Raw genomic sequence first — 144,179 nt, forward strand, 5'->3', positions numbered from 1 at the left:
CCTGATTCACTCTCCAATGTGAACCTGGACTCGTCTGTGAAGAGAATAGACGCCACCACGTTCTTGCTACTAAGTGATCTGCCATGAGCTGAAGAAAAGTAATTTTGCTCCTCCTTCGGGCCGAAAGATATAAATAACGGTCTTCCTCAGATGTTGTGATCCTTGGTCTGCTTGAACATGTCTTCTAGACACAAAATCCTTGGATTTAAACTGATTCCATTGTCAGTGGACCGTACTACGAGAGACATTGAGACTTCTAGATGTGTCACATGGCTATATTTCTGAAAAATATCAATTTTCCATATCTCATTAATGATAAATCAAATAACTTATAAATGAAACACTGGCCGTCTAGAGTGAATGATACACACCCTAATATAATGTAACAAGATACAAGAAAGGAAAGACTTAATAACTAGAAATAAAGTTATGAAGTTTAATTTGCGTGAAATCTTTCAGATTTCTCATCTAGTTTATGTTACCAAAGAGGGTGAGACTCTTCATATATGTATGCTCTTAAAGTTGCTTCTTTATCTCCTAGAATCTCTAGTACTAAGTTAAGAAGTTTAGAAAAATCGCTAAAAGAAGTCCTCTTTGATAGCCAACGAGCTTCTCTATATACAAAAGCAGGTGATTGAAATCATCATCATTTTTAATGCAGAGGTGTGCAAACAACCTGTTATTCCAAAAATTCTTTCTGGTTTTATTGACTGTTTTGATGACCATGTGAGATGAACTTTGTAAGCGTTCTCTCAAAGGTTTCGTTACTAGCTGTTACTAGTGTATAACAAACACAACGTATGATAATACTATATTTGGTACCTATGCTTTGAAATGTGGCCCAAAAGCATTGTAAAATCCAACTATTACTGGAGAACCATCAGCGGTAACAGACAATATTTTATACGAGGGGATTTCTTTTTGTTTAAGAAAGCTTTCGTCGCATTAAATAGTGATTCTCTTTTAACATTAGGTGGTAAACTTTGGGTAAATAACAGCTTTTGGCAGATGTGTTGGTCCTTTATGAAACGCAAATAATCGAGAATTCAGACTTCATTCCCTGCCAAAGGTAATTGATTTAGTTACATTAAGAACTCATATTGAAAACACATTCATACTCTCGAATATTCGGACTAATATCAGGGAAGAAAATCACGGATAACTGAAAGATAAGGGATAATCCAAGTTATCAATTTTCATTTTTATATTGTACGCATCGCCTTCTTAAAAAAATTAACAATAACTTTGTTTTTGAGAACGTTTAAATATCTGTCGGGTTTAACTGCGTATTTTTCGAAATAGTATTATTTTATTTGAATTCCCTTTAACCGACGAAGTCCAACAGTGTTTCAGCAGAAGTCATTGCTGTCTCGGAACTGATGTAATGAGGTTTCGAGATCTTTTTCGGTTGTATTTTCGGTATCACTCACTGCCTTTTCTGCTCTTGTGTAGAGATTAGGATAGTTTGGAAGCAGAAGCAATGAAACGTGAAAAATGAGCAACGCTGTCGCCGGGACTCGAACCACGGACCTCTTGAATACGCGCCGAGCGTGTTGACCACCACAAAGGCATGCTAAGAAGGCGGGATTACCTTATATGCTCCCCCTTTTAAACGGTGACTAAGGATTAGGGGACACAGTCGCCATATCCTGGTGGCTGAGAATCATCATTCATCACCCTTTTAGTTCGGGCGCCACTGTAGACACATTAGGTATTTTTGCCCTCGCCGGGACTCGAACGACGGACCTCTCGAATACGCGCCGAGCGTGTGCTGACCATTACACCACGAAGACATGCTAAGAAGGAGGGAGAAATACCTTATGCGTGTAGCATTTGAAACGATATCCCCATCAAACAAGGATTGAAAGTCCAGCTCTGTCGAACCACTATAGAACCATTCCTCAATTTTTCGTGATCGGCATTTTCGAAAATTTTACCTTTAAAATTTTTGGCATCAAGATCTTAAACATTTTTTTTAAATATGTTATAGTAATAACTTCATTTATTACCTCGGCCTTTTCTCAATTAGATAACTCTCCGATTTCTAGAATAAGAAAAAAATCTTTCTCCGCGCTCAGTTTACGCGTGTGTGTTTTTTACACATTGTTGCGCATTGCGTTGAGTGTGGATGCGTGACCACGCGTGGATAATTGGCAAACTTGATAATCGAGCTTCCACGTATACTTTCAAAAGGTTTTATCATTTATTCTTCTTTGGACTCGTTTGTTACTCTAAAGTATTTCTGGTGATCTCGTCTGACGGTTTATGTAGCGTAGTCAGTAATATGGACTAATAATTAGCCTTCTTCATGGCCAGTTCTTACGGAACAGTTATACAGTTTTGATGATGTTGCGATTATTAAAACAATATTATATGAAGCAGATAAGTCATCGTCATGTTGCTTGGATGTTGTTGAAAGAGATATACCAAAGACGGCTGTTTTAAAATCTTCTTTCTGAATCCTTTAAAAATAATTCAAATAGCTGCCCTGTATAACTAGACGGATTTTTGACACTCTTGGAACCTGAGAAGTTTCATTACTTCTTTTAAGAAAACTTTTGACACGTTGGTTACAATTCGAACAAAAGTGAAGGATAGAGAGTATTTATTTTAAGGGAAAAAAATTCGAAATTGCTTTTCAGTCTCAGAATGTCTAGAATAAAAAAAAAAAAAAAAAATCATTGTTTTAACTACTTTTATTTATTCGATTATTCATCATATTTTGTATAATGTAAAACACGAACCAAAAATTCTTGACTTTTTTAAAATTTCCCTTCAAAGAAGTCAAGAATTTTTGTCAGAAGTCAGCAGAAAAAGTCAGTTTAATTAAAAATTATACAATTTATTTATTTATTTTTTAATGCCAAACATTAGCAGCTTAAGCCGTTAGTTCACGGGCTCTCCAGTACTTTTTAACAATGTCCTCATACCGAGAAAGTGCAATACAATTATTTAAATGTTCAAAATTCATACGCTGATTACAGTCACACAAAATACAGTTTGGGAAATCTACCACTCCAGTTCTGTAGAGGTGGTCTCGCAAACAGTCATGTCTGGTCAGACGACTAAATAGAGCTACCGCTGACTTTCTAGGAAAACTGGCCAAAAATGAGCAACTGCTTTCGCGGGAATCGAACCGCGGACCACTGGAATACGTGCCCAGTGTGCAGACCACCACACCACGAAGAAGGCGGGAAAAATAACTTATACACTTTGAAGAGAAACTAGTTGGTATTATGTTTATACACTGGGGAACCGCTGTTAACCAGTTTAATAGGATCGAATCTGGGTGGAACCACTAGTGATTAGCGAAGTTATTGTTGAGACACCACACGTTTAACAATGATATACTGTATATTAATCCTTTTTTAATTTTACACATGGTATTTTTCGGGAAGATGTAATCTCTGCCAGACCTAACTGTCGAATGCGAGATCTAACTGACGAATCAAAGGCAAGAATTCGGAAAGATTTTCTGCTATTCTTGTCTTTGAAAAAAATACTGAAAAACAAGATGAATCGAGGAAAAATTTCTTTTAAATACCAATTATGCAGAATACTTTTTAATTCTTAACCTTGTATTCTGCGTAAATAAGAGTAACTAACATTACTGATTTGTTTTGAGCCTGAAAGTGGTTTTAGGTAAATTGGAAATAGAAGGAATGGCACATAACTGAATAAGGTTGACTAACTGTTTCCTCTTTTTAGTTTTTATTGCAACATGTGTATACAGTCAAACGCAAAACGTCACAAATAAAAGAGAGAAAAAGTGTCCTGAAACTTTCAGATCGATAATTCCATCAGCGGAGCTATTCAGCAGTGATTGAGATCCAAAGCTACATTGTCTAAGGCTACTACACCTTCTCCCAGAGAACGGTCAATCATTGCATAGAATTTAAACTGAAAAGAAAAAAAAAAAAAATCTTTGAATTATTATCTGTAGAATTAAATGAAGGATTTTCTTTTTTATATTTAAACAATTTAATAGAGACTTTTAATAATATATTTTAGGTAAATTTAGTTAAATAATTTTAGGACTATTTTTTCAATGAATGCAGTTTTACCTAAAAAATAAATAAACATTAAATATAAACTCTTTAAACTTATTTTATGGACAAAAATTCAGGAGAATGATAAAATTAAGAAGAAATATTCGCTTTGGAAATTTATAGCTACGAACTATTTACTCTTAAAACAATATTTTATTTAGTTTTAGCCATTGAAAAATCAATACTTTCGAGAACAGTGATTTCGTATCAGGTAATATTTACCACGATTGCTTTAAGACCGCAAAAACTGAGAAATTGAGAATGTACAAAGTACATGTAGTGACTTTCAAAATCAGCAAGATACATGGAAAAAAATTGACAGTAGAGTAAACAATGAATAACCCACAGCAATAACCCGAAGCCCCGAAGATTCAGTAAATTCACTGAGGCATATAGAGTCATTAGGTTATTTCGAAGCAGGAGATGTGAAAAACGTGCCTCGCCGAGACTGGAACCTACATCTTTCGAATACACGCCGAGTACACAGACATTCTCCAGAAAAAATATAAAACATCTACGTTTATTCTCTTAAATAAACCTCATATTAAACAGAGCAGTGCACATTACTCATTAAGAACCTCTCGAAATTCAAATTTTTGAGACGCTATTTTTAGATTATCCGTGATTTTTGGTTGTCCGCCAACAACCGTATTATCGAGGATATAGTATAACGTGCGTAGTGTTTGAAATATATGCATTTCACTGCACAGTGTGTTATCTTAAGATGACACACATCAAAGATAAAGACAGAGCTTAACTATCTAACTTCATCAAACTAGGCAAATAAGTTAAACTTAAAAATTGCACTTTTTATGTACTCGGTGTTTGATGTAACATTCCTCATTATTTGAATATTAAGGAAGAAAAGTCTTCGGTTAATAAACCTAACTTTTATATTTTAGACAAGAATATTTTTACTTACTCTGGTGGACTCGTCAATGTTGACACTGATTCTTGCTTTGTTCCAACCAGAGGTAATCTCGGTGTCATCAAATGACCATATGCCAGCAGCACCTATATTCATTTCTTGCGTTGAAGAAAAGTATCGAGTTCCATTGCCGAAAGTATAATAATCGAAAGAGAAACAGCCTGGTATTTCACCGCGAATTTCAGAATATGATTTTCCCACACTTGCTCTTTGGACGATTGCATCATTCGGTTCAATAGTCATGACATAGCCTGAAATAAGACAATTATTTTAATACAAGTCAGACTAAAAGCAAAGAATTTAAGACAACGATATTAAGGACATTGTTATTTCGTATTTCACAGAAACATTTGGCATGCCATTAAAATTTAAACACATGCAAGGAAACAAATATGAAAAGCCATTGAAACTTATATAAGATACTGTTAAAACTGAAGACATTGTTTTCAGAATATTTTAGAACAGTCTGCTGAAACGTTTATTCAATATAACAAATCTTTAACACTGTTTACGGCCACATTGCGATCTTTCTACTGAGAGTGCTAATTAATCAACATAAATTTTGCGATGAATTTGTTTTTAAAATGGATGATTCAAAAGATTTCGTAGGATTATCTTTTCATTGGTTATTGTGTGGTATGTTCATAATAACAGCACCTGAAGACGATTTACACTTATGCAAATTCCTTCAAGAAACAACAACTAGAGAAGATACTGTTGCATGCTTTTACAACAAATACGATGAATCTCTGTGTATTTATACTACTGTAAGTGAAATAACATCCGTCAGTTGCGAAACCCATCTGTACGTGAATGAAAGTACGCCTTCTGCGCATTATTTTCCGACCATGCTTTAGCAGTAACACCACGATTAAGAAACAAAAGTCAAGAATGATAATCATTAACTACAATTTTCTTGTAATTTTCCCGCCATTTTCTTCTTCGGAATCTCGAAATTAGAGTCCTCTTCTTCACTCTGTACCTGCGGTGGTACTTTCGAGCTACCCTCCGACAAACCCATTCCGACAACGTAGATTGTACCGCATAAATATTATCTTTGGATAATGCAAAAATCTATTTGAAGCACGATGCGTGGTATAAACACCACTTGCCATTTTACGTCATCATAAATAAACTGATTCAAACCTGTTAACAAAGCGGACATGACCAAACTTGTAAACAGATCTTCTATATGGTAATTCGAAGTTACCACAGCAAGTTTCGGTCGAATTACCATTGTTCCACCTTTTATCTCAGCACTAAAAGAATAACGATAAATCCAAATCCTTAAAGATCCAAGAAACTTTGCATAAAAATTATCAACATCACTTAAAAGTAAAACATCTTTGCCTTTGTAACTATCCCACCATTTATTACGTGGTTTGTTAAATAAACACTTACCCCACTTTTCTGATCGTCATAATCCTTACCACTTCTTGGAGGTACATGTAACCACATGCCACGGGATCCATCTAACTCAGAAACGAGTCCAAAGTATTTTTGTAGCGGATATAGAGCCCTGGATTCTTATCTGTAATGGCAAATGTACCACCGTCTTCAGTGAGCTTAAATACTTGCGCGCTTAAATACAGCGAGCTTAAATAAAGTGGAAGATTTAAATCTGCCACTTCCATTGCCAAAATTGGGTAAAGTTCCGTGTTCCAAGAAGTCACCATCCTTCGAACATTAGTTCTTAGTCTCCTCAGCAGTACCTCTAGCTCTCTCAATATGAGCACCTGTAAACCGCTTCTGTACATATCGAAGTACGTCCAGTTCTTAAAAGCCAAATAACAATGCAAATGTTTGCGATTCGAAGTCTTACAAGTCTTTCTACCAACAATAGGATACTCATCCTTCTCTGCGTTAAACTGCGGTTCATTTTTAAAATCTAAACTTGTAAAACACCAGTATTTTCTCTTTGCACGTTCAACACTGTTCTTTCTGGTAGACATAACTGTTCAAACAGCGTGCCTAGAATGCAAGACTGAGCTTGAGACACGGCGAAGTCACGGCGAATGTTGGCTCCACTTCGTCGTTGATTTATGACGTAACGCGCGTCTAAAAATTATCTGATCTACTCTCCGCAGCGAGCTATCTAAAAGAAAATCTCAAGGGGAATTGTAAAAGATTGCATGCACGCTGAATCAATAATAGCTTGTGATCGTATCACATTAACAATTACGTGAATCAAACGCCATAGGTTTCAGTGTTAAAGTAAACCAGATCGTCCCTACTCCTTGGGGACATGTGGGTGACGCGACGCCCGCCCACTGGGTTAGTCTATCTCTTATAAGGTCCATAAAATTCAGCCTTCATTGCTTAGTTCTGCATAATATTTCAATCAGAAGAATAAATTTCATTTCTTTCTCTGTGTGGGTATCCAATATACGGCATTAGGCTACAAATCAGTTCGTTATGTAACAGCTTTAAATAATATTAAAATCTTGTAGTTTAAATAATTTAAATAGATGAACATTAAGGTATTTGTGAATGGCAATATTTGAAACCAGACTCGAGTGCCTCGTGCGACTCTCGCACGAAGAATGTAATTTATTTTTAAATGTTAGAATATGTTTTCTCTTTTTGTTTGTATGTCGCCATTTTTTTGAGTGCTAAATAAAAGTTATTGCTGTGTTCCATCATTGGAGTTGCTTCATATTACCAAAGAAGCATCACAGTCTTAATTATTTTGGAGGCACCGGCGAGATCGAATAATCGTGCGTATTTTTATTTTATTAGTTCATCATTGAACGCAATATTAGTGATACCAGATTATTGCTTCCTGTTAATTTTGAATTGTCTTATTTTATTAGTTCATCACTGAACATAATATTAGTGATACCAGGTTATTACTTCCTGTTGATATTGAATTGCCTTATTTTATTAGTTCATCACTGAACGTAATATTAGTGATATCAGGTTATTACTTCCTGTTAACACTGAACTGCTTTATTTTATTAGTTTATCACTTGAACGTAAACTTAGTGATACCATTTTAATGCCATTTCTACTAGAGCTCAAAGGAAAAGAAAAATAGCTGAAGAGCAGATCTTGGAACCGATGAAGGAAGAAAATAAAGCATCGAGAGATGTATTTGAAGAAGAAGTTAAATCACCAGCATTAAAAGAGGAAGATGTTCACGAAAATTTAAAAAATGATAAAGAAATTAATATTGAGAATCATTTTGCAATGCAGCGTTATCATCATCTTTCGGCTTTTGATTTAATATAAAAGCCGCTACTAATAGACGAAACTTCCTGTTGATATTGAATTGTCTTATTTTATTAGTTCATCACTGAACATAATATTAGTGATACCAGGTTATTACTTCCTGTTGATATTGAATTGCCTTATTTTATTAGTTCATCACTGAACGTAATATTAGTGATATCAGGTTATTACTTCCTGTTAACACTGAACTGCTTTATTTTATTAGTTTATCACTTGAACGTAAACTTAGTGATACCATTTTAATGCCATTTCTACTAGAGCTCAAAGGAAAAGAAAAATAGCTGAAGAGCAGATCTTGGAACCGATGAAGGAAGAAAATAAAGCATCGAGAGATGTATTTGAAGAAGAAGTTAAATCACCAGAATTAAACGAGGAAGATGTTCACGAAAATTTAAAAAATGATAAAGAAATTAATATTGAGAATCATTTTGCAATGCAGCGTTATCATCATCTTTCGGCTTTTGATTTAATATAAAAGCCGCTACTAATAGACGAAACTTCCTGTTGATATTGAATTGTCTTATTTTATTAGTTCATCACTGAACATAATATTAGTGATACCAGGTTATTACTTCCTGTTGATATTGAATTGCCTTATTTTATTAGTTCATCACTGAACGTAATATTAGTGATATCAGGTTATTACTTCCTGTTAACACTGAACTGCTTTATTTTATTAGTTTATCACTTGAACGTAAACTTAGTGATACCATTTTAATGCCATTTCTACTAGAGCTCAAAGGAAAAGAAAAATAGCTGAAGAGCAGATCTTGGAACCGATGAAGGAAGAAAATAAAGCATCGAGAGATGTATTTGAAGAAGAAGTTAAATCACCAGCATTAAACGAGGAAGATGTTCACGAAAATTTAAAAAATGATAAAGAAATTAATATTGAGAATCATTTTGCAATGCAGCGTTATCATCATCTTTCGGTTTTTGATTTAATATAAAAGCCGCTACTAATAGACGAAACAATTGTCGAAAACAAATAAGAATTGAATATTATCCGAAAGGCACAGATGAACTGAGGAAAGGCTTTGCTAAGAATTATAGCCGAGGAACTGGTCCAACATGAAAGAGATCTAGGCGCCGTCAAGGAAAAAAAGGAAGACTCATTTGAACACTGACCATTTTCTATTTAAATGTGGTGTAAAAATATTTGTTTAAAATTAAAAATTTTCGGCCTGAAAATTTGGAAATTTGGAAAAAATAAGTTATCTTTTCTCTTTAAACAATTGAGCAAGCCGAGCTTATAAACTTTCGAAATTTACAGAACTTTTCGGTAAAAGTCTCTCCGTTGGGGGAGAGGTTGTAACAGCTTTAAATAATATTAAAATCTTGTAGTTTAAATAATTGGTCCTTTTCCGTTTGGCCGGCGCAGTTTCCCATTTCGCCGGCGCAAGCGATAAAGTCGTCGAAAATGGTAGAACTGATGCCAAAGCGAATATCTTCGCTGATAACCTTTCACGGCACTTTTTCAAAACAAGTCGCTGAGATTTATTATCAGATTTACCTTTTCTTTTTCAATATTGGCATACAGTTACACAGATTTTTTTTAATTATAATATTGAAATAATTCTTGCATTTAAACTCGTATTCCATACTGAGATTTAACTTGAAATTAATGTAGTAATTAATGAAATTAATGTAATTCCTGAGAGAATCAGATTTTTGTAGCGTATTTTACGTGAGATGAGATCGTTTGGGATCACGTGATATTAACCGGCGAATCAAGAGGTTATACCATGAAAGCATAGTAAATCTTTAATTTAACGTCTTTAAATTCTTAAATTAACGTCTTTTACAAATATGTCAAAAATGGATGAAAAACCAATGAAAATTTGGGATTTGCTCAGGACAGAGGAAGAATCCGTCAGATTTTTTCAAGCGAAAGGCGTTTTGCGTAACATTGCTATTTGTGAAAATAATCATGAAATGAAATTATATTTCGGAGACGAAATTCAATGGCGTTGCAACCTTTCAACCTGCCGCAGTAAAAGAAGTATACGGAAAGGCACATGATTTGAATCATCGAGATTGAGTTTCTTGAAGTGTTTAAGATTCATTTATGGTTGGAGTGAAGAATTAACTTCAGTTAATGGTGTGAAAAGCAGTTGGAAATCAGTCACGGAACAGTTGCGGATTGGAATAACTACATGCGAGAGGTTGGCGTGGATTCTTTACTTAAACGTCAAAAACGCAAAATAGGAGGACCTAGTATGATCGTTGAAGTGGATGAAAGTATGTTCACGAAGCGCAAAAACAACGCGGGACGGATTTTACCACAACAGTGGATCTTTGGTGGAGTTTGTCGTGAAACAAACGAATGTTTCCCTGTGATGGTGCCAAACCGATCCACGAGTATTATATTAGAGGCAATAAATGAAAACATCGAAAAAGGAACTACAATATATTCCGATTCATGGAAATCATATTGCACTGAAAAACTGGAAGAGGAAAGTTTCGAACATTTCAAAGTGAACCATAAATACAATTTTGTAGATCCGGAAACTAGAACGCACAAGCCCAAAAATTGAAAGATTATGGGGAAGCGCAAAATGGCAGAATAAGAAACACAGAGGAACTGCTCGGCATCATCTGGAAAGTTACCTCGCTGAATTTATGTGGCGAAAGGACATAAAAGACCCATTTGAAAAAATTCTAAACGATATTAAAATATTTATGCTTCCAAAATAAAAAAAATAAAAAAATTCTTAGAATTAACATTTGTTAACATTTTTTTATGTGTACAGTGTGTGTTGTCGCCAATAAAGTCTGCTTGGCGAGATTTGCGCCGGAGAAAGGGAAATGGCGAGGCTTGCGCCGGCGAAACGGAAAAGTACCAAATAATTTAAATAAACATTAAGGTATTTGTGAATGGCAATATTTGAAACCAGACTCGAGTGCCTCGTGCGACTCTCGCACGAAGAATGTAATTTATTTTTAAATGTTAGAATATGTTTTCTCTTTTTGTTTGTATGTCGCCATTTTTTTGAGTGCTAAATAAAAGTTATTGCTGTGTTCCATCATTGGAGTTGCTTCATATTACCAAAGAAGCATCACAGTTATCATCACAGGATTGGGAAAAAAAGACCTGGCTAAAAAATAATATTTGTAATTGTTCTTGTTGCTAATGCTCACTTGTCTGACCTAAAGTCAGCCCAAGACCACGAAATTCCTCGTTGCAAGGAGCGCTAGATTATGCCTGTCGTTGGCAACAGCCTTGTGCACCTTACAGGTGACAGTGGGATTTAGCTCATGTCCACCCCCAGTTCTGATGGAAAGCCCTCAAGAGGGACGGGTCCGAGGATCTCCCACCCCTCTTCCTCTGCCACCAAAAGCTCAAGAGCATTTTCGTCTCGCCGCATATTTAGAGTGCCTCCAAGCCGCACCGACACTATAAATTTACAAACATCCATGCCTTCTCAGGGATTCGAGCCCGGGACCTTCGGAACGGGATCTGTATGCAAGTTAGTATTGTGCAAAAGTAATACGAGGAGCATAATCGCCCGGTTGAAGTGCCTGGATACATTTCACGCGATGCGGATCCATTTTGCTTTTTCAGAGAATCCTCCAGATGCTAGAACGGGAAACCCCGACTGCTTGGACTACACTTCGCCTATGCAAACTTGGAGTCCATTGCACTTGATGTAGCACATTCTCTTCGATGTCCGGAGTTCGTGCTGATCGTGCCCTATTCATGGCAGCTCTTTGAGATGAATCTGTTTAAGCTAAACTCCAGTGCAGCCTTGCAAAGAAATTATGGCTGGGTGTACGACTCATAGGATATTGTTCCGCGTTCAAGCATTGTGCGGCTGGCCCACTACGTACTGCAGCCCCATATGCCAAATGCATGTTAGGTCCAGCCTAACCGTAATAAGGAAAAACTCAGTGTTCCTTTGACGTCTTCATTCGAAGTATGGTATCTGGGAGTTCCAAATACTATCTATTTCGATATTTGGTTTTGGTCAAAGTTTTGGTTGGAAATACCGCATTATTTATTGGCAAACTTTAAAGTTTAAACAAATTAATCAATTAAGCATGTGGAAACACCAACACTGGCTCTGAAAACTGTTTGCACCTACTCCTACTCTGTGATCCCAGGATTGGCAGATGGTGACCTTTATTTAAGCTTAAATATTTTTTTTATTTATTTATTATAAACGTATTTTATCAGACATATTATTTTAACATATAAACGTTTTACGATTTTAAAAAAGTTTCAAAATTCTCAAAATCGCACACACGTAAATTTCAATCGCTAAGAGACAGGAAAGTGGTTAATGACTACCACACCAAAGGTCCCGGGTTCGAATCCCAGAGAAGGCAAGAATTTAGTTGTCCGTTCCTTCATAGGAGGGTGCACTTTAGGGAAAACTTTACATCGTGCTCTGTGCATGATGTATCACAATAATCAGAAAGAATATGCGTTAGTTTGTTTTTCCATTTATTAGTATTGCTGACATGATTCCCTCTAAGAATTTATTTATTATTACACTTTTTATGCTTTTCTATGACTTAAAATTTAATTATATTTAATACATGTCTGTTTTAAATGGAAAACCGTCCCGCTACATGATTTCGTTTAGGTTGAAAAAAAGTTCAATCGGTAACTTTCTGACACATTATCTACTGATTCTAATCACAGTATTTCATCACAGTGTCTGATTCAGTATCTGCTGATTATTTTTTTCCCTTCCAATGGCAGAAGTCCTAGCCGTCCATAGACGGTGCCCACTACTGAGGGCAAAAGCGGTGGTCACTTTATTACGGAAGCACCTAATAGGTGGTCCACGTTTGCTTGCTATGAGGGAACGCACAAATTACGCCCACTCCTTCTGCGGGATTCGAACCCGGGCCGATTGGTTCGGAGGTCAGAGTGACTAATCGCTATCCGGTCAAGGCGGTGTGATTTGCTAATTATAGTAAATGGAGGGTTCTTAGTCATATGAAATGCAAATAACGGGGATTGCGCCAGTTTAATCGAGAACAGTACCTCACTTCTTTATATATGTAAGCGGCTTAAGTGTTTGTCGTTGATATTTTATTGTTGCCACTCGAAAAAATGAATTGGAAATTAACGTTTCCGCAGTTTTTAATTAATATCTCGGCCGATTAAAGTCGTACGAAGATGAGAACGGTATCGATGGATTCGGAGAATTATTTGGAATCCGAGGCTACGCGTCTCGAATTTCAACTCGGCGCCGTTCCATAGATATTCGAGAAAAAAGAATTTGGCACGTAGCCAAATCCCTTTAATAGGGAAAACCCAAGAAAGAAAAAATGTAGGGGAAAATTAGTTTTTAATTAATATCTCGGCTAATTAAAGTCCCACGAAGACGCGAATGGTCAAAATGCCGTGCCACGCACCTGCGGATTCCTTGTACTTCGCTAATCCCGGGAGCCAGCCGTTTCGGAGGAGATGATGTTACGTCACCCCATATATATGTGCGGCTTAAGTGTCTGTTTGTCACCGATAGTTTATTGGTTGCTTGCGTAACTGTATTAGCCAATGGGGTGAAGTTGCCACGGCACATGGTTGCCGTTTCAATTGAGACGTAGACAATTTCCTGTAAAACATGCCTTTTCTATGACCATCCATCAGTCTCAGAGCCAAACGCTTAAGCGTTTTGGCAGTTCTTTACCTGAGTTTGCATTTGCACACGGTCAACTTTATGTGCCTGTTCAAGAGTTCGTAAAAGAACGGACGTAAAATTAAAAATAATTGATGGTCCTCTGCAAGGCGAGCTTAAAAATGATGGGAAAATCTACACAAGAAATGTTGTGTATATAGAGATCTTTGACATGTGAATTAACATTTCATTATTTAAATCACCTTTATTGATTGAGCTAGCGGTGGCTCTTAAGAAATGTACCGCCAATGGCTTCTTTCACTGCACTCTAAGCAATTAAGCAAGTAGAAGGGGGAAACTCCGTGGGGCAGTAAGCAAAGGGGCTTCTTCGCCGCCTGCCCTAGGTAATTCAGTTTGAAGCAGCAGACACCTTTGTACAAATCATTTTAATTACAATTTATAATATCTAGAACAGCGGTCATTTCGTATGACCGCCGTGCTTCCTAGTATAACAATAAACGCGAACACATTAAACTGAAAATATTATTTTTGATGGAATTAAATGCTTTCCCAAGCTAATTACCTTCTCTGCCACCGAGTTCGGTTTCCTCTCTTACCCATGTTGCTGTGTTCCCTTCTTCGTTCGTGAATCCACAGGTGTCTCTTTCAAAATCGCAGATGAACAATTGCTCTGAATTAACAACTGGAAAGAAAACAAAATAGAATTCGAAACTGTTAGTTTTTCTTGAAGAAAGTAAAGCACTTACGTCATAAAATAACTAAAATATCTTAAAGAGGTCTTTGGATAAAAGTCACTCTTGTTATATAACTTAAAATTGTTATATAACACTAAAATATCTTAAAGCGGTATTTGGATAAAAGTCACTCTTGTTATTAAGAATTTATTTAAACTCCTAAAATATCTATCCACTAACTCTGATAGGGAAACACTGCTTATGTAATTCAAATTAGTGAGATTACAATTGAATTCCTGTATGACTTTCCTTTTTAGAAAAGTAATTTTGTTCCTAAAATAGGTAAATCGAGCACTTTCGATAATGCTGTAACTTGAAATTTTTTGTTGTTTCCCTCATCACATACAAAATAATGAGTTTTCTTAACAACTGTAATACAATAACATTATTTTATTGATTCAAATCTCATTCTCTTGTGGTGAAAATCCTGCACGTTAGAAAATTAGTCAAATTAAATTAGTTATATTAATGTCATGAAATACAAAATTTTTCGTTTAGCATTAATATTAATGATATAGAATTACGTTAACTACCACCATCTGCTAGATGAACAATAAAAAGTAATTACTATAATTAAAGCACAAGCTTTAAACAATTAAAGCATTCCTTAACAATGTTATCGCCAATCTTTCCCCAATCCCAAATTCCTTACCAATCTTATCATAACCTTCTTTAGATTTCAATATAATTCGGATTGTATTATGATAGAAAATATTTGATATTTAGTAATAAACAAAAAACAGTTTAATTAAATAAATCGCAAAAATAAATGTGACATAAAAACTTTATAAATTTGTAGGAGTTTATTTTAATTTCTTAATAGTTATTTTTATTTTGGAACAAGACTTTACTTTCTCCTATTCTACCTACGTCTCCTTACCAGAATGAGTTTTTAAGATTACGTTTTATGTAAATAAGTTAGACACGAGTATTTAAGTTGAAGTCTCAGTCACTTCATTAGAACAGGTTAGTAGAACTTTAGGAGAGTATGTTCTGCCTTCGGACCCCGTTGTTGCTGTGCGTCTAATATTACCACGATTCGGCCGCATTGTTTCGTGCTCGCTAGTACTCGCTGGTAATCTTCAATAAGAGCCATCTGTGTTAGTTATTTCTCTGCAGCTTCGGTTGGTTTTATTTTAGTTAGTATTACGTTAGTTTCTTATTCTCTATCTTGAGTTAAAGCCAAAGTAAGGCTTATGTAAGCCCGACCGGATATCAGCTGTCAGTTATTTGAGTTGTAATGAAAGGTAAGTTTAACCTTTCTTTGGACAGTTCCCTGAATAGAACTCAGCAATCGCTACGCAGTTCTTTGATATTCTAGCTCTCAAGGACTACCAATTTATCTAGGATATTAAAATTATTACGTGCCAATTACTATAAATAAATAGAGAATTTTATATTAAAAAAATGATTCAGTACTGAGAACGTAATATATATTTGGAATTAGAAACATCTTTTGTGAGGTAAAATAATGCTGCATCTGTTTTAAAATTATATCTATAATTATATATATATTATTAAAAAATAAAATATAAAGATTCAAAATATAGAAAAATCGCTCAATTTGTTAAGCAATGATAGGTTGATTAAATTCGAAAAATAAATGAAAAATCTTATGTTTTAGTTAAAGGCAGTATTCTGAGGACGGATTATGCGGAAGTCCCCGTTAAAAGTAAATCTAAGTCCTTATGTTTCGCAAAAGGGCACCGCATACCAGGGCGAAAGATGATGCATATATAACAGCATAGCAAAAGGTAACGTCCAAAAATTCTGGAAAGGTTTTTCATTAAAATTACATTCATAAATGTGTGAAACGTATATCCCGTTTATATTTTGTAATGGGTTCGATTTTATATACCGATTCCAATTATGCACGATTAATCATCTGCGTAAAACGAGCAGGGACCTGAGAAAATGTGACTGAAACAATTTATATAACGTAAGAAAACATTTTTGAAATACGGAATTTGATTAAACAAAGTATTTCCAGACAGCAAATCTTGATCACGAATTTTTGATCGATTTATATGTTTGCACTGGAACAAGCTTTACAAATGTTGAAAGTTTATACAGTGATTAGAATTCTTTGAAGCAGGAGAAGTGAAAAATATGCAATACCCTTCTCCCGGACATAGAATCGTGGGGCTCTCGAATGTTCGTCCAGTATGCTTCTAATTACAGTACGAAGGCAAGCAGAAAGGATACCTTAAAAGTTAAAAAAATTGAGCTTACCTGCCAAAGAGAGAGCAAGGCCAATAACGAAAGTTAAGGCTGTACTTGTAACCATTTTTCGAGAACAGTTTGTCTATTAGCCAAAATTTAAGTTTGTCCAATTTTTTCTTGACTAACTGCCTTTATACATATCGTAAGTAGCTAACTCATCCAGCGAGGCAGATAAGCAATATTATATCAGATAAACGCTTCAAATTCTCATGTTGATAGATGAAGATAATAATATTTCTGAAAGTAGTGTTTTCATGAACACGCGATTTCTTTCTTTCTTTCTTTCTTTCTTTTTTTTTTTTTTTTTTTTAGAACCACTTAAAGTTAGTTTTTGCATAGATACGCAGCTCAAATTACCAAAAATGACGCAATCAACAAATGACAACGAGATTTAAGGACCGTCTGTTATGAAGCAAAGAACACAAACACCGATTTAAAACACAGCTGCCAATTATTTCAGTCAGTACATCAGAACTATTTTGGATAATTTTAGCAGGAAAGATAAAAAAATTGGAATGATGTGTACAACCGTCAGCCTGATAATTGTAGACGATGAAGAACAAATGAATGCTTCTCGGATATTGAAAATTTACTAATACATCTGTCAGCATTAAAGAATTTAATCTGTATCTCGCTTAAGAAGCACAGTGGCGGGAAGATTTGGCATACTTAATTATTCAAGAAAGAGGTAAGTCTTTCTCCAAGCGATTTTTCAAAATTCTAATTAGACAGTTTAAATGTGAATTAGAAGTGATTTTGCACAGGTATTTTGGTAGATATTCTTCCTCATTGAAAAGCACCGCAGAATTTCGCTCTTTGCACCATTTTGCAAAAGTGAAGTAATTTTCCAAATGAAGTTTATTCTGTATTTCTAACATAATTTAGCAATATCTGATGTTTTTTCTAAAGTCGGTGGATTTCTCCCCCCCCCCCAAAAAAAGGAGCAAATTCACCGACAACAGTCGTTCTAGTTTGATTTATGTGATTAGGGCAAAGCCTCGAAGGATGCCTTCGTGGAGGACTTTCTAAGGGAAACTGATTCGTATACAATTTGCACATGGGGGAAAACACAAGAGCTCCCCCATGCAGTCAGCCCATTCGCGGGGTTCGGACCTCGGATCGAACTACCAGTGTTCAGTGACTTTACCACTCGGCTGCTGGTGGGCCACAATCTTTCTAGAGTACGGTTTCAGGATAAGCAATATCCGAACAATCTAATGTTTGTAATATCCTTCAGCGATTCACTGAGTAGAATACAGATGTGCAGAATAAAACACTGCATACGATTTATTAGGTATTTTTAATGGTAAATCAATTGCAATAAACTGAAATACAACAGATGTAGCTACTTGCTTTAAGAAAATGATGCTGTGGAAGAGAAATGTTGGTGCATTGTGATCATAATATTGAGTCAAGAAGAAATCATTTCGTTTTAGTAAATAATAAAGAATCTATACAGATCTATGTACGCATGCTTTTCCCTCTATTGTGGAAGAAATGGCGGCAATTAGCATTACAAAATTTTGAACACACATAGTCCTCCACACGGACATGTGCTCTTCGAGACCAGAATTCTGAATTTCTCAGTTTTTTTTTTTTTTTTTTTTTTTAAATTTTGTTTTCTGAAGAATTAGTAATGAATTTTGGAAAAGAAATTCAGTGATTTAAAGGAAATAAATTACTGTTCCGGAAATTCTAAGATATTTGTCTTTTACGTTTAATCACAAAATCAGTAATTTAAAAGAAATGTATTGTCATTGTCCCAAAATAAGATATTTTTATCTTTCACCCGCAATTGTGTTGCTATTCGGTAGAGTATATTTAATTTTTCTTCTAAATAAATTTGATATTTATTATTAATTAAAAATCCAAAGGGTTTAAAAAGCAAAAAACTTATTTTTAATAACATTTTTCGTTGTACTTATTGTAATCGCAAAAAGTCTCAGGTAGCATATTTCAACGAAAATATCCATTTTCACCGCTATCGAATGCAATTTAACGATGGTTTTGCTTGATATCTGTACGTAAGGACAAAATAAAAGACTCTTTTCCTCCAAAAAAATTATAAAATTGTTTTAAAATGAATTCTGAAGAGAATTTTTCGTGGTGTCTATACGTACGTATTACGTATCTCGCTTAATTCAAAAACGAGTAGTCTCATAACGTTAAAATTTTGTATATAGGTATAACACATAGATGTGCACCTCGTACTTTGGTTGTAATCGACCGCACCAAACGTTTATAAATATTATTTAACGTTTATAAATTTATTTATCCACTCTGTTACCCGGCTTAGTGATCTCAGTTTCTTTCTCTTATATGTTTGTAAATTGTGCAATTTTTGCTTTAAGAATGTTTGAATCATGTTGTTCTTATCTTCCGGTTAAGGTTTTTATGCCTTTAGGAAATCTGCAAGCAATATTTGTAGAATTATCAACAATTTAAAAGCTGTTTGGGTGCGGTTAAGCCTAATTTTTAAATAACATGGCGAACATGTTTGTTTACATTTGAAACAGCAGAATAGTAGATTTGTTGCCAATCTAGAGCGACTAAGCTTCGCAACAACAAAGATAACGCCTTCATTTATTATTGCGAAGTGAGAACTGAATTAATTGACTGAGAAATACTGAATCGTCTGTGAAAAACTGTATATTTTTTGTTTTGTTTGCTTAATTTATTTTATACATCGTTCTAGATTTATTATAGTATTTGAATAGAACATGTGGCAACGATTAGATAATTCTTCAAATGATATAAATTTTGTGCATTCTGAGTTATAATATGAACGAAATATAACGCTGTTAAGTGAACCAGAGTGTCACTATGGTAAACAAATAGAGTGAATTTTAAAGAGTGCATTTATTCTATTGTGGTTCATGCGCTATCGACGAAGTAGATTTAATTCAATCCAATAAGTTTAAATGAAATGCCAGAAAAAATGCGTATAATTTAGTATTCCGTACAAGGAAGTCATGTGGTGTACACATCAGATTTTTTTAATAAAGCATCAGATACTGATTGAAGTAAAAATGCATTTAATACGTGGCCTTTCTCAAAATTAGGAATTTTAATCTTACACATCAAACTTTTTTCCTGTATCTTATGATATTACCTTTAAGCTCCGTTTTTGATTTTTCTGATGCTGTTTGAAAAATGGTTCACAAGTTTTCAATGCAAAAATAATACTAAGCAAATGGTTACTACGCAAAAACTATTGTGTCCTCATTCATCAAGTTTATCAATAAAATAAATAAATATATCGCTATTTGAGTTAACATCATTACTACCAATATATATTGAAAAATTAGAATAACATACCAAAGATAATAAAAATATAATTAAGAAAATCTGAAAGAAACAAATAAGCTGATTAGTGTTTCATTCTCCGCATTTAATTGTTAAACAGTTAGGTGCTTTTATGCAATGAAAAATAAAATGCTTTTATATATTTGGCTTCATTCCAATCGCTTTTCGAAGCATACTTAAAAGCTGTTGTCATATTAAAGATGTGATAATGAGCTGCATATACGATTGACAACTCGTATAATTCCTGTCAAGTCTAAACTCATTAAACTGGAGTAATTGCTAATTACTGTAATTAAAAAAGTTCGATTTCTTATTAAAATCATTAAATATTTTTAAGAAATTGCCCTAGCGGAAATTATTAAAATCATTATACACATATATAGAGAAAGATAGATACAGATACATATTTTTTTATATAATGACTACTTTAGGAGGCTGGCTGCTCAAGCGCCTACTACTTCTAATAATAGTAGTAATAATATTAACAATTATAATTCAAGCTAGGTTCCTGGTCCATGCATGCCATGATAACAGGTTGTCCGGCAAAACCTCCGAAATAGTGCATTTACTCAGCATTCAAAATACCTCTGTGCTTCATACGGGAAGCAAGAACATACTCATGTCACAGCATACGTATTAGACCCACTTGCCAGAATGTTTGAAGGAAGATTCAGAAGCCATGCAATGGCAATCCATGGCACGAAAAGTCATATTAGATATTTTTCGAAGTAGCTACTCAGTTTCTGTGCTACTACCAAGCAGTCGATCCAAAGGTGTTTGAGTCCAAAAGCGTTCCCACAAAATTCTAAATAAGCCTAAAACAAAATCCTAATAATGAAAAGCTTACTAAACAAATTCCAGACATCTAATATCGTGCAGCACTGTACACTCTTCATGAAGAAAAGAAAAAAAGTCAATAGTGTTGTCAGCTAAACGTGCTGTCAACTAAATGTTTTAGCAACTAAATATCCTGTCTGCTAAATGTCCAGGTCTGTTAAATGTTCCTGTCGGCTAAGTGTCCAGGTCTGTTAAATGTTCCTGTCGGCTAAGTGTCCTGTCGGTTAAATGTTTCTGTCAGCTACGTGTCCTGTCGGCTAATTGTACATATTGGCTAACAGTCCTGTCGGCCGGCTAACTGTCCGTAGCGATTAAATGCGGGTGTGGGTCCAAATGTCTTGTCAGCTAACTGGTTATCAGCTAAATGTCAGCGATCGAAAATAAAGTACTTATTGTAACGGTGTACTAAAATAATAAAAAAAAATTCCAGTAAATTTAAAATCTGTAAGTGTGTAAGTATATCCAGTAAAATCTCCAGCATCATGAATACCATCGCGGCATTGGGCACAGACCTTTGCCTACCGTGCTAAAATGACGCCATGGTGTACTGACGATAAGCTCTAAGACTAGTGCAGTGAATTTTACAATATCTGGGCTTCACCACAACTGTGTGTTTAAGCTCCCCTGCCCACAATCTAAAGTGGCAATACTAACAATTCGCAAATATGCGGCATCTCCTTAGAGAGATGTGTTATGCCTCCATAATGATACGTGTGTAATCCCTTCAACAGCATGTGAACAACATCTTCTTACGCAGTGTTAGTGAACGCTTGTGTGCCTCACGGTGCACACATTGCTGGGGCACTGCCCAATAATTAGTGCTACAACATCCTCGTGCCTTTTATCAGTGTTTTTATCTATGTTCTTAGCGATGCTACAATAATCAACGCCTTAGCAATCTAACCGCACTCTTCCTCTGCACACATGAGTATTCATGAACTCATCATTCATCATTCAAGATGTACTTGTATTTATATCCAACAGAACTGCCTTACACTAACATTGTGCTCCAGCTTTCATGTGACTTCATGTACTCCATTTATCTTTTTGTGCCTTAAGTGACTATGTGTATGTACCTGTTTTTTGTGCTCTCTGTTTATGCATTTTACGCATTGTGCTTTGTGTATTGTTGCCTATGCATTTTTATGTTTTTTTTTTATTATTTATTTATTTATTTATTTTTAATGCGTACGTCTTATTATCCAAGTATTTTTAGTTTAACTACCTACTATCTGTAACACCACAGCTTTCCTCTTCAAACTGTAATACAATCCTACTAATGCCCTTGTAAGGCCATGTACTTCCCTTTGACAACCTCAATAATCTCCTGGTGCAGCCTCGTGTGGTTCCAGGAAGCTTTTGCCGTAGTTAGAGGAGGGTTTGGAACACATGCCTGTTTACCTCTGTTAGACACCAGGCGTTCCAGTCCTCCGTAACCTACCTACCTACCTACCTATATCCAGTAAATGTGTAAAAATCCAGTAATGTACGCTATGACGCAATGCTGTTTTGACACAAATGCTCAGAAAGCATGGAATTCTTTTTATACAAAACAAAGAAACAAAAAAAAATCTTTGCTGTTAAAATAGTTAAATTTTTACTTGAGTTACAGATGCAAAGAGGTTGGTTTATATTACTGGCGACTTTGCAGGAATTTATTTGCCATCATGTGGCAGTAATTGCAGCTAAACTCTCTGTAATGCTGCGCAGAAGGTCATGTTGAAAACTGAGCCACGTTACAGTACAAACTTGTGATGTAACTAAAACTGATCTCTATTAAAAAAAAGGAAAGAAAAGAAAGAAAATACGACTTCTAGGAAAACCATATCGTGTTACTCTGCATATGTTTCGAATTATTAGCCCTATTAATTTCGTTTTGGCATTTTGCGTCGAAAACTTTAAATGTCCGTTTCACTTTTTTTTTTTTTTTTTTTTTCTGTTGTTGTTGTTGCCACTAAATATAATCATCCTGTGTTATATTTAGAAATTAAATAATTAAAGAATTAAGAATTATAAGAATTATATGTTATATTTAGAAATTAAATAATTAAAGAATTAAATATTAAATAATTAAGAATTTAGAAATTAAATAATTAAAGAAATTAAATAATGTAGAATTTGAATAAATGTATGTATGTTTCTCGCATTGTGATAAAACAACGGTACCTAGAGCCATTAAAATTTGGTGAAGAACAGATTTCAATAAAAGACAAATATAAGATTTTGATCAATGAAATTTTGGGAAAAAAAGATGAGACCGATCCACGAATTATCTTAGAAGAAAATGATGATAATGAAAAACGATTTGCAATTCAAGAAACTTTTATGGTTGTGCAGGGACTGAGAAATCAGAGTGGCCCTGGATTGGATGGTATCGGGGTTCCTATTCTTAAAGAGATGTTTCGTATCTACCTTTCTTCTTTTTTTATACTTTATAATAAATGTTTGAATTTGAGAATTTTTCCAAGAAGTTGGAAAATAGCAAAATTGATTTTGATTACCAAAGAAATTGGTGCATTTAGACCTATTAGTTTATTGAAAGTGTTTGCTAAAATAGTGGATAAACTATTAACAAACAGATTGAATTATTATATGCATACAATTAATAATATATCTGAATTTCTATACGGATTCTTGAAGAGTAGATTAGCGGAATAAGCCTTATTTTATTTGATAAATAAAATTACAAAGAGGAAAAGGGAATTTCACTTGGCTCTGGTCTCATTCGATGTCCGCGGGGAAGGAGACATTTGACATTTGACTCTGTTCGTTGGCCTTCAATTATTGAAAAATTAAAGAAACTTGAAGTTACTGTTGGGATGCTAAAGATAATTAAGAACTATTTTAGTCAAAGAAAAATTGTCCTCCTTGATAACCAGAATGAAATTATTCTTGACAGGTATTTGAATAAAGGTTGTCCAAAGGGCTCGTGCAGTGCTCTCCTGTTTTGAAGCCTCATTGCCAACAAACTTATTAGAAATATAGATATGGATAAAGTGGATATAATATGTTATGTAGACGATATTTTATTCTTGATTTATGATGTGTCGTTGGAAAAATTTGAAAAGAAATTTATAGAAGTGGAACGAAACTTAATGGATTGGAGTAATGAAGAATACATTGAATTTAATATTGAAAAAAACATATGGCCTTCCCACAGGGGGGGGGAAATGTGTTAGACCCCCTAGAATAAAGTTTATTGAGAAATGAATTAAGTTTTTGGACTTGATCAAATATTTAAGAGTCATTATTGATTGTAAATTGAACTTTATAGAATATTTTAAAAGTATTTAAAGGAGGGCTGACGGTATGTTAAAATACAAAAATACATTTTCATCTGATGTTATTGCTCAAAAAAGTACCACCCTGGGGTTTTTATTTAGAAATGTCATTACTCCTATAATTATGCACGGTGTTTGTGTATGGGGTGTCCGAGCGGGAGAACTAACAAAGCTGAGACAAAAATTGGACAGTGTGGCAGAGAAGCTCTATGGTAGCAGTCAGAAGAGTAATCAGAACAGTTTCAACAGAGCTGGCATGTATTCTTGCCGGTTCCCTCTCTCAATACAAGTATTTTTATCATAAATTTTTATTCGATAATGGTTTTATTGATGAATTAAAGATTAAAGAGGTGATTATGAAGAAGGATTTTTTTAATAAATATTGTGATATGGATACCCATCCGGCCGAGAAGACTGTAATTACATTTGATAACAACTTTTTGGATGTAGGTTCGTCTGATATTTATACAGACGGATCGAAAATGAATAATGGAGTTGGCATTTCATGTATAATTTATTTCTTACAAGATATTTATTTCTTACAATTATTATTTATTTCTTACAGTTCTTCTATTATTGTATAATTTATTTTTTACAATTTATTCTAACAAGAGATCGAGTACGTTAAATTCATTGAATTTAGTTTTTCAAGCTGAGATCAGAGCAAATTTTTAATGGATTAAAAAAGGATTAAAGGAAACTTGACTTACAGACATAAAATAGATATTTATTCAGATGCTTTGTCTGCTTTATACGCAGTTTTTAATATGCACACTGATAATTTATTAATAAACCAAATCAAAAATGACTTCAAATTTCTGACTGAAATACATAATATAAATTTACATTGGATCAAGGCCCATGTTGGATACATTAATAATGAGAGGGCGGGCACGCTGTCAAAGGAAGCATAGGAAAGAAAGTGTGTGTGTGTGTGATTATGGCAAAGCCTCGAGGGCTATCTGCCTAAGAGGAGGGATGCCTTCATGGAGGACTTTCTAAGGGAAACTGGCTCGTATACACGTTACACATGGGGAAAACCACGAAAACGCCCATGCAGCCAGCCCCATAGGAAAGAAAGATATTGCAGTGTTGTATTCGAAATGAAAGTTGTTTAATATTATGAAAAAGAAGATATTTGTGGAATGGAAGGAAAATTGGGAATCGTCTGAAATAATAATGGTTATATGAGATTTTTGAAAACTGATAAAGGGAAAAAATGTTAATTTAGAATTCAAACAACAAAAATGAGCGTTGTATTAACAAATTTTCACAGGACAAGTTTCGATGGTTTTACCGAACCATCAGCATCAGCTGCCAAACTGCTAATGCGGTAAAACCATTTGCTGTTTGGCTGCTGAGGATGAACCATCGAAATGAGTCCTGTGAAAATTTGAAAATATAACGCTGATTTTTGTTGTTTGAATTCTAAATTAATATTTGTTCGGCATATTATTTTATTTTAATTATAGGAAAAAGATATTTAATAATATAGATATGAACCAAATTATTACTGGTTACGGACGATTCCCAGCTTATTTTAAGAGATTTGGTCTTCAAGAAAATGAAAACTGTCAATTTTGTATAGTAAAAGGCAATAATTTCCATTTCTTTGAATCTTGCAGTTTTACTTCAGACATAGTTCAGAGATACCAGTTTGATATAAATAGGGACTTTGAAAATTATGATAAATTTAAGCAAGTAACTGAAGAAATTAAGATGAGAATTAATCAGAATAGAGAAGCGATAGGGATTTTGATTTGATTGGCTAATTTGATGGAACATGACTGGCTCGATGTTCTCTGTTATTTTTTGACTGGTTGGCCCCTGTTATGGCCCTGATGACTGAACTTGTTTCGTTCCGGGAGGCGGGGGTTTCACCCAGCGCCGGATCTTTGATTTTTCTGATGCGGGGCAAAAGCTAAAACTGCCGCCCTCACCCCTAATCCTTTAACTTTCTCTAACAAGTTTTAATTTGTTTAATAAATACAGAAATAGGTATAAGAAATACAGAAATAGGTTATAAAGGAAAAATACGTACCAAAGTTGCATAATTAGAAAATCGTCCCCTGCTTGGAGAATCACCTTTCTGGTGAGCTTACTATCGGATTCAATCCTAGTCCTAACTCTAATACTGAGTATTTCTAACCCTCCAGTCCTCGGAACCATTCGTTTTTCCGCTCTAGGGGGAACGGGTGTCTATTAAACTTTTCACTATTCCGTGTCATTGCATACTGGTTAAATTAGGTTAGGTTAGATTATATGAGTAAAGATCCTTTCCTTATTTCAATATAATGAATATTGAATCTTGTAGGAAGAATAAAGCTAATTTTTCAGAATAAACAAAATACTTTTATTTAAATTTTAAAACAGAACCAAAAAAAAAAAATAAATACTGCAGCTCTAAACTATCAAAATTTTAAACTCTTAACTACTGCAGTTAAAACTCTTACAACTATAAAAAAAACTAAAAATCTTAAACTCTCTAAAAACAAAATATATCAAAATCTTTCGAATCCTCTTCTTGTTGCCACACAGTAAAATGCAAGTTCTTGTCCTATTTATATTTCACGTTGTCTTTAAGTCACGATCTTCACAAGTCATGATCTTTACAAGTCACGATCTTTACAAGTCCCCCCACAAGAAGCACATTCGTCACCGTAGAGACAATGTTGCTCAGAGTTCATTGAGAGAGAAAGAGTTAACAGCTAACCTTGACAAAGCATCAGCATTCCCATGTGAACTTCCTTTGCGGTATGTCACAGTCATGTTATACCGTTGTAACGCTAAGGCCCAACGAGACAGTTTAGCACCATGAGGGGCGCTTTGGGTCAAGTAGGTGAGGGGATTGTGATCAGACACAATCTGCACTTTGGCACCGAAAATCCATGTGTCAAATTTTTTCAAGGCTTCGATGACACAAAATGCTTCTCGTTCGATGGTTGACCATCGTTGTTGACAGGGCGTTAATTTCCTGCTGAAAAATGCTATGGGCATTTCTTTGCCATGTTCGTCGTTTTGAGCTAAACACGCTCCAATTGCGAAAGCAGATGCATCCGTATAGAGTTGAAAGGGCTTGCTGATGTCCGGCGTATGCAGAGATGGCATTTTAATCAACTCTTCTTTAAGTTTGTTGAAAGCTGCTTCTTTTTCAGAGTCCCATGGAATATTATTTGGAACACTCTTCTTTGTAAGGTTTGTTAGAGGTAAAACAATCTCAGAAAAATTTGGGATATAATCCCTATAGTAGCTTGCTAGCCCTAAAAGACTTCTGACTTTTTTTTTAGTGGTAGGCTTAGACAGATTTCTGATGACTTCTACCTTCTCAGGATCTGGAGAGTGAGTGCCAGAACCTATTACATGTCCTAGAAACTTCACGTGACTCTTTCCGAAATCACACTTTTCTAGATTTGCGGTTAGACCTGCGTTTCTCAGTGTCTGAAACACTTGGTCGATGTGATAGAGGTGGCCATCCCAAGTTTCAGAAAATATTGCCACATCATCAATATATGAACGGCAGTAGTTCTTATGGTTTACAAGCACCTTATCCATCGATTTTTGGAAGGTACTTCCAGCATTTTTCAAACCGAAAGGGAGAACTTTCCATTGGTAATGGCCGGAATGAGTAATAAATGCTGTGTAGGGTTTAGCTTCTTCTTTCATAGGAATTTGCCAATATCCCTTGGTTAAATCGAGAACTGTTATGAATTTGGCTTTCCCTATTTCGAATAGTAAATCTTTAGCAATATTCATCGGATAGGCGTCCGGAATTGTGAAGCTATTTAAAAGCCTGAAGTCTATGCACAGTCTAACGCCGCCATTCTTTTTTGCAACACATACTATAGGATGTGCCCAGTTACTGTCACTGGGTTCTATAAGATCCCATTCTAACAGTTCTTTAACTTGACGATCGACTTCCTCTTGAAGTGAAACAGGAACACGGTAGGGCCTCAATCTTTTCGGATTACATCCTTCTGTAACCTTGATGATGTCGTGACCATCAACATTGGCTTGACCAGGTTTGCTACTGAAAACATCTACATAAGATTTTAGTAATTTAAATAGTCCTTCCCGTTGGTAATATTTTAAGTCACCTTTCAAATTTTGTAAATGGGTCCAGATATCATCAGCAGATTTATTCATAAGATCTGCTGGTGCATAGTGGATATCTCCAAACTCTTCATCTTGGTCAAAAATGATACCAACGTGATCTACACGAGCAATATATGGCCTTAACTTATTTATATGGAGTTCTCTAATACTTCCGTTTTCCATTTCGATTTTGGCAGAGTGTGGCCTGGTAAGTTTGATCACGGTAGCTGGTCCTTGCTACGTGTTGAGCAATTTATGTGATGATGATGGCATTAACACGAGGACTTCGTCCCCAACATTGAAAGTCTTTTCTTGAGAACGTAAATTGTATCTTGAAGTGTACTCTTCTTGAGATATTTTGGAATTTGCTGATGCAATGTCATGAGCTTTTCTTAATTTTTCTAAAAGATCCTGTAGATAATTTTCAATTGAACGGGAAGCTGTAACTGGAATGCTACGTTCACCTGTCCATATCTCTTTAAGCAAAGATAATGGTCCTGGTGGTATTCTTCCATATACCATCTGGAAGGGAGACAAACCAGTGGTGCTATGTGCACTTCTCTGTAGGCAAACAGGAGATAGGGAAGATTCAAATCCCAGTTTCTGCCATGTTCTTGGATATTTTTGTTCATCATCTCTTTTAAGGTTCTATTCCAACGCTCGACGGCACCCATACTCTCGGGGTGTCCTGGAGTGGAGAATCGTGGAGACACACCAAGTAAGTTCTCAAAGGCTCGGGTGAGTTTGGCTGTGAAATTAGTTCCCTGGTCGGAACAAATCACTTTTGGAAATCCAGTTTGAGTAAAAAACCTCATCAAAACGTTGCATGTTGTTTTCGCACTTATGTCTTTGACGGGGGTGGCTTCTGCCCATCTGGTGCATAGGTCAACTGCACATATCACAAACCGATGACCCCTCCTGGATGGAGGTTCTAATGGCCCGATACAATCCACGCTCCATACTTCAAAGGGTGTTTCCGGTCTAACAATAGGTTGAATTGGAATTCGATCTTTGTACGTAACTGTTCTCCTCAATTGGCATTCTTTACAACTTTCACAGAATTTTTTAACATCTTGCTTAATAGTAGGCCAAAAGAATGAGTACTTGATTCGTTGAATTGTCTTTTTCTCACCGAGGTGGCCGGCAAGAGGGATTTCGTGTGCCATTCTTAGGACTTCCCTTCTTTTTTCTAAAGGTAACACAACTTGCTTAATGTTTTCACCACAGATATATTCGGAATGAAGTAATATGCCATCATCGAAAGTATATGAATTTTGATTTTTATTTGCCTATTCAAAGCATTTTTTCAGAGTTTCGTCTTGTTCTTGATGTGTCTTGAATTCTAGTCTTACTCTATTCGTTGTTTTCCCAGACTCTATGTTTTCTTGGGAAAGCTGATTAACAACAGCCAAATTTGTAGTATTTTCTTCAACCGGTAACGGTTTATCATCTGTCTCTTTGTACTCTAAGGGGGATGCATCCCAATAACGATCACAGTTAAACAGTTCGATATTCCCACAGAGTGTTTCATAAGCTGAAGAACTCAATAGCAAATCGGTAACTAGCTTTTTTGAAACAGCACACGTAATGGACACTCTACCGTAAAAATCATCGTCAATTTTCATCTGGAAAATCTTTAGTGGAGTAATTTCGTTTTCACCAAAAGCAGAAGATATCTCTATTTTACTTTCTCCTTCGCAAGGTATGTTGTCAACCAATTTCTCACGGACTACTGAGATTTGTGCTCCCGTGTCTACGATTCCATTTAAAATAATATCTCCACATTTAACTTTGACAAGTTTTAATTCATCTATGTTTCTAGACACGTCCACTGATTTTGACACAGGAATAGAGATCTTGGCAGTTAGCACTTCTGGTTTTTCTTTTTCTGTAAGGGGTGCTTGTGTTTGTATTAAGTTGTTTTGTGCTGTTGCAGAAGCACTTCTTGGTATCCGATTTTTGGTACATAACTTAGATGTATGACCTTCTTTTCCACAATTATAGCAAGTTAGTTTGAAACTAGGCTTTTGTGGTTCGTCACTCTTACGGGATGGGTATACTCTTGGCGTGTTTTCAGCGGACAGCGATTTATTTCTGAAAGCTCTTTCTGGAAGTGGAGAATGAGATTGCCATTTTTTATTAGTTCTGTCTGCTGATGGATTACCACCAGTCCGTTTTGAGATATTGCGAACACTGTCATATTCGTCAAGTTTATCAGCTAATTTGGTTGGAGAAACGAACTTCGCCCAGTCGTCAAGAAGATGGTCTCTTACTTCATAGGGTACTCTTTTCTTAATTTGGTCAGTAATAATCAAGTCTTTTAACGTGGCAAAATTTGTGATTTCAAGACCATTGATCCATTCTTCAAAATAACTTGTAATTTCGTAGCAAAAATCTCTCCATGATTTTTCAGCGCTCTTTTGGTGCATCACAAATTTTTTTCTAAAGCTTTCAGGATTTAATTTAAATCTCTTCAATAAAATGGCCTTAATGTACTCATAATCTTCAAAATTTTGTTCAGATTCCCTACCAATTAATTGAATGATTTCAGATGGCATTAAAGTCAATAAACATGAAACCCAATCTTTAGGATCAATCTTTGTCCTTTTAGCTTGTCTTTCAAATAAAGATAAATAAAGCACAATATCATCGTGTCTTAAATTGAATTTGGGAATAAGCTTAATTAAATCAAAATTATGATGTCCATTTTCATTTGTTGGTAGAGTTTGTGTTAGTCGAACACGAGATTCAATTTCGAGTTTCCTCAATTCAAACTCCATTTGCTCTCTTTTCTGCTGTGCTTCTAATTCTTCTTTCCTTCGTTGTTCCTCAATCTCTTCTTTTTTTTTCCTCTCTTCAATAATCGTTAAAAACACTTCTTTAGCAAATGCTTCATCATATGTATCACTTTGAATTATTTCATTTTTTATCGCCACGATTTTCATACTTGGATCTACTTGAATTTCTAATTCAGCAAATCCTCTTTTTTCCCACGTCCCATAAAAGCCATGTCTCGATTTTATTCAGCCAATAGACTCTTAGTTTAAAAAAAAAAATCTCTTTTCTTTTTCTATTTAAATATAATTCACAATGAATTTAATTTTATTCGGCACGAAAATCAATCAGTGGAATCAATACTTAATGTGTTGTTCACCTACTCTGGCGAGTCAAACGAAATTACATTTGAACACTGGCGTATTCATTACTTTGACAAGTAAATAAACTAAGATTCCATGACGGAAACAATAATTAACTTTTCATAATCTTAATTAATTATTTTACGTTTACAAGGTAAACTGAGCTCTCACCTGAGTTATTTTGGTTCGTAATTATATGCGGGTAAATCCCGATCCTGTCGACTGCGCCAGTAAAGATCCTTTCCTTATTTCAATATAATGAATATTGAATCTTGTAGGAAGAATAAAGCTAATTTTTCAGAATAAACAAAATACTTTTATTTAAATTTTAAAACAGAACCAAAAAAAATAAATACTGCAGCTCTAAACTATCAAAATTTTAAACTCCTAACTACTGCAGTTAAAACTCTTACAACTATAAAAAAAAACTAAAAATCTTAAGTTCTCTAAAAACAAAATATATCAAAATCTTTCGAATCCTCTTCTTGTTGCCACACCGTAAAATGCAAGTTCTTGTCCTATTTATATTTCACGTTCTCTTTAAGTCACGATCTTCACAAGTCATGATCTTTACAAGTCACGATCTTTACAATATGAATATGGCAAAGACAAGAGGGCTATCTGCTTAGAGGAGAGGTGCTTTCGTGGAGAAACGTTTTAAATGAAATTGGTTCGTATTCACCTTACACATGAGGAAATCCACGAAAACACGGTTTTCAAACCATGCAGCAGCCCGTTCGCCTGAGTTTGAAACCCAGGCAAGGTCGAACTACTAGTATTCAGCGGTTTTAATGACTCGGCCACTGCTCATTCGGACATTTATCTGATTATTTACTATGTGTTTCGCCATTAGGCACTGCATGGAAAAGGAGGAATACCCCGTAGAAAAAAATTGTAAGGGAAACTAGCTCTTATGTATGTTACACACGGGAAAAATCACGGAAATGCTCATATAGCCAGCACATTCACATATACTTGACCCTCGGACCGAACTACTAGTGCTCAGCGGTTTTATAGCTCAGCCACTGATGGGGCCATTGTATACAAAATATGGGCTATTGCGGAAAGGAAAAATTCTGAAAAGATTATACAGAATATGGACTATCACTCAGAGTATTCGTGCTTCCTGTCTTGTTTTTCATACTTCCTACTGCATAAGTAATTTTATGTTCTTACCTGCCATAACGCTATTAAAATATTACGGAATTAGTAACGAAAATTTAAATTTTACTCTGTAAGCCTTTCGTTCTGCAAATCAGTGCATGGAATCGTCATAATTTGCTCTGCGGTTTGATTTTCGGTTGCCAGAATTGCGAGACTTAATAAACGCTCCTGGCTCACCGATGATTGTAGATATTTTTTAATATGTTTTAATTTGCTGAAACTCCGATCTGAACAGGTTCGTGATTCGTCCTCAAACAATTCATCAGATTGCTTTTTTTGCTGTGGAATTTTTTTCTTCTTTAGAATAGACTCAATGATCCAAACATAACACAAATTCCTCCAGCTTATTCATTTCTGTAATCCTATATTGTACTGTTTTAGAAATGCCAGCCATATTAGAATCGTTGTCCTAAGACTCACACCGACATTGTCCAATATCTAAACCATCAAGTGTCAATTAAGACACTAATTTTCTACAATGCGTTGAGAAATACATTCTCCTATCTTTACACCAACTTCTATGAAATCAATTAAATTTTCCTTTATCTTGCACACATCCCCACACGTATTTACGTATTGAATCACCTGGTTCATTTTTTTTCGGATGGAATGAAACCGAGCATTATTGTGTAGTATTGTGTAGTATTAATACTGTTTAAAATGCTACTTCAGACTGTTTTGCCTTTAAGTTAATAATTTCATTTTGAATTATCTTTGATAAATATGATTCCTTTACCTTTTTTTGGTGCTTTGACTGGTACTTAAGAGTTAAATTATGCTTAGCAAGCGGAGATATTAAATTCAGAAAATTTCCTTTGCTAGGTCAAAGACACTTTGTGAACAGGCTACTTGGGATATCATCAGACCCACGAAAAGGACGACATTTTGTTGATACAGTACCGCATCCATGACTATATAGGATTTCTCTCCATTTTTCTTTCTCTGTGTGAATGAGTCGCTCAGTGTCGTGATCGATGCCTTGGCCCGATTTCATTTGTTGTACTCGAATTTTCCACTTAATGATGTGTATTCCAGACGCTTCGTGCTCAGTTAAGTTTCCTAAAACTTTTTTCCAATCAATGAATCCTGTAGCATGGTGTAGCGGCAGCACCATGTTTCTGATAAATCTTGCAGAGTGTACAAAAAATTGCATTCTTGATTTTAAAATACTTAAACCAAGATCTTCTAAGCTTTTCATTATTTACAAATGTTCTGCATTACATGTCAACTGTCTGCCATCAAGCTCAATGGGACTAAGGTTTATGTTTTCTAGATGTTTACTGGCTAATAATGCTGATATACTGCTTAAAAAAGATTGTTGGTAATCTTTTATTTTTTTCTATGATCAGTCAACTGCATGGGTCCAACAAATCAAAATTTTTAGTTTTTCGTCTTTCTGCTCCTCGCCCCTATCTAAATGAAGATATCTTTATATCATGGTTTCTATACTCCAGCTATTCGTTTGATGTCGATAAAGAAGGTTGTTCTTTCAAATGCTGACTTGTAGATTATTTGGGGATGATATAGGCAGTCCTATTTGGTCGTGCAAATTGCAAGAAATATTAATACCCTCTAGAATCTCAGCATAATGGGAACTGCGGCAAGGTCTGACGGTTTACTTCTTCCGTAAAGTTATTTTTTCATCTTAGCTGAAATTTGTTTTCTCTGTTTGGCCTTATCTTTGGCTCGTTTTCTATATTCTTCTTTTGTCTTCCTCAGCGCGTAGACGGTTTCTTTTAATCTAAATGAAATTTACTATGAATTGCCTTAATAAGAACAACTAAGAATTGACGTAATTACACTGAACAGTCCTAAACAAATGGTCGCGTCTCGCTAAATATAGTGCGGGCTATTAAAAGCAAGCATATCTGAAAAAAAGAAAAAAAAAAAATCCGAAAGAGTACAGAAGAGACCTGAAAACTAAAAAATAACCATAAAAATAATAAATCTGGCTTTAAAATCCAAAATACGTTCCACTGTTCCGAGTCAAACCAAAGGTGAGCCTATGTTGGCGACTGACTGCAAAGAAATCTAAATGCCTTGCTTCATCTTGAAGACGTTATGATAGTGTCTTGTATATACTCGATGAATATTAATTTGAATTATTTCATTTGTCCGGGATGGCCAAAGGTTAGTTTTTTTGGATTAGATTATAGAAAATAGTTACAATGCTTCTCTATTTCTCAGCAGACGTTGCTATGGAAACCAGGCGACTCCTTCAACAAGCTATCGTCCTATTTCTCATTTGAATACACCCCGGTCAGACAGGAAACGATAGAGGGACTTCAGACGTTACTCATAGGGTCAGTCTGATTCTATCAGTGACGCCTGGAGTCCCTCTATTTGCGTCTTTCTGATCTTATATTTATAGTTGCAATTGGCTGTTCTTTATTTTAACTCATGTTCCTTTAAAAGGGTTCTTAGTATTTAATTACTCGTATAAATCTTCATGAAAGAGGTTTTCAAACTCGGCCTTAAAACTATTAACATTGTACTAAAATTAGAGAGCTGTTTTAGCGACCAACATACCAAGTACGATCCAGCGTTATATTTGAATTTGGCGCCCACAAGAGTTGCCGCCCGGGGCAAGAACTCCAGCTTTCCCCCCGCTAGATCCGGGACTGGTTTCACCCTTTGCAACAACAACAACTTAGAGCCATCCAAATTTTGAATAACGTAATCCTCCACCGAATATGGGCATCTGATAGCCCTAATTTGGAATTTGAAATTTGTTTTATTTTCAATTTCATATTTTGTAACACTTAACAAATTTTTGATTAAAACAAACTCGATGATTTCAAAGCGAGCAACGGTAATACTGTACGGGGAGAGGAAAAAAAAAATTATCTCCGGCGTGCAAGACTCTGTATCGGAAATTCTAAAGATATACTCATTTTAAAATTATTTTGCGATACTGCTGTTGAATTGAATTTTGTGGTTTAAGTGCGAAGAACATGATATTTAATAAATAAAGTAATACATAAAACTTTAAAAAAAACGCCCTTTTGGGCACAGCGTAAAATTTGAAAGCTTTCATATTTTTTTTTCTTATAACAATAATATATTTAATGTTTGGGAACGCTATTTTTATTTTATTATTATTATTATTTTGAATTTTTACTTTTTTAAAATTATTTTGGAAAAACCCAATGTATACTCACAACCATTAAAAAACAGTACTTCAAAACAGTATTACCTATCATGACTACTGGTCAATCGCGACGAAAAATTTTAAAACCATTGTAACAATGTTTCTGCTTGGAATATGTAATTTTTTATTAAGTTATTTATATGAATGATATTCAAACTGCGTCACCATCAATGAACTGAATCATATAGAAAGTACACGGGAAACATGCATCTCTATGAATGGAGCTCGGAGAAACCTACCTTGTTTTGTGGCCCACGGCAACTGGTCTTTAACTGCAGACTGGCTCGCGCATTTTTGGAGCGTGTTCCGCCTCTTCGGCCAGGTTTTTCCGCTGATTTGGATATATGCATATCAGTTGTCGGTTTGTTTAAGTCGGTGGTAGGGCTAAGAGCCAGCTCTCGTTAAATATCTGTGCAACTTCGGCTAATTATTGAACTTAAGCTCAGTATTAATTTTGTATTTATCTTTTGAGTTATAGCCAAAAGTACTGGCTCAGACTTGTAAGCACCAAGAGTGCCACCTATAAATACTTTTCTTGAGTTGAATAAAAGGGACCTTTCACTCTTTCTCACGTGTTATTTTTGATACAGCTTGAACTTAGCGAATAGCTTCACATTTCAAGTAAGGATCTAGCCCAGGGGTTCTGAACCGGTGGTACGTGTACCATTGGTGGTACGCAAGAGAAAAATAGGTGGTACGCAAAGAAGCAAAATATTTTTAACTATTAAACTCAAAAATTAAAACCCCAACATCCAGATTGACTTGTTTTCTCTAGCACTCGCAAGGGGTAGGCCAAGGCAGGCAGCCGAGGAGTCACCATAGAGGTAGTCATTAGAGACTTCACTTGGCACGTAGAAGGTGGCCTTTACAAGAGGTCTCACGAAGTCGTCAATCTGTGTCCAGTCACTTTTCCGGAGGCGAAGCATTCGCATATCAAAGGACATGGCAAGGAAGAAGAAGGACTTCAGAGCGTCCAACCTCTGCCACGGAGCAAGTTTGAAAGTGAGGATGGCGTTGGCAGCGTTGAGGTACCCATTTCTTGAATCACTGTCAGGTGAAAGTTGAAAGCCAATGGGCTTACCGAGGAAGGTTCCCGAAGATCCATCATCCAGGGGGCGGAAGGGGACTCCGTAGATGTGGAAATGGGTGGGCCGGGTACCGATGGGCGTACGTCCAGAGAGGTGGAGAGAGAAGGACTTAGCACTCGTAAATTTATGCGATCTGAACTTTGTTCAAGAGTGGTGGTGGAAGTAGTACTTTGTAGTGGTGGTACTAAAGGTTTTCAATTTTTGTTTAGATCAGCGGTTCTCAAACTTTTGACTAATGCGTACCATCTAAACAAAAATTGAAAACCTTTAGTACCACCACTACAAAGTACTACTATCACAACCACCACTCTTGAGAAAAGCTCAGATCGCATAAATTTACGAGTGTTAGAGAAAAAAACTCAATCAGGATGTTGGGGCTTTAATTTCTGAATTTAATAGTTAAAAATACTTTGCTTCTTTGCGTACCACCTATTTTTCTCTTGCGTACCACCGGTTGAGAACCCCTGGTTTATATGGGACGCGTTAGTCAAAAGGTTGAGAACCGCTGATTTAGCCAACAAAGAAACTTTAACTTAGCTAGAACCTTACAACGTCAACTTGCAGAAATTCCGTCCTTTTATTTTTCCCTCTCAATTGATGGGTGTCGTCAGACAATTTAACTGAGATTTTAAGGCACTATAATATTTAATATGCAACACATGAATTCTTTTAAAATCTTCCCTCAAAATTTCTTTTTCTTGTGATAAAATATTGATTTCTTTACATCATAGCTCTTGCAGCTTATGTAATATTGCAACAATCAAAGAGTTTTCTTAGAATAATTATGGTATCAAAACTAAATTTTTATGTGCGTTGCGAAATCTAACTAGAAACTAGCTGAAACTCTAACTCGACGAATCGGTTATTCAAGTTAGAAAAATTCGATGAAATAATTTTAAATGAAGTGCAGCAAATAATAAAATGTATAATTTTAATGGCCATATAAGGAAGTCATGTGGTGTTCACATCAGATTTTTTAAGAAACACTTAAAGTTTGCCAGTAAAACTGACCATTTCAAATCTCTGGAAAAAACGTTTTTATAAATCGAAAGAGTTGAATGATTTAATATTCATCGGATTCCGAAATTCAAATGTCGCATCCTTAAAATTTTGATTCTAAAAATAACGCGTTATTTCGGACTGAAAGTTATGTTATTCATTCCTTTCGCCCGAATGCGATTATTTTACAAAATATGAGCAATAGAAAGAGGTTTCAACTGCTAAGGCCAGTTAGTTGCAACAGATACTTATCCAAGGTCATCCACTTGATAATGATGACAAGCGAGTTGCGTCGAGATAATCAACTCACAATCACGAGACGCCTCCTAATATATTTTTTCATGTGATTGCTACAAGATTTCTGCTTCCGGAATTTCTATATTGAGGTAAGTGGCTCACTTTTGCCCTAAAAAAATTCCCGAAATCTGTTGATGTTATTATATCAAAGTAGCACTTATTAATAATTTTATTAAAATGATCGCATAGCATTGCAAAACGTAAAAGTATCCGTTATGTTTACGAGTTACCCTTAATTCGAATTACCCTAATTTCATCTTGCAAAATCCGGAAACTTAGTACTAAGTGATGCTAGGTTGTTCTTTCAGTATATTTATTACTGTACAAAAATCATGCGGCGAAACATCGTATCGCTTGAGGAGGACTGAATATTAGACTGAATATTGGTTACCATTTTAATTATCAAAATTTCAGTTATAATGCTTTAATTCTAAAATTTAATGTGAAATTAGGGCCTGTTTAAGGAAGATCAATTTCTCCATGTCTGGTCTTATTTCATTTCGTTTTAACCCTAAATTAGGCTCCACTTTTAATTTTGTTCTGTATTTATTTTTCAAATGTAATATGGAAATCCTGGTTCACACAAATAGGTCCTGCGAAAAGGTAATAAAAATATAATAGTTTCATTTGAAATACCATTTAAATCCTTTTTTGTCCCCCCCCCCTGATTCAGCCAACAGTTAACAGTGTTATTTTTTAAATCTTCAGTTAGAGTTCGATTAAAGGAAATTTCTATCAATTGTTCTTTTTGTTCACAAGAATTTTGAATTTAATAATTAAAAATAATTTGTTACTTCACGTACCACCTATTTTGTTCATGTGTACCACCGGTTGAGAATCACTGTTTTAGAGGAATTTTCATAGTAAAAAATTTACTTTCTTTTAAATATTTTATTAAAAACTCAGCATTAAAAATATACCAGTTACACGAAAATAAGGAAATATAAACTATATAATTTCTTCGTAGAGGAAAATTTCTGAAGGTATACTACATCATATACGTAACCTGATAATGAGAAATAAAACACGAATTGCTGAGTATTGCGCAGAGTTTCTTTATTTTGTATTTCTAAAACAGTCAGATTTAAGCTTGCCAAGCTAAGTCAGCGAGAATTAATGACTGACTGGTCTTTGATGCAATCCTGAGTAAGTCTATTCTCTGCTTTGCTTATCTGATCTCCACAGCTATTGAAAACTTCGCAGACTTTCCAGTTTTATTTCTCTTTCAAAATATTTACATTTCATCTATTTTGTGATCTACAGGACCGTTAGAAGCAATTTTGAACCTGAGCAGAATATATGGGTTTTAAGTTTTATTCGCCTTAAGAAATTTGCGTATTTGCTTAGAACCTACGCGTAAATTTTTCTTTTTCCTTCCCATTTTCATTTTTTTGATCCAAATTTGATAATTCTGTGTTAAATTTAAAATAAAAATAACAAAATACTGAATATATTTCGAATAAATATTAACCAAAGAGTAACTATTAGACACAAATATTTATTTTCTCCCTCCTTCCAGCATGCCTTCCTGGTGTAACGGTTAGCACACTCGGCGAGTATTCGAGAGGTCCGGTTCGAGTCCCTGCCAGGGCATTGTTCATTCTTCGTGTTTCCTTTAGTTCAAAGTAACCTAATGATCCTAATGACTGTACATATTCATTTAAACTTGCAATTTATGAAATCGCAGACTGTACAGTGTTTGCTTTGATTAGACGTGTCAACAATAAAGGATTTTTTTAATTTCAAAGAAATTTTTGAATATTCATATAGTGATTTTTATGAATATATTCCAAGAAGAGTTTCTAAGGAAAATATTAGCTAATTAAATATATGGAAGAAAGAAACAGAAACAAAAACTCCATCTATGTTCATATGCTTTAAAATAGGCATGCTGTAAAGGTATGCAATCTGTTTCTCATTATCATTTTGTCCTTGCTATTTGATTTCCTTTTAGACCTTTGAATAACTTTCTTTATCATACAAGTTTGTATGCGGCCCAAGCTGTAGACTTCCTAATCACTTAAATTAGTTAACATAATATGTCCAGGACCTGAGCCACTGGGCCGGTATTCAAGAGGTCCGTGGTTCGATTCCCCGCGAAGGCGGTTGCTAATTTTTCATCTTGCCTGCTTCCCCAAAACTACCGAATGTCACTACAGTGGCGCCCGAACTAGAAAGGTCGTGGATGAGGATTCTCTACACCCAGGATTTGGCGATTGGGTCCCCTAAAAACCCCAGTCGCCCTTTAAAACGGGGAGTATATAAGGTATTTCTCCCACCTTTCTAGCGTGCCTTCGTGGTGTAGTGGTTCTGCACACTGGGCCGGTATTCCAGAGCGATTCCCGGCGAAGGCGGTTGCTAATTTTTCATCTTGCCTGCTTAAAAAAAAAAAAAAAAAAAAAAAAAAAAAAAAAACCTAATGTCTCTACAAGTGTGCTTAGCAATCATCATAAGTGCCCAAACTCTTGATCGACAGAAGTAGACATTAAGCGTATAATCGCCAAGTAACACGTGAAACGAGAGAAGGTCGTAAAGGACCTTTTAGTAAAACTAAATAACAACAGGAAGCAGATTTTGTGCTGACAACACAGCGAAACACTTCGTGCATACAACTCAGCCAACTCACTTGTGGAGAGGTAGGTACCTTAAGGCAACTGCAAGTTAAACGTAAAATGTAAATTAAACAAGCTAATAGCCCAAGGCTACACAGATCAGTTACGCGAAATTAGCTCAAAATTCAACAGACGTGGAATTCAGTTATCCACAACTCTTACATTATTTTCTCTCTCCTTTTTGCTTGCCTTTGTGGTCGAGTGGTAGCACACTTGGCACGTGTTCGAGAAGTCCAGGTTCGAGTCCCGGCGAGGGCATTGCACATTTTTCACGTGCCTCGCTTCCAAATTAATCTAATGACTCTACAGTGACTAAAAGGAGGTGGATAATGATTCTTCACCACCAGGATTTGGCGATTGGGTCCCCTAATCCCCAGGCGCCCTTTTAAAAGGAGACTATATAAGCTACTAGATGTAGAATCATCCCGACTCATCTAACCAAACAAGTTAGACTTATGGTCATAACAAGCCACGCCCAAAGAGTATATAAGGTATTTTCTCCCTCCTTTCTGTATGCCTTCGTGGTGTAACGCTAGCACACTCGGCGCATATTTTAAATGTGCAGGTTTGAGTTTCGGCGAGGGCATTGTGCATTTTCAACGTCTTCCTGCTTCAAAGTAACCTAACGACTCTAAAACCTCAGAGACAAGATCTCTTATCTAAGATAACAACTTAGTAACGTAGCCACGAGGGGCTGAACACGCTCTGTCTTACAATCTAAAAAACCTCACCTTAAATACACGCGAATTAAATTGGCATTCTGGCGGGAAAACGGAATGGAGAAGTGGCAGTAAACATCCAAAGCATAAAAAACTGGTTAATTAAAATAAAGGAACCTTACAAGAATAAAAAATATTATTTAAATTTCAGTTTTGGGCCATCGCTAGTAGATTATAGAATGCAGTATGGTATCAGTGCAAATACATATGTATTATGCGATGTATATTTTACAGCAATTAATAAAATAAAACGCATTTCTGGTGTCCATATGCGAGATCTATCTGGATTTCTTTTGGAAATTCATTCGTAAAATATGGTAGCAGTTACATATAATTAAATCTCAGTACTAGCGGGAAATTTTGTTTTTAATGCGTATTTCTTTAGACGTCATTAAAACATGTTGATATTCGCTACTAAATGTAGCCCTGAATAAAGATAATAATCTGAAAACCTGCAACATTTTATCTCGAAACACGATTCCTTCGAGAAATAAAATGTTTACCCACTTACCCGATCAAGAAAACTTGAAAATGGATAAGAAACCAAGATAATAATAATTTATAAATTAAAATTTTATCTCTTTTACAAGGATATAGTTCAAAATACTTATTTATCTTTCATCCATCCCTTTAAGAAAGATATTCTTGAAACTATTTATCGTCTTGTTACCATACCTTGCTATCGTATTGAGACCTTTAATTTTTGATACATTTATTTTAATTGAACTCATTATTTATCTTATTATAATTAATTTAAATTATAAAGATTTTTATTTGTCTCATTTTAGTTCCTAATAATTTAAATTTAATTATTTGTAAGGATTTATTTATTTTTAAACCAGTTATTTTATATTAAATATCTTTACTGTCACTCTCTTTTTCCGTTTTTCTTTCAGAATAGTAATTTTAGTTGGTGTGTATAGAAAGAAGTAGAAAGAGATTGTATTTAAAGGAAGGTTTTAGACAGAAGGTTTAAACAGAGTGTGTTCCGCCTTCTGAAGACCACGTTACTAGTTGAATTTCTACGATAGCGTTCCTATCTTCGGTGTTGCTTAAAATTTTTGCCAATAGTGCTTGTGTCGCCGGTATAGGTTTCAGCCAACTTACGCGCTAATCTATTCTGCGTAGCCTTTGGCGAACTTTCGGTTTAGATTATACGGTATTTATCCCGCCGTCATAGCATGCCTTCGTAGTGTAGTGGTCTGCACCCTGGACGCCTATTCCAGAGGTCCGTGGTTCGATTCTCGACGAATACGATGCTCATTTTTCACATCTTTCCTGCTTTCAAGTAATCTAATGACTCTATAGTGGCACCCGAACTAAAAGGGTGGTGGATGATGATTCTCCACACCCAAGATTTGGCGATTGGGTTCCCTAAAAACCGCAGTCGCCCTTTAAAAGGGAGAGTATATAAGGTATTTCTCCCGCTTTCTTAGCATGCCTTCGTAGTGTAGTGGTCTGCACTCTGAGCGCGTATTCCAGAGATCCGTGGTTCGATTCCCGGCGAAGGTGTTACTCACTTTTCACATCTTTCCTGCTTCCAGCTGATGACTCTACAAGTTTAGTTTTAATTTGAATTTCTGTCATTTTGAGTTAAGCCATAATTGCTGGCTATATTTTGTAAGCCCGAGTAGTTCCTTCTGTTAACTTTTATTTGAGTCAAATAAAAGGATCCCTTGCACGCTTTTCCTTATTCCTGTGGTACTTTTCAAGACATAGTGATAATTACGTCTAAGTCCTTAAAAGAGTTTTATACATTTTATGCTTCCAAAGAACATGAGACGTTTACTAGAACTTTCAGAGTACAAAATCACACTAAAATCTTTTGTTGTCCTTAAAATTCTTAGAAAAAATTTGAAGAGTCTTTAAAATACATAGAAAACCAGTGTATATCTTAATTTTATTATTAATTTTATAGACTCAAAATATAAAAACTTTTTTTTTTTTTTTTTCCTAATTGTAAGTATTATAACGAATTTTGTACTTAGATAATTTTAGTGAAATTATAAGTTAAACTGTTGTATTTCTTTTTGTATAACATGAAAAATCTAAAGAGAAGCTATGCCAGAAAAGTAAGAATACAGGGCAAGTGAGTATTGAGTAAATGAGTATCTCGGTAATCGCTAAGCTCGAAACCCTTTTGGCAACTTATTTTGTCACCAAACCTGGTGAGAAATCCCCAAAAGTCGCCAAACTTGGTGACCGTTTGGCGACATTTTGGTCCAGTCCCCTATCACAGTAATAGGTATTGTAATTGAATAAATGTAATTGACCACTAGGTTAGCTGTAACCGTAATTCGCTCCTCATATTGCTTTCTAGTAATTTCGAGAAGCAGAAATTACTAGAAATCTCGGCGGCGGGTTGTGAGAGCACCTGTTTTTATTTGTTTAGTTATTGTGCTTGCGAGTTGTTAATTCAGCGGGAACTGACCATATATCCGCTTTTTCGGTATAGCTTTCTCTTTAGGTACGCTTTGTGTTGTGTTTAACGTTCTTTTTAGTTTGAAGTGTAACTACTAATTGTACTTCGTGATACTGTAAACACCTATACGAGTATTTCTGTGGAAGAATCTAGAATGTTGAAGTGTTTTTATTTGATAAAAATAAATTTTATTAACCTATCATCGGACCTGTGTGCATTCAGTCTATTAGGAGCCCGAACGCACGTAAAAGTATTTTAAAAGTACTTAGAAAAAGTTAATACTAGTTAAAGAAGTACTAAGTAAAGTATGTTTTAAAGACTTTTACAAAAATTTACAATTTTATATTTTATACGTCATTTAAATGCCAAAACTAGTATGATTTATTACACTTATTTTTCAGAATTAATTTTAGAAATATTTTCATAATTAGTAATTTGTTACGTCAAGAATTACGAAGAGATTTATGTAATGCATGAAACCCCAAAACACGTATAATGCTTGTATGCTTAAAATCGATTATAACAAATGTAAATAAAACGGGAAAAAAACATTCAGCAGTCATTGCCATTTACATGTTTCCCAAGCTTTAAAAATTCAAAGCGCTGGAGCCATTTGGATAACGAGCTGAATTACATGCATTAAAAATAAATAAATGATGTAAGAATAAATTAAACAATAAATATTAAATAAAAAAATTCTAAAAATATGAAGAGATATATGAAAATATCAGTCAATTGTCCTACTATTACTGATAGCTTAATAAGTATCCAATAGATGAATATTACAAAAAAGAAATAATGAAAGAATGGAAGGTTAGTAAATTAGTGACAACAAGAAATAGTTCCCAAGCATAGAAGAGAAGTAAATAATTTGAACAGTTTCGATTCTTAGTAACTTAATAATTACTAAATCATTTCAAAAACGTGTAGTTAGGCAAGGTTATTTAACTAGCATCTCTAGCTAATCTTTTGAAATAATTTATGTAGACATCCACCTTTTAGAAATTCTAAGGAGTATCACATCAAATAAAAATTGAAAGATCCAGTTGAGTAGAGTCGAACTGTGTTATGTAGGATCGATAAGTCGAATTGTGCTATTTGTGGTCGAATAATACTGTATTTTGGATTCTAGTCTTTATTGATTTGATGGGTACAGTCCTTAAATATACCGCTTATTGAAGATATTTTAATATGAGGTTTTCAACTCACGTTTCTCCTGATTTTACTCTTTACAAGGAATGTGAGTCAATGTCATTTTAACTAAATATTAAAAAAAAAAAAAAGAAAGAAAAGAAAAAGAAAGAAAAAAAGAAAGAGAGAAAGAAAGGAAAAAGAAAATCTGAAATGTTTCAGATGCTAAATTACGTCCAAAGGGGCGTTTTTTTTAACATTTTGTGTTTTTTTTAACATTTTATTTATTAAATATCACGTTCTTCGCACTTAAACCATAAAATTCAGTTCAACAGTAATATCACAAAACAGTTTTAAAATGAGCATATCTTTAGAATTTTCGATACAGAGATTCAAAGATTCTGGAAATAGAAATGTTTTTTCTATACAACGTTGTCATTGCTCGCTTTGAAATCTTTGAGTGTGTTAATCAAAAATTCATTAAAGTTTTACAAAATAGGAAATCGGTCATAAAACAAATTCCGAATTTCAAATTTGGTCTTCCACATGCCCATATTTGTAGGAGGATTACGTCATTCAAAATTCAGTGCCTCTATGTACCGTTGTTTTATCACAATGCGAAAAATATACATACATTTTTGCAGATTTTTCATTATTTAATTTCTTTAACACAGGGAGATAACACTTTGTGGCAACAGTTTGAAAAGTGATTCGCCGTTTGAAGTGAATCGACGGAAAATCGCAAAAAGAAAACAATAGTCCTTCAGGCATAAAGCCCCTTTGGACTAAAAAAAAGAAATACTGCATGCTGATTCAGATTTAGAACCAACTCCAGAGCTTATATCGTCTGCTACGCTTGATGAATTTAAGCACTGCATTAATTAGGTTATAAGGTATTTCTCCCGCCTTCCTAGCGTGGCCTTCTTGGTGTAAAGGTTCTGCACGCTGGGCCGGTATTCCAGAGGTCCGTGGTTCGATTTCCGGCGAAGGCGTTGCTAATTTTTCATCTCTTCTGCTTCCAAAAAATGCTAATGTCTGTACAAGGTTAAAAATCTATTTAATTCATTTACGTATAGAGCAATATACAATTTTTATTACGTATAGAGCGATTATCAGTTAGAAAGAAGAGTTCTTTCGCTAATTTAGTACTTGCTCTAACCAAGACCGAATTCATTGCTATTGCTCTGAGTAATACTATGCATTGGTAAAGAAACAGAATAACCTTTCACAATATTTTAAGACATTAAATTCTGAAGAGCAAACTGTCTTTCAGAAAACGTACCTGTTTCTTCCGATGGCCTTCACCGGAAGGCCCCCTCGGACCACCCCCAGGGTGGTGTCTCTCATGTCCAACCGACTTGAAACTCTGACAACCATTCTTCCATAAAATACATAAACCAGACAACAACAACATCATTTTCATGAAAAAATGGGAATTTTATTTTTTTATAAGTGATAAATGTTGTTACTTAATGCCTCTGTAGCCATTACTAAAAAGGGTAATTTGGAAAGGCATTTTTTAACTCTACGTAACAAATATGAAATACATTATCCATAAAAATGGCGGTCAATTAAGAACTCAACAACATATTTTTAAAAAGCCATGCTGAAATCGCGTGCAGTGACAATTACATCATTCAAAGTAAGCTATATAAAAAATGTAAACGATTTTTCTGACGAGGAATTCATGAAAGAAACGCCCTTGGAAATTTCTGATTCACTTTCTAATGGTTTTAAGAAGAGTAAAATTATAGCTGCAATTAAAGATCTGCACTCATCTTGGAATACTATGATGAGGCGGATTGAGAAAATAAGCGAAAATATAACAAAAAGCATCCTCGCTAATTTGAAACTACCCTTTTTGAAATTAGTTTTCAGTAACAGCAAAATAATAAACATAGCAATCAAAATCCTGAATTCCATTCGAAGAAAGACAACTTCTCTTCCAGTTGCAGCTTGAAAGACAGCCAAAATTGTTATTATTACATACCGTTAAAAGATGGCTAAATAGAAATAAATTTCTGCACCGATTTCGCGATTTCTTTGCTAAGATTAAAAAAAAAAAAAAAAATCTAGAACAGCAAGATTAAAATGTGTGCAGATTTAAGATATGGGATTTGGTTCAGTGATGTAGCATTTCTTAAAGATTTTGCATCGAAATTAAGTGATTTAAATTTAGAAATGCAATAAAAGAACAAGATCATAATTGAAATGATTAGGATAATTTATGCATACGAAACAAAATTTATTATGCTCAATAGAATAGTTCTAACAAACGTGAAGCGAATTATTGCTATGTCTCAAATAACTAAAACGTTTTAATAAGGTTAAAAATAACCTTTTTATTTAACCAGAATTTAGATCAAAATGGTACTCATCTAGTGCTACAATATAAACCACAACTCGTGGTAATGTAACTAAAGAGAACAGTCAATTTAAACGTTGAGCAGTAGTCAAGGCCTACATAACTAAATATTACTAGAAGCTGGCTCACTATTTTACAGGCGCGTCAGAATCAAAGTGTCGACAGCGAGAGAACGTAAAGCCGAATAATTACAACCATGAGAGTTGGTAGGAAACTAACAACCGTAGTGAGCACGCGATGCCAGATTCAGAAACCTTAGTTTAGCTACTAACTACTCATTTGCATTCTGGTGAGAAAAACGAAAAAGAAAAAAGAATCAAAAATCTATTAGTAATCATTTAATTAGCCCAAAAGTTGCTATTGGTCTCGAAAAGAGATTTTGCTTTGATTCAATATAAACGGCGTATCACTTTTCAAATTGTTTCCACTAAATATTATCGCCCTACATTATTTTTAAAGAGATTAAATAATGAAGAATCTGCATGTATGTATGTTCCTCGTATCGTGAAAAAACGATGATAGCCATTAAATTTTGTATAACGGAGTCTTCCATCTGAACATGTACACCTAGAAGACCAAATTTTTGAATTTCGAATTTTATGTATTATTTACTTCATTGTTTGCAAAACTTTAATGAATTTTGGATGAAAAACTCAACGATTCGAAAACGAGCTGTGGCAACACTGTTCGAAATAAAACATTTTTCTCCACCGCGCGAGACTGTTGCCGTTCCGAAAACTGCAAGATATTTCACATCTTTCAGATTTTATACGTATTATTTAACATACTCGGTTCGACGAAACCAACGTGTTGCCGCGGCCGGAAATAAAATACTTTTACCTCCCATGCGTCAAGCTGTTGCCATTCATTAAAGCCTAAAGTATTTTCAAACTTAATCTGGAAGCTATTGAATGATAAACTAAGCGATTTAAAAGCAAGAAATGGAGGTCTCAGAAATATTATTTTCTACTTTTTAACGTGAATGATTTAAATAAACATGTATGAAAATCATGAGATATCTAATTAGAACTAATCAATATTTTTTAATTACACTAGCTGGACGGATTAAAATCATTATATACATTTTTTTTTGTGATAACTATTTTAGATGGCTAGTTTTTAAAGAAATAATATAGCAAATACAAAAATATGTATGGCAACCTCTAACGCTTGTAAAGTTCCTCACTTTGCAATTCTAAGTTACTGTTGGAAGTGAAGAATCTTAAGAACTGATAAGCGAATAATCGCTTGAGTTCGTGTGACGGGAAACAACAAGATAGAAGGGTAAACTAATCCTTTATTATTCCAACTAAAGTTTAACAAAACTCCGCTTTAGAGTGTTACAATAAAGCCGACACTCGGGCTTGAACTTAAGAGACTAAGAATTAAACTAAATTTATCTTAACTAAAGAGATATAGCCGAAGCTATCAAGATTCTAGCAGAGTTAGCCCCTTAACGTTAATAGACTGCGAAGCTATCAAGGGCCTAAAGTACGGCCGAGTATGATAATAGCTTAAGAGAGAGTTGCCTAAAAAGGCGGACGCGTGCAGCCAGAATATCTGGTATCTCACGCTAAGACCGAAGAACCTCGCGGTTAAATACCGCTCTTCCTCATTATGTATTCAAACGTGATTCTAAAACTACGTTCTGACCGGAAGTGGCAAGTTTGAAGTTAAGAATCGATAGGAAAGAAAATTTAACTCAAAATTTAACTTCTAATAAAATTAACATAATCCTGACAAGCTCTATCAGAAATTCTGAAGGTATGTTGTTTTTAGCTGTTTTTAAATAGTTTGTGACTTGTTTGTAATTGAAGTTTATCTGGCGTAAAGTGTGAATGATATTTAATAAATGAAATTAACGCATAAAATGTTAATAATAAAAATTATTGCATTATTTTGTTTAAAGGTAACTGCATGATATTATTCTCATGTTCTGGTTAAGGTTTTCATGCCTTTAGTTAATCTGCATGCGATAGTTGTAAAATTATCAACAATTTAAAAGCTGTTTAAATTCCACTAAGCCTAATGAAGCCGCCATTTATTTACATCTGAAACTGAGCAGAATAGTGAATTAAGTCTGTTTCTGCACCAACTTCAGATTCTTTTTGCCGAATGGGACCAAAAGTAAACTTTCAGTTTTGTGCACCTGAAAAATCTGTCTTTCTGCCTTATTTTAATTAATTTAAACTATAATTGTAACAATAAAAATTGTTTTTTAACGGTTTTTAACTCTATTTGATGTTTTAGGTTTTTCTGTATTTTAAAATTTTTAATGAAGATGTTTTGAGCTTTTATGTACTTTTTCCTCCCGCGAAGTCAAAACTGAAGTGATTGAATAAGAAATATATCTCTAATGCAATTGGAGGAAATAATTTTAAATGAAATGCAGCAAAAAATGTGCGTAATTTAATAGGCCATACAGGGAAGTCATGTGGTGTCTACATGAGATATTTTTCCCCCATAATGTGCCAACTTCGGGAACATTAAGAAGTGTCGTTATGTAACAAGATACTATTTGAACTGTCTGTTGGTAAGACGGAAACTTAATTGCATGATTCAATAATATATTTCTAACCAGTAAATTAAATTAGTCCATCATTTAGGAAGCTTAATAAATCATTTAACTCTTTACACTTCAGAGTCAACTTTCAACACGTTCAAGTAAACTCATCGAAAGAAGTACAAACGTTAGCACATATATGCTACAGAATTCAACATATATTTTAAGCGTAGTGTTTATATTAAATAATTTTGCAAACCTAAACTAATAAATATGTTATTACAGGGTACCATTACCACAAAATGTCTGAAGAAGGTGGAAGCAAGAATTATGAGTTGCAGATAGTGAGAGGTCTGCCTTTTCCAGCAGTCAAATGGTTTAACAAAAAAAACATTGAAGATGCATTAGACTACATGCCTCAGGATGGAGACATCATCATTGCTTCTTATCCTAAAACAGGAACTACATGGCTCCAATACATCGTCCTGCAAATACTTTCAAAAGGTGATTTATTCCCCAGCTTTGATGACGTCACATACCATGTAGTTCCATTTATGGAAATGACTGGAATTGCAGCCGTAGAAGCCTTAAGAAACCCTAGAGTATATAAACACCACATTCCCTACAATATGGTGCAAAAAAATCCGAAATCCAAATGTCTCTATATTTATCGAAACCCTGAGGATACTGTGGTATCTTTTTTCCATTTTATGCAAAATATGCAGGAAGAAGAAAAGAATTTCAGTGATTTTTTTGAGCAGTTCCTTACCGGAAATATAGGATACGGACGTTATTTTGAGCATATCCTCTCCTTCCTAGAGCATAAAGATGATGAAAACTTGCTACTTATATCCTATGAAAAATTACACAAAAACAGGAAAGAAGAAATTTTAAGAATAGCGAAGTTTCTTGGTGAGAATTACTTTCAGCGACTTCTGGAGGATGAATCAGTAATACGTAAAGTAATTGAGCATACTAGTTTTGACTACATGAAAAAAAACTTAACCTTAACTCATCCGCAAAAAAAAGATGAAGGTGAAGGTTTGAAGACAGTTGCCTTTTTTAGAAAAGGAATTGTTGGTGATGGAAAAAAAATGCTGTCGACTGAACAGCAGAAGAGATTAAGAGAAGTTGCAGAAAAAGTAATGGATGGAACAGAAGTGATCAAAGAGTGGATGGGAGAGTGAACTAAAATATAGATATCTGTGCTTTTTTACAGCATGACTTCCAAACCATGGGAAATGCAATGCACCAAGAATAGCCTTTTTTTCTGCAGCATTTATACTGAATTTAATAGGAAAGACAGTAAACTTGTAAATTAAGCAAGTTAGAGATATAATATTTAAAAAACAGAATTATGATTTGCAGTCAAACTGTGTCAAACTAATTATTTCCATTTTAATAATTTGTAAAAAAGGAAAAAATAAATTGCTTGGAAAAAAAACTGCAGCACTAAAAATAAAATTCCAAATATAATCTCATATTTATTTTTTGAAAGAAATAAAAACTGATCTGAACTTTAAAATTGGTAGTAAAATTACCATAATAACATGTACTTAACTTGTTTCTTTTTTAAACAATTTAAGACATTTTTCTTTTTCTTTCTTATTTTTGATACGTTCTCTTTCGATTCTAACAGTAATGTCTTGATATTCAACACTTATTTGTGCTTATAATAACATTATTTTCTTCCACTTGCTAATTACTAATTCCTATATCTTAGTGCGTTCGTAACTAGATTAAATGATTTAACCAATTTCTAACTTTTTCCATGTTAAAATCAAGTAAAAATATATATAATGTGTACCTCTCTTAGAACAAATATACATAAGTATAAAGAAAAAGTATTACATCCTATTGAAATATTCGAAATGAAACAAAACTCAACAAACACAAAAAGTAGTTCTGAATAAAAATTCTCATTTTGAGAGTTTGTATCAATCCAGTGATCAAATATACAATATAATTCCATTACTGACTCAACAGATTTTATTTATTTATTTAGTCACTGAAAGTACAACAGGGACCCGCTAGATTAGATCCCCATATCGGGTGATGTATTTAGTAGTACGCCCTGGTACTTGGCATTAAATCTTTGAAGGAACCCAAATCCTCTAGTCCTTTATAATCCTATTTGTACCTCATGAAAACAAGTATGTCCTTGATAAAATTCTGCTCGCCAAACTGCTGTAATTCAGCAATGATGAGCCAGAACTACAGTTCTCAAACAGATATCCTTAAGGACTTTTCTGCTTCTTCAAAAACTACAAAATCTGTAGCATTTAACAAGATTTATTGCCTAAAATTGAATTTGGTTTACTTCAAAGCATATTAGGACTATTTCTGAGAAGAGACGGCTGCAACTGCTAATTACTAATTCTGCAACTGCTAATTACTAATTCTGCAACTGCTAATTACTAATTCTGCAACTGCTAATTACTAATTCTGCAACTGCTAATTACTAATTCCTGCAAACGCTAATACATTAGCAAATAGATTAACTGATTTAACCAACATCTAAGTGTTTCGTTGTTAAAATCAAGCAGAAATAAAAATAATTACGACTTCTATCAGAACAAATGTGCATTAGGGGAAAGAAGAAACATTACATCCTGTAGGATTATTCGAAATTAAGCAAACTTAAACAAACATAAAATGTACTTTTGAAAAAAGATTCTCATTTTGAGACTTTGTAACAATCGAGTGATCAAATATGCAATATAATTCCATTTCTGACTCAACAGATTTTATTTATCTATTTAGTCGTTGAAAGAACAGCTGGGACACACTAGATTAGAACCCCATTTCCGATGATGTATTTAGTAGTACTTCCCGGTACCTGGCATTAAATCTTTGAAGGGACACAAATCTTCCAGTTCTTTATAATCCTGCTTGTATCTCATAAAAACAAGGATATCCTTGAACAAATTCTTCTCGCCAAACTGTTGTAATTCAGCAATAATGCAGCCACATCTAAAGAAGAGATATTGTTAAGGATTTTTCAGCATGTTCTCATACAGATATTGTTAAGGATTTCTCGTCGTCTTCAAAAATACAAAATCTGCACCATTTAATATTTATTGTCCAAAATTGAGTTGAGTTTTTTGATTACGGCAAAGCGTATAAGGACCCTCTCTCAAAGGAGACGGATGCTTTCGTGGAGAACTTTAAGAAAAACAAGCTCGTATTTAAACGTTACATACGCAGAAGACCATGAAAACTCCTAAGCACTTAGCCCGTTTACAGAAACTTGAACTATGGTCAATACTCAAGGTCGTCACTTGCGTATAGAAAGTGGGAGAAAGAAACCACCAAGGAAGCAGTTGCTTCTAATCATTGGCGTAATCTAGAAGCAAACATTATAGCAACAAATTTCTTTCTTCTAGTAACACATTCTTTTTTGTAGTTGAATTTAGTTCTTTGTTCTGGAGGTTCATTGTGGTAAACTTTGCTTGAGCCAGTGTTCTATGTTATCACCTGGCCTAATTATTGGACTTATTTATTGTCGCAGATCCCAGACATTTGAGTACATTTGATATTCGTTTCTCTGAGATCTAAATCATTTAATTTTATAAAAGCACCTGAAATACTCCACCAATTTCAATTTAACAGTTTTACGCATTTATTTATTTTTTACATTTTATTTATTTTATAGATTTATGTACATTGCATTGGATAATTTTATGCTTATATTTCAATCTTAAAATCTATTTTAGTTTTATTCCTCAAATGAGATTATTTTAATGAATACCAGTGAGACATTGACCTTCGACTTCAAGGGTACTTGCAGCAGATATTCACTCTAATTAAATACTTGATAAGATGATAAGCGCGTATCTCATAATAAATAAACAACTCACAAGACGCCCTCTGAACATTTTCGTATAATAGCAGAAAGACTGTTGCTTCTGGAACTGCTATAGCGAAGTAAGTTTAAATACTTGCTATAGCGAAGTAAGATTAAATACTTGATAAGATGATAAGCGCGTATCTCATAATAAATAAACAACTCACAAGACGCCCTCTGAACATTTTCGTATAATAGCAGAAAGACTGTTGCTTCTGGAACTGCTATAGCGAAGTAAGTTTAAATACTTGCTATAGCGAAGTAAGATTAAATACTTGATAAGATGATAAGCGCGTATCTCATAATAAATAAACAACTCACAAGACGCCCTCTGAACATTTTCGTATAATAGCAGAAAGACTGTTGCTTCTGGAACTGCTATAGCGAAGTAAGTTTAAATACTTGCTATAGCGAAGTAAGATTAAATACTTGATAAGATGATAAGCGCGTATCTCATAATAAATAAACAACTCACAAGACGCCCTCTGAACATTTTCGTATAATAGCAGAAAGACTGTTGCTTCTGGAACTGCTATAGCGAAGTAAGTTTAAATACTTGCTATAGCGAAGTAAGATTAAATACTTGATAAGATGATAAGCGCGTATCTCATAATAAATAAACAACTCACAAGACGCCCTCTGAACATTTTCGTATAATAGCAGAAAGACTGTTGCTTCTGGAACTGCTATAGCGAAGTAAGTTTAAATACTTGCTATAGCGAAGTAAGATTAAATACTTGATAAGATGATAAGCGCGTATCTCATAATAAATAAACAACTCACAAGACGCCCTCTGAACATTTTCGTATAATAGCAGAAAGACTGTTGCTTCTGGAACTGCTATAGCGAAGTAAGTTTAAATACTTGCTATAGCGAAGAAAGATTAAATACTTGATAAGATGATAAGCGCGTATCTCATAATAAATAAACAACTCACAAGACGCCCTCTGAACATTTTCGTATAATAGCAGAAAGACTGTTGCTTCTGGAACTGCTATAGCGAAGTAAGTTTAAATACTTGCTATAGCGAAGTAAGATTAAATACTTGATAAGATGATAAGCGCGTATCTCATAATAAATAAACAACTCACAAGACGCCCTCTGAACATTTTCGTATAATAGCAGAAAGACTGTTGCTTCTGGAACTGCTATAGCGAAGTAAGTTTAAATACTTGCTATAGCGAAGAAAGATTAAATACTTGATAAGATGATAAGCGCGTATCTCATAATAAATAAACAACTCACAAGACGCCCTCTGAACATTTTCGTATAATAGCAGAAAGACTGTTGCTTCTGGAACTGCTATAGCGAAGTAAGTTTTGCTCATTTGCTGTACTGAATAAATACTGAAAAATATTCATTTTTTTAATAAATAAAATATGCTAAAATTAAAAATTTCAGTAATCTATATAAAAAAAATATATAAAATGTGTATATTTAAAATTAAATATATTAAATGTGTCACTATGTTATATGAAGATCCTATATATTTGAAATCCTACATATGTAGCTAGCTTCTCCTTAATGAATCGTCATTAAAAAGGAACGCTCTAAAGTTCTAAATCCCAGAAGAAAAAACGTGGTTTACATGCCAGAATTTAGTAATTTTGTACAACTATTCAGTTAAATTTACTTTATTCTACAGCTACAGAATTACTGATTTTACATGACGATTCTCTTCAGTGAATTTCTGAAAGTGAAAAATTTATATTTTATTAAAAATTAGAGATGGAAATCAAAATCATCGAACCATCGAATAGCTACATACTTAGAATTTAATTTTGAAGATATAGTCACCATTCATGTTATCCAAACTATCGCTACGCAAATTTTTTATTTTGTAATTTTGTCACTTCAGAATTGAACTTAATGTAACAATCATATATCTGTAATTATATTTATTTTTATTTATTTATTTATTTATTTATTTATTTAAGTACAAGACAGGACATTCATTCAATTGCATTTCTATTAGTGTGCTATTAAAGACGAACGTTTAATAAAATACCATTCAACATTAAAAATACACTCACCTAATTTTTTTCAAGTAAAAAACATTCCTAAAAGTAGTTTTTTCATTTGCAATAAATTACATCTTAATGTTTGTTTTGCTTTTGGTTTTTGAAGAATTTTTAAAACTTCTTCATTTACAAGTATATTTTTATATATACAATAAAAATAATTCATTAGCAGCATTGCTATAAAAATAATTCATTAGCACATGTACTGTTTTATGAATATTTTTTTAAATATTTTACCTTTAAAATTATTTTACAGCAGTACACATGATAACGTGGTACTGTTGTCAAGATTTTCGAAAAATGGTAAATACAGTAAACCATGGAGATTAGAATACATGGAGTAAGCCTTCTCCGTATGTCCCGTGCAATGAAAGTGAATCCAACGGTATGAAGTCACTACTTTGTTTACATTCTAATCGGCGTTGTTTGCGTAAGAACTAAGCACTACAATTAATCGCTTTTTTTAGGAATACATTTATCTGTGAACAACTTTTTTTATCATAATTGAAAAGTAATAAGGGGGTAAAATGCCTGACAATTGAACATCTCCAGACACTGAAGAAGATAATTTCTAGTAACATTTTTGTCTAGTGCATGGCCACTAATGTAAATAAATTTTGCATTTATATACAAAATTTCTAATTATTTACGCACAAAACAAGTATTTTAATTTATCTGTTGAAGAAAAGTTTAATAAATAAGACAAATTGTCATTATTTATATTCAAGTTTTTCCCGCACGGAAGGTTTTCATAATTTATTTTTTTTTTTTAATTAGAGTAAATTATTCAAAGATCATTTAAATATGTTAGAATTATTTTAAATAAATACCAGTCTAAAATATTAGTTTTAGCTATCAGTATATTTGAATTACAAAGTGCAAAGAACTATAATTCTTGCAAGAAACAAACTTTAGATTTCAGATCAAAAAAAAGTACAGATTTGATTTTTTCCCTTTTGAATTATTACTATTGTTCTTGTTGTTGTTACGAAATGCCCAGTTGCGATAAGATAACTTCCCCGCAAAGAGGATTTAGGTTTGCTAGAAAGTGGCAAGGAAAGGCACGGTTGCCAGATTTGGTGCGAAATTGCCCATTTGGAGACACAATTGGCGATGCACCATAAACAGAACGTGAACATTCTAGAACGAATTCCTACCGGTTTTCCTCAGAATGTTCTCGAAGGTAGGTCAATGCTATAAATACCATGCCTGTACGCGGAGTGCGGTGTATCGTCAAAGTATCTTAAATGTGTTGAGTTCGATAGTAGTGACTTGAGTTCAGAGATTAGCTCGAAAGCGGACTGACCGAGACGGAAGCTGTATTTCAGTGCTTTGCTGTGAAGCTATCTTCACCGTTGTAGTCTGAAAGCTGTGTTCCTGATTGTTTCAGCGTGTTTATCGTAGCTTTTCGACGACTGCAAACGTGTTTTTGGAACTCTCCTGTGTAATAAATTGGCGAATAAATTGAGTTTTGATTCTTCTTCAAGTGTTGTCATCAATTACTCCAACGGACACCTAGAATGCAACATTATTGTTGTTTATGTATGTTTTGGTGTATAATTATCAAGCGAAATTCAAAATTTAGTTAAAAAATGTATAAAGTTTTGTCTTCTTTGGTAGTATAAAATATGTGAAACTTTATAGTGGCGCCTGAACTAAAAGGCTGTGGACGATAATTCGTCACCATCAGGATTTGGTAACTGAGTCCTCTCATCCTAGTCGCTTAAAAGTCTCAGTCTCCCTTTAAAAAGGAGAGTATATAAGGTATTTTCTCCCTTCCCCTTCTCATGCGTTCGGGGTGTAACTGGAAGGACGCACGACGGGTATTCGGGAGAGCCTGGAGTTCGATTCTCGGCAAGGTCATTGCACATTTTTCACGTCTCCGGTATCAAAAGAACCTAACGACTCTATAAATGCTTTTTGCTTTATTTTATTTTTGCTGAAAATAAATTATGGCGCGTCAGGTATTTCCAGATTGTGCATTCGGCCCACATGCAGTTTGAGTACGAGACCACTGTCTTAGTTGACACTGACAACTGATATTCTGCAACAGCGATCGAAAGAGTAGGAGAGTGGCGTCTTACGTTACCTGTCGTCTGCTCGCTATCGAATACGCCAGCTTGTAGGCTCATTGACGCTCTTTTAATCCTCGGTGTAACAATACATAATTGAGATTCCTGTGTTTTTTGTTCAGTATTCACCATTGTGGTAATATCTAATTAACGTTTCTAGGAAAAGTGCCAACGTTTCTTAACACTACTGTTGTAAGAAGTAAAAGTACTTCTTCTTCAATGGCCAGACAGCCCAGGATGGGCCTTTGCCTTCCTCAGAATCGAATTCCAAGCTCTTCTATCCCTGGCCATGGACATCCACTTGGTTATTTTTAAAATTCTGAAATCTGTTTCCAAACAGTCGAGCCACCTAAGTTTAGGTCTCCCACTTTTTCGGGTGCCGAATGGTCTGGCCGAGAATATCTTTTTAGTTACTCGATTTTCATCCATTCTGCAGTGTCCTGCCCATTTAATTGTCTGAATCCTTAAATATTTTACTATATCTATTTCTTTAAAGGATTTATAGAGTTCAGAGTTAGTTCTTCTTCTCCAGATATTGTTACATTTTATGCCACCAAAAATACTTCTCAAAATTTTTCTTTCAAGGACAGAAATGATACTTTTAGCTTTTTCTATGATTGCCCAGGTCTCAGCAGAGTATGTAAGAATGGGTCTGATTAAGCTTTTGTAAATTAAAATCTTCTTTTTTCTGCTAGTGAAGTTAGACTTCAAGTATTTTTTGAGACGGAAAAAACATCGGTTAGCATCTGTGACTCTACTACGGATCTCGGGCATTAAATCATTGAGAGTATTAACTTCTGATCCTAAATATTTAAATTTGCTAACTGTTTCAAATTTGTAATTTCCAATTTCAAAATAGGGGCTGCTGTTATTACCACAAGGCATGTATTTAATTTTATTTTGTTTGATTCCTAGATGCATTTTGCTGGCTGCAGCCTATAGAATTGTAAAAGCCTCTCTAAGTGATTCGGGAGTGCGCGCGACTATGTCGATATCGTAAGCAAACGCAAAAATCTGAACAGACTTGTTAAAGATAATTCCATGAGTATTAACGTTGGAATCTTTTATGATTTTTTGGAAGACATATAAGTACATTCTTTCTAAATTAGAAATTAAAATTGTCTCTTTATATACCTCTTTTGCATCTTATTACCCGTTAAAATGAATAATAAACCTAAGGGAAAAAAAAAAAAAAAGATTTATCATTTTTATGAAACAATCGGAATTGAGTGACTTTTTATAAATGATAAATGTTGTTATATAATGGTTCTGTAGCCGTTACTAAAAAGGGTAATTTGGAGAAGCATTTTTTTTACCTTTATGTAACAAATATTAAATAGGTTATCCATAAAATAATAATCTTAAGGCTCAACTAAGGAACTAACTCAACTTAAGGCTCAACTAACAAACCACAAAGGAATTTTAAAAAGCCCATGTTGAAATCACGTGCAATGACTATTGCGTCATTCAAAGTAAGCCATGTTCTATCAAAAAAAAAGTGTAGACCATTTTTGTGATGAAGACTTTATGAAAAATTCGACTCTGGAAATGTATGATTCACTTTCAAATGGTTTAAAAAAGTATGAAATTATTGCTATAATTAAAGATTGAAAAGTCTGTGTACCTTTGGGAACATACTCTTAAAAGGATCCTTAAAGAATTATCTTCTAGCCTTGTGAAGCAAAACAGAAATCAGTAGAAGGTTGTATAACACCCTTTTATTCAAACATAAAATTAACAGTGACAGTGGATTACAAGAAGCCATTGACTTCTGGTTTAGAATGACGTAACAAATACTAATTTCAAGGTGTGGTAGATTAGCCTAACGGCTCAATGAATACCTTAACTCGCAGGAAGAGAGCTCTGGTAAACCGGCGAGAGAAGCCTATTGGCTGGAAAACTCAACGTCACTAACACAAGTCGCTAATAATCACAGCACAACGTGGCCTGGAATAGGCAGACCCACTCGGAAAGTAACTTCCGAAACTCCTTGCTTAAATAGCACGTCATTCTACCTTAATCTGAATAAACTCTCGCTATCTCGTTTACATTCTGACGTGAGTGAAAAGAGAGTAACAGGAAAGGTTTTTCGACTTCAAGTAAACTATTAGTTAAAATATATAGATAAACCTCACAAGATCTACAATCGTCTCGAAATACTCTAACGCGGGGAAATGCGAAAATAAGCGAAAATATAAGAGAAAGCTTACTCGCTAATTTAAAACTACCAATTTTGAAATTAGTTCCATTAATAATAAAAATAATAGGTATAGCAGTCAAATCATGAATTCAATTCGAAGAAGTTCTCTTAAAAAGCTTTTCTTCCAGTTGCAGCGTGATTAAAGACAGCCAGAATTATTATTACATACCGTTAAATGATACCTAAGAAGAAATAAATATCTGCTGGTCCGATAACGCGATTTATCAGCTGAGATAAAAAAAAAACTTTTCTCGAAAATCAAGATAAAAAAATGTGCATATTTAAGCTATGAGATTTGGTTCAGTAATTTAGCATTTCTTATAGATTTTAGATCGATATTGAGTGATATAAATTTAGAATTGTAGTAAAAGAACAAGATCATAATTGAAATGATTAGTGTCGTTTATGCATACAAAAACAAAAACAAAAAAATCTTGATAAGCTTGTAGGGTTTTACTTGATCCAGTAATGTTAATTAGTTCGATGATTCTAACAAATGTGAAGTGAATCATCGTTATGTCTCAAATAACTAAAATGTGCTACAATATAAGCAACAACTCATGGTAATGCAACTAAATAGAACACCCAATTTAAACACTGAGTAGTAGTCAAAGCCTACATAGCTAAATATATACTAGAAGCTGGCACATTGTTTTACCGGAGCGTCAGATTCAAAGCGTCGACAGCGATAGAACGTAAAAACCGAAGAATTACAACCATCAGAGCTAACAGGAAATTAACAACCGTGCGAACACACGATGTCAGAAATATGCTCTGTCTCAAAATTCAAAAAAGTTAAAATGCTGATTACGCATTTGCATTCTGGTAAGGAAAACGAGAAGGACAACCCCAAAAGAGAAACATTTGTTTAGACCGAAAGAGGCTATTAGTCTCGAAAAGTGATTTTGTTTTAGTTACGACGCATCACTTTTTAAATTATTGCCACCAAATATTATTGTCCTATATTATTTTTAAAGAAATTAAATAATGAAGAATCTGAATGTATGTAACATGTTTCCCGCATTGTGAAAAAACGACGATATGGATTTTTGATTAAAACCGCAACAATCTGAAAACGAGCAAAGACAACACTATTCGAAATAAAATTTTTCATCTCCAGAGCGCGAGACTGTTGCCGTTCGGAAAAATGTAAGATATTTATCTTTCAGATTTTGCACTTATTATTTGAATTGGTTTTGTTAATTACAGCAAAGCCTCGAGGGATATCTGCCTAAGAGGGGGGGATGCCTTCATTGAGGATTTTCTAAGAAAAACTATCTCTTATACACGTTACACATGGTGGAAACCACAAAAACGCCCATGCAGCCAGCCCTTTCGCGGGATTCGACGTGTTGCAATAGAATTTATTATACATTTTTAGCGTACTATACATTTTTAGCAATTTTGCAACACTAAACTAATAAATATGTTATTATAGGGTACCAATACTACAAAATGTCTGAAAAAGGTGGAAGCAAGAACTATGAGTTGCAGATAGTGAGAGGTCTGCCTTTTCCAGCAGCCAAATGGTTTAACAGAAAAAACATCGAAGATGCATTAGATAACATGCCTCAGGATGGGGACATCATCATTGCTTCTTATCCTAAAACAGGAAGTACATGGCTTCAATACATCGTCCTGCAAATACTTTCAAAAGGTGATTATTTCCCTAGCTTTGATGACATCACATACCGTGTGGTTCCGTTAATGGAAATGACGGGAATTGCAGCCGTAGAAGCCTTAAAAAACCCTAGAGTATATAAACACCATATTCCCTACAATATGGTACAAAAAAATCCAAAATCAAAATGCCTGTATATTTATCGAAAGCCTGAGGATACTGTGGTGTCTTTTTTCCACTTTATGCAAAATATTCAGGAACGGGAAATGAATTTCAACGATTATTTTGAGCAATTCCTCACTGGAAATATAGGATACGGGCGTTATTTTGAGCATATCCTCTCCTTCCTAGAGTATAAAGATGATGAAAACTTGCTACTTATATCGTATGAAAAATTACACAAAAACAGGAGAGAAGAAATTTTAAGAATAGCGAACTTTCTTGGTGAGAATTACTTTCAGCAACTTCTAGAAGATGATTCAGTAATACGTAAAGTAATTGAGCATACTAGTTTTGACTACATGAAAACAAATTTAACTCGCCTGCAAGAGAGAGATGAAGGGGAAAGTTTGAAGGCAGTTGCCTTTTTTCGAAAAGGCATTGTTGGTGATGGAAAAAATATACTGTCGTCTGTACAGCAGAAAAGATTAAGGAAAGTTGCAGAAAAAGTAATGGATGGAACAGAAGTGATCAAAGAGTGGATGGAAGAATGAACTAAAATATAAATATTAGACCATCCGGTGCTTTTTTACAGCATTACTTCCAATGTAAGTGAAAAGCAATACATCAAAAAGAGACCTTTCTGCAATATTTATAATGAATTTAATGCAAAAGACAAGAAATTTATAAAGATGGCGAAATTTGTAAATTAAGCCAGTTACAAATACATATTTAAAAATAGAATTATGATTTGCAGTCAAGCCATACCAAACTAATTATTTCCATTGTAATAATTTATATTGAAAAAAAGCAAACGTTACATGACTTGGAGCTTTAAAAAATGGCAATAATGAAAATAAAATACCAAATAGTGTTTTACAGTTATTTTTTAAAAGAAATAAAAATTTAATCGAACATTAAAACTGAAAGGAAAGCTAGCATAATACCATATACCTACAAAACTACCATAATACCATGTACCTACAAAACTACCATAATACCATGTACCTACAAAACTACCATAGTACCATGTATAGTTGTAGGTAAGTATAAAAATAGATTTTAAGCATTTTAAGACATTTTCCTTTATCTTTCTCATTCTCGACACTGTTTTAAGTAAAATGCTTTTGGTGGTACCATATGTGTAACAACACTGTTTTCTGCAACTGCTAATTACTAATTCCTGCAAACGCTAATACATTAGCAAATAGATTAACTGATTTAACCAACATCTAAGTTTTTCGTTGTTAAAATCAAGCAGAAATAAAAATAATTACGACTTCTCTCAAAACAAATGTGCATTAGGGGAAAGAAGAAACATTACATCCTGTAGGATTATTCGAAATTAAGCAAACTTAAACAAACATAAAATGTACTTTTGAAAAAAGATTCTCATTTTGAGACTTTCTAACAATCGAGTGATCAAATATGCAATATAATTCCATTTCTGACTCAACAGATTTTATTTATTTATTTAGTCGTTGAAAGAACAGCTGGGACACACTAACACACTAAATTAGAACCCCATTTCCGATGATGTATTTAGTAGTACGCCCCGGTACCTGGCATTAAATCTTTGAAGGGACACAAATCTTCCAGTTCTTTATAATTCTGCTTGTATCTCATAAAAACAAGGATAACCTTGAACAAATTCTTCTCGCCAAACTGTTGTAATTCAGCAATAATGCAGCCACATCTAAAGAAGAGATATTGTTAAGGACTTTTCTGCATGTTCTCATACAGATATTGTTAAGGAGTTCTCGTCGTCTTCAAAAATACAAAATCTGCACCATTTAATATTTATTGTCCAAAATTAAATTGGTTTTTTTGATTACGGCAAAGCGTATAAGGACCCTCTCTGAAAGGAAACGGATGCTTTCGTGGAGGACATTTTAAGAAAAACTAGCTCGTATTCACGTTACATATGCGGAAGACCACGAAAACTCCTACGTAGATAGCCCGTTTACCGAAACTTCAAATCAAAATCATTACTCAAGGTCGTCACTTGCTTATAGAAGTGGGAGAAAGAAGCCACCATGGAAGCAGTTGCTTCTGAGAAGACTACGAACATGGACCTTAAGGTCCATGACTAAAAATCACTGGCGTCACGTAAGAGCAAACCTTATAGGAACACATTTCTTTCTTCTAATAACAAATTTTTGTGTTGACTAGAATTCAGTTCAATAATGAAAGAAAAAAGTCTTCGTATTGATCGCATTCCATCTGACCATCTGACCAAGCCATTCTTCGTATTACATGTATCGCATTACGAAGAATGGCTTGGTTAAATGGGCACAGTAAAGTTGGTTGCAGCGGGAAATGAAGGAGAAATGAGGAAATCTCTCAAATACTCTACCCGATGGTTTCGAGCGTATTGGGATTCAAAAATTTGTTTGTTTCGGATTTGTCTGACATCGGTGATAGTGCGACCTCCATCATATCGTATATAGATGGAGCAAAAGCTTTGAAAAGTTATATGGAACAACAAGCATTGGCTTCCTCCATTGATGTGATGCTTTTAAAATAACTCTGCATATTTTCCCAATTAAAAAAAAAATGGCGAAATTATGCAGCGAGTCTCTGAAATTTCAGCCTTCTACAGAAAAATATTAACTGCATTTTTAAACATTCCCATTAACGGTATGTAAAATTTTTATAATAAATTGGCACATTTAAAAAATGCTTACTTTGTAGAGTCATTAGGTTATTATGAAGTAGGAGGTGAGGAAAATGGACAATGCCCTCGCCGGGGTTCGAACCTGGACCTCTCGAATACCGAGTGTGCTGACCATTACACCACGAAGGCATGCTGAAAGGAGGAAGAAAATACTCCCTTTCAAAGGGCGACTAGGGGTTGATAACCCAATCGCCAAATTCTGGTGGGGAAGAATCATCAACCACCACCTTTTAGTTCGGGCGCCACTGTAGAGTCATTATTTTTTTTTTTTTTTAACCAGAGAGACGAGAAAAATTAGCAATGCTCTCGCCGGAACTCGAACCGGGACCTCTCGAATACGCGCCGAGTTTGCTAACCTTTACGCCATGAAAGCATGCTGAAATGAGCGAGAAAATACTTAAACTCTAAAAAAAAGTGCATTTCCCTCAATTAAATAATTTTTTTTCATTCTTCGCTTTAACCGGAATTTCGCTTAACCGGCTTAATCCCGATCCCATTTAGGCTGGTTAAGAGACAGTCGACTGTGTAAATAAAAGTCTCTTTATAGCAGGCTTCTGAAGCTTTTATTGTAAATAAACGATTTTGCTTTTGATGCAGTTTTCTTCGCCAGAGTTGATATTCAACTTTTAAAATAATAATATTATAATCCTACAAATTATAAAAATATATATTTAACAGTATCTCAAATTTTCCTTCATATTCATGTTGAGAGGGAATTAATTCTTTTGGGAAACTAAAGTATTAAAAGAATTTAACAGTTCTTTACGCTTCATAAAACGTTCTTTTAACTGAAGATCGCACCATATGAGAATGAATTATAAATTGATATTCGAAAATAAGATTCAGTTGATTTTAAAACAACACGTTAGCTTGCTTGCCTATCGCCAAAGAGAAATTCAAATTCTTCTACATTTTTTTACTTCAGAATTGTGGTTAACTCTAAATAAATTGCACTGAAATCTTTCTTTAATTGGCATGAACTGTTGTGGTTTTCTTAAAATATCGCCACATAAATTAATTACTGCAGTGAGAGCTATCGATTTCGACTGTAAACTTCTACGTAATGACAATACGTTTCGACTGTAAATATTTTTGCAACTGAAAATAATGCAATCATCAACACAGATCATTTCAGTGAACTCAAGAGGATATAAGCTCCAGAAGATGAGTCACTATTACACCAAATCAGTATTATTTTTAGTGCATGAACCAAGGTTTTAGGCAGTTCCCCCATAACGTATTCGTACCTTTCTATTCAACGAGTAGGGAAATATTTTTTTCAGAAATTCGTTCTTGAAAATGGGCCCAAATTTGGTACAGTTTCTTTCAAACATACATTGATACTTGAGTAGTAATTGACACATTTCTGAGTATTTAAAAAAAAAAAAAAAAAAAAAAGAAGAAGAAGAAAGAAAGAAAACATTTTTCTATCACTTTCTTAGAGTTATGAATATCTTTAATGTGGCATTCATTAAAAATTACCAAATTGAAGAAATGAAAAAGAAAATGCACATAGATTGCTAAAAGAAATCTTTTTCACTCTTGTATATTATTTGTACACTTTTGAATATCCCGCACATGGCTGCTACCCATAACCTTGATTTCTCATGTATTTCAAATCTAACCTATTGATGTTAAATTACCTATAATGGCACCGGCCAAATCTTCTTTGCTAATCGACATTATATGAATGAATCGTAAAAAGAATGATATTTTTAAAGCATCGGGAGATAATAAGAAATACTTATGATATTTTTTGTTATGTTTGGTTAGAATTTTTCCAATTACGAAAAAGCTCGTTCACTAATTGTTTGAAAGTTTGATTTTGTGATTGGCTTGCATATCTCTTGCCGAATATTGTGTGCTATATTGCATAGCCATCTTTAATTTTAGAATCAACCAGCCAAAGATATTCAAATAATAATGTTTAAAACACTATACTTATATAATATTACTCTTTCATTGCATTCAAATAAAGAACTTTGAAGCACATACATTGCTGTTGGTGCCCAAATATTTTCAATAATATCAAGTTCTTCTGTGTCAGTTTATTTAGGATTTTACAAAATCCGATATAGCATATTTTTCACATTGGAAAGGGATTCTAGCTTCAGAAAAAGGGTTCGTAGAATCAGAAGTACTTGTAGAAGTAAAACTTTATGAAAAAGTTTCGCTTTAAATGTGATGTTTAAAAACTTAAGTATAATAGATTTATTCACGTTAAATGTAAGAGTTCATTTAAAAAAGTATGTTACTGGTTCAATTTCAGTGCACCTTAATTATACAGTATCACTACGTGAAGGTCCTGAGTTCCATATTGCAAGTCACGCTTTTATGAAACTTTAGATTTAAAAAAAATATATATTTCTCAGTACTTTTTATTATCCCGTATTAGTTTTAGGATAATCCTCCTCCTGTCTCTACATTTGCTTTGATCTAAAAAAAAATAATCTGAAAATATGTAAAAAACTCAACTGCTACACAAATACCGTTTTTCGAATTATGTTGAGAAAATGAACCTCAAAATTCAAGAATCTGAAATGTGCACTTATTTTAATGAATTTCACTTGTATCTTCTTAATAAATATAAACGCATTTTTAAACTATACTCTTAAATTTATTTTTCAATAAACGCAGATTTCAAATCTTGCTTTAAATGTGAAATTTTAATATGAAGAAATTTTTTTTGAATTTTTTTATTATTTCCCCCTTTTATTCTTACTATCATTTTTGTATGAAAAATTAGAAACATTCAGTAGCATTTTAATATTCTGATTTGTATTCAGAATTGTCCAAGCTCCATTAAAAATTTATTTTACGGTACTTAATGTAGACAAATGATTCTTAAGTAATCATTGAAACTTCGATTTTCATTTTCGTAGGAAAAAACTGCCTTTTTTTACATAATTTTTATAGGCATGTAATGTGAAATTAAAACATGAATTATTGTATATTACATATATAAAGAAGTCAAATTTATTTGTTTGGTATAGAGTTTAATGATAGACTGACTGGCTTGCCTGTAATGTAATCTTCAATAGTGCTTTCCTTCATTCCGTTAAAATGATCTCTAGCACAAATGGAAATCACTATTAAAATTGCACGGAACATAAAGCTTCCCACTTTTATTTCCAATTAAATTTTAATATGTAATACAATGCGGATTAAGCATGAGACAAATAAGGCAAATGTCTAGGAATGAAACTCAGTAAACCAGGCTTCAGTACAAGGGGAAAAAATTAAAATAACAAGAAGTATACTAGGAATAAATTTTAAAATAAAAAAAAAAAGATTGGTTTTTGTTTTTAATACATTAGGTGGGAAAATTTAAAGGAACAACCATAAAAAACTAAAGTAACTTGACTAATTTTGCAGCTAAGAGCATGCAATTTGCATAATATCTTTATTCTAATATAATTTTAAAGTGCAGACTCGCCTATTTCTGCAAGAAATAAATTTAAATAAGAGCGGAGGAAATAAAATGAAAAAAAAAATTTAAATCTAATAAAATGAAGTAGAAAAAACTTGGCGTTTCAACTTTTATGAGATACACCGAAACATTAATGAGGCGAGTGGTCACTCCTGCCCAAAATGCAAGTTTTAGAGTGATGACATCACGACACACTAACAACATCTACTCTTTCATTTGATCTAATCACATATAAACAATGAATGGCATACAACGAGAAAACCTGTGAGAAGAAACTATTCGAGAAAAACTTGGTTTGAGATTTGAATCGCATTTGTAACTGCACTCTCTTATTTACAGCTGATCGAAAGAAATAATACGAGGACATTTCGAAAAGTAAAGATACAATGGTTCGCATTCCTTAAAAAAAAAAAAAAAAAAAAAAAAAAAAAAAAAAAAAAAATTATTTAGAAAACGTCAGTTACATCTTATTAACTGGATTATTTATTATTTTTCGACATAATCACCCCCGTTATCCAAACATTTGTTAAGTCGGTGCACAAGCTTTTGTATCCCACAGTCATAGAAGGTTGCCGCGTGTTGAAACCCAGCGCGCACACAATTTCCTGTACCCTAACTTGACAGTCACAACTTCATAAAGAGTTGTCATTTACACTTCCGGTATGATCTGGTGCAATTCTTTCAATTTGAGACGTCTATTCGCACGAATTGCTTCCTCTGTTCTCTGAAGAAGGGCATCAGAGATCACAGATAGCCGACTGTTCTTTGTTCGTCATGAACATCGGTCCTACCTTCAGAGAAATGACGAGACCATTTCGTTACATTTTGTCGATTCATAACGTTCCCATAAACAGAAACAATTTCTTTGTGAATATCCGCTGGTCGCTGACCTTTTGCATGAAGAAAACGTATGACGGAGCGTACTTCGCATTTGGCGGGATTCTGAATCGGCGCAACCATTTTAAACACTACCTACTCCAACCAGAGTCAACGTTGAAATGCCGAACGACCGCGAGGAGAAAGCTAACGGTTCAATGTTAACACCTGTGTTGCCAACTTGCTCACCAAAACTTTTCTTTTCCTCTGGCGTACGGTGTATCTTTACTTTTCGAAATGCCCTCGTATCTGTTGAATGGGGGCAGGGCGAAAATAGCTGTATGAAGCCCAAAAAACAGTAATTGACTGGAATAGTTACCTGCAGGAAATTTTAACTCATAATGCTCTAAATAGAGCTTCAAGTAAAACAGAAGTGCCTGACAAAATAGTGGAAAGCGACGAAAGCCTCTTTTTACAAAAAGAACCAGCTCTCTGATGGATAGTACATAGACAATGTAGAGGGCTTTAATGTAAGAGCTGCAGACAGAAGTGCGGTTCAGAATTCCATTGGAAAAACTGATGCAATGTTGTCAAGATCTCCGTCGGTTTTCATGGTTTGATGGTAGCAACTTTCACGGTCGATGAGATAATATGTAAATTGCCTCAAAAATAAAACAAATTAAATATGCTGTAAATCAATGATCCTCAACCTATTTAGGACCAAGCACCCCTTTTGAGGTTTATAGAAATTCCCCCTCTCCTTTCCAAAACTCAATACACATTTATTTAGATTTAGATTATTTTTAACGTGTTTTATAAATTAGACAACAAAAGTTTAGAAAATTTGATAAATACCAATGGATAAAACTAATTTTTTTCATTCATAAATTGAAAATAAATACCTAACAGCTAAATAAAAGGCTGGCCGCATCGTCCCTGAAATTATGCAATTCTCCCAAGGGGGAAGAATTTCTGCCTGGTTGAGAACCTCTGCTCTAAATTCTAATGAAATCTGATCCAATAAAAATGAAAGTCACGTGTCGTTAAGCTATTGATATTTCCACTCTGAAGTGCTTGCGTGAAAGGTATCCCCGTAAATGTACCAATATAACATGGAGAAACTCAAAAATTTGCTTTGGTGCTGCACATTAGCATCTCTTTAAGAATGTTTCCTATAATAAATTTTAAAGTCTAGTTTTTATGTTAAGGATACAGTTTTTGAGAGAAGAAGACTTACGACATTGTAAATCTACAATCAAAGTGATCTTGATTTGCTTCTGGACCGGTGGCACCGATTTCTTTTCCCTGGCATTAACTTGAGAAGTGATTCCTTATTTATCCCAAGAGCACAACAGACATTCATTTCTAACTGCAAAATCTTTAATGTGCACCACTAAAGCAAATTTTTGAGTTTCTTTACATTATATTGGTACATTTACGAGAACACTTTTCACGCAAGTACTTCAGAGTGGTGATAGCAATAGTTTAAACGACCCGTGACTTCCATCCTTTTTCTCGTTGGATAGATTCGTTAGCATTTCGTTTGATCTTCTTCACAGTAAAGCAAAGCAGGCCTGTAACTTCCGTTGAAAGCTTAAAAAAAATGGTTTCGAATTTTGTAAAAGCAGCAGAGTAAGAAATTTGAATTTTCAGAAGCATTAGAGGTACTGAATTACAGGGCATAAATGGGAGATATGTCGGAGTTAAAAAAAGAACCAATTTTTTGTACTGGCTGGTATATCTATCAGCAACACAAAAAGCATTTTAGATGTATCGAATGCCACAGAATCCAGACTTATAGCTGCAGTATGCATCCAGTCGTATAGTTAAGAAAAATGATTGTTCTTGAAGGTTGCATCACTGACAAGGTATACTGATAATTAAAGTCCACTCAGTTGTTCAGATGTTTATTTTAAAAAGAAAACGTCACGGGTCACGTTGATAATGAACCTGCTCACATGGCAAAATTGGGAACAAATTGGTCTGAAAACATACAAGTGAGCTTGAATTCGTTCTACATTCCGCAGCCCCCTTCCGATTACAACCTGAGAAACATTTTCCTCCTCCTCCGTCATGTCGATTGTTTGGGAATAGGACTGATAAAAAATATTCTTAACTGGAAGACTTGTATTAGTCATTTTCAAGCAAAATGTTTACAGTAACGGTCTCTAACCGTCTCAATGAAATAAATACACCGTATTTCTAAAGTCTTCAGCCGATTTCGAAGAGTTGTAGCTTTCAAACCGTTAATTGTATTTGAATACATTTTGACATATTTTCGCCTACAGTTCTAAAAAAAAAAAGTGTTCAAATTTTGTTTGTTGTTGGATTTTGCCACAAGGGTGTAAGAGCAATGTACTCTAGTGATATCACTAACGATCAGGCAATTCGCCAATGCTCGATATGGCGAGCCAACCGCAGTAAGCTTTTCGTGTTCTTCAGATCTAGGCATAAAATCGTTACAGATGAGCAGGATATTTTTCGTCGAAGATTCAGAACTGAACTTCTCACTGAATTAGAAATAGAATAGCACTTGTATATAGAGGGAAGAATCTTATGTTCCGCAAAACGTTTAAATGCTCACTGTGCATCTGAGGAAATTATTGAGCGAAGTAAAATGCATTCCCTCGTAATCCTCAAAAATCGATACAGTGATCAATCCGTAAGCTTCGCATTTCCCGTCAAACAGTTTGGAAACTGTTATAACTTTCTTCACGAAACCTACAGGATTCAACTGCAGATACTTCCTCAAGTCCTTCCAGGAAAATTGTATTCAGTTATGCATCTCTTTTTTGCAGAAGAGAATGAAAGTTTCCATGTTGCGCTTGGATTTCAGTGACGATGCCACGACTCATTTATCTGGGCAAGTAAGTAGAGAGTTGGAATTTCGAGAATGTAACAGCCGCATATTATGATGGAATAAGAAAAGTTAAAGCATTTGTGAGGTTTCTTATGGCTCTTTTTTGCAGATAAAAAGGAAATGGCCTTTTTTCCACAGTTTTAGAAAGATACACAGTTCCACAGTTCAACTTCCGATTTGATGTGAGCCGATCGTTCAAAAGAAACAAGATTTATCATTTTTTAACATTTTATTGAAAACTTTGCGTAACTATAATTATTTTACATTTTGTAACAAATTTGTATTGTTTCTTCCAACACAGCATTTTGAAATCAGGTGCAGGCTTTAGAAACTTCAGTTATATTCTAGATGGCAGTGTTTCAGTTTCATTGTCGAACTCCTATAATTGTTTCAGAAAAGTCGGTTTCAGCTTTCATGAAGCAGATGAAAAAAATTGTAAACCTCTACAGTTACATTTCATTTTGATGAGCTGACATTATTCCAAGCCTTGAAGTAAAACCATATCAGCATGAAGATTTAACAACAAGTATCTACATGGAACAACAATATGTAAATATAGAGAACAAATTATTAGTTTTTGCAAAGCTGGTGAAAAAATATCCTTGCTGACATAATAAATTAAATGGGAGAATGCAATGATGATGGGAAGGAAGAAAAATAAAAGCAAACATAAAACAGCCCTTCTTAACTGCAGAGAAAACTGTTCATTTTAGTGTAGCATTAAATTAGTTGATCTACATAATTATTTGGAAACATTATCGTTAATAGAATGTATACGCTCTATTGTCTAAGCTGTATCCACCAAAAACAGAAAAACCTGTATTATTTTTGTATGAAAATTTAATAAATAAAAGCATTTAACTAATCATAAAAAATAAGTAGAAATAAGTAATAAAAAATAAGTTTTCAGGATAATGATGTAACTTGAGTAAATTGTGATGTAACTTGAGTGACATTCTGTAACTTGAATAAAATTTCAGAACATTCAACTTTCATTTTGCCTTTATATTTCATTTTGCTAATATAATAAATAAAAATGTGTGAGAGAAAACCTTAGAAAAAAAATTAAAGAACATTGTTACGAATATTGTACTTAAATAGGTAATTTTAGTAGAATTATTAGTAAAATTGTTGCATTTCTTTTGTAACATGAAAAATCTAAAGAGAAGCTATGCCGTAAAAGTAAGAATACAAGGGCAAGTGCATTTAACATTGAGTAAACAGGTATCTCGGTAATTTGGAGATATATCGCCAAGCTGACAACTGTTTTGGCGACTTATTTTGTCCTCAAATTTGGCGAGAAACCGCCAAAAGTCGCCAGATTTGGAAAGCTACATTATGTATAACCTGAATAAATGTAATTGACCACTGTGTTAGCTATAACCATAATTCTACCCTCGTATTGCTTTCCAGTAATTTCGAAAAGCAGAAAGTACTTAGAAATATCTCGGTGGCCAGTTGAGCATCTGCTCTCAGTCACTTAGTAATTCTTGTTGCTAGTTGCTAGTTCCACGTGAATTGAAATATCCAAGAGTGCGCTTTGCATTACGTTGTGTTTATCATTCTTAGTAGTTTGATGCGTAACTGCTGATTGTAATCTGTAATACTGTGAACTCTTCTACGAGTATTTCTGTGGAAAATTCCAGAACTTTGAAATATTTATTTTGATAAAATAAATTTTTATTAACCTGTCATCGGATTTGTGTGCATTCAAACTGTTACGAATCCGTATGCACGCAACAATAAAACAGACGAAATAACTGGCAGTTGAACGTAAATTGTTGTAACAATATGAAACATTTAAATACACATCATCAGGGGGGGGGAATACTTTAAAATCGTTCCCTTTGTCACATCTAGTAGGCCGATCTTACAACCTTTTAACTATGAATCTGCGCATAGAAAGGGGAAGCACCATCAAAATGCTGACAGTTTAAGTCGTTATAATTATACATCTCTCAACTAAAAATATATAGTCTAGAAAGTTTAAAAGTTCGTTGTTTAAATTTTTCTAATATCAGAATATTAAATTTTATATATTTAAAATACTTGTTTAAAGGCATTTTTACTCATTTGGTCTGGTATCTAATTGCATTTGTTACAGATATATACTTGAACATTTTTGTCTTGTAAACAAATTTAATAAATTAGTTTTAATGTATTTAAGCTGAAAATTTTGAAAATTCCAAAGAATTTTCAATTTCAATTTTCAATTCTTTGGAATTTTCAAAATTTTTTCGAACACATTTTTTCGAACAGTTCCCCGTAGGCGAAGGAGTTCAAGACTGTAATAACGTGTTTGCGTTGCTGCGCTACCAACATAATACCAGTAAGAAATGTAAAGAAACTTTAAAATATCCGTGCTTGAAGATTCATGCGCTTGAAATGTTTTTCAGTTATTCTGTAAGTTTGACTAATAAAGTTGGTTGTTCGATCAAAATGGCGAGATTCTTTAACACTTTATTACAATACCTAGTAATGTAATGAAATCAATAACATCGGTTTTCGTGTGTTATCAAAATTTACTCATAGAAATTCACTGATATTTTAATAGTAAACCCAATAGATGTACCATTATTTGAAATTTAATAGTAAGCAAAATGTATTTTAATTACCGTTAGTGCTATAATAAAATAAAGTCCGTATGCTTCGAAGATACTGTTTGGCTTGCCCTTCCTTAGGAACAAAACCAAGCAAGGGCACATTTTAATTCGGTAATGCATTGCGAAAGCTACGTAATGTTACCTAGCAATTCATTAAAAAGATAAATAAGATGGTATGAGAAAAATTGTTGGGAACTGAGTTTGAAACTCGAATCTTGTACTAAAATTTATAGCTATTACATACTGTAAAGCTTGAAAGATAATTCATTCTTTGAAGAATACTGCGAATTTCATCAAAGAAAAATTTAACCAAAACAATATTATCCAATGTTTACGTGGTGAACAAAGAACAACTATGAAAAATTGTTTCTTCCCCTTCCCCGCAAAATTCGTGTTAAGGGATTTAAGATGACTCGTGAAATAAAATAGCCAGTATAACCAGCGGTTGATGTTTTTCCTAAATATATTTTTTATTATCTTCCTGTTGCCATTTACCAGTTTGAAATAACTCTGTTGCCATAACTACGAACTTGAAAATCATGAGGTTAGGTATTAAATTATACTGAAATTTAATTAAAGAAACCAATAATCACTAAAATTCCAGGTAGAAAGAGCGGTGAATATAAATTAAAACGTAAATCATTTTCTAGTTCATACAAAATATGATGGAACAGAATCGAAAATAATATGCAGTGTCAATTCAGTTTAAATTACAAAAAAAAAATGAACTCTTTTACCGTGGAAGATACAATTAATATTTTTCTGGGGACAAAAGCAAAACTTTAAAAGAATACTCCAATACAGCATTTCGAACTAATAAATTAAATTTAATCATTCAAAACTTAATAAACTAACTATGGAATATACTGTAGAATTCACGATGCATTTTTAATGAAGAATTTATACTGAAAACTTTTGCACTGATAAAATAACAAATATCATATTTCAGGTTATTACTTCAACAAAATGTCCGAAGAAGATGCAAGCAAGAAATGTGACATACAGATCATTAGAGGTCTTCCTTTCCCAGCAGTCTCATGGTTTCATAAACAAAATATCGAAGAAGCATTAGATTATATCCCTGAGGATGAAGACATCATTATTGCTTCATATCCTAAAACAGGAACCACATGGCTTCAGTATATTGTCTTACAAATACTTTCAAATGGTGATTCCTTCCCCACTTTCGACGACATCTTATACCGTGTTGTCCCATTTGTGGAGATGACAGGAATTGGAGCTGTGAAGGCCTTGGAGAAGCCTCGAGTGTACAAGCACCATATTCCATACAATATGGTACAAAAAAATCCCAAATCGAAATATCTTTATATTTATCGAAACCCTGAGGATACTTTGGTGTCTTACTTTTATTTTATGCAAGATCTTAGGAAAACTGAATTGGATTTCAATGAATTTTTTGAGCAGTTTCTCAGTGGAAATATAGGATATGGACGTTACTTTGAGCATATTCTCTCCTTCCTAGAACATAAAGATGACGAGAATTTGTTACTTATATCATATGAAAAATTACACAAGAACAGGAGAAAAGAAATTTTAAGAATAGCAAAGTTTCTTGGGGAAAATTACTTTCAACAACTCCTGGAAAATGAATCAATAATAAATAAAATAATTGAACATACTAGTTTTGACTACATGAAGAAAAATCTATGCTTGACCCACCCAGCAGAAAAGGAAAAAGGCGAAACTGCAAGTACAGTTGCATGTTTTAGGAAAGGGATTGTTGGTGATGGAAGAAACGTGCTATCAGCTGAACAGCAGAAAAGACTAAGAGAATTGACGGAAAAAATTATGGCTGGAACTAACGTAATAAAAGAATGGCTGGAAGAATAACAATGAACAATTATGGGGGCATCCTTTACTTCACTAGAAGAATAAATCCCGCTACAAGTTGAATTTAAACTAGTATTTAATATAAAAGTTTTTTTTAAAAAAAAAGTATATTTATGAACTTGAGGTATATTCTTGAAAAACGTTAATATGGTTTGCAGTAAACAAATAACAAACAAAATCAGAGAGTACATATATCAAATTAATAGCTTTCGTCTTTATTATTTGCAGGAGAAGAAGAACTATAAATATGCCCACAACTTAAAGAAATCACATTGCAAATATAAATTTATAAATAAACTGTATTATAATATTAAATTGAATAAAATTTGAGTTGAAAATTAAATCTAGTAATGTGATTAAATTTTATCTGGATGAAATAAATCCATAAAATGTGAAAGAAACTATAATGAATTGGTGTTCAAAATTAAAAAAATAAACAAGCTTTTTTTTTTTTTTTTTTTTTAATTTCTCAAAAAAATACTAAAGCAAAACAGGTATTACATAATCTCGTAATAAAAGCGCAACAAACGCGTAGCGCATGATGTTGCAAAGACATTTTGCTGTCTTCAAGATGCCCAGATATCCGCAAAATTGCAACGTTGCAAAAACATCGATTTCACGTTTTTATGTGTAACAGTTTTGACACAAACACAGATTTCACATCTTTAGGTAGAGCATTTTTAACATAAAGATGTCATTTTCATGTCTTTCCAAACAATAGTTTCGTCACATAAAGCCAGAATACTATGTTGTAACAAATCATATTGCGACATATTGAAAACTTTGTAGTGTAATTCACTTTTTCGGTTGATTATTTTTAAAACAACCCCTAAAAGGCAAATGTCAGTACTAATACATTTAGTTCTGTAATTTACCTATCTGGGATTGTTGCAAAGGCTCATAACGCTTTTTTGATCTGTAAAGGCCCCTTCAATACCTGTAGGCTGTCTCAACGTGGCGAGGGAGTGGCACTGGGGGGAATAGTTGAAGTACGTCGGGAGTGTATACTCCTGGTTGGGCCACTGAAAGCGTGAAGACTATTCCACTACCCAGCTAAAAGTCTATGGGCATCTGAGCTAAGCCAGTCCTCTACCATTGGTGCTCGGGTCTCACGACTTATAGAGGCTGCCCTTTTCCTCCACCCATGAGTCATGAAGCTTTCTAATGTAATCCATACTGCATCGCCCGTCTCGCAGGTTCAAAAGGGGCGCGTTCGAGATTTAGGAAGAGGACCTCGTCCGAAAAGTAATCTATAGTCTCCTAGACTACGAACTCTTAAAATAATCCAATGTAATGTTAATGGTATTTCAACATTGGCAGCGAAATCTAAACTTGACCAAATATTGGAGTTGGAAGACCAGGAAGCTCAAATTATTGCTCTACAGGAAACTAAATTGAGAGAGAATTCTCAACTAAAAGTTAAGGGATACAACATCATCCGTTTAGACAGACATAAGAAAGGAAGCTGTGGCTTTGTTTTCCTTATCAGAGATATTAACTATATTTCCAAAAGCTATAATGCACCCACTGGTTCAGATTTAGAATTGCAAGGCATCACTGTTATGTGGAGATGTGAACCACTAGACATCTTTAATTTATATTACCCTCACAACATTGGTAATCAGCCTGGAGTCTTTGATAATCTTTTATCTGGAAATACTCTACTTCTGGGTGACTTAAATGCTAAGCATCCAGCGTGGGGATATTCTTCCCAGAATCAGAGAGGAATTGATCTTCTTCATTCTGTAGATGACTCAGGTTTCATGATCCTTAATGATGGTACTCACTCTTCATATAGTTATAACACGTCTGAAGCCCTTGATTTGTCCATAGTAAGTCCCCCTATCTTTCCAATTTACACCTGGACAGTTTTGAAGAACATTGGGAGTGACCATTCTCCAATTTTAATTCAAATAAAGAAGAAACAGTGTACTTTCCTCAATCGTAAAAAATATTGGAATTTTGTTATGGCAGACTGGAAGGCCTTTAATGATCTCGCTGACACACTGGCTGAACCTAGCATTCATTCAAGTGACCTTGATATTAACTGAATTACTTTCAAGCACATGCTCTTCAAGGAGCTAAAAGAACGATACTTAGAGGAAACGTAAAACTCTTTAATCCCTACTTTACTCATAATTCGCCGGCTTTGCTGCGTTTGTTCCGGAAGAGAGAGAACCTGCGACTCGAATTGAAAAACAATAATACAGAGCAAAACAGGACAGAGATGAACAAAGTCAATGCAAAAATAAAACGAATCTATGTGCTGCTCAAGAGGAAAAAGTGGATGGATACATGTGAGGGACTTGATGCTAGATCATCTGACACGAAATTGTGGAAATTGATCAAAAATATTAGCAGTGAACAACCTCAGATAAAGAGATGTAATACTATTTGAGATACGGATGTCAACATCCCTATAGACGACAAAGCTGCGGCTGATCTCCTCGGGGCACATTACCAGAAGATAAGTGAGCTGACTTTTACAGAGGTTGATAAGAAAGTGGCAAAAATATCTAGAGATCTTGCACATGGATGTCGTAGTGCTGTCTCGGGCAATCCTTTTTTCTTTAAATCTTTTTCCATGCATGAATTGGAGATGGCATTGGAGAATCTTGACCAAAACTCCTGGACCTGATGGCATCCATGGGATGTTGGACATTCCGGTAAATAGGGCATCTTGGCATTCATGCAAGAAAGAAATTTCTGAATATAGTGAATCGATCTTGGAGTCTTGGACGCCTTCCTAAAGAGTGGAAAAGAGCCACAATCATACCTGTTGAGAAACCTGGCCAAACCAATGGATCTCCTGGGAGCTTCAGACCCATTGCCCTAACCAGCATTGCATGGTTGCTCTTCCTCCTGGATACCCATGACCTCCTACAAAAAGAACAGTACGGTTTCAGAAGAGATCATAACACCACTGATCAATTGATTTATCTCAGCCAGACGATTAGAGATGCTCAAAACAAGCGACCTACCAATCATACTGTGGTTGCTTTTCTAGATTTATCAAAGGCATTTGACCGTGTCTGGAAATATAAACTAATTATTAAACTCTACGAAGACTCTGGCATCAGGAATAAGGCCTGGATCGCAGATTTCTTAAGAAATAGACTGATAAAAGTAAAGCTTATTTCCACTATGTCAAACACCTTTAAATTGAACCAAGGTGTCCCCCAGGATTCTGTGTTGAGCCCAATTCTTTTCTGTCTGTATTTGGCTGGAATTGAGAAGATTATATCAAGGAGATGTGAGGTTGGGTTATTTGCGGATGATATCGCCCTGTGGAGCTCTGACCCAGATGTGAGTTCAACTGAGACCAATATAAATCTTATCCTTGAAGAAGTGTGGAAATTCTCGAAAGACCACAAATTGAGTTTTAATCCAACTAATTGTTAGTTTTTTTACCACCAATAAGAAGTTTTATAATTATCATCCAAAAGTTTTCATGAATAACTTGCCTCTTACGTATGACAAACATCCCAAATATTTGGGCTTCGTTCTCGATCCAGAGATCACTAGTAACAAACATGTGGATGCACTGAGTCGATGCTTGCACCTTGAGAACTACTTATTCAGCTATCAATACGACCTATTTTGGAATACGGTTTCCCCGTTTATTGTTGTGCCTCTTCTACCAACCTCCAGAAATTGGAAAGAGTCCAACTTAGTGCTTCTCGTATTATATCTGGCTGTTGCCCGAATAAACAGACCTTCAACCCCTTAGCCTAAGAAGAAATGCTGGCCTTGCAAATATTATAATAAAGTTTTCAGTTATGACTCGAAAAATAGAACTTCAGAATTCCTGCAGCACTGGAGTAATAACCAAAGACTTAAAAAAAATAGCCCACTTAGTCAACTTGAGTATGCTGGTATAATTGACCGTAATGTTGAGCAGCATTCCTTGAAACAATGTTTAGATCCGTCTGAGGGACTCCCTAGAGTCGAGTTTCATACGGAACTTTTGTCTCGAGTTTCCAAGAAAAATTATATCCCGGCTCTGTTACGACAATATGCCTTAGAAACTATACACACAATTCCCGCTGAAGGTACCCTTATCTATACTGATGAAAGTAAAAGCGAGGACTCTCGTTCCGGTAGTGGAGTTGTCATTAAATGCACAAATGGAAATATTGTTAAAATAAAGAAAAATTCTGACTTCAGTTCGGCTTTTAAGAGTGAGCTTATAGCCATCGAAGAGGGACTAAACGCTGTTTCGTACTTTACAAATCTTAAGGCAGTATGGTTTTTGTCTGATAGTCGTAGCGTTATCCAATATCTTTCAAACTGGCGAAGAGTTAGTGATAGGGCCGGAATTGCAATTCTTAGCAAGCTTAAGCAGATCTCGTCACTCTGTGAAATGCACCTTCAGTGGATTCCTTCCCATGCTGACATATGGGGGAATGAAATGGCAGACAGTCTGGCGAAGGAGGGTTCTGAAGAACCATTACCAGTTACCAATTCATTGACATATCTTGAACTGTATTCCATTAGAAGACATGCAGACCAGCAAATTTGGCTCGTTCCCCCGAATCATCCTTGGTATCAAGCTGATTGTCCTGGAAGATCTCTTGCTATTGATTGCGATAGATGTGTTCAGACAACACTTTCCCGATTCTTCAGTGGACACCTGAAAGGACTTACTTTTGAGAGAGGTATCAAAATGCACCCAATTTGTTCTAAGTGTCCAAATCCACATATCCTTGAGTGCCTGGTGTTGTCTCTTGAGGACCTTTACAAGTCTCCTAAGCTTGTTTTCGATTTTCTGAAGATAAATGGACTCGTGGACCTCGTCCAGTATATTCCTAGACATGTAGATTAGTAACAACACAACGCTTTTTTGAATATGTATCCTGTTTTATTGGAATATTCGTTCACTAAAATCTTACTTAATTTCTGAATTCATAATTTTTCTTGTTTTATCCTTACACTCTGTCATTATCTGCTTCCTCAATTTTCGGAACATCTAAATAAATTGCATATTTATTCAATTCTACAATTTTTTACAAATTGTTAATTAGATAAAAATTATTTATAAATTAATAGAACTTGAATAAAATCTTAAAACTCTCCAAATTTTTCACCATATGATATAAATGAACTCAATTCAATTATATCGCATAGTGAAATAATATTATTGTTACGGATTTTGAACACTGTAAATAATTTTAGTGAAATTATAGTATTTTTTATGATGTAATAAGCAATTCTGGAAAGAGAAGATGCCCTGCTGGAAAATAATACAACGACAAATCTATTTAAGTGAATGGCTATCTCGCTAAATTGGCGAGATATCTCCAAGCTAGTCATGGGTTCGGCGAGGCAAAAAACCACCCCAAATTCGCCAAACATGGAGACATTTTGGTCCAGTCCAAGTATAGCTGCAATGGATACCGTAATTGATTAACTGTACTTGGTCGTATATGTATGTTACCTCATATGCCTTCTTGCAATTTTTTTTTTTTTTTTTTTTTTTTGAGAAGTGGAAGCTACTACAGATTTCTCGGCGGCCGAAACAAAATACCTGGTTATAACGAACTTTTCCGCCAAGAAATGTTCTTAATAAAGTTAGGGAAAAAACATGATAGCAGTACCTTTAGTGCGGGTAGTAATAACCAACCAAATCTATATGATTTTCTGCTGACATTTCGGTAGTTTTTTAAAGCCATCGGCCCAGAAACTTGGTCACTGCGAGTCCAAAAACAGATCAACCTCATTTCAAACGTCCTATGTAGAATGGAATATAGCACCACAAAGATGTAGCTGCAGGTATGAAAAGAGGTAGAAGTCAGAAGGAGCGATGTCACCAACCAAATCGAAGATTTTCTGCCAACGCTTTGGTTATTTTTCAAATCATTCAGTCTAGAAACTTGGTGGCCCCGAGCCCCAAAACAGGTCAACTTCATTTCGGACGTCCTGTGCAGACTGGAAGATAGTACCATGAAGATGTAGCTGTAAGTGTGAAAAAGGTAGAAGTCCGAAGAAGCGATGTCGGGCTATATGATGGGTGTAGCAAAAGATCCCATTCAAGTCCAACCGGTGAATACAGACACATCTTGCATTGTTTTGATGGAACATTTCCATTTTGCGCCGAAACTCAGTTTGACGTTTCTCCTTGATAGCAGAGTCAACACGGACTAACATTTCGCTGTGCAACTTAATGTCGACGATTTTTCTTTTCCCAAATACTCTTTGTGGATAATACCACGGCAATCCCACCAGATACAAAGCATGATCTTTTTGTTAGTTAAATTGCGCTTTGCGTGCTGCCGAGGCAGACAAATCCCCTTTGCGGGCTGTGTTGTTGCAGTAAACCCACTTTTCATTACAAATGACGATCCAGCCCAGAATGTTGTCCTTGCGTTGATATTCGAGCAGATTAGTGCAGGCCCACTACCCCAAGCAGCACCGGAACGTTCCGAAAACGTTCAGAAACCGTGTCCCACCGTTCTATAACGGTGTTAGGTGTATTTAGCACGTTCTACACAACGTGCTAAAGTGGTGCGTGTAACAACCGTGCTTTTAGTACGTACATTTCGACGTACAACACTGGTGTTTTTTGAAATTCCCAGAATGTGTTATAAAATACGTTCGACATAACGTGTTAAAGTTGTGCGTGTTAGAACCGTGTTCTTAGGACGTACATTTCAACGTAGAATACTGGTACTTTTCGAAACGTTCTCAACATGTGCTATAAAATACGTTCTAATCGACGTGCTAAAGCGGTGCATATTATAACCGTATTCTTAAAATGTACATTTGAACGTATAATCCTGGTACATTTCGAAACGTTCTCAACAGGTACTATGAAAAGCGTTCTAAACGTCGTGCTAAGGCGGTCATATGATACAGCATTCGTATCTAAAGCTCATTCTGTAGCTGACATTTTGCAACAGAACTGGAAACAAATGATGGTTCTAATCTGGTAGCGTGATAGTTTCTTTTCAGACACATTGTACTTAATGAAAACCATACTTTAGTACAAATTTCACAGCTCTTTCTTTCAAATGCCAAAAACCGTTTGGCAAAATCTGAAAACACGCCAACGCGAACTGTTTGCATAGACAATATTTGAGGTGGTGGGAAACTTTCGTTAAAACCCGATATATAAGATTGGCGCGAGCATCAGTTTCTGAGTAGTTGTTTATTTCGGCATTGAGTACGGAGTTAGCAATAACTCGTAACTTGTAGAAGTTTCGACTATTTCGATGCGTTTTGCCTTGCGTTGTGTTTAAATCTTAGTAGTTTATATTATAACTACTGATTGTATTCTCTGATATTGATAAAAGCTGTACGAGTGCTTTTGAGGAAATTTCCAGATGTATAAAGAGTTTTTTTGGGGGGGATAAATTTTATCAAGCTGTCATCGATTGTGTATGCATTACATCTATGACAAACCCGTGCGGACGCAATAATTTTTGTTGGCAGCAGTGGGATTGAAAGCTGGCGACAAGAACGATGGATAAGAAACTAAAACAGCTCGTGGCAGCCTTTGCTGCATTCAAAGATAAGATGAAAGAGGGCCAAGAACCTGTTAAGGAAGAAATGAAAGCTGAATTCAAGAAAAGATGGAAGGCGCCGTCAAATCACTTCAAGAAAGATTTAAGCAGGTCAAGAGGAAATGAAAAGAGATATTACCTCCTTATAGAAAGCAAATATGAGGCGATGGAAGGCAGAATAGACACGACTGAAAATCAAGTTCGAGAATTTGAAGAAAAAGGTTTCTCCTGCTGAACAACAGATCGGAGAAAGTAGTTACCGCTGTCGAGCAACAAATCGGAGGAAAACTTTCTTCTATCACGCAACAAATAGAATAGATTGTTTCTACTATCGAAAAAATCGACTGTAGAGTTTCTGGTGTCGTCAAAGAAGTTCCGAGCCACAGCAGGATGCAATTCTGACGGTTTTGAATTTTTACCGATTCCTTCTCGATTCTCTCTAAAGCTGTCCACTTATGATGAAAAGACCTCCTGGCAAGTACTATATAAGACACACAGACTACTATAAGACGTGGGTACTTAGCTGTTCTAGTTGCCCTTTTTATGAAATGTACATGCACTATATCAGACATGGCCAAACTGCGGCTCTCCGACACCTTAACGGCGGCTCGCGAGCTACTTGCGATCTTTTGCCATCTGAAGTGCGAGTAGTTTTGAATAACTATAATTTTTTTTAATACAAATGGAATTTGAAACAGAAATTATGCAGTACCACGTTTCTTTATTAATCGCTAATTTAATTTCTGATATTATGTATGTAAAAATTTGACAGATTTCGAACTGTCCACTGCTGGCTCATAGTCAGAGCAACAAATACGCAAAATTACAAATAATTCCATTTCTGATAATTACTATTCCGGTTATGTTACATTTTGAACAGGTATAGTCATCGGAATACACTAATACAAAGTTAATCTAAAACGCGGTGCTTATATTTTTCTTAATTATTCGCCCTAATATTTTTTCTCTCAAGTTAGTTTTACTTCAAGCAGTAGTATCTGCTCATAGTCCTGTATGATCCCATTGTTCACAACAATTGTGATCCACCTGGAAGATTTGCTATTCATTGTAGGATACTACTTTTATTCAGTCCTTGAATGGCGTGAGTAACTGCTGAAGAAACCTGCAATCAGAGCTCTTTTAATGTGTGGAAGAATGTTACAAGGATTTTATTTTTGGAGTGACCTTTCAGCCTCTTACTTGGATGTCTCAATTTTCTGCGGAACTCTTTCAAAATTAATTTCCTATCCCTAAGCGAGTCAAATAGTTTTATGCAATTACTTCACAGATTTCGCAACTATTCACAGTTATATGCTTAATGAACACTTTTTCCACATGAAACTTTATCTTTCATAATAATTTCTTGGCAATACTAGGCAGAGATCATGCTGAAATATTCGCAGTCATGAAAAGAATCACTGGTTTGACAACGATTTCAATTTTAGTCAAAATGTTTTAATTCCCATTTTATCAAATATTATTTTAGATAGAGATCTTTTACCTTAATCATCAAATCTTCATATCAATAACGTTTCATCGAGCAATGAGGAAACAACAGAATACAAACGTCTCTCTTCTCCACAATTTCTGTCAAAAATCGGCATATTGATATTGGTGAAATCTGTTTATCTTGCAATATTTCGATTTCTTGTTTGATGACCTTTCTTTCTACCTCGCACTATGTTAAAGGCAATTTGCTGCGCTAGGTTACAGTCGCCGGTAAATATCGCATTAGGTTAAAGTCATTCTGCTGTCCGGTATATCTAAAATTTTTCACCCCTTAGTACTGCTGCATTACACTTGCCTTGGCTCTGATGCCAACTTTACACTTCTTTTAATCTGTTGATATTTTTTGTCTTTCTAATTTTCGATCATCATGTACGTCTGACACGTCCTTCATGAAAGCTCAGTAGGCAAATGAAAAGTTGTACAATGATCCACTGTTTGATCACTATAAATTTCAGGCAAAATAATGTGAAATTTTCCTCCCGTAAACGTTTATTTTTAAAGTCTGACTGCTTGCAGACTCTACTTCAATTTGAGATTTATTTCCTGTAGACAGGTTAGGTAACACAATAGAATGTACTATGTACCCAATAGAATTAGGCTGACAATAATTTATTTTAAACTTTCTTCTGAGTTATTTTACTCAGAAATTCGAGACGAGACCGTAATCCATTTGATCGCCTTTATGGGTCCAACATTTAGAATATGATGGATGCGTACAATTTGGCAAGAGCTTAGAAACAAAACTATTGTGCTGACTTCTGCCGCGTTGCAAAAGGCCTCCACATCGAACATCTCTGCATGTCCATAGAAATATGAAGAGTTACGCGTTCATGTTATGTCTGCATTTGTGAAATAATTTCATTATAGAAGTGACAGATATGTTTTCTGTAACATCATTTTTGATTTGCCATTATATTTGGAAACCAGCTGAAAATTAACCAGCTAGGTTGAAGAGTTCGGCTGATAGACAGATGGAATATGTGCTCGACGAAGCGTTTATATAGCCCGGCGATGAATTACTAGACTTATTAACAATAGTTTAGGTATGTCCAAAATTACGGTAACGACTCAAAAGGTGGTTTCGAGAATTTTCAATGATGAGCATGAACTTCGTTATCTATGTCCAAAATTACCAGGACAATTTGAGCGATAGTTTCAAGAATTTCAACGATGCAAATGAACTTCACTATCTATGTCCAAAACTATCGGAACAATTCGGGAGATAGTTTCAAGAATTTTCATTGATGCGCAGTGTACTGATTACTAAAAAATTCTGGCACGCTGGATTCCACGTTGAAATACTGCATCAGTCACAGCTGTCATGAGAGATACTGATTATTCAAATACCACTGAAATTGCAAAGGTTTTTTTTTTTTTTTTTTTTTTTTTTTTTTTTTTTTTTTTTTTTTGTCAATTCTTCTATATACTGGGCATTAGTAAAAGTAGTTATTCCAAAGTTTTGGGGAAAATGTTTAATAATTCCTTAGGTTAGGATCCAAAGATTCGAATGATCTCAGTATGTTGGTCCTCATGTTAATTGTGCAGAGAAACAAAATTACTTCTTCAACAATTTAACAAAAGCATAAACAAGTTAATAGCTTATTATTAAATAAATATTTTTCTCGAATAACAGTTTCTCTGCAGTGCACGTTGACGTGTATAATTTTGTAAATTTTACCCTTTCTAAAAGATTGCTCATGAGTTAAAAAATAAACACTCGGTTTTCTTTTAAATAATGATTTGTAATTTACTGAAATAACATTTTTTATGTAATTGTAGACCAATGCTTCCGATTCATTTTACTTCTACTAAAATAAAACAACAATAATTATAAACAGAGAGGTGTAAAGGAAATCAGAAGAAAATACAGTCAAAAGTCGTTAATTCGGACACCCATAATCCGGACCTAAAGATACAAACTTTCTGCGCATGCGCGTAAGACTTTTACAGCTGCGAATATGCGTGTGCACATGCGCGTTTAATGTATAATGGACGGTATAAGCTAAGCTAAAATTATCTAATTCAGTTAATGTTGCAGGTTGAGTTGTTCCTTAATCTTCGAATTAGATCCGGCTTATTATTTTTTGCAGACTGTTAGAGCAACTTTATAAAAGTAAGCTTGAACTTGCGAAAGTATATTTCGAAGTCCATTAAACAAAAAGCGAAATTGCTGCAAAAAATGGATAAAGGCATATCCTTTGTTTCTCTAACCATTCCGAAATCTGTTTATCAATTTCACGCTGCTCTGCGGCGGGGGGGGGGAGAGGGTAACGCCGCGGCGCGCAATGAATTGGAAGTTGATCTGTCAGCACTATCCTTATCTTCAGGGCAGATGTTTTTATTTTATTTGGCTTATAATTCCTTACTAAATGTAGTATTTCATCTCGATGTACTCCGTCTTTGATATGATTTAAATCAAATTCTTCATCATTATAATTCGCTTCCCATAGTGAAGAAAGTGACACAGAGGTTATTGAAAACGAAAAAATTTCGATTGTCAAATTAGTCGGTATTCTCGACACAGCAATTATAGAACTTGAACAGCGGAACTTTGTAACTGAACAAGAAATTATGTCTGTTTATAGAATTTAAGAGAAAGTATTATCACATAAAACGAAGCAACTTACATTGAAAGAAATGTTTAATAAAGTAAACAAATAAATATTAAGCTTTTTTTTTTTTTTTTTTTTTGTAAATTTTGACACCCTTTAGATCATAATTGTTCTTTATTTCATAAATTACGGTTTCATATTTTTAATTTTATAATTTCCGCATGCCATCTTACCAGATTTAAATTGATGATCTATAATCCGGAAAAATCGATAATCTGGAATCGCCGAAGTCCTGACAAGTCCGGATTAACGACTTTTCACTGTATTTAGTTTCTCTACCTGAAGAAAAAAACGCTCAGTTGCTCAGTACAACAGTTACAATTTTTTATTTACTTGGCATCTTAACATTTCTAAGAACAAAATAGATATGAGGTGTATTTATTCATATTTATATGTAATCATGTTAATTAAATATTCATTAATTTACTTCAAAAGTTTCTTTATATTCAAAACCTCTTTCATTATTTTTGAAATGATATAAATTTGGCTTGTGGCCCTCGAACATTCACAAATTCTACCATGCGGCTCTCATCATCTTGAAGTTGGCCATTCCTGCACTATATAATCAAAACTAGTCTAATTTGATTCTTGATGATAATTTTTTTTTATGCTTTAATTCGTTCTCATCCTTAAATATAAACAAACAAACAAAAACAAAAAAGTAAAAACAAATTCAAAATAATTATTATAAACAAAACAGGCTAGTTTTAGTTAGATACTACACTACAGACAGGCCAATATGTGTAAACGAAGAATTCATTATGCAGCACAGGAATTAAGAACAAGTAAGATTGATTGCTATGGCATTCAATTTCATTTCTAATTTAAAGATATTAAACTCTTTTCTAATTAGTTGAGATGGGTTCGGCAACAAATTTACTGCTACTTTTCAAATATTAAAAAATCAAAAAGAAATTGGCTCTTAGGCATTGTCTATCTTTAGTTATGCCGCTGAAACCTAATCAATGTTTGTCCGTTATTTTTTTTATTAAAATTTTATTTTATTGGGCAGTTGGATAACATATAAACTTAATCAAATATTAATTAAAGAAATTTAAGTCTTTACAAATAAATATTTTGAAAAGAATTCCCTAATTCTCTTCTATAGTATCAACAAATCTGAATTAATTTTGATCTGCAGGTGTAATCTCTGTCATATTTAAGTATTAGTAACCAATGTTCCTTCAATTGCAACAGTATGTTATATTGATTGTCGGAAAAGAAAGTTGTAATAGGCTTCAAGTAAAATTTCTGGTTGTCCAAATTTACCTAAAATCTAACAGTCAACTCTTTTTATGAATGCAGAAAAATTAAACATGAAAAAAGAAAAAAAAAATTGTTGGAAGTGCTATTGTGGATGACAAACTTTATCAAAGGCATACACATCACAGTAAAAATAGCAAACATGGTGTAGGGAAGCGTGAATAATGCTTTTCTACACCTAACTCACTATTAAATTTCAAGACCGAAAACGTTACCTCCCTTAGCTATGCATACAGGTTGGTAAAAACATGGCTTTTATTTAATTATTATTATTATTAAAAAATAAATGCCTATATCAATAAATTATTAGTTTCCTTCGTCAAAAATAACTTTCACCCTAAACACATTTTTCTTCTCTCATTCCTTAATTTCATTTCTCATTGTGATCTTCGACATTGTTTTAACTTTCATGGATAGGAACAATTATCAATGAAATGTTTGTGATTGGTTCTTCTGCATTATAATTAATTAACAGAACATATGAGATGAAAAACAAGGTGAATTATAGAAACGGGAAGTGTATCCCTGCAACCATTGTCTCAGCCAAAGCTACTTTATAGTACCACATGATGTTTCCAACAGTGAGTAATACCACTAATTAGAATTTTACAAATACCAAAACTACTTATGACACAGTTCCTAATGTGGGCCAAAGAGCAGCAGAGTTATCGGAAAAGGTTTTAAAATGTATAAGTACGAGTGTTTCCTCAAGAAATAGGCACTTGTATGCATTGGTTGCTTGAGAATACAACAGTTTAAAAAGAATTCAATATTGTAACTGAAACTTAACTACCAAAGTACCTTACACAAAGAAAAAGTTTTATTATACTATGAAGGCATAGAGCCGTTAATGAAAATGAATGAATACATACTATACAGTAATTTACCTGATAAGACAGACCTAAAAAAACATTACTGTCTTTAATGTAAACTAACTAGGCAACTTTGCAAAAAGTGGCTACTTTTTTTTAAGAAATGCGTAATGTCCTGTTGTTTTCTGCAATGAACTCAGCATTTTGCTGCTTCATCACGAAGACGATGAAGGAACAGTAAGTTTATTACTGACGCACCTTGTTATTCAAAATACTGTAGTGAGGTTTCAACAGCCTTTAGTCTCTAACTACGCGATATTTTAGAGCAGTGGTGCCCAACCTTTGGCTTCTGGCGAGCACTTTTCCATCACATTTTTGTTAAACATATTTCCAATCTTATGTGATACACCTGAAATACTAATTTCGGCAAATGAGTTTGAGATGAATAATAATATTGGTTGAACTTTGTGGAAATCAGAGAAGCGGAATTCAAAACTTTTTTTCAGTGCATTTAGGTTTTCTGAGTATTTCTCTGTTTCAATTGCCTCGTGGTTATTTATATGGCTTGATAAATTCTGAAAATGGGTGAAATTGTTTTCTTTCATCTGATTCATCCACAAATTTAACTTTATCTGAAAAGCAGTTACAATCCTAGTCAATTCTTCGTTCAGTTTTTTGTTTATCTGTTATATCCGTGAGAAAATACAGATCGGATAACCGATTATTATCGTCCAATTCTTTATAACTTTCGTTTCCGGATTCCAAAAACTGTTTTATTGGCTAAAGTAGTTCGTTGAAGTACTTTTTCCCTGCTCAGCCATCTAACATCGGAATGAAGCAATACGATTCCATGTTCGCTATCAAGTTCATCAGTCAGAAATAAATTATTTTATAACGTCTAGCAATATATCTCTTACGACTGTAAATGCTTACCATATTTTAACAATTAAAAAATATAAATGAATGGTTATTTTAAAAATATTTCTTGTTCATAGTACCTAATCGGACTGGCGAGCACATACAAAATGATCGGTGAACACAAGGTTGGGCACCGCTGTTTTAGACGATTGTATAGTGGAGTCCTCAAAATCATCGTCTTCATCCTTTTTTTGGCATTTCTCCATTAACTGTCATAGCAGCAATAATTTCTTTCTCGGTATCATTCTGGAATTACTATTCGACGCCATTTTCATCGGCTTCTACGCATCCAGAAACTCTTTTCAGGAGGTCAAGTAAGTTCACGTTTTCTGCATCAAGTTCAACGAAGTCATTTCCATTCTGATCAAGGGATTTTCGCCACGAACGAGCTAGTGTTAATGGCTCTAACTCCTTCCGGGCATCTGCCCCCTATTCAACTACATCTAATAGGTTAATTTTTTTTTTTTTTAAAGTTCTGGGTAAGACCTTGGCCATAATCGTTTGCAGAAAGAAGGGAGGATAACAGCTTGCGCCTATATCTTCTCTTGAGACTAACCAAAACTTCTTGGCCCATTGGCTGGTAAGAACATTGTTCGTATGTCCCAATTTTTAACTCTTCAATGTCTGTGTGCGGAGACACGTTGTCAAAATCAGAATAGACATCCTTTTAAAAGCCGCTCAACGGATGGAACAAATACTTCATAGAACCATTTTTAAAAATTGCACAGCTCATCTAGGCATTTGACTGGTTTAGATACCAAACGGAAAATTTATTCATTTCAAAGTGCTCCAATGAACGTGCTTTCTTTAATTTTCCTATGATACCAATTAGGAATTTCTTTGATTTTCCTATGATACAAACGTAATTTGTGGTCACCTGGTGCATAATTGCCTGCTAGGATTGTTAACCCTCTGCTTCCCCTTTTTAAAAGGAAGGGCTGACTGTTCTTCCTTGAAAGCAAGACTTTTCGCTGGCAAAAGTTCATAATTTAAACCCTATTTCATTACAATTCTACAACTGGTCTTCGGTCAAACGGCTAAACTTGCATATAACCCCATTTTCTCGCTAACTCTATTCTTACTCGCCAAGTGGCAGATAATGCGCCAATTATGGTAGCCTTGCCAGAAATGCTACACAAGGCCGGAAAGGCGGGAGAATCTACTTCTTTATGTAGTTTTATCTTTATATGGTGTGTGTGCCAGAGCTTTTCTTGGTTTTTGTTATTATTAGTTTTTTTTTAATTTAACTGCTTTTTTTTTTTTTCTTTAATCTTAAATACTGATATTTTGTTACCATTTCAGTGTATTATTATTTATTATATTTAATTTTATTTTACCATTTAATATAGTTTTTTATTATTCATTTTGATCTTATTCAACTTATTATTGTATTATTTATTCTTTATTTAGTAGTAATTCATTATATTTCATTTCACAGATATTTTGCTATTATAAAATTATATTACATATTCATTTAAATTTTACATTCTTATTGTATTTTCATACATTATTCTAAGTGTAATTTTGTATTAAAAACTATTTAAAGAAATATATATTGTAGTAATATGGCACCACTAAAGAGTATAACAGAAAAATATCAAAGCATTATAGCCAATTCTTGTCAGCTGCCAGACACTGGCAATTGTTTGGGGAAAAATGGTATGCCCACTAGGCTGTTCTTCGTGTTTCTGTGCACAAAGCAAGACATTTTGCTCGAATTTTTAAAGGAGGCTGAGCTAATTCAGAGTAGTATGCTGTGTCCTAAATGCAACTGTTCGATGGTTCTAAAAAATGATCGCAAACTCTCAGATGGAATAATATGGTAGTGTGGGGGAAAAAAAAAAAAAAAAAAAAAAAATAACAGCAGTGTTTGCTGTGCTTCAAAGACTATTCGAGTATCATCATGGTTTTCAAAAAGCAAACTGACCTTAGCTGAAATCTTTGTGTTGACATATGATGTGCTCAAAAAATTGCTACATCAAAGATAATGAAAGATCAAAGATATTAAAGATGCTACATCAAAGATAATTTTGGATCAAACACAATGGCCTCCTGGAGCCAATGCATAAGAGAGACAATTCTGGAGTACATTAAAATGAACATCCAGATAATTGGTGGACCTGGTAAAACAGCTGAAATTGATGAAAGTAAATTCGGAAAAAGAAAGTATTATCGGGGCCATCATGTTCAAGGGCAGTGGGTGTTTGGAGGTGTTGAACGTGATATTGGAGCCTTTTTTTTTTTTTTTTTTTTTTTTTTTTGTGGCTGTGCATGATCGTACAGCACAAACAATTATCAGTACTACTCAAGAGTGGATTCGCCCAGGAACAACTATAATATCAGACTGCTGGAGGGCTTATCGAAGCTTAGACACCCTGGGATTTGACCACTTAACTGTAAACCATAGCATTTCTTTTGTGGATGAAATTACACAATAACACAATTGAAGGTACATGGCGGCATATTAAAACACAGCTACCCCAATATAACAGAAATGGAGACTTTGCATTGTATTTAGTAGAATACATGTTCTCGAAACAATGTGCAGCAAAAAAATTGGAGAGTCACAAAATTTTTAAGAAATTGTTCATGAAATTGTATTGTGACTTTTGCTTGATTATTCAAAAGCATAATTAATAAGTATTTGTGTATATGTTAGTATTGTGAAGATCTTATCAATAAATTTTTAACATATATGATTACAAGTTTTCTAAATTTGCATTAACCCTTTGCGGCGCACTATACGTTAACGTTGGAATTTCAACAAAAAAAGTTGTATGTAGTCTATTTAGTCCTAAAGGAGTATACAGGTAAAATTTTGTAAAAATTTCACTTACCGTTTTAATTCTGTAGGTGTTCCATGAGGTGGAACACTGCGCCGCCTGAGCTTTTAAAAGCACAACTAAGCGAGCATTGCAGTGAAGCACGAAAATGAGTAGAAGCATTTGTATAAGAATGAAAAAACTCTGTATTATGGCTGTATACATGGTTTCCTGGATATACACAATATTCTTGAATATATACGGATAAATGAGATAAATATCTATATACACAAGTCCTATATAGAAAAATATTTACAAATTTTCCAATTTCTTAGCTTCGTTAAATTGTTCAAAGCAAGTCACACCTTTTTGATAGAAGCACAAACCAACTACGATTAAAATAATTAACTACGATTAATATTAACAATAAAGAAAAATAAGCCCATAATATATACATACACGAAAAATATCTACACAATTATTGAAAATAAACGGGAATGAGACTAAAAAGCGACAGCAAAAAATTCGTCTAAGTAAAGATGAGTCAAGCTACTAATAAAATTCCCGCCTAAAAACTACTCCAAAAAAATTTGAGATGCCAATATTAGGGCTTTTGTAACACACAATACACCTCACTCCTCAATACTGCTTTGTTCGAATTCGTTCTTCCCCCCCCCCCACCAAAACGACGGAAGCAGAAAACGTAAACAACGGATGTTCTCTCCTAAGCACAGATGTTCTGATTTGTAACAGCATGAGATCGCTAAAGGCGGTGTTCCCGCTAATGGAACACCTGGTTTTATTCAATAATTCTGCATATGGTTTTTGTATGAAAGATTAAAAAAAATATGGAACAAATAATTTGGAGTACAGCCATCAAAATTATGCCTAATTTTTTTTTTAAATAAATTTTTTATATCATTAAAAAAAGAGAGAAAATTACTTGAAAAACACATAATAAACACATAATAAATGAAAATTCTGTGTCTCCTTGTGATATGCTGCTATCTACTGTTTAAAAAGAAAAGTTCAAAGTATGAAGGCATTTTTATCTATTTATGGTTGAATTAAAAGGTTTCAGAAGCGATTCAATTTGGGTGTTCCATGTAGTGGAACACTGAGCCACAAAGGGTTAAGGAAATAATTTTATGATGGAAATCAAGGTAAGTGGTCTTTTTTTGTGTGCATTCTCAAGGATAAAATATACTGAAATTTATTCGATGTTCTTCAAAAATGATTTTGCCACATCAGGCAATTTGTCATAAAATTAGCGAGTACAAAAATTTAAGTGAATTAAATTGAATGGAAATTTCACTCTCAAGAATGGTTATTGCATAAAATTAAATAATTTTAAGGATCTGAATTAAATAATTTGTTAGTCATTGAATAATTTCAACTATACTTTCAGAGCAACAAACTGGAAAAAAAAAAAAAAAAAAAAAAATTCCAAAAATGTAAATAAGTTGATTGGAATTCCATCTTCCTCTTCAGAGGGGGAGGGGGGAATCTGAATTACATTTCATAAAAAAATTAAGAAATATCTAAATTTTCAACAATTTTTTTGATTTAACACATAAAAAATTCAAAATACCCATTTTAAACATTGATAAAATGCTAGTCTTGCAATAAAAATGATAAAATACTACAGTTATCAAACCTTACTGTCTGCTTGCCATTTTAATAACACTGCAAATCTAATAATAATAATAAAAATAAAATACGAGTGTTTAACTACGTGAAAATTCAATTCTGCTGCTTACATCAGGTTGCCAGACCACAGTGTTACAGCTTGACGAGAGTTTTGGCGATATTTACCGTTGGCGATAAAATGGGGTTATACGCAAGCTGTTCCGGTCAAACCTTCAACTTTTCCTTAAATTGAGACATACCTTTCATGTCCGCAGATAGTTTTCCCCCACAAAAACTAAGCTGTCGCACTCCATATCGTTTCTTCCAGCTATCAAGCCAGTCAGTGCTTGTGACAAATTTAGGATCATTGTCTTTTTCTAATTCTTCATAAAATTTCAAGGCTTTCTCTAGCAAGATTGGCCCACTAATTGGCATGTCCTTCTCTCTTGTTTGGCAAAACCAAAGGTAAAGCACTTCATTTACCTCATTAAATTCACTTTCCTTTTTTTCAATGTTATTGTACACATTCTCTAACACGCACGATTCAATTTCCAACTGCTTCTTCTTCCAGTCTCCAATCGTACTTTTGCTGACTCCCAAGTCCTTAGCCACTACACTGACTTGCTTTCTTTTAGTAGAAGATGCCATTGTAGAGTACTGTCGGGCACTCACAAACTTTGAAACAGCTCTCAACAATACAGTAAAGTCACTCATGTCGAATTACGCGACGTGGCTAAGAAATCGATAAACCCTGGCAAAAGGTGCAGGTAGAATGAACACGTGCCAGCGGCAATCATGAGATGAAGGCGTGCGAGTTTGACGCGAGACAAAGGAATGCAGGAAGTAGTACTGTGTGCATGTGTCATTGTTGGGCAATGACCTTGAATGGGTCTGCGTGAGGTTTTTTTTTTCCGATCTGTCAGGGTGTGGCCGAGTTATCGAGTACTGAATTTTCGGGACTCTACTGTATTGATAATATTTGTTTGATAGATCAATTATTCCTCGAATTACTTTTAAAACTATTTTCTTTACATTTCATTCTGAAATATAATCTTCATGTGAAAGTCAAAGTGTTTTGGGAAATAATTCACACACATACGAATTGTGGACCTTCTCATACTTAATGCACAATATATTACAAAAAAGCAAATTGTCTTATAAATATGTTTTTAGTCTTTTGAATAAAACACAATTTGAGGAGCATCTAATCTATATTTTTAGCCCATAGGGACAATTTGCCCAGAAGGGTTATTAATTTTATTTTGGCATTTTGTGTAAATTCACTATAAACGGGAAAACACTTTTTAAATTATTGCCACCATATATTAGAGCCCTGTATTATACTTAAAGAAATTAAATAATGAAGAGTTTGGACATCCGAACAAATGCCCATTGACTCGGATGAAATTCCACCTTTTACTATCACCTTTTTTTAAAGATGGCCATCTGTCCCATCTTTAAAAAAGGTGATAGACAAGACTGTTGTAAATACCATGGAATTACTCTCTTGAATACTATATTTAAATTTTTTTCAAATGTCCTTTACAAAAGGTTATTACCACATATTGAAAAAGTCATTGGATGGTACTAGTGTGGATTTCTTGGAGAAAACAAGATAGTACAATATTGGCACCTGCTATCGTTTTTATAGAATTTACAGCTGTATATGACCTGCCGAAGCTATACGAGGCAATGGAGGAATTTGAAATACCGACTAAGTTAATTAATCTAACAAAAGTTACACTTAAAAGGATAAAATGTAGAGTTAAACTTAAAAGAGGTCTACAGCCAGGGTCTGTCCTTTTTACTTTTTAAGCCGGCTATCAGAGCTTCTGGTCTTATGAATAGTGAAATCAAATCTTGGCATTTGCTAACGACATTGCTTTAGTAGGTAGATCCAGAAAGTATGTCGCAGAATCATTCAATCTATTAGAAGCTGAGGCAAGAAAATTAGGCCTAACCATAAATGAAAATAAAACAAAAATTTTTATAAATTGGCCCTAAATCAACAGGGTTCATAGCCACATTTTAAGTTAAAAAAAATAAGCACCTATAAGCACTTTTCAAGCACATTTTAAGAAAAAAAATAAGCACCTGTCTAATTACATCATACACAACTGCTTAAAAATTAAGACTTGTAATTTAAAATATGAGAAATGAAGTACTTATTAAGAGACAACAAGCATTACCTCAACCATGGAAAATAATTACTTTTTTTTGTTGTTGTTTTTAGTTTTAAATAATAGTTCAATTTACAGAACTTGTTTACAATGAGAGAAAAAAAAACTATGAAGAACTAAACTATATTACAAGATTTAATGATGAAATTTCAGTTCAAAATAGAGAAAATAAACAATAAAAAGGTATATTTATTATATTCGCTTGGAACCTAATAATAAATACAATTTATTTTTCCACTCATATTGATATTTAAATAATTTAAATCTAAATTCTGAACATTTTCTAAATTTTCATTGTATATCAGTTTTCTCTTAACAGATATTGCAAGCAAAGTATTTTAAGTAAAAAAGAGGAACATTTCTGAAATCAGAAGACAGAAATTTGCTTCATGCAGTCATCTTTAACAGTAAAAGGTTAACTAACCCGCACACTTGGAAATTGGCGAATATTCGGACAGTCGAGCGTAACTTGAAGGAGCGGAAGGGGGTAGACTGTAGCCGCTCTTTTGATTTTTCCGCTAAATAAATGCTTTTGACATTTCAATATGTGCATCATATAAAAATAAACCAACGGAAGTAAAAAATATTCTGCTTAGCAAGCACAGTAAAACTCTTTTAAGTGTTCATAAACAAATCTCGGACTGAACATCAAAATTAATTATCTCTGCAAAATATCGCAAACGTTATTGCGCAATACGTGCGCCTTAATTCTTCCCTACGTGATATTACGCAATCGGAATCAACAACTGCCGGTATTGGGAGAATAAAGAACTAAGTAACTGGGGTGTTTTTCATAATTTTCAACGGATGGCGTTAAATTTCCGGAATAGAATCATTCTTCGCTTGGGTTGGTAGACCGCAGAACTTTTAGTCCTATTCAATCCAAAGTGACAAAAAAAAAAAAGGTCCGTTGCTTGTTTTGCAGCGAACTGTAACGGTTTCAATATTCAAGATTTTGCGGAGAAAGGCGAGACCTCCCAACCTTCGTACTGTATAATATATTGGCCAAAAAATGAATTTATTTTGACTATTCGATTACTTTCCCTTTATTTAAGCCATTCTGAATATTATTCCTTAGAAAGCTGTGTTAAAACAGAACCATTTTTGGAAGTTTACTATACTTCAGTAGTTACTGCAACTATGTTATTATAAACATTCATACATATGCTCATAATATAAGCATAACGATCATAATAAACACGAATATGAACTGACCAAGCGGAACGAGAATGCAAATTTTTAAGATCTTGATAGAAATTCAAAGGTGTATAGTATTTGGGTGGGAGGAAAAGAATGCCGAATGTACCGGAATTTTCTACTGCTTTCGCAATTCTTTGACCAATAGAAGGACGGGCACCTGTTTGTACTCTTCGTGCGCACCAAAGGTTATGTTAATGCAGAGAAAAGGGGAAAAGCTATTTTCGGGAGTATGACTCACCATCTGACATTCCATATTAGGAACAAAAGTTGTTTATTTAGTTTCGGCTTTGGTACGGGGAAAAATAGCGCGTTCATTTAAAAAAAAAACACTAAAAGCAAAAAAATAAGGGCTTTAAAGAAAAAGTAAGCACCTATAAGGGCCTTTATATTTTATTTTCAAATATAGGACTTCAAGACTGTGAACAACTCCACTTTTGAAAATGCAACACTCACCATCTGACATTCCATATTAGGAACAAAAGTTGTTTATTTAGTTTCGGCTTTGGTACGGGGAAAAATAGCGCGTTCATTAAAAAAAAAGCACTAAAAGCAAAAAAATAAGGGCTTTAAAGAAAAAGTAAGCACCTATAAGGGCCTTTATATTTTATTTTCAAATATAGGACTTGAAGACTGAACAACTACACTTTTGAAAATGCAACACAATTCTAATATCTTGGAACTATTGTCACAATGGAATGTCTATGGAAATTAATAAAAGGCTCCCCATTGCAAACAGATGCTACCATGGTCTTAAAAATCAGTTCAAATCTCGATTTAGCTGCCGTAATTCTAAATATATAAAACCCTGTTTTGTCCCTTCCATACTGTTACGAATTTGGTATTTAAAAAGCTAATGTTAGTTCAATTATAAATTAAATGGTTTTATTTCCCGCGCAGTGCAGCGCGTGACGAATATTTGTTGGAAAATATAACTTATTGTAAACCTTTTACTGCATCATCTCTCCTCCTCGAAATGTTTATTTAGTTTAGTTCTTATTTTAATGTAATATAGTAGTTACTTCTACTTCTTTTTCTTACTGCGACTGTTTGCTTTGAGAACGGACTGTTTCAACCTAATTGAGATGCAAAAACGAAACGTCATGTTACGTCATCTGGAAAGCCGATTCGTGCCGATAGCTGATTGGTTGCCGTGAGATGACGTCATGCCTACTTCTGCTATAAGTATTTTGCGTCGCTCTGGCTCAACCTCTATTGAGCATCAAGTCAATTACTTATGCAAAATTTTTCCTATTTCTGCTCACTTTTAGTAATTCTGATGTGGAGGTACATGGTTTTGAACCATAGGCACTCCGAAACTTGCAAATCATTAGCATTGGCTCAACCCTCCTTCTAGTTCTTGCTTTCCTGGCACTTGGGTGTGCGGTTTCCAGCCCCTTCAGATGGATGCATGCAGTCCGGTGAATAAAGTTCCTTGGTTCCTGTTCACAAGATGACTGTTCCTGAATAAACTTCCTTGGTTCCTGTATACTGGTTGTTCCAGAATAAGTTCCTTGGTTCATATCCACAAGATGATTGTTCCAGAAGCTACCATGTGAGTGACTGCGGTGGGCGGCATCCATGTTCTTCAATGAAGGCGACATTTAAAATACGTGAGCGGCGATTCCTCGTGTTCAACTAATGCAAACGGAGTTAGGCCGGTTTTGAGTGCTTTCAAGAACTTGATTTAAATTTCAGGTTTTTTCTCGACCAATGATCATGGACTTTTTGAATGTGTAGCCAACTTCATTTTTTGGGCCGCATAATTACCGTTTAGGACATTTTTGTTTGTATTGAATGCCATTGTTTTTGGAGACCAGGTAAAAATGTTATTTGATGAATGATAGTTATATTATATTTTTCCTAAGACTCTGATATTGTTTAAACTTATTTTCTGTGTTTTTATTCTTCATTATATTGTTAATAAATTGGTTAAGTTCGAAATTTTTTATTGTCTTCAATGCCTGCACAACATTATCTCAGGGAGCTTTTATTGCTACTATTGTTAAATGTTTAATTTTTTAAAACTTTAAACTTTGCTTTAGCATCAATATTAAAAGAAACCGAAGCTGGAAAATTGAAAATACAAGAGCACGTACATTAAACATTTAATAAATATCTCTTTGATTTCGAGAAAGTACTAGAAAATTCTCGCGCGCAATTTTAAAATCTTATAAAAGGAGGAAAACCTCTCAGTTCGTAGTAGTTACTTAGTTTGTTGTTGTATAGAAAACTGCTCTTGTTGACTGTAGCGAATTTGTGGATTAGCTTTCTTTAGCTATTCTGAATTAAGTTCTCTTGAACGTTTGAGTAGTTAGAAGATACTACTGTGATATTGCACGATTATTTGAGGACATTTAATCATATCTGTTGTGATAATAAATTTTCTTCATTTTTCATCGGACTTGTACATTCATTTCGTAACAAACCCGTATGCACGCAACAATACTATATGGCTGCGATTACTGGGCAATGACTAAAAGTAAAAGTAAACTACTGATCTTTGAACGTAAAATACTACAAAAAAATTTGCCGCTGTTCATGAAAATGGTCTTTGGAGATCAATGTACAATCATGAAATCTACCAAAAATTTAGACAGCCAGATACTGTCAAGGTCATAAAAAGCCAGAGGATTCAAAGGGTTGGATCATTTATACAGAACTGAAGACACAAACCTAGTAAAACAACTCCCATTTATGAAACCTATGGAAGCTAGAAAGCGAGGAAGTCTACCAATTAGGTGGCTTGATGCTGTTGAGGATTACATTAATACCATACATAAGGGAAACTGGAGGAGTATTGCCATGACAAGGTCCAGATGACATTAATTAGACTGATTGAGATTGCCTTGGCCAGCAGTAAGCTGTAGTGCCTCAGATGAAATAATGAAGAACCTGTATAAATGTGTGTTTCTCACACTGTGATGAAGCAATGGTACCTGGGACTATCAAATTTTGAATAATGTATGTCTCTGCACGAATATGGGCAGTCTGGGAACCCAAATCTGGAATTTGTTTTATTATATGTTTCACAAAATGAAAATAAAATTATTTTACTAACAGCAAATACTAAAGCAAACTCCGCATAACTATCCAACCATAACAAAAGCTAAACAAATTTATATTAAAGTAAATTAGGGATAGGCATGGCTATTTAAATTAGGTAGCATTCTACCTCATTTATGCCCACGTAAGGGCGCTGCATATACAGCTAGTACTGTGGTTGTTGTCAATCAGTCATTTGAATTGCCAATATGTGTAAAACCTTTGATTTAGACACCTTCAATCCTTGGCTGGATTAAAAAAGTAGACATTTGATGCATGGGCCATTCCAATTTTCGAAGTCGTCAGAGAGCTAAGATTTTCAAAGTTGACAGTGGCAAAAGTATACCAAGCGTACACGGAAGGTGGGGGGGGGACTAGTGATCAGGCAAACTGCAAAGAACAATTAGCCTTGAACATGGGGAGCATGAGACGTCTTAGCCATACTGTACACAGCCAGTGAAGCCAAACTTTTGCTCAAATTACTACCCAGCTGAATCAGGGTGCCAGTCATATAATCAGTAAATGGACCAAGCACCCACAATGATACCATTGCTCAATGCACGTAATAGAGCTGCCATGTCTTGCCTGGGGAAGAGAACACAAAATATGGACTCTGCAAGACTGGAAACAGGTAGCATGGACTGATGAAACTCAGTCTGGATTCCAAATATTCAATGCTGAAGGAAGGCTGAGAATATGACGTCAGGATTATGATGCCACGGATCCTGCATGCCAGTTTGGAACTCAATAATGGTCTCGGGCATAATCCCTTAGCAATACTTAGGATCTTTGGTACTTTATCAACCAACGACTTCATACAACAGGTAGACGGCTCATCCACAGGGAATTTGTCTGCTAGGCCGTCTCCAACATATACCACGTAACTTATGGTCTTGGCGCTCTTGGAGAGTAATAGCTTAGGTTGTTCATTGCCAGTTTGGTGCGCTTTTGATATGGCAGGTAGTGTTTTTTATTTCCATCTGCTGGCAGTCAGCAGACAACGAATTAGGTTATTCGATTTTTTACAAATATTTTTAGATATAACTTAAGCCCTTTTTTCCTGAATATTTTATCTACATTTTTAATTATCGCTTTAAATTAATTACACCGTTGTTTAAGATGTTTCGGTTAAATAATTTTAGTAATAAAATCTAAAATAATAAAAAAATGAGATGGAAATTTTGAATAACATTTAAAAATTAATCGCACTACCTTATATAATATTTGATAAGGTAAAAAAACTTGTTTATTTTTAATGCATTGCATCCTAAAGAGAAAAAGAAAATCGCATTGTAATATATGTATTTATGCAATTGATGAAATATATACAGTCAAAAGTCTTTAATCCGGACCTCATTGTTAAAAATTTTCTGGGCATGCGTCAACGCATTGCATGCACATAATACCTTTACACATGCATGTTTAATGTATAATGGACAGTATAAGCTAAGCTAAAATTATCTAATTATCTATTTCAGTTAATGCTCCAGATTGGGTTGTTCCTTAATCTTCGAATTGGATCCGGCTTATTATTTTTTGCAAACTGTTAGAGCAATTTTATAAAAAAGTAAGCTTGAACTTTCGATTATGTCAAATAGAATTTCTGATATATATTTACTAATATGTAAAGGATTTACAAAGCGAAAGTATATTTCGAAGTTCATTAAACAAAAAGTGGAACTGCTGCAAAAAATGGATAAAGGCATATCCTTTGTTTATCTTTAACACCGCGGAGGACATGCTATCAATTGGAAGTTGATCTGTCAGCACTATCCTTATCTTCAGGGCAGATGTTTTTATTTTATTTGGCTTATAATTCCTTTCTAAATGTAGTATTTCATCTCGATGTACTTCGACTTTGATATGATTTAAATCAAATTCTTCGTCATGAATACACATAAAATAGTTTTCTGGTTGCAATTTTCTAATTTCGACATGCATAATGTATGATTTACGCATGCGCACGTTGAAAGAAATGTTTAATAAAGTAAACAAACAAATATTAAACTTTTTTTTGTAAATTTTGATATCCTTTAGATCATAAATTACAGTTTCATATTTTTAATTTTATATTTTCTGCATGCCATCTTACCAGATTTAAATTGATGATCTATAATCCGGAATCGCCAAAGTCCTGACGTGTCTGGATTAACGACTTTTGACTGTATAAATTTTGAAATCTGACATTACACATATATTTCAGTTCCTAAATGTCACAACTTCCACTTTTCTTCCTAGAAATCCTATACCATTTTTGAAGAATAAAACACGGATTCAAGAAAAAGGCAAATACCAGTAATTAAATACTGCAAATTCAAAATTTCTGCCTTTGTAGGCATACAACATTTGAATTTGATTATTATTATTTTTTTAAGCAGGCATTTTAACAATTACAACTACTAGAATATTATGAAGCTTTAAAAAATATTTAAACTACATTAAAATACTTTTTTAAATTTTTTATTTTCTAGAATAACCGCGCATTTCACTAAATAATCGGGAAAAACCATAAGATATTGGATTTAAGAATTTTTCCAAACTTGATTTTTTAATTGCTAAAATATTTGCATTATTTAAATACTTATATAATTCAAAGTACACATTTATAACCAGCAGTTGATAATAAGGGCACATTAGGACTTTAAAGGATATTTTCTTTAAGGATTTTGTGTACACTTACCAAGCTAATTTTGATGAGCGATTTTATATGGCATGTTTCAGCAACATATGCAAAAAACTGTCACACTATCTAAAGTAATTTCAATTTATTTAAAAAGACAAAAATGATTTAAGTACAATGAAATAATATGAAATTTTAATGTAATAAAAATGGATTTGCTACATATAAAAACAGATTGCAGATATGTTTTTTTTTACAAATAATTTCAATTTTGTATATGATAAAACAGAACATTTTTAACCAGACATTAATTTAGCAAACTTGTAAATAAAGGTCAACATTTAATTGAGCACTGATTATTTTTGGTATAAACTAAAAATATAAAATCAATATTCTTTACATTATAAAACTACTGAAAAAACACAAAAAGTGTACTTTAGATCACTAAAAGCTGAAATCATAAATACTTTACACATTAAAATCAAAGCTATTCTAAAAATCTTGATATATTTCAAATCTTTCAAATTATTCTATGTAACTTATTCACTTTTGTACCTTTAGCAGATCTATGTATAAACATACAAATTGCAATATTTTATTATTACACGTACAAAAATTTCAAGTCTTTTGATATTGGAAAAACCTTGAGCACAGATCTTTTGACTTTCCTCACACAGGTTCTATGGCAATATCTTCTCCACTTTTGTCATTTTTATCCATCTGATGGTATTACCAGTCAAGAAATGACTAGACATGATTTTACACTTAAATGCATATCATACAGGAGGCTCTATCTGTAATAAAATGATACATTTTCAATCACAATTTAAAATTAATTCTGCTATGCATTAAATTTAATGAATGCTGTAATAGAGCTTTAGATTCCGCTGTAAAAGTAGCAGTAATTATATACTGCTATTACAATATTTATCTTTAAGATTTATAACACCTGACACTTTATTTTTTAAGAAAATTATGCAGAAGAAAGGACACAATCATTCACTAAATTTTCAAAGCATGTGTACCATTTTACATTTAAAAAGCCACAATTGTAAACAAAAAAACTTTCTACGAATTTAAAGATATACTTGATATACGAGTTTCTTGTAAAACTGAGAGAAAAATGATTAGATCAACTGATTCACATGAAAATATTTTTTTCGTAGAGATGGGCAAATGAGTCACAAAGGCAGATGGAAAAGCATTAACAGGAAAGCATGGGGGGTAGGAGTGTGCTCATATATGCTGTTATGTCTGCACCAAAATTAGGTCAAATGCTTTTTAGCAAATGGATCAACTGACAACTCCACAAGAAAACATCTTTTGGGGGGCAGGGGGTAAAAAGGTCAGAAAGGCAGGTAGAAAAACACTTATAGTGGTCAACATGTGGTGGGAGTGTATTTGTACAGGCTGTATGTCTGTACCAAAACTAGGTCAAATGCTGTTTCGCAAAATTGTAATAGATTGTTTAAAATAACTAAATGTCTTTAATGGAATGAACAAAGGGAAAATTATGCTTACCAGATTTGCAAATTCCCCATGCTGGAGACAGGAACATTCATGCGTTGAGACCATGTTAGCATAAAACCTAACATCTGCATCTGAATCACATTGAAGAGTATGTATAGTTTGCAGTAATAGATCCCTATGTGGACTATCTGGATTGGAGAATGTGTCTACATAAAAAAGTAATTACAAATAAGAATATTGCATATCTTCAGATGACTTAATAAGCAATAATAATAAAATTAAGTCTGTGCTTTGTCCAAATAAAAGTTCATATTTTGACTCAATTGAACTGTAACTGTGACTTTAAAAAAAATTGTAACTGTGACTTTCTACAATTTTTTTAATACACTACAACTTAACATTATACAGCTGGAAAGTAACATACATTAGTAGAATAGCTATGTTCCCTGTTGGCAGCAGTTAAAATTCAGGAGCGGCAAGTTTCTTTCTCAGCAGAACACTAGTCATGTGAAATACTTTTCACAAGAAGGAATTGATTCTTAAAGCTTACTTCATATTTCTATTGTTAGATCCATATTTTATTCACAATAACCCTATTATATTACTAATTCATATATTTCATTTTCTATATATCTTTTATCTCATTTGCATGCTTATTTTTGGTTGCATCATACCTTGTGACAGTAAAAATCAGATTTCTAGAAAAAATTCTGAAGAATGCAAAATTTGTACTTCCCCCCCCTCAAATTTATGCCACTGAAACATAATTAAAAAAATTAATGCCCCTTTATTAACATATTCACAAAGCTGATTTTATATCTGAAGTATTCAGCTTCATAACTCTAATTATACCCTCATATTGTTTCCCAGTAATTTTGAGAAGCAGAAAGTACCAGAAATAACTTAGCAGCTTGTTAAAAGCTATACAAGGCCAGCGAGAGCATCTGCTTTCAAGTTCAGCATGAACTGAGATATCTCCGAGTTAGGTTTCTCTTTAGATGTGCTTTACACTGCACTGTGTTTAATATTATTAGTAGTCTGAAGTGTAACTACTGATTGTACCTTGTGATACTGTGAACGCCCGTACAAGTATTTCTGTGGAAAAAATTCTAAAACTTTTAAGTTTTTTTTTTAATAAAATAAATTTTTATTAACCTATCATTGAACCTGTGCGCATTCTATCTATTATGAACCCGCACACACACAACAGTATACTCATTTTTCAATAACTAAGTTCAGACCTGTTTTTCAGATTTTGTTTAGAATACACAGAAAAAGAGTGTTAACATTAAAGTTATGTTGTTTTCCTTTGTGAATGAGAAATAGACCCTGAGATCTCAAACGTGGATGATATTAAGGGATAATACTTTTCTTATTTAAAGTAGCAGAAAATCTAAAAAATACAAAAACTGCAAAATTATTCCAAGTGAAGATACTCAATACAGTTCATTATATATATCTGATTTTTACACATTTGGAGGTTTTGCTACAGCAGCATGAATTAACATTAAGTGCTTAAGAAGCTGGATGGAACCAAAAGACATTACAGTCAGGCTCAAATGCATTTCAATTGAGAAAAACATAGCAGACAAATTATTCCAAAAAACAGCGATACTGCTTTATAAATAATAACTTTTAAACTGTTTCTTACCTAGAGGCCATATATAGACTGCTAAGCACCTTGCAATTGCTATTCGGACATTAGGAACTCTATCCCAACATAAATAGAGTAGCTGTGGTAAAGCATCTTCAGCAAATTGGTCAGGAGGAAGGGAATTTTTAACAACGAATTCTTGGCAAATGTATACGTATCTAACAAATAATTAATAAAATAATAATTGAACATCATGCAAAATTTTCTTTCAACAAAATTTAAAAATAATAAAAAGGCAATTAAATGTATACAAAACACTTACAATTGACGGTGCAACCATTTTGGAGCCTGAACAAATTTTTCAGCAAGTTCAGTTAAAACTGCCTTGGTCAATACTGGTGTAGGACTCTGACTCATTCTCTTCATCACAGCAGCCATCTAGCAATTATTTATGTATTAAAAATGTAAGACATAATTAATCACTCATTAAGAAAACAAAAATCTGAGAAACAAACAGAAACAAAAATATATGAAATCAAATGATATGACACTCAATTACTGCAACACAAAAGTCAAAATATAGAACTTACAACTCGCACTGCAGCCCGACGAACTTCACAGATTTTATCCCTGATCAAAGTTAGAGTAAGAGGCACCAAATGTTCTCGGACGTCTTCAGGTTCAAATAAGTCTGCTACTAATACCAACTGCCTAATAAAGATTAAAAGCTTAGATATTTCTTCCTTTAAGGAGTTTTACAATATACACAAAATAAACAAAAGAAGAAAAATCCCTGTTCTCATGTTAGCACCTTGTTTTGCTTTGTTTACATAATTACAAGAAACAGTCTGTTAAGTTAATGTTTTTAAATATTGCACAGGCCAGTGATAAAGATGGTATAAAGCTATGAAATTTGACACACAAGTTGTCTAGAGAAAATAACATCCCACTTCTCCTAAAAAAAATTAAACTTTACACTAAAGTCACTCTTTCTATGGAATTTGTGCATATATCATAGCTGAACCTGAAACCTTAAAAACCCTGGAAATTTTTGCTAGGATGGTTTACCCATCGCGCAGCATACAATTTCAAATGAACTCCAAACTAACTTTAACTTTATAATGCATGTTTCAGGTTATTAAACTATTTGCAATTTAATTATGATGTAAAATATATCAGCACTTATTGTAAACTGATAAATTTTATGTTCTTTGGCTAATTTCAGTTTTAAATTTTTATTTTTCACTTTCAAGCAAGAAATTTCTGAGGACATCTGTTTTCCATTCTATAAATACAGAAGCTGGACTTCAACTACAGAAATACATTTTAAAAATTACAACAGGAACAATTCTTAAGAGAAAATTATTTTAAAAGTTGATTTACCACATGAACATACTACTATAAAAGTCTGGTAAAATTTAAGTTACAGGAGTTTCTATACTTCTTCCTTATCTATTAATATGAAATTACTGAGATGTTGTAATTTCTTTTTTCATGTCAGCCATTCAAATCTGCATGCGTAAATTTTAAGAAAAGCTGTAAAACTGATTTAAAGCAATATCAATTTATGAAAGAGCTGCACGCTAGCAATCAAAATTTTAAGCACTTACTAAATAAGAATTCAACTGTCAACTACCTTGCTTCCTCACATACTTTCCCCCAAGCCTTTTTAATGGCGGGTTCTGAAAATTAGAAAGATATTCCTATAATTTTCTCCTTCCTCAATGCGTTCAAAGAATGAGCTCTCCTAAATTTTAAAATGGATTCGTCCACAAAGTGATTGTTTTTGTCTAAAGATGAATCCTCACAAACTATCTGCAAAGGTCACAATATTCCCTTCTACTGGCTAGTCAAAGCAAACACAAACTGACATTCAGTCTCTGCTTTTGCTACATCCCCAGCATATTCATCTTCTCTAATTAATTAGCAATGATTTGAGGCCTAAGGAGTAGCACAGACAACAATAAAAATGGGCAATATTTAAGCTACAGTGAAGTACAAATGAAGTTTTCTTTAGATATTGAAACATTAATATTACTATGCATTCTTATTAGAATGTAGATTTGTTTTAAAAAATTATATTGTGATAATTACGAGTAGTTTATCCATGACTACTTCTCATTTGTTCTTATTGCAACTGCATATTTTGGAAATTATTTGCACACACATGCACATTCATATAAACATAAATGAAATTAATGATTATCTTTTCTTAAATAATGTTGATCAATGTATAAATATTTACTCTGCAAGAATAAGACGGAATCTCCAGTTCTTTTCATTGCTATCAGCATCACTTGAGGAAACAAGAAATTCGGGTAAACTTGGAAGAAATCCTCTTCGTTCCTCAGGCCGTAACACCTAAAAATTTTTAATGTTTTGGTAATTACACCTCACTTGCAACAACTTTTAGAAAAACAAAACATAGAAATATATATTCATATTTAAAACAAAGCAGGCAGGAGAGATCATAAGAACAAAAGATATGAAAAAGCTGAATGCAGTAAATAATTATCTGTTAAAAAAATTTTTCAATATGCATATGCATAACATAGAAAAAGATAAGTTTTAACATTCCTATCAAAAAAGAAATTCAGAAAAAAATTTTTTGAATTAGTCTTGCTGAACCTTTCTTGGAAAACATTACATTTAGAAATACAAAGACCTTTCCTTGAATCAAATACAAATATGGATTTAGAAACATTTCTGCAGACATACATGAAAGACAATAATTATACAGAACATGCTAAGAGTGCAAAATAATATGGAAATGTTAGCAATGTCTTCCTTTCGTTATTACTCTGCTATCATCAATTGAGAATGCAAAATACTTATTTATTACTTATATAAACACTTATTTTATATTTGGACTGTAAATAAAATTTACAAGCTTATATTTAAATTTCTATTACTTTCCTAGGTTACAAAAATGGAAATGTATGTTTTATCTTATATAGTCAACTTATACCCTTATATATTCTAATTCAACAAATACATATGATCAGAATGGGTTAAATTTATGGATATATCACAGAGTTGTGAATGAATATTTTTTATGGCAAATTGCAAGTTAATCTGCCATTTTTTAGAAGACTATTTTCTGCCTTATTTGAGAAAAATAGATGCCTAATGTAGGGTAAAAATTCAGTATTTGCTTCATGAAATAATATCATAATGTTGCATCTGCATACTTTTTAGATATTTCTACACTCTTAAATCTCAATTTCAAATTGCATCTCTTAATGACTACAGTATATCAAAACAAAAAGTATTCTTAAATGGTAAGCATTTTATACAGTATCTATACATGACTTTGCCATGTATCTTAAATGGTAAGCATTTTATACAGTATCTATACATGACTTTGCCACGTATAGTTTTGGATAATTTAACAAGAAAAATTGCCCTTTAAATTAATAACAATTTTGGTCTTTAATTTCTACCATCAACTATGAACATTTATATGATATTCTTGAACATAAAACAAAACTCAAATATTTCCCAATATAACTTTTTTTATTACATATAAGAACACAGATTCATAAAACACACACAAATTTTAAAAAAGGAAACATTAACCTCGTAAATACACATGCATAACTAAAAATACGCAAAACATAATTTGGGGGAAAAAAAAATCTTTAAATTACCTTAAGAAATTCATACATGTGTTGTAATATCCCAACTCTCACTTCATCCAGGTCTGTAATAAATCGTGAGAAAACAGGTAAAAGATCCCTGGATGTTATGTCCGGACCTAATATCACAGCTAGTTGGTGCATAGAAGAGGCAACAGTACGACGCACTTTCCACATCATAATGAATCCCTTAAAAATAATTAATTTTCAGTCAGTTTTTTTATAAAAAGAGACTTGTATACGAGGGGGGGATTCAAAAACCCAATCGGAAATCCCTGATAAAAAACATGTTTATTTTTTAAAACAACAACAAAAAAAAATTTTTTTTAATACAATTTTAACTTTAAGTCTTTCCACTGGTACTAATGCATTTGACACCAGATTCAATCCATTATTGGAAGCACCTTGCAAATTCGGCCTCCTTCATACCCGCCAACGGCATCATAATATCAGAATCTTCATTTGGTATTCTCAAAAATACTTGCAAGATAAGTAACTTTTCATCTGACCTAACAACTCCATGGGAGACAAATCAAGATAACTGGACATGTGGGTCAAGATAATTGTCTGTCTTGAGTCATGGCCCATGAACAACTCACTGGAATACCACAAGGCAGAGCATTTTCATGCAACACTTCTGACCAAACTAGTCAATTGTTCTGCATCAGTCTTTCCTGATGAAATCAAGGATTTTGGCAATGCTGTCCTCTGTTCGCACATTTGAAGGAGCCCTTTTAAACTGAGAAAACCATTTGTATACTTGTCTTGGACTAAAAGCCTGCCTGCACCATCACAACAGTTTCAGATGCATTCTTGCCCAGTAAATAAAAATTGGCAGCTGCATGTTGTTCATAAGAATCTGCAATTTCTTCATGTCACAAGTGTACTGCAGACACCATAGAACTGCCAGAGAAACCAAACAGGTCACTGTAGCTTGATGCCAGCAGGCATACTGATACAGAAGAGGTCCTTCCACAGTGCCCTAGTGGTACAACCTCATACTACAAGTACATAATGCTCAGGAGTACAATTCCGTTTATTTTTTTGGTCACCCCCCCTCGTGTAATTATACCGGTTACGCCCCCAAAAAGTACACAATTAAATTACATAATATACATGCCCTTTCAATAGAGTCAAAATGCTTTCCAACACAATTTATGGTGATAAAGAAAATTTAATCAGTCATAAATACAGGTGAAATCCTCAACTAAAAACTAATGATATTTTTTCGGCGGCAGACAAGATTTTCTGGCTAATGTAAGATTAAAAATGAAAGTTAGGCAAAAAAAGACAAGTGTAGGTCAGAATTTATACAATTACAGGGTTTTTAAATTTAAATGATTATATTTATTATCTAAATTTAACATTTAAATTTTGGACTTTAAAATGCACACTGCACTGATGAAACTGGTTCTTGTCGAAAATCATCATTCATCATCAAATGTTAAGAGATTAATAAGTGAAATCAATTGAATATTTTTATATGGTTAGTGTGAAGTGTACAGTGACGACCTTTAAACCTATCTTTAGGTATTTCAAGTTGTTTACTATCCTTTAAGCACATCTTTATCTGTCTCAAGGATATTGGTACATGTGTACGTTATTTAAATTATATTTATTGACTTTATTTTATACATAACATGTTCTGATAATGAAATCATGCTACAAAAGAAAGTAAATTCTGATTAAGCATCCAATGTACAAAATAACTTGATTTACATGTAAGCAGTAAGAATGGAAACAATACAGTTAACCACAATGAAGTATAAGCATCACAGAAACGAGGTTTAGTCCTATACCTTTTACACAGTAGGCTAAAACTATTTCTAAAGCAGACATTTTTAGAAATAACTGGAAGCATGCACTACAAATAACATTATGTATAAAGTGTAATTAAAAATGCCTGAAGACATTATTGATATATCATGCATGTGTAGAGAATGATGCATTACCTACTAATACTCTCTGTTTACACCGGTATTTTGTCCTAGTCAGGACACACATGTAAAACCACAGGCTATAATATGGAAAGGAATACATTAGCAAGTTCAACACATCTAAAATGATTCCTTTATTTAAGAACAACATGAAATAGGACCCTGAAAAAGATTTAATCAATGAAATTTTAAAAAAGCAGTTCACACAAGCCAATAACCTCTTTCCTGCCTAGTTGCATCTACTGTTCAAGTGATTTTTGTTTACTTGAGAATTGAAAAGCCTAGAGTGCATGCTTGACTGAAACTGTCCTATCACAGGGAAAGATAATACCATTTTGTCAGTACTGGGAATAAATTAACTACCATTACTGACAAGATAATGGCTTTTTCATGATGCTATATTTTATTATTTTATCTTTGGTTATTTGACTTAACAGAGTTCGTAGCCACCTTTTAGTTAAAAAATAAGCACCTATAAGCACTTTTCAAGGACATTTTAAGGAAAAAAATCAGCACCTGTCTAATTACATTATACACAACTGCAAAACCTTAAAAGAAAAATTTGACTTGTAATTTAAAATATGATAAATTCAGTATTAAGAGAGAATGAGCATTACTCAACCATGGAAAACAATTACATTTTTTTAAAATATTAAATAACAGTTTAATTTACAGAACTAATTTACAAAGAGAGAAAAAAAAACTGCAGAAATAAATTATATTACAAGATTTAATGATAAAATTTCAGTTCAAAATAGAGAAAATAATAATAAGCCATATTTATTATATTCACCTGGCACCTAAAAATACAATTTATTTTTCCACTCATATTAATATTTAAACAATATAACTTAAAATTCTGAATATTTTCTAAATTTTCATAGTATAACAGTTTTCCCTTAACAAATATTGCAAGCAAAGTAATTCAAGTAAAAAAAGGAACTTTTTTTAAATCAGAAGACGGGAAATTGCTTCATGCAGTCGTCCTTTAACAGTAAAAGCTTAACTAACCGGCATACTCAGAAATTGCCGAATATCTGAAAATTCCGGACAGTCGAGCGTAACTGGCAAAGAGGAAAGGGGTTAGATTGTAGCTATTCTTTAGATTGATCTTACCAATCTGGGGTGTTTTTCATTCTAATTTTGAACACACTGTGTTAAATTTTCGGAATAGAATCATTCTTTGCTTGGCTTGGTAGACAACATAACTTTTAGTCATATTCAATCCAGATTGGAAAGTGACCAAAAAAGTCTGTTGCTTGCTTTGCTGAGAACTGTAACGGTTTCCATATTCAAGATTTTGTGGAGAAAGGGGAGAACCCCCAGCTTCCGTACTGTATAATGCATAGCCCCCCAATTTTTTTTTAACTATTCGATTACTTTCACTTTATTTATGCCATTTGGAATATTTGTGTTAAAACACACTTACCCATTTCTGAAGTTTATCTATACTTTAGCAGTTACTGCAAATATATTACTATAAATATTTATACATATGCTCATAATATAAGCATACCGATCATAATAAACACAAACATGAACTGACCACGCAGAACAAGGACGTAAATTATTAAAATCTTGATAGAAATTCAAACATTTGTACTATTGGATGGGTGTAAAAGAATACGGAATGTACCAGAATTTTCTACCGCTTTCACAATTCTTTGACCAATAGAACGACATGCACCTATCTGTGCTCTTACACACCAAACGTTATGTTAATGCAGAGAAAGGGGCATAAAGCTATTTTTGGGAGTATGATTCACCATCTGACATTCCATATAAAGAAGAAAAGTTATTTAGTTTTGGCTTTGGTACAGGGGGAAAACGTGCATTCATAAAAAAAGGGAGGAGCACTAAAAGCAAAAAAATAAGCACTTCAGAGAAAAAGTAAGCATCTATAAAAGCTTATATTTTATTTTGAAATATATGGACTTATAAACACTTATAAGGACGGCTACAAACTCTGCTTGAGTAATCAGCAACAATTTATGTATACAATCATAGAAAAGGAGTACAAACCTGCAAATCTGAAGAGAGTGCATCAAAAGCTTCCTTCAGACATGGCCAGAACCTGCGACCTAAGGTAAGAGCAACAGCGGGCAGACTGTAGGCACAATGGCGAGCAATTTCTGCATCTATCGTTTGAGCCCAAGTAGCATCGGTCATGTTTAAATATCGAGACAAAAGATCAGGAGGTACTATATCCTGTAAATTTTAAGAACCCATATGTAACAGCTACAACTTGAAATTTGCAATATTAAAAAATACTGCAATAAAAGATCAATTTTATGTATTACTTCTAGTTTTCTCTATTCCTACTTTCATTACATGTGCTAATAATGATAAGAGCTATATTTTGAAGGGTATAATAAACATGTGTAGTATTTGGATGGGAGGAAAAGAATACCGAATGTACCGGAATTTTCTACTGTTTTTGTAATTCTTTGACCAATAGAACGACGTGCACCTATCTGTACGCTCCCGTGCACCATAGGTTACATTAATGCAGAGCATGGAGGTAAGGAAGGAGTGGCCAACCGGCACTAGAAGTGAAGCACTGCTTCAAAGCTTCGGTCACCAGATGGGATGTTCTTTGTTTACATTCAGAAGCTTGCTTGACAGTGTTTTGATAGTATTTTGACACGCGACAGTTCCATACAAATTGAAAAAGGGACACTTTCACATAAAAAAAAAACATTCATAGTGTGATAGATAATAGCAATTTGTATAGTTTAGTGACATTTACGCAAAAATCACATCTTGGTTATTTTTCCGATAACTAACAACAGCGATTTTGATTATGAATTTGTTTTATAAAATTCTAAGCTGTTGAACTACAAAAATATAAATTTTAACAAAAATGTTATGCTTAAAGAATGAAAAATACCTTATGATACCTTTAAAATTGTATACTCTTAGAAACTCAATATACAGTATAGCAGAGAGTGGTTACTTGCATGCATGAGAATACACAGCATACCTGTTGGGAGTTTGGAACACAAGTGAAGTTTTATTGGAATGCACAGTTATAGAAAAATATAAAAACAGTGGCGCCATCTATGGGCCAAGAACATATTTAAAGCTAACCTTTTTTACACTCCCACTTTAGATTTAAATATCATCCTAATTAAATACAATGAGAAATTACACATACATATAATAAAACATTAAATTACATTGGTCTTCATTTTAAACCCACCATCTTTGCACACATTTCATGTTTTGCACTGTTTACATTTTTTGTCAAAAAATCTGCAATAATTAGTAGTCTTATATTATATGTCAATGTGCTGAAGTTTCACAGCTTCTCGTCGGAATGATGTTGTATATTAATATGTTTTGATCTACCATGATACACACTATTTTTGCTGAGATTAATAGCACTGTTATTATCGCAGTATAATAATACTGGCTTTGCAGTAATAATCCCAAGTTCTTAACAATTTTGTTGAGCCATATGGCTTCTTTAGTAGCTGCAGAAAGAGCCATACATTTGGCTCCTGTTGTACTAGTTGTAATGGTAGGTTGATGCTTACTACACCATGACACAGCACTACCTCCAATGAGGAAAACATATCCAGTGGTTGATCGTCGATCCGCAGCATCACCTCCATAGTTTGAGTCGCTGTAGCCAAGGACATCAGCACTATAGTCCTTTGAAAAAGACAGTAGCATCTGTAGTGGCTCAAAGATACCGCATGATGCGCTTGACAGCATTCCAATGAACCCTTGCCTGATTATTGGAGAACTGGCTAAGGAAATTCACAGCATAAGTTATATCTGGCCATGTTGCTTGAGCTGCATAAAGAAGACTCCCAATGGCAGCCTGATAAGGAACAGGTAGCTTTTGTTCCTTACTAGTTGGTACCTGCAGTTTAGATAACACTAGATTTTGGTCTAATGGTGTTTTTACACCATGAAATTCATGCATATTATATTTGCAAAGCATACTCTCTACATACTTAGTTTGACTAAGGCTAATGGACCCTTTAGTTCTATCTCGTTCAATTTTAATTCCTAAGCAATAATTTGCTGGGTTCAAGTCTCATTTCAAATTTTTCTTTAAGCTGTTGTTTTACCCAATTTTTAAGTTCTATATTATTACTAAAAATGAGTAGTCATCAACATAAATAGTAACAATAACAAGTTCTTTATTTCCATTTATTTTAATATAGACACAACTATCAAAAGAACTTTGCCTCAGTCCCATTTTTATTAAACCCTTTTCTAACAGTTGGTACCATAGCCTACCACTCTGCTTTAAAACATCTAATGCTTTGTTTAATTTTAGGACCTTTCCCTTTAAGTTTTGCTTGTAAAATTCACTGCAACCGTCTGGAATTTTCATATAAACATCTTCATTTAGAGTTCCCTGTACAAAAGCCATTACAGCATCCATTTGGTCAATTTCCCAATCAGATAAATGTTACATATCGGATAACTGGTGCAAATATTTCAGTATAATATATTCCCTCAATCTGAGAATAGCCCTTAGCAACTAAACATGTTTTATATCTTTCATTCTTGCCTACTGAATTACATTTAATTTTGAAAACCCATTTACAATCTACAATGTTCTTATCATAAGGTTTATCTGTTATTTCCCATGTTTTGTTTTTAACATGGCCTAATATAGTCTCACATATAGAATCCTTCCAATGGTTTGCATTATTGCCCCTTAATGCTATATCAATGGTTTTCGGTTCAGAATACACAGTTGCTGCTGCCAAAGCTTTAACAAAGCACATACGATCTAAATTTGACATTTCTGGCAACCTGTGTGTGTCAAAGTCCTGATAACTCTTTGGAAATCTAAGTTTTCTGTTTCTAGTCAACATAGGTAGCTCATCAACTACACTACTGTTATCATGGCTATCATTTTGAGCAGTATTATGTTCATCGTGATCAGATTTAATACTAGCATTAACTAATTCATGATCAGACTGAATATTATCATTAACCATTCCTTCCAATTCATCGTTCTGATCATCAGCTATTGCATTCTCAGTATCTGAAAATGTAATCACGCTTCCACTGAATGAGGATTCATCATAGGATTTTGGCATATTACTTGCCTTTTTGTAATACATTTCATTTTCCAAAAATTGTACACCTCGTGCATTTATTATTTCATAAGTTTTGGGATCTATTAATCAATAGCCTTTTCTATCCTGACAGTACCCAATTAATTCCTTTGCTTTTATATCCCACTTTTTACGCTTTTGTTTTGGAATGTGAGCAAATGCACAACATCCAAATACTCTCCAAGTATTCTAAATTTGGCTTATTCCCATACCATCTTTCATAAGGGGTCATACCTGCAATTGCAATAGTTGAAGATATATTTTTTACAGTGATTTGCAGTCTGCACTGCTTCAGCCCAATAATTTTGATCAAGGTGAGCATCCACCAACATTGATCGTGCTCGCTCTACAAGAGTTCTGTTACTACGTTCAGCTACATTCATTTGCTCTGGTGTAAATGGAAAAGATTTTTGATGCTGAATTCCATTTGATGCTAAATAGTTATCATTCTCATTGTTTACATACTCAGTACCATTATCTGAATGTAAGATTTTGATTGATTTGCCAGTTTGCGTTTCAACAAATGCTTGAAATACTTTGAATTTTTCAAAGACTTCAGATTTATTTTTCAAAAAATAAACAAAAATCATTCGCGACAAATCATCAATAAAACTAACAAAGTAGCGAGAACCACCAATTGATGTAACATTCATAGGCCCACACAGGTCACTGTGTACTATGCCTAATAACTCTTTTGCACGCTTAGCTTTTCCCTTGGGAAATGGTTGTCTATGCATTTTGTCTTTAATGCATGACACAAAATTTAACAATTTTCCATTAAATGTAAAACCTTTGACCATATCTTTTAATCTGGTCATTCCTCCTTCACTTAAATGACCCACTCTTTATGTAATAATTCATTTGAAATATTTTTAGCAGTAATTAAAGCCCACTCATTACATAAATCAAGAGAATACAAATTATCTCCCATACCTGTTCAAGTAGCAACTAAATGTTTACCATCATACACAAAACATCTTTCACTGTGTAAAAGCACTAACCATTTCAAATACTTAATGGACAACAAATTGGCTGTTAACTTCGGAACGTGTAAAACATTACTAAAAGTTACAGGCTCCCTTTTTTTATTTCTAGATAAGAGGAAAGTTATTTTACCCTTACCCTCTACTTCTATTACTGAACTTCCTGTTTTTATTTGATAAATACTAGCATCCTTTCTTTATGTGGAGCACAAGAATTATAAGAAGCACAAGAATCCATGTACCAAATATTGGGATGTAGATTAGAATTAGCTACACATAATTTCCACTACATAAGCTTCTTCCTTTTTTTTATGTTTTAACCCAACATTAGACTTTTTGTTAAGCTTGTTTTCATTATATCTACCCTTTTTAAGAGGCGACTTCTGACAATCGGACCTTTTGTGGCCAAACAAATTGCATTTAAAATATTTTCATGGAAAATTTCCAATCCATGTAATTTTCCCTTCCACTCAATTGTTTGTGACTAAATGAAACTTCTCCTCCTGGCATTTTTTCTTTTTTTAACTTTTCAACAAGAAACAAAAAGAAACAAAAAATTTTAGTTTGATTCAACAAGAAACAAAAAATTTTAATTTGAGATAAATTCAAATGGAAGCACTTTCGCAGAGAACCTGGTAAATGTAAACATTGCCAACTTTGGCGATAATAGTTCAAACCTGGTAACCCATCGGATTTATTCTATTCGCTTGTTCGAAGTTTGCAACCATTCCTCGTGTTTATTTTGTTGAATTATCACTGTCGTTGTTCCCATTTGCAGGTTTATATTATTTTTTTCTCTTATTTATTAATATTTTCTGAGTTGTTTAACAACGAATAGATTGAAATATTTTCGTAGATAGATGCCGGTTCTCGGTACTGGATGAAAGGAAGGGTGAATGCTAATTTGTAACATGGCTGTTAATGTTGTGTTCTTAATTATTAACAGCTCTAAGAGAACCATGAGGTTTCCAACGTCTAAAATAATTTGTTTTCGTAGACCGCAAAAATGTGCATGTGCATTTTAAACAATTAAGTAATGCTTTTATTTTTATTATTGGTTATTGTCATCTAAAAATTATGAGAATAAATCAATTTTTATGGCGTAAAATTCTAACAATATATTATTAATGCTTTTCTAACATTTAGATAACCTTTCAGAGGATGGCAGGTGTGACAAATAAATGATTAAATTGAAATAAAAAAATATTGTTAATTATCTAAGATGACAATAGATTGATGCATCACCATGGTCATCAAAATTAGCAAACCACTGCTGGTGTAAGGAATATATTGTTTTCTGTGTTAACTGGAATTTAATACAAATTTTTTCATATATCACATTTAACCGGTAAATTTCAGTACAGTAATACTAATTTATATTTTTTAATGAATTTTTTATGCTAACTTGATTTTAATACAAATTAATTTTCGTATATCACGTTTAACAGTTTAGTTTTACATCTACATGCTTATTATCTGTGAATTTTTACTACCATATGCTTAATATATTGCTTTATCTGCTAACTTGAATTTACATGCACAAATCACGTTTACGGCTCCGCTCATCATCGATGAACCGCGAGTTTGGCGAGTAAAAATTCAACGGCACCAACGGGTTCTCTGTGGATGAAAACCCATTCAAATAAATTTTCCACTGAATTAATTTTATTCTCAAAGAAACATTTGCCCAAATCATTAAGTCAAAAATATTTGGGGTTTCCATCCGCAGAGAACCCGTTGGCGCCGTTGCATTTTTACTCGCCAGAGCCGAGCCGCAAACGTGATTTTTAGTGCATGTAAATTCAAGTTAGCAGACAAAACAATATATTAAGCATATGGTAGTAAAAATTCACAGATAATAAGCATGTAGATGTAAAACTAACTGGTCAAACGTGATATACTAAATAAATTTGTATTAAATTCAAGTTAGCACAGAAAAGAATATATTAAGTGTAAGACAATATATAAGCATTTATAACAGAAATAAAAATTCATTTGAAAAATATAAATTAGTATTATAATGTACTGAAATTAACCGGTTAAACGTGATAAACGAAAAAAATTTGTCTTAAATTCCAGTTAATACAGAAAACAATATATTCCTTACACCAGCAGTGGTTTGCTAATTTTGATGACCATGGTGATACGTCAAACTATTCTGTCATCTTAGATAATCAATAATATTTCAATTTAATCATCTGTTTATGTCACACCAGCCATCCTCTGAAAGGTATAGAATGTTAGAAAAGCATTAACAATATATTGTTAAAATTTAAGCCAGAAAATTTATTCTCATTTTAGACGACAATAACCAATAATAAAAATAAAAGCATTACTTAGTTATTTAAATTGCTGGTTCTTATAGCTGTTAATAATTAAGAACACATCGTGAACAGCCGTGTTACAAATTAGCATTTACCCCTCCTGCCGTATTTTCTTCCTTTCATCCCGAACCGAGAACCGGCATCTATCTACAAAAATATTTCTACCCATTCGTTGTTAAAAAATTCAGAAAAAATAATAATAAATAAGAGAATAATAATATAAATCTGCAAATGCGAACAACGACAGTGATAATTCAAGAAAATGAACCCAAGAGGAATGGTTGCAAACTTCGAACAACCGAATAGGATATATCAGCTGGGTTACCAGGTTTTGAACTATTATCGCCAAAGTTGGCGATGTTTACATTTACCGGGTTCTCTGCGGAAGTGCTTCCAATATTTGTACTAGTTAAGCTTTTGCAACCATGTGCTTTGGCTAACACTAACATAACCATGTGGCCAATTTTGGTTAAAGTAATTCTAAAAATTTACAAATAGAATTAAATAAACAAAACTTAACTAGTCATTATATTTATTTATCCTCATTTCTTTATCTGGGTTGGGCTCATAACCTCTTAGAAACTCAATACATCAGAGAGGGGTTACTTGTATGCATGAGAATAATACACAACATACCTGTTGGGAGTTAGGAACACAAGTGAAGTTTTATTGGAGTACACAGTTATAGAAGAATATAAAAACAGTGGCGGCATCTATGGGCCAAGAACATATTTAAAGCTAATCTTTTTTACATATACGTTTTTCGATACCCTTGATAGAGTATTCGCTACTTTTATTTTAGTTTCCAAATGACAAAATGTTTTAAATAAAATAAATTTTTTTTTAACATCCATATATTATTTAACATGTACCTTTTAAAACTTTTTTAGAGGAGAGGCTTTACTGTTGCTCATTTTTAACTCATCATTTTAATTTTATATATCTGAAAAATAATCCCTTTGGGCTTACACGTTTTACTTATTTGGGTTAATTAAAAATAAAATATAGTGAATGCACAGAAATTAAAGATTTGCACATGCCGGAAATGAAAAATATGAAATATGTATGGGTATTTACGCATGTTTTTGCAAAAAGCATGTATCTGCCTTTAACAAAATACATATTCATTAAATTATAAATGTATTTGAAATGAAGAATTTATTTATAAACAACTATGAAGAAACCTAATTATTAAGTGTATCTAATTTATAATGATTATAAATGTTATTTCTAATAATTCTCTAATTTAAAATGAACTGAATAGAGCATTAATTATAAATTGACTTATATTTTTCGATTTAAAAGATGCCTCAGAAGCCAAAAAATCATGTCATATTTAAGAAAGTATTTTAGGAAGTAGCTCTATAAATAGAAGAGAAATAATGCATAATTTTAATATTAATAATAAAATAAACTTTGATCTTAATTTTTGTACATTAACCGAATAAAATCGAATCAATTACCTTAAATTTTTTTCTAATGTAATTAATGAAAACTTGTGAAAATATTTCATTCAAATTAAACCATTCTGAGAAAACTGTTCTGCGAAAAGTATAGCATTTAATTCCATTCAGAATGAAATGTTTAAAAATGTGTTGTTTTCATATAACGGCTGTGTCAGGGATCATAAGGGGAGATACATTTTTAAATAAAAGTGTTTTTATGTCTCATTCAGTACCAGTATATCAGGAATATATATCGCAAGCTGGAGATAAAAATGTTTTTTCGTACAGTGTTGCCATTGATCGCTTTGAAATCGCTGAGTTTGTTATCAAAAATTCATTAAACAACTAAGCTTTCAGATGCCGATATTCTATGGAAGATTACGTTATTCAAATTTTGATGGCCTAGGTACCGTCATTTTATCACAAGCGAGAAACATACATGCATTCATGCAGACTCTTAATTATTTAATTTCTTTAAATATAATATAGGGCGATAATATTTGGTGGCGACAATTTGAAAAGTGATTCGCCTTTTATAGTTTCCAATGCAAAATGCCAAAATGAAACTAATAATCCTTCTGGGCAAATTGTCCCTTTGGACTAATAATGCATTCTAAGAGTGATGGGATGATGCCTAGCAGTAAGGGTTTGGAATCAAGAATATATTTCGCAGAACCATTATATTACTTGCAAGTATTTCATTAACTGATATCGTTAAATTTTGAAATTTCATCTCGAAAAGGGATATAAAAATAAGGAAATATTTTATTTTTAAATAAACATTCACTCAATTTCCTGGCCTGTAAGACGCACAGTGATTTATCAGGTTAAAACTTGGGAAAAATACAGACAGAAAAGGATTAAATACCTATTTTAATGATAACACTTTATACAACGAAAACGGAACTGTTGCATTAAAAACTTAGCAAACACATCAGCGTTTCTTAGAATCTCAGAAATTCGTTATCACTGTTGCTAAAATCATAGTTATTTTCACTTAGGTTGTCACTGTAACTAGATTTGCCACTTTCCTAAAACACAATGTCATCCTTATTTCCACCTAGTGCACTGCTAATTCCACACTTAAAAAGTCTTTTAAAAAAAGATTTATTGTAGTATAAAATGGGGTAATAGGATAAATGTATTTTTCAGTATTAACTTCATTCTGAAGAATTTTCTGCAGTCTAGTTTGCGTTATTTTATTCACAAGTCTCAAATTAAAAACAATTTAATGTTTATATGTCATTAGAAAATTAACCAAAAAGCAGCGACCACAATGTAATTGAAAAACAGTCCTTAGACGTGAAAAGGTTGAAGGCTATTTGGGTTAAGACTATTTTCTCAGATACTCAGCTACTTCGCATACATGGAACATAGCATTCAAAATGAAAAATTCAATATTTATTACAAATTCATTGATGTAACAAATATCCGCCTTTTTATTCCCACTTTAAAAAAAGATGTTATTTGCCTTACAGTTTATAGTTCAATAATACATTTTCATCGTACAAAACTGCATTCATTCGAAGAATTCAATTTGTATTTTCTTCTGTATAAAAATTGAATGTAGAGAAATTAGACATTTAAACGACCCCCACATTTTCTGTAGACCATGAGCAAGATTATCCCCTCCTTTTAGCCCCCCCCCCCGTGAAAAAAGGGGTTCTAAATTTATGACCTGACTGCATACATGGTGATTTCCTTACCTCCATGATGCAGAGAAAGGGGGGAAAGCAATTTCGGGAAATATGATTCACCATCTGAGGTTGCATATAAGGAAGAAAAGTTGTTTATCATTAAAAAAAAGGGGAGGATTAAAAAAAGCACTAAAAACAAAAAAATAACAGCTTTAAAGAAAAAGTAAGCACCTATAAGGGCTTTATATTTTACTTTCAAATATAAGGACTTATAAGCACTTGTAAGGACCTCTACGAACCCTGCATAATGTTAACACTGTGAGTTAGGATTACATACTTGTCAGATCGTGAGCAGAAAGATGGAAAAACGAGCAATTATGACATTTTGCGTCAAACTGAGCAAATCAGCTCAAATGCTATGGCATTACTTAGAGCAATTACAATGACAGCACTGAGACAATGAATTGTACACTATGTTTCAAGTGGCAGAGGCACTTTAATAGAAAACAACCTTTAACCTTTTGATAATCATTAACAAGCCCAGCTTGCATTCCAGTTATCTACTATAGGGGACATAAACATAACTTTCATTAGAAATTTACAAAGGATAGATATTCATATCCAGTTGGGGGGGGGGATTCTTAATCTTGCAATCGCTGAAGTAGTGCAATCGCTGAAGTAGTAATTGTAGTGTAAGAGAATGCCTTTATGTTCTAAATTATGTTTAAATAAAAAGGTTACTTTAACCTTTCTAAGATATTATTTTTGTTCTTGTAATAAAGACCACCCTTATAAAACACTGCAGGTGTCTGATGGCTCATCACACTGAAAATGTAACGAAACACATTTCTGTAAATCATCGTTTACTGATCATAAGCTTCTACTTCATGAGTGACGGAATTTCTGGATAATTTTGAATAGCTGACAAAACTTCTTAATTTTAGCTTCTTGAAATAAAATCTCCAATGCAACCTACGATACCATTCTCAAAGGGTTTTGGCGAATTGAAAGTTTATATGCAACCTTAAATGATGTAATTGTAGGAAACTTAACTTTACTTACGGACTTGATAAACACTGACTATTTAGAAACAAAAGTGCTTTCAGTTACATTTTCTTGGATTGCTGTTATATTATTTTTATCTAAGAACTTTGGTAAACTGTCATTCTATGTTTTCTTCCCTTGCGGAGATATCTTTCATGTGTTTTTTTATACCTAAATGCTAAATGTGCATGATAAACATTAAAGCTCTCATGGGAAGAAAATTAATATGCTTAAGAGCATATGAGATATGTAAGGAGGGTAAGTCATGGAAATACTACTACTTTTATAACATATGTAATGATTTTGTATTATAAATGATTAATGTATAATAAATTTGTGAGGTTTATCTATTTTTAATAGCTTACTTTAAGCTGAAAAGCCTTTCCTATCAGTTTCTTTTCGCCCATGCTTTTCATGCCAGAATGTAAATGAGATAGCAAGAGTTTATTCAGATTAAGGTAGAATGAAGTTGCTATTTAAGCAAGAGCTTCGAAAGTTAGTTTCCGAGCATGCCTGCCTATTCCAAAACATGTTGTGCAGTGATTATTAGCGACTTGTGTCAGTGGTGTTAATGTTTTTAGGCTCATCTCACCGGTTACTATAGACCAGAGCTCTGCCTGCACATCAATTCTGTGAGCCATTAGGCTAGCCTACCACACCCTGAAATTATTATTTGTTATGCATTTCTGTTACGCAAGAAGTGTTGGCTTCCTGTAACAAAATTTGGGTCATTTGTTGATTTTATGCTTGAATAAAAAGGTCTTATATACTCTTCTTCTGGTCTCGGTTTAGTTTCATAAAGGCTAAAAGATAATTCTTTAAGAGTTCTTTTAAAAGTTTATGTTCCCAAAATGCCACAGACTGTAGAAATTGAAGATTATTACATTATCCTCATAACAGCTGCTGAAGCATAAATCAAACAAATACATTTGTTGTTAAAATTAATGAAAAATTTCATTCACTGTTAAAATGATAACTGAAAGTAATTTCCCCCCCCCTTTCCCAGCTCTTATGATGATACGATTTTGACAACTATGAAATCATTAATATCAACTAATTAACATACATAAAAGAAATGAATACTTTTTATAACTGCATGAAACTACCAAATCAGCAGCTACTTCGTGCAGACGTAGGCAAGAGGCTGATGGTGCTGTAAAATAACCGGATATTAAGGCTCATAAGGATCATCAAATGAAAATACTGTTCAGCCCAATCTGAAGCAAACCACCGTGACATCAATGATGAAACCACAAAATTGAGAGCAATGCTACCAAGCAACGTTCAGTGTAAAACAGTGTGTCGGCTCAAAGCCCAGTGAAGGAGATCTACCTCCGGAACTCTTTGGTTGGCTGCACCATTGAATGTGTGGCATAAAAGGAATTTCTCATTTCCCCACTTGGCACTTGACTTCACAAGACTGAGATGAAGCCACACATGCAAAGCGAGCCAGATGTGGTTCACAAGGTATGAGGTTAGGCATTCCTGATATACACAATATTAATACAGAAGCTAAAGATATTGCATGTTGCTACCAACTTTGTTATTTGGCTACTGACCCCTGAGCAAAAGGAACATCCCATCACAGCATGATATGATCTCCATGAACGAGACACTGATAATCCAATAGTTGTCAAAATGCAACAATAAACTCCTCTGTGTTAATGGTGGTGCAAGGTTAACTGTTATACAAGGTAACTAACTATTGAAGGAGATAATATAAGCTGGTAAGTACTTTTTTAAAAGTCAACAAAGATAATCTAGAAATCTATTGGCAATTCTTCTATTTCCATAAGAAGACCTCTGAATCAAGATATTTTAATCATGTTCTAACTGCCAATAATCTGCCTCTTATAATCAAGCTACAGAATTATTACTAAAAAAAAATTAACTTTCTGAAGCCGACTGGTACACCAGTTGTACCAGGAAAATGACCTTCCTTAACACCGGCTCTGGTACAACTGTTGTACCACCCATTCCCTCCCTATTTTAGAAAATCGCCTATCTGTAAATCTCAGGATGGTCCATTGTCACTGGGTCCATTGTCCATTGTAAGGGGATGGATGATTTTGTGTAAACCTTTTTTAAGATAAAATTGCTCGCATTTACGTTCCTGGTGGAAAATTCCACATGTAATCAACCCGTTCTTCGGGTTTGATTGGATTAATTTTGTTCACTTACTGAATTACATCAAAGCACACAACAATTACCTGTATAAGGGAAGAGATGCCTTCGCGGAGGACTTTCTAAGGGAAGCTGGCTTGCATTTACATTACGCAAAAACCATGAATCCAACCCTTTAGCCTGGATTCAAACCCGAGCAAGCTACAAGTGTTCAGCCACCTTTACCGCTCTACTGAAGAGCTTGTAAAAAAACTAATAAAAGAAAAAGTATTGAAATAACCGGTTTAATTTGCTAACCTATATTTCTCAATCGACGGTACATAAATTACGCATATGAAGGGATTATTTGTGAATAAATAAACTGTATTGCACTTTTCTCCACTATTTCATATTACGATGGAATTATTGCATTTCAAAGTTATTTCTCATGAATCAATTTTGCTCCAATCATGATTTTTTATATTTTCAAAGAGAAAATTTCACACCTTAAATAAAAAAATACACGAGAAAGATACTCAATGCAAAATTTGGCGTAAACGGTTTTCTTAATTTTGCTTTGAAAATATTCCAGGGTAATCGTTTTCATTACTGGAAAAAATATGAAAAACAGATTTACTACATTGTAAGAGTCAACACCCAGTATGTCCTTATTCTTTTGAAAACGTGAAAGATTACTCTTTCTAAAATAAATTAGAAAATATAATATGTACAAATAGAATATTCACTGAAAATGAAATAAACTTCAACCTTTCGATATAACAATGTTTTAGATAAAATTTCTACCTATGAAAAGAATTTGGCATATAATTAATTCTTCATGAGCATTTAAACTGTTCTGAAAAATACTTTTGATGATTGCATGTATAGGTCACACATTTTTTTTTCTTTCTCTGCTAACATAAACAAAAGCCAATTTTACAAAGAAAAATTCTCGTTAAAGATATACCTTCTTTGCCTGATAGTCCAATGTAATATTTGTTAAAGTTAAATGACTAGATTTTTATATTATAATAACAAAATTATCGAAAAAAGCAGATTTAAATCTCTGTTATTGTTAAGCAAAGCTTTATTATTGCTGTAAGTTCATCTCAAAATCTAATTGTATTGAATCTCATTCTAATCATCTAATGGTAATAAATATTATTTCATTAAATTAGTCATTACCATTATTTTGTTAATGAAAATATGTTATTAAAAATCGCATTCCAGCCTGCAGACTTACAAAGCTAGTTCGTATTTATTATATTTTGTATAATTTGGTTCTCGTTTTCTAATTTCTAATATGAAAATACGAAATATAAATGAAGAGTGAAAACAAAGTTAAAAAATTCACAAATTATTTACGAGATTGATCAGAAATAGTGAGTGAAATATAAACATTGCATACATTTTGTTCTAATTAAAGAGTGCACTGGATATGCATCCAGTACTGCATATTTATTTATGCACTATTTATTTAGAACTTCATTTAAATTAAAGCAAAATAATCATCGGAAAAAACCCAAATCTAGCAACCCATCTGCTATGGGACAGCGTCCGATAAACATGTAAATTTTACTTCATCCATGGAGGGGGGACTAACGACTTTTCTCATTAGGAAATTGTCAAAGAGGGGGCAAAACTGTTTCGGATTGCGCTGGTCTGAAGGCTATATTATGAGAATTTCAGTCCGGTTTTAGAAGGTTAATATTATGTTCATTAATCAGATTTTTTTGCTATCATGTATGGCAATACATGAAGCTAAACACAATGGACAGCTGGAAGTGATTTTTTTCGTGAATCCAAAAAGCACTTATTATCAGTATGTATGATTCATTTAAAATAATATAAAAACTTCAATAACTATTTATTATTATTTATTTTTTTAATTTACTCTTTTTGGAATTTGCTTAATTCATACATATTTTTCGTAATGATATTCAAAACATGAATGTTTCTGCATTAGGGACAGTAATTACACACACACATACAGTATAAAAAAATAGATACCTGATCCTTGACAGATAGCTGCTTTGTTGAAGGAGGAGGTTCCCCTTCCTTATTTTCTTAAAAAGAAGCAATAAATTTATTACATACACTTAAGATATTAAATATGACTAGTACTATTACTTAAAATTAAAAAAAAAAAAAAAAATCTTGTACCTGATGTTTGCTCAGATGATTTCACAGTACACCCCAAATTGCTAAAATTTGATTTTCCACTAGTTATGCTCACTGTCTGTACAAAAGAATCATCCAACTTCCTATTAGAAAAATTTTAATATCTGAAATAATTATAATATGATATACAACACTACATTCAAATATTTGTACCTTCTATGATGTCAATAAAACTGAATACACATAAAAAAATAATCGGATACTTACTTAATATTTCTCTTGGGGAAAAACTGTTCATAAAATGCACTGTCATCATTGGAAGATTTAAACATAAGAGTTGCCGCGCCGTCTACATTACAATCCTTACAAGCTGCATCAATTTCAACATCAGGAAGAGGAGTGCGCCAATACTGAAAACTATTAAAGGCACTTTCATCAACTAATGATTCTTCATTTACTTTGAACTTAATAGAAACTTCTTCAACACACTTCTGATTACTATTTAAGCAGCTAGATTCCTGATGGGAACCTGGGGAAGTTGCACTTGGGATGTCACTAATGTCTGTCTTCTGTTCTTGAGAACAAATGTTTTCAATGGAATGCACAATTTCAATTGAATGAGAATCTAGATCTTGTTTTTCTATATGTGATTTATTAACGGGAAAGGATTTCTTTAAATAAGTATTTTCATTCACAGATGCATTACAACTGAGTACAGGAATAACTTCACAATTTGTTGGTCCAGACAGAGCAGCAGATGAACTTATACTTATTCCATTTACAGTAACAGAACGTAAGGAAGCAGACTCTACTTCAGAATTAATACCATTTTGTACAATATTGGAATCTAAATGATTTTCTATAGCACTTTCTTCCCCATTTGTATCATTCAACAAATCACCATTAGGTATAGAATCATTCTTAGGTCCAAATAAAAATTCATACCAAAACTTATTAAATCCTTTCTCATCCACATTATTGAATTCTTTTTCATCCACACTAAAGTTAATACCAGTTGTTTCAAGGCTTTTGTGACACTTCTGATTTATTTCAATGGTAGTTTGAGAATTTACAACAGAACAACTATCACCTCCAGAATTTAATTTATTAGATAAAGTATGCTCAGAATCACAGTGTATACCATTTTTCTTAGATAGACAGTCAGTAGTATCATCTTCGACATTTTCTTTTGCTACAGTGGATGATGTCAGATTTGAAGAGTTTACTTCTATCACAGTACAATAATTACCAACATGGCACGAATTACCTGGAATTTCCGAGGCAGAAAGTTTTGCTTCTGTGCTGCACAGAGGAACTACACTATCACAGGTTTTGGAAGAGTTAGTCCTGTCTAAACTAGAATAATTATTACAATTTGAAGTCTCTGAGTTTTCACACACAGTACTACAGTTTTCTACATTTTTCTCTGCTGTATCACGCTGTTCAGAAGCTGTTTGCTCTGCAGGCAAATATGGGACATCAACTACTGTTAAAACTCCATCTTTACTATAGTATAAACCAGTTTTGTCAGGTTCTGCAAATGTTGAAATAAAAGGTCCCAAAGCTTGATATGCAGTTAAACGAACCTTTATAGGGAGAAAAATTCAGAGCAATAAGTAACACAATTACAACAATTATATTTATCAACACTTTAATAACAAGTTCAGCATTGGTAATAAATACATTCAAATTATACAAACGCACCAGTAAATAATACAATATACGTGAAACATACAAATATTTCAGAAGTGTTATATGCCTTGCATATTTCTGGCATACTTATTTCTCCTCATGCACATAAAACTAACATTAAACATATTCTGCTATTTTAGACAAAACCTCAAAAAACAAGCACTGTACCAGAAGAAAAATGTATCCTTGAAACTAAGTGCAGTTTCAAGAGGTGGCAGTAAAGAACCAAACTTTGCTTTTAAAAATGTTACAGATGTTTCAGCCCAAATCATGCTTGCACATTACTGCTCAAATTTCACACTATCATAGGGAAATAGAAAATAGCTACTGAATATGGTTCCCATTCAACCATTCAAGTAAACTACATGAAATTTACTTTTTTAAGTGGGGGGGGGGCACCTTTGGGTCATAATGACTTGTGGATACAGGAGCAAGTCAATATATAAGTTAAATAGTTACATACAAAACAATCTTACCCAACGACTTTGATCAGACAACAGATACATATACAGAGTAGCAAGCTCATTGCAACGAGTTTCTCGGGATACAACACATGACACAGGCATGAAGTTCTCAGTACATGCCTTCCTAACGCACCAAGCTTGATCTTCACAAAGATTGACAAATTTTGGCAGCTGTAAAGAAGTTTACATAGTTATATATGAAATGCTTTTGTCCTTATTTTTAAAGAATATAGAAAATATAGTATGTTTTATTAATTCACATAGAAATAGATTGCAGATTATATTATTTACTTACTAGCAACTCCTCTGTAGTTTCCCTTCCTACAGTAGTACAAAAATCACCAAATGTTGAAGCACAAGCCTATATAGAAATTAATACTCATGTAAAATATACATAAATAAATACTATAATGCTGCAAGTTTAAAACAAAAACTCTGGGTATGAAATTGGGAAATATACTAACAATGCAAATAAGAAATTTACAGTAACCATAATCAGCTTTCTCCTAATACGCAGTAAAGGAAAAGTTGTTGAAAATACTGACTGACAGGTGAGATCTTCACTAAAGTTGGAATGGTTAGAGTAAGTTTTCTCTCCTCCCTAACTCTTAAGCTTTTGAATTTAATGTATAAAAAAATAATAATAAAAGAATCAAGTAACTGACTCTGAGGACAGTATTGCATAAGGAGGTACTACTATCAAATAATTTTTATGTTCTTTTGCAATTATTTTAAGTTTCTCAACTAATATTTTCAAATTAATTGTTGAATCGCTATTGTATGATGAAATTATTCTGAGCTACAAACTTTTGACAAATTGGCTTAACATAAATATTTAACCTTAACATATTAAAGCAATGCTGATACTTCGGCTAGCATATAAACCAAGCAAACTCTTATAACGAAAATTATAAGTTTGTATTTATTTTTTTAATGCTCACTAGGAAAAACAGAAAAAACATACTAAACAGTTTGAACACTGAAACGAATCCAAATTAAAATAATTACCAAAAATGAAAAGATATTTTGAATACAGAAAACTTTAAGGAAATTCTAGAAAATTTCAGCAAAAAATGTAAATGAGGAAGGGGAATCAAGAAATACAAAAGATAAATTAGGATCTGCAATCTAAATTGCAAATTTGCATAAGTTCTTATTGCAGTATTTCATGCAGTGACATCTGTTAGAGCTATGCAAATTGCCAGTAAATGCATATCGAAAACAAGCTTTACAGACCCGATTTAAAGTTTTATTAATATTAGTTGTGTTATAAATATTTTCTTTTAAAAATCAGACTTCTTTTAACTGGTTGAACAATTCCGGGATGAGAAATATCTGCATGATATGTATGTGCATCTATAAAATATCAAAATGCAAACAGATTTAAAGAAAAAGATGAAAATAAAACCACCTGAAAATTAACAAAATAAAAGCTTCAATCATTTGACCTGTGCATAAATAAAATACTCATGATATCTCCATTTATTCTACTCTAATGTTATATAGATAGAAAGCAGATAACTTGTATTAAAGAAAATAGCATATTAGGTGCAATGAATGACCATGATTCATATGAACAGCAGTTATCATCTGCCCTCTCTTTCCAAAAAATCTCGACAATCTTGCAGCTAAACAGTTGGGTATTTCCAAAAAGGCACACTTATTTATTCCGAATTTCCTGTGTATGACCAATAAGTTTACTTTCCTAGTGATCAATTAGTACTTCTCAAAATAGTGCAAGTCTGCAATATATTTGCAGACTTTCATACCAACTCCCCTCCCATTTTTTAATTGAAATCATCTAACAACATACATTTAAAGCAATTATGCTGCTTGACGTGAAATTCTAACCTAACACATGTATTAATTTGGTAAATTATGGATGATAAAACATTTTTGTTCATTCTACAGTTCCCATCTCCCACTATCAAATCTTCAAAAATCCAATTTCGGAAGATACACATTTAATTTCTATTTACATGGACTTTCTGTTGATCATAATAGTACTTTTTCAGAATTATTATAGGTTTTAAGAGCAGTTTGGAACTATTTGGCAGGTTTCTTTGAAGATCTGAAAAATATTTAAAGAGACTAAAAAATACTTAAGAGATAATATAATTTAATAAAAATAAATGGTTATTAATTGTTTGCTACATACCATTTTGATTTATATTTTATGTTAGCACAACTTTCAAACAAATAGGACTTAAACATATATATATTCCCCCCCCCTAAGCAAATAAGCTGAGAAAATCAATTCTACATGCTCAAGTATAAGACTCAGTAAACAAAATCAACAATTTCAGAATAAAACATATGCTGACATTTATGAATCTTGAAAGCACCGACTGAAACCAATTTCCAATCTAAATACACACTTTATTCTGTTACTATAAAATATATATACATAAATTAACAACTTACTTTTCGAACATTATTTGCCTTATCAGCACATAAAGAGAAGAGGCGATCCAGAAAGAGTTCTTCTGCAACATCTTTGCCCAATAAAACAGCCAATTTACTCATCAACTGAAAAATAAAATATGCCTGAGGTATTTAAAAAAATTAACATATACATACATAAGAATATAATTTACAAGGGTATTGTGCAAGAAATGATGATTTTTCAACATGGTCCTGCTCATCAAAGCTGGCTGTGATATGACAATAATTATATGCACATCACAGCAACAGTTTGACGACAGGCCCATGCAAACTTTCATGTGTAGAAGGTGATGTAAGATAGCTCCTCTCCGCTCATCAAAGCTGGCTGTGATATGGAGATTAAAATGACATACCACATCCACTTTGTGAGAGAAGGAGAACCAAGTATATCTACACTGGTAAAGCACAAACACGACACAAATTTAGTAGCTGCAAGAAGCATAAATCAAACACAAAATATTTTACACATATAAACAAAAATAATAAAAAAATTCAAGTAGTATCGATAATTCACTTTTTCCTCAAAAGAATACATAAAGGGGACAAGAAAAATGTGCTTTTTACTTAACAGTACATTAAAATTTGGAGAAAAATTTTTATCTGCCAAAAGTAAATTATTAACAATATTTTAGAGAATCTAAATTTATGTAAAAGCTACATGCCATCAATTTTTACAATGATGCTTTATATTTTACACAGGAAACATATACTGAAATTCAACAGCGTGCTTATGTAAATTACACAAAAAATTAATCTACACCTAAAAAAAAATACACTTCTTAGCCTGACATCAAACGTATTAACCATTAAAAAATGGTAAAGACAAGTAACTCTACATACTTATATTGACAGTATAAAAAATAATACAAAACATAGCTTTAATTTCCATACTGACTCTTAATTCTTTCAGCAACATTCATTGCTACGAAGGAAAGCTGTATTGTTTTCCGGACTGCATAAAATATTTTTGCAGAATACTTTACTTCTTGCAGAGGGAGAGGATGGAGAGAGCATTTACATAAGATTCTTACAATATTATGCAATATTTACATGAAATTTATACCAATTTCAGGATAAATTTTGGTTAATTTTAAATGCATCACAAATTGTATTTGTTATTAATAGCAACTTAGTTTTAAATGTGTTTCAAGAGAATTACCATAAAAGTTTCACATAAATAAAAGTTACCAACAGCCCAATTAAATGATGTATAAATCTGCTTTTGAATTTCATGATCCATTTCAATATAACTATGGATACTTTCTTGTGCCCCCCCCAAAAAAAAATTAGAAAAAAGGTCTTATTTTTTACTTACAAATTCAGTTCTAAAAAGTAACTTCTAAGCACAGAATGCTGAAATTTTAATGCCATACAGTGAATGTTTACAATTAATTTTAGTTTCATTCATATAATCATTCTATTAACTATTAACCATTTTTAACAATGAAAGTTCAAAGTCATGATCCTAGAACTGTCATTTCATCAAACTGGCTAATTTTCAATTTTCATTATCGCTTTGTAGAATAATTATCAACTACAGTAAAAAGAAAATTTCATAATGATACATATAAAAGTTTTAGGGGGTAACAAGATAATGGAGAAATCACACTTTCAAACTTTACAGTTTTAATGGATAATTTCAAATGCCAGCTAAATTTATTTTAAAATACTTCAATATATTAAAATTTTCTAAATATGGAAAAAGTTCAATCTTCATAGTGTGGCATACACTCCAAGATGACATAACAATAAAAGATGAAATTAGGAACACTCTTTACCGTCTGATGACAGTCCATACCATCAGATCATCAAGATGGCTGTGATATGGTATCAAAAATACAGATCACTGCCAATTTGACGAACAGAAGATATGGTACATTCAAGAAGCATTTCTTTAGTAGGCAAAGCAACAATTTAACATGTCAAAGATAGCTGTGATATGAATTAATAATACATTTCACTACTACTTTGACATATCAACTAGTCACACTAAGGACTGAAAGTGTCCCAGATGTTTTACAGTGCCCTTACCGTCAAAGACAAGGTAGTGAGATGGGAATGGAAAACATCTCACTACCCATGTCTTTCACAGAAAAAGCACAACTTCTTTTCAAAGGGCTGGCTGAGTAAGTACTGATAATAATTACAAAAAGGAAAAATAGCCTCCTGTAAACAATAAATAAAAAATAATATGCGCAAATTCTATAATACAAGCTTTAAATCCGTCTTGCAGTTAAACAGTTTATTACAGTTCATTTATCATTTCAAAAGTGAAAAATAATTACACATCTCTAGAAAAATCTTAAAAACCCAAACAAAATCATTTATTTAAAAAAGAAAATACATAGTACATTTCTTAACTGAGAAATAAACATGAAAGAATTTTAAATGAAGTAATTACTGAAAGACATTATATAAGTTTTTTTTCCCAAAAATCTAACAAACCCCTTCTGTGGGGAAGGAATGATCTTTTCCACTTTATTTTGAGGTCAGTGACAGAGTTGCCAGAAAGTTTTAAGCTAATGTGATATCAAGATATCAAATGATAGCAAAAACTAGCATGTGATATTCAGAAATCACACGACTTTTATGACATCATAAGATTGCCAAAATGTTACACAAAGCAATCAGTCAAAATACTTCAGAGCACATTTCAAAACCAAGAGCTTGGGAGCTATAAACACAGGATTGGATCCCTGGCTGCTAACCTAAATAAATTATTACTCTTCATTAAATTTTAATGGATACATTATATTAACATATATGCATTCTGATATATAAAAAAGTTGTTGTTAAGTTAAAAAAGTTTTTGTTTTTGCTACCTTAACATTCTGTTAAGGTAGCAAAAAGTAGCACAAGGAAATGATGAAGTAGTAGAAAACCTACATCGACATTAATTTTAAAAGCTCAGGCTTGTAAAAGTAGAAAATTTGCCCAAAAAAATCACACAATCTGGCAACACTGACCTAAAAGACTTCACTCGCCTGCTAAATTTTGAACTTGGACTCTACCACAGGTGGCAGAACACTGCTTTTGCACACACTACAGCACAAAGAATGCATAATCCACCCTCTTCTGTGTTTTTATGCCCTGCATTAGTATTCATGTTTCATTTGCCAAAGTTAACTATTGAGGAATTATTTTTCTGGAAGGAATCCTTTCCCATGTTACAAGCTATTATAAATTTAAAAAAAAAAAAAAAAAAAGCATGAATATTAAATACAATGGACAACAAATAAAACAGCAAAAAACTAAACAGTAAATTTTCAATGTATAAACCAATTACAATATATATTGCTTAAACAACAAAAATAGTATAAATTTCTTAAATAACTTATAAATAAGTAAAAAAGCAGCAAAGCTCCAAAAATACAAAACAAAGGAAAAGCCAAATAATTTTAACAGGTACAATAATGAAATATCCTTAAAATCTTACCACAATTGATTCTGTTCTTATATCTTCCGGATGGATATTTTCTGTTAGATGCAATATAAGAGGACAAAATTTCTTACTCACAGTATCTAAAATAAATAAAACCATTTTACATGCACACACTGCATTTGATTCAATACGAAAAATATATCAAGAAAGAATCAAACTTTTAATCCTTTGACTTGAATCAGGACTAACTACCATTAACAAATTGTTTTTTTACAGTGATGCAGAAGTGAAGAACTTATCTACCAACTAGTAAAACAAATGTTGATACTTTCACATAGTTGACATTTATTTAATCCAAAAGGCACATAGTACATCTCTGAATAATTCAAAATGCTCAAATTCAGAAAATTTTAATAAATAATTCAAAACACTCAAATTCAGAAAAATTTAATTTCGAATATACCCTAATACTTCAAATTAATAATTTTCAAATACCAATTTAAAATAAAAAAAAAAAAATATTTTTAGGATCTATTGGGGAGGACATGAAAAAGCATTCAAAGTTAAAAATTTGTCATTCAATGATCATACAAATAAAGCATGAAAAATCAAGAAATCAGGGATAACACAAATTATAAAGCATTTTACAACAAGGAGACAATTATACACTGGCTTTGCATTTTTACATAACCTGTAGGTTGTCATTAATTGATGTACTTTCTGAGGTGAAATGGTTTGCTTTTGCATTCTCTACCGGCTCTTAATGTTTGTACTGGAAATTCTGAATGATTCTGTATGTACAGAATATTACATTGTTTAATTGTAGTACCGGTAAGATTATTTTCTAGTTTGTAAGATGATTTGGCGAACTAAATTTACATTATTTTATTCTTGGACATCTTTTATTACATACAGACTTTATTTATGGATTCATTATGAAAAATATTTTGTTAAAAATTTATTCAACTTACCAGTGTCTATTAATTTTTGTTCGATTAAAGATATAAGAGCAGAGTGAGCAGTTTGTCGTACCTGGAAAACAGCAAAAATCTAACATTAAAGTGAAACTCTAATTTAACAAGAAAATAAATCAATGAAGAAAAATATAATTACATATGACTTAAAATGAATGCACATAAATATGAAAAATCAAATGCATAATTATAATTAATACATAACCACACAGCAGTTAAATGCAACTTGTTGTCTAAAAAAAAATTTTTTTTCTTCTTCTTCTTCTCTTCAAAATGATTTGTTTCTCTCAAAATCTCAAAAACTGCACTGTTGCAGGGTAAAAGGCATTAAAATTGAACTATCCTCTCTTATTTCAACCAAACAAGAGAGTCCCATCAAGAAGAGAAACAATCAAAACTGGAAGTAAGTTGCACAATGATCACCCGCTCCATATTATTGCTAAGCTACTAAACTTGTTTTAACCAAACAACTAACAACTAGTGAAGTTTTCGTTTCAATAATACTGACAAAAAAGCAATATGCTTGATAACCATTAAGCCTGTTGGAATTTATGATAAACATTAAGATGATGATAAAACACTATTTTTATAACATAAACTGTCCTTGATAAATGTGCAACAAACCTACACTTACTCTGAAATGGTCATTCCTTTTTAAAGCCTTCATTCAACTTTTCACAATATTTGAAATTTGCACATTTATTACAGACTGGGCTATGTTTACCACTTCTGACAATTAATCATGAAAGCCATAATAACATGGACATACCATTAATTCTTTTTTTTCCTATCATGTGAATACTGATATACTTAAATAAAAATAAACTAATGAAGAACAAATTGTTAACTCATAACCACGCCCCCAAAAATTTATTCTCAAACCGAGACATAAGTCATCAAGTTTATACTTTTTACAAATACCAATTATTCAGAAACATTCTGAACAAATTTTTCAAAACATAGTAGTTTACAAGTGGAAATAGAATACTTACTTTACATACCACATGCATAATTAAACAAACACCTACTACATAATTAATTAAGTTTAATAAATAAAAAGGACATGGAAAACAATGTCTTCATTACAAGTAGCCAAAACAGCTAGCTTTTACAATGATCACACATTAAAGAGAATAAAAAAAATATTAACTCACAAAACATTTGATTCTTTCCCAAACATGTTACAGTTCCCAAATAAAAAATTACGCTACTCATTATGCAAAACTGATAGTAATAAAAAACAGCCTTACATAAACTTACAAAAATGCAAACATTATTTGTTGGCATTTTAAGAAGAGAAAAACTGAATTATACATACTGTACTGTTTTCATCGCCTAAATAACTTATTAGCATTGGAACCAAATACTGTTGAATCGAGAAATTTAAAGCGGCTTCTTTGCAATATGCAGCTATATTTGGAAGTTGCACTACGAGTTCTATTCTGACAGCTGGATCTAAAAAGAAAAGAAAATTTCTTTCAGTACAAATGCCTTGAAATCAAAATAATACACGCACCCCCCCAAAAAAAAAGATTTCATGATTTATAATTATATTTTATTAACTATGAAGTTCATTAATTCAGCATTAAAATCTTGCTCTTAATTATTTATAATAGTTGCAGCTTTCTTTTATGCAAGAAAATGCTTTTCCTGCACTGAAACTCTACTTAATGCTCTTTTATGATTTAATATCAAATTTTGGTCTAATACCTATAAATTTGTATTTGTTCATATATGAGTTTTTGATTTGTAGGATTTTATTTTTTTAAACTGTGCAAATGGTTTTTCTCCCCTTATTAACTTGTAATGAATGCAAGATGACACCACAAAAGATGGTAATATAACAAACTTATTACTTTACAACTATATTTTGAATTATTATTAAGAGTTTATTTTCAGCATTTTGCAATCGCTCAAAAAACTTGAAATCTGGTTCTCCTGTTTCCGCAATGAAAAAATTAGTAAATGAATTTGGCTTAAAAAAATTAAAATAATATGCCATGTTTCAGTTATTTCATATGTAACTATAAATTATATCGTAATAAATTATTCCATTTCACTTATTAAGTTTTTCCTTTTGAAATGATCATGCTACCTTGCCAGTAAAAGTGAATGTCGGCACAGTATAAAAACAATCATATCTTAATTAATTAGAAGCATATACATAAGAACGGACTCAAAAATGGAAACAAAATAGAAACAGGTCACTGATAACCATAGGACAAATTAATGAATTCTAAAATCTGCTACTGACAAAATAACCACTGCCGCTAGAGCATAATAAATCCTTGTTCAGTAGCAATACAATATAAACAGTAGAAATATAATTTTGGGAACTTCTTTAACCATTTTTTTTTAAAGCTATAATGAGTAAAAATCAGCATAGTATGATTTTCGGAAAGCCAAAGTTATTTTTTGCCTCTCAATACTTTCCAAATAAGAACTTTCCGGCGACGTTTCGATAAACATCGCCAAGACAATTCATGCCACGTATCGATTCACCTTCGAAAACATGCTCTAACAAATATACGGACATTCTCTACGTCTTAACCCCATGTATAACAGCGCCAACACTTTCGCTACGCATTTTGTGATAAAACTTTCTCCGCAGTACAAAAAGTTTTACTTTTACTTGTTACAACTTTTTTTTCTTTGACTTTTTATTAAAATGCAAACATTAATGCACTTCCGGAAATACGACGAAATATTGAATTTGAAATTAGGGCAACCCATACCCCATCACATACCCATAACGTCATTAAAACTACAATAAAAAATAGAAATATTTTAATGTACCATTTCTTACGGCATAACTGCTACCTTGAACTATGAAAAACCGGAAGGTCTTCGCGTTGTGTGGTGACGCAATTTCGAAAGAAACTCCAAAAGGTCCAAATAACAGACTTTCATCACTTAACAGTTATTCTACAATTATTTCAGATTCATGTTACTGAATTATTTAAAATGTGTAAATTATTTATTTGGTATTCTAAGTTTTATCTTCTTTGCCTTGTTTATATTTTGTAATTTTTCTTTTACACAGAGCAAGTTTTAATTAGGGATACTTGCGTGTTTTATACACGCATTCTACTGCATAAAATGGTACTTTTCTGTTCTAACAATTTTATCCACAATGGGCCTTGCGATGAAAATTCCTTAGTAAAGCGCCCGAAACGCGAACAATTTGAAACAATTTGTCAGTTTGTTTAATTAGGGAGAACAATTGTTTTGACGTTAGGATCTCGAATTTATGAAAAATACTGGTGTGTAATAAAAGGCATTTTTTTACATATCGAGGTTAAATTTTCATGCGATTTCTTCAAATGCTAATTTCTTTTTAAACATTGGTAACAAATTTGCATGCGTCAGCACCGGCCCTAAAAATATCGGGCTCCATTATTTATTCTATTCCGTTATCCGTTTATAAACAAGATACCAGCATTATTTTCTCGGGTATAAAATATCACAGTTACTTTTGCTTACTATACAATATGTGGATATTTTTGACGTAGAACTGATAGATATTTTCAATGCAAAATAAGAAATTAATCCCAAACACAGGAAACATATCTACCAATGCTGCAAAATGCTTACACCCAGTCAAACATTTGAATACGAAATTCTGAAATAAAGAAACAACACTAACAATCGAAACACGAAGTGTTCCATCCTTCAGGACGTATAAAAACAGAACATATAAAAGTGAAGATAGCTTAGATTTCGGGTAAACGTTAGCGCAAAATGCGGGAATGTATCAATAAATTCTTTTCTCTTAATTTTTTCTCGAATTCATTTTCTTTCCATCACTTCTTATAAACGTACTGGCATGAATGTACGCGCAAATGCACATATTCTCATAAGCAGTGGTTTTACGGTCGACTTTCGATTTTACGAAACTAAAAAACAGGGCTCACTAAATCAGAAGTTCGTACGCAAGAATGCCATCAAGCCCAACGTTTTGAGACCAAAGCAGTGATTGGTAAAAATGCCAATTCGTAAATCGAACCTTCATGAAAACGAGCGACCGCTGTATTTCGATAAAAAAAAAAAAATTTAAATTTAATTTTAACCAGATTCTCATTTTGTAAACAGAATGATCAACGGATTGTGAGCTGCGGTAAGAAAAGCCTTGTAAAAGAAATAGCCAACATACAAAATTATACGAAAGATCGATTTTGATTTAAAATGCCAAGATACACATAGAACAAATAATATGAAAAGACGATTTGAATTTAAAATTTGATAATTTTAAAGCTATACACCGCCCGAAAAAAATCTCGTTCAATTTTCAAAGTTAATAAAATCTGAATCAAACTTACCTAAAATGGCCTAAAATGTTGGGCATCATTTGCATGTTGTTCGCCACACAGAGACTAGTAACTGAATTATCTCAAAATATAAGGTAACTCGGTAACGAAAGGGGTTGAAGAAAATTGGACATCGGCGAGGTTACCGAAAAACTGTTGAAATTTTAGGCTACGGGTTTAAAATTAAAACATACAGCACAGATTTCATTGGACGCGACTAGTCACATGTTGTAAGAGGGGTTTGCTAAAACAGAGTGGCTGCTGAATTCCTGGCAAGGATCCGTGTTTTGCTTTAGATTCCAGACCAATTGCAACCATCCCATCAAAACAAAATACAGTAGGAAGGGAGGACTTCTTTTTGCCAGACGCAGCTAAATGGCAGCGTCTTGGCAAAAGTACGCCAGTCAAAGGACTTCATTAATGCTACTTTACTTAGCAAGCAGGTACCAAAAATAGATTATGCGTCTGCGTCTGGACCGCTTTGCAATGACAGAATAAAGTCTGAGGTACAATGCACTTGTCGGCAAAATTTGTACATGCTGTCAAAACACGCTTTCTTTTTATTTTTGCCTTTGAAACACATCATAAAGGAAGCGTTTTGAAAATTGTTAAACTGATAAAAAATACATTACATCGATGAGCCTTAATTTTGTAATGCACTGAAAATTAATTAAAAAGTAAGCTTATAAGTGTAAACAAAACTAAATATTAATAAAACCAATACACAGTGGTCTCCCATAAAACGAGAATTCCTACAACGCGACGAAAAAATTGCGACTAGTACTCACACGGCAAACACTCACTCGGTAACATAAATTTAACAATTTTAAATAGTTTCTAATTTTTACTTCCTTGTACGAAATAAAAGAATATTGTAATCACGAAAAATTCCGGGTACTATATTTCAGCGAAAATATCCATTTTGGCCGCTATCGAATGCAATTTAAGGACGTTTTTGCGTTACATCTGTATGCAATGACAGAATACAGGACTCCTTTTCCCCAAACGAATTATAAAATTGATTTAAAATGGATTCAGAAGAGATTTCTGGCGTATGTATGCATACATGTATCTCGCATAACTCAAAAACGAATAGCTCAGAACGCTGAAATTTTGTATGTGGAACTGCTATAACATGTAGATGTATGCACACCTCCCCCGTTTTGGTTGCAATTGGTCGCATTATGAGTACAGAAATTATATGTATATATAATATCCACTCTGTTACTCGGTTCAGTGAGCTCAGTTTCTTTATTCTTACACGTTTATATATTGTGCCTTTTTTGCTTTAAAAATGATTAAATTAGTTGTTCTTATTTTCCGGTTAAGGTTTTTATTCCTGTAGTTAAACTGCATGATCAACAATTTTAAAGTTGTTTAAGGGCGGCTAGGCCTTTTTTTTTAACACAGCACCTATATTTGTTTATATTTGAAACTTTGCAGAATAGTGGATTTGTTGCCAA

At 33.4% G+C, this 144,179-nt stretch overlaps 5 protein-coding genes across 14 annotated transcripts in view; 3 read left to right on the forward strand and 2 right to left on the reverse strand.

The window, feature by feature from the left end:
• Positions 1-3,694: 3,694 nt before the first annotated feature.
• LOC118189732 (uncharacterized) lies at positions 3,695-16,927 on the reverse strand. Its single transcript, XM_035360394.2, has 4 exons — positions 16,769-16,927; positions 14,365-14,484; positions 4,972-5,228; positions 3,695-3,900 (listed from the first exon to the last, which is right to left on the reverse strand). Exons 1-4 carry the CDS (start codon positions 16,821-16,823, stop codon positions 3,814-3,816), a joined length of 519 nt encoding a protein of 172 aa, XP_035216285.1. The 5' UTR covers positions 16,824-16,927; the 3' UTR covers positions 3,695-3,813.
• Positions 16,928-17,308: 381 nt separating this feature from the next.
• Positions 17,309-55,090, forward strand: LOC118200812 (sulfotransferase 1B1-like). Of its 2 annotated transcripts, none has more exons than XM_085806815.1 (2): positions 17,309-17,447; positions 50,149-55,090. In XM_085806815.1, exon 2 carries the CDS (start codon positions 50,166-50,168, stop codon positions 51,048-51,050), a length of 885 nt encoding a protein of 294 aa, XP_085662941.1. In that variant the 5' UTR covers positions 17,309-17,447; positions 50,149-50,165; the 3' UTR covers positions 51,051-55,090. The 2 variants fall into 2 exon arrangements, with proteins under 2 accessions (XP_085662941.1, XP_085662940.1); XM_085806814.1 differs by lacking the exon at positions 17,309-17,447 and adding an exon at positions 38,046-38,200.
• On the forward strand, positions 17,312-76,412 carry LOC118200814 (sulfotransferase 1B1-like). Of its 2 annotated transcripts, none has more exons than XM_085806816.1 (2): positions 17,312-17,447; positions 75,119-76,412. In XM_085806816.1, the coding sequence occupies exon 2, from the start codon at positions 75,136-75,138 to the stop codon at positions 76,018-76,020; it is 885 nt and encodes a 294-aa protein (XP_085662942.1). In that variant the 5' UTR covers positions 17,312-17,447; positions 75,119-75,135; the 3' UTR covers positions 76,021-76,412. The 2 variants fall into 2 exon arrangements, with proteins under 2 accessions (XP_085662942.1, XP_035228676.1); XM_035372785.2 differs by lacking the exon at positions 17,312-17,447 and adding an exon at positions 54,886-55,022.
• LOC146993730 (sulfotransferase 1B1-like) lies at positions 54,885-62,662 on the forward strand. The gene is made up of 2 exons (XM_085806817.1): positions 54,885-55,022; positions 61,442-62,662. Exon 2 carries the CDS (start codon positions 61,459-61,461, stop codon positions 62,335-62,337), a length of 879 nt encoding a protein of 292 aa, XP_085662943.1. The 5' UTR covers positions 54,885-55,022; positions 61,442-61,458; the 3' UTR covers positions 62,338-62,662.
• A 27,787-nt stretch (positions 76,413-104,199) lies between the features above and the next one.
• LOC118200813 (serine/threonine-protein phosphatase 4 regulatory subunit 1-like) overlaps positions 104,200-144,179 on the reverse strand; it is a 236,199-nt gene continuing 196,219 nt past the window's right edge. For 7 of the 8 annotated variants that reach the window (XM_035372780.2, XM_035372777.2, XM_035372778.2 and 4 more), the window contains 17 exons: positions 139,728-139,864; positions 138,407-138,467; positions 137,490-137,575; positions 134,033-134,137; positions 131,904-131,969; positions 131,621-131,779; positions 129,720-131,038; positions 129,495-129,595; positions 129,342-129,397; positions 114,731-114,916; positions 110,784-110,960; positions 109,379-109,494; positions 107,724-107,844; positions 107,456-107,571; positions 107,191-107,351; positions 105,591-105,745; positions 104,200-104,863 (listed from right to left, as the gene is read on the reverse strand). In XM_035372780.2, the coding sequence (XP_035228671.1) occupies positions 104,846-104,863; positions 105,591-105,745; positions 107,191-107,351; positions 107,456-107,571; positions 107,724-107,844; positions 109,379-109,494; positions 110,784-110,960; positions 114,731-114,916; positions 129,342-129,397; positions 129,495-129,595; positions 129,720-131,038; positions 131,621-131,779; positions 131,904-131,969; positions 134,033-134,137; positions 137,490-137,575; positions 138,407-138,467; positions 139,728-139,864 (3,140 nt within the window). In that variant the 3' untranslated portion in view covers positions 104,200-104,845. Of the gene's footprint in view, positions 104,864-105,590; positions 105,746-107,190; positions 107,352-107,455; positions 107,572-107,723; positions 107,845-109,378; positions 109,495-110,783; positions 110,961-114,730; positions 114,917-129,341; positions 129,398-129,494; positions 129,596-129,719; positions 131,039-131,620; positions 131,780-131,903; positions 131,970-134,032; positions 134,138-137,489; positions 137,576-138,406; positions 138,468-139,727; positions 139,865-142,728; positions 142,923-144,179 lie in introns of those variants that run through there. The other variant, XM_035372783.2, reaches the window with a different exon arrangement.

The sequence above is a fragment of the Stegodyphus dumicola genome, chromosome 12 (genome assembly GCF_044657685.1).
Source record: "Stegodyphus dumicola isolate Sdum_Otavi_A_Nest chromosome 12, ASM4465768v1".
NCBI lineage: Eukaryota > Metazoa > Arthropoda > Arachnida > Araneae > Eresidae > Stegodyphus > Stegodyphus dumicola.

Coding starts and splice junctions, on each gene's coding strand:
- LOC118189732 (XM_035360394.2), bottom strand. CDS start 16,823: ATGGTTACAAGTACAGCCTTAACTTTCGTTATTGGCCTTGCTCTCTCT. Junction 14,485..16,768: donor CCTTGCTCTCTCTTTGGCAG/GTAAGCTCAATT, acceptor TTTTCTTTCCAG/TTGTTAATTCAGAGCAATTG. Junction 3,901..4,971: donor ACATTGACGAGTCCACCAGA/GTAAGTAAAAAT, acceptor TTTTCTTTTCAG/TTTAAATTCTATGCAATGAT.
- LOC118200812 (XM_085806815.1), top strand. CDS start 50,166: ATGTCTGAAGAAGGTGGAAGCAAGAATTATGAGTTGCAGATAGTGAGA.
- LOC146993730 (XM_085806817.1), top strand. CDS start 61,459: ATGTCTGAAAAAGGTGGAAGCAAGAACTATGAGTTGCAGATAGTGAGA.
- LOC118200814 (XM_085806816.1), top strand. CDS start 75,136: ATGTCCGAAGAAGATGCAAGCAAGAAATGTGACATACAGATCATTAGA.